The sequence below is a fragment of the Schistocerca gregaria genome, chromosome 3 (assembly GCF_023897955.1).
Source record: "Schistocerca gregaria isolate iqSchGreg1 chromosome 3, iqSchGreg1.2, whole genome shotgun sequence".
Lineage (NCBI taxonomy): Eukaryota > Metazoa > Arthropoda > Insecta > Orthoptera > Acrididae > Schistocerca > Schistocerca gregaria.
Window position 1 is genome coordinate 899,922,017 of NC_064922.1, and position 144,179 is coordinate 900,066,195.

Below are 144,179 nucleotides of genomic sequence, written 5' to 3' on the forward strand. Positions count from 1 at the left end.
TCATGTGCAAACATTCTAAGACGGCTACTGAAATTGTCTCCTGTGTCGTTAATATAGACCAGGAACAACAGAGGGCCTATAACACTTCCTTGGGGAACGCCGGATATTTCTTCTGCTTTACTCGATGACTTTCCGTCTGTTACTACGACTGCGACCTTTCTGACAGGAAATCACGAATCCAGTCGCACAACTGAGGCGATACTCTGTAGGCACGCAGTTTTGTTAGAAGACGCTTATGAGGAACGGTGTCGAAAGCCTTCTGGAAATCTAAAAATATGGAATTGATTTGACATCCCCTGCCGACAACACTCATTGTTTCATAAGTATTAAGTGCCAATTGTGTTTCAAAAGAACGATATTTTGTGAATCCGTGCTATGTGTCAATAAATCGTTTTCTTCGAGGTGCTTCATAATGTTTGAATACAGTAATGTTCCAAAACCCTAGTGCAAATCGACGTTAGTGATATAGGCCTGTAATTTTAGAGAAAAAATGGATGGTTTGTTCAAGAGAAAGTTCTTCAGAAAATGAGCAAGTTAGTCATTTCTTGGACCCCACGCTGTCTGGTCTCCTTTCCCAAACCAACCAACCATCTTGGACCACCTCTGGCCCTTACGCTAATTGTTATTCGGCCTGGAATTGATGTCCTCCTTAGGGATATCGAGCCACATTCTGTCCAATTGGCGAGTTAGACCGTCATAATTTCAAAATTTACAAAACACTACTCGTGGGCTAGGACTGATCCTCCAAGCCTACCAATAACTAAATCAGAGATTCTTCCAAACAAAAACTGTCTGTAGTAACCATACAACTTCACCAAACCAAGCCGCGGGCGGCTGGTGAAGAGCGGCGCGGAGTCCACGTTGCCGTCACCGAGTCCGAGGACGAGTAGAGACCCTGCGAGGATGGGTCCGGTAAGCTGGCGGCGGTGGACGATGACGCGGCGGCTACGATGACACCAGTGGGCTCGCTCGGCGTGAACTGCCTCTCCAGGTTTTCTTTTTTTTCTCTCTCTTTATTGCGATTTTGATACCCGTACAACAACAGGTAGGCTGGCAGCAGCACATTACGCCGCTATTCGGAGCAAGAGTTAACGATGATAAAACAGAGAAGATCTCATGAGTTTGAACAATCGGCGAGTAGAAAAACAACACTCACAGTAACATAAGAAACATGAAGCCATTCACACTCGATGATAATCCACATGACAAACTGTTGACACGACGCACAAACACTGATGATAGCGGTGGCACATCTGAACGATGGAGCGTGACGGTGAACACTAAATACAGAACACGACGGCACACACGAGAAACAGATGGCAATGATCTCCGGCGCGCGAATGTCCACGAAACGTGTGCGAGTCCGGGGACCTGCCAAGAGGGGAAGAAAGGTTAGGGGTGGGGGGGGGGGGGGGGGGAGAGCGAAGATGCCAATGGCAGAGGAGATGGGAGGAGGAGTAGAGGTACAGGGGTAGGGGAAGCCCAGGGCAGGAGTGGGGAGAAGGGTGGAGGGAGGGAAGGGGAGAGAAGGGAGGAAGGGTGCCCAAAGGAACAAACACAGGGAGAGGGAGGGAATATCAAAGTTGGTAGGAGGGGTAGATGGAGGGGAGGAGGGCATCATCAGGCAGGGGGAGCTGGTGGAAGCCACCTTGGGAGAGGGTAAGGAGGGTGGAGAGATGGAGACCGGGTGGGACGTGGGAATACAGGCGCGGCAGCGGGTGGGGGTGAGGGAGGGTGGGTGAGACACACTGGGTGAGGAGGATCGAGTTTACATGATGTGTACTGGATCCTCAGCCACTCAAGGAAAAGGAGGAGGTGGGGAAACGGAATTAGGTCGTACAGGATCCACGTGGGGGAGGGGAGAGCGATAGGCGAGGTGGAGAGCATGGTGTTCAAGGATCTGAAGGGATTTGTAAAAGGTAGGGGGGTGGATATCCAGGCAGGATGGGCGTAACAAAGGATAGGGCGGATGAGGGATTTATAGGTGTGGAGCATGTTGGAGGGGTCCAGACTCCACGTACGGCCGGAAAGGAGCTTGAGGAGATGGAGTCGGGAGTGTGCCTTGGCTTGGATTGTTCGGAGATGGGGGGTCCAGGAGAGGTGACGGTCGAGGGTGACGCCAAGGTGCTAAAGGGTGGGGATGAGGGCGATAGGACGGCCATAGATGGTTAGATAGAAATCGAGGAGGAGGAAGGAAGCGGTGATTGGGGCATTGAGTTCCGTCTGTGCAATGTCGTGCAAGTACTGGAAACCAGGTGCGAGGGAAGGGACAGAGGTGTCAGTTCGATTGCGGACATCCGCGAAGAGGGAGTAATCGAACTGGGAATCGTAGGGGATGGAAAAGACATTAGAGAGGTAGGAGGCAAAGTGATTGGCCTCACTAAGGGTGTCAGGGAAGGGGTGATCGTCATGGAGAAGAGGATAGTAGGGGGAGGGCTTAGTTCCGGTAAGGTGACGGAAGGCTGACCAGAACTTGGACGTGCCTCTCCAGGCTTCTGCGCCAGCCTAAATACTGCTTGGCGCATGGATATGGCTGGCTCTATTTGCAGTCACGTGTCGAGCGGAAGGAAAGAGGTCAGCGGCTGTAGCGACCTCTTGCGGCGCCGTGGACGCCTCGTGGTGGTCTCTGGGAAGCGGCTGTGTTTCCGGGACGACCGGTCAGCCTGACCCCTACTCGGTCCGGGGCCAGCTGAACCGGTCTGCTTCGCGGGAAGCGAGAGTTCTGGTGCTTAGACTGGACACAGTATTGTCCTGCTGTGAAAAGACATGGCAGCCTAAACCATCATTCCTGGTTTTCGGGCCATATGATGGGCAGGTACCAGCAAGTGAGCTGCAATACCGAGTGCCAACGTTGGGAACTGGGGCCAGCTGTTGTATGATAGCTGCAGGAATGTACTGGATTTCAGGTGGTTGACTGCCCGAGTCAACTGAATGGCTGTTGGGACGTACCGAGCAGCTCCGGATTTCATGCACCTGTACCGTGAATCCACATGTATTAATTTGCCTGAAAATGTGTCAAGGCTACATACGACCTGGTGAGCAATTTGTTGTGTGTAACGTGTTGCAGAGTTTTATGTGGTTATCGGCGTGTGAGTCAATCTGAAATTCACTGTAAAACCGGCAGTAGCACCTTTCTTTTTATGTTTCATTACAGGAAACAACAAATTAAAATTGTGGTTGATTTCTCTCATGTTTGTGTCTGGCGGAATTGTCAGTTTGGGCGAATGCAACGCAAAACATATGCATGGTAGCATTTGTGTGTTTGGCAGTTTGTAATTAACCTTTGAACGTTAACTGAGTGCACGCTGTTAGCGAGCGACCTTAGCGTTTGTCTTTAGGTTTCATTGTGCTTAGTAAGACCAAGTAAAACATATTTTCTTATGGTATTTTCGAGAGCGAAGTACTTTAGATTTCTGGTAATTTGAGTCTTTGAGTATTATGTAGCTCCCTCATATTGGGCAAACTTATTAGGACTCACTGTTGCCTAAAAAAGTTGGTGTGTTTCTTAAGTTCTAAAGCTGCCGTGCAGTCTGAATCACGTTTCTGAGTCGTTATAGCGCATTGTGCTGCTGGCTGAACTACCTTTTTATTAAGTAGTTTAATTCATAAAGGGCAGTTGCCACAGGAGGCTGTTACACGGAAGTTTTTTTTATTTCACTGTCGTTAACCAAATAAATATAAATTTTACTGGACTGTTGGCCACTGCCGTCCTGAAATTCTTAGAGTTATAAAGCCTCAACGGCTATTTATTCTTAAGTTAACTCTTATTAATTAGTTGTAGCATATTTATATTTATCAGTGCATATTTGAATTTCCTTAAAGAGATTGGCCGTGCGGTTCTGGCGCTGCAGTCCGGAACCGCGGGGCTGCTACGGTCGCAGATTCGAATCCTGCCTCGGGCATGGGTGTGTGTGATGTCCTTAGGTTAGTTAGGCTTAAGTAGTTCTAAGTTCTAGGGGATTTATGACCTAAGATGTTGAGTCCCATAGTGCTCAGAGCCATTTGAACCATTTGAACCTTAAAGAGACTAAATATTTCAAGGTTTAAATTATTTGTTGCTGTTTATGTTCAGCCAAGCTTAGTACCCAAAATACTATAAGAATGTACACAGTCTTTCTACTGCGCTTTGGTTTAAGATTTTAAACTGTTTTAGCTTAGGTTTCGAAAAAGAATTTGTTAGGGCTCTGTTTGTACTCGAAATGTAATTTTAGTTTTTAGTCTGTTGCAGTGATTTGATTGTAACTGCCTTTCTACGCGTGCCTGTGGTACCTGTTGATAGATCCTCTTATTGCGACTGGGCCCACCGTGTTGCCACTATCACCGATGGCACCTACCTAAAGGTTCTTGTTCAAAATTTGATTTTGTACCTTTTATAAAAGTTTTACAATTAATATTTAAACAGTTTCGTTACAAGTGACGTGCAAGATAATCCTTTTAAAAAACAATGTTCATTGAACTTTGTTATTTAGTTGTGAATGGTGTTTTAAATATTGTTTCCGTTTACTTGATGTGGCCTAGGTCTCCTACTCAAAAACTGATTAGGCTGACTCCAAAAAGTGGCAAACCACTTTTCAACAACAACTCTATTAATCATTGCGAAGCCGAATAACTGCTTGCAAAAGTGACAGAGGTGGACTATGCATTATTGACTTCCTCAATTTGTGAAGCTCTTTCTCTTGAATAGATCATCAATTTTTTTCCGAAATGGTATTTCCGTCCCATGCAGATAACTCCATCATGATACGCCGTTCTTTTTCTTTTCTCTTTTGAGTATGTTTCCTTAGAATGCGAAAAGTGTCGTTGTGCTATCCTTCGTTCTGCGGAATCTCCACAACTTCGCTGTAACTTAGCGCGGCACAACACTAGTGAAACTTTAAACGGTTGGATCTAAACATGAACGTTTGTATGCCATACATCTGAAACATTACTGGGTTTGACCATGTAAGTGCTTCATACGTCTAGCTAGGATTTTTGCTGCGAGACAAGTCACGTGACTGCCATGCGCCATGCCTGCTATATCGCCCCCTCAGAGTGCATGCACTTCGACACCTCACGTCACATACCACGTGCCCGCCATCTCAATCGCAACGTCTCGGTTACCTAATATCCTATTCGTGGCCAACCATGGAACAAACACATTCTAACACTCCTTCTGGGTTGCTGTTAGCAAGCTTCTGGAACAAACTGTTCCGCACTCTGCGCGCGACTGAATGCCCTGTTTCATTTAAGAAAAAGCTGCAGCATTTCCTTCCTTCAGCCACAAAAAATTTACCATGGCAAAGCAAATGCTCTCATCTTCTTCCAGTTACGCTTCTTTCCCTTTTCCTTTCTCTGTCAGTCTCGCCACTTTTTATTCGCCATTATTTAATCGTGTTTTATTATTTCTCCGAATCTGCGTAAGTCTGCCTTTCCTTAACTTATTTTCTAAGATAAGCCGCAGCGTCAGAATTGCCTCGTATGTGCCAGCACTTTTCTGCAACACGTTTCTGCAACACTCTTCTGCAACAGTTTTCTGCAACATTTTTCTGCAGCACTCTTCTGCAACATTTTCCTGAAACACTTTTCTGAAACACTCTTCTGCAACCCTTTAATGAAACACTTTTCTGCAACATTATTCTGCAGCTTTCTTTAGAGGTCGACTTCTACCAGCTTTTCCATTCTTCTGTATTTATTTAGCGTAAGTATTTTGCAATCATAGCGTATTAAACTGATAGTTCGGTGATATACACAACTGTGAGGAACTGCTTTCCTTGGGATTGGAATTATTATTTTCTTCTTGACGTCTGAGGGTATATCAGTTCATATAATGTAACAAACATTAAATGCGCTACTTACTAAATGATTCTCAGTTTATCAAACCGATGATGAGTCAGAAAATAATCTTCTTCTTCTTCTACCTTCTACTATCTATTTGTATATCTATCTTTCTGTACAGAAATATAAAATGAAGTTTCCCGTCACAGTTTGTCTCTGCATGTACGGAAATATTCAGGAAGTATTGTACGGATTTTGGTAGTGTTTACACTAGTAGATACACTCACGAGAAAGTGTGTAGAGTTTAAAAATATTTCGTTCAAACTGGCTGAGTTATGGTGAATTAACATCCAGCTGTGCTGTGAAACAATATCATTTCCATTTTCTGGTGAGCACGAGATGCAGGACGTATCAGATATTAAGCTGATAAGGACGAATTTATTCGCATAGTAAAATTCGAGGGGTGTGAGGGAAAATAATGAAAAACATCACATAGAAAAGGTAGCTTGCACTGTACTGGCACCTGAGACAGGCGACCTGCAAATGGCCAGAGCTCTTGTTGAACTCCTTAGCTGTCCGGCGTTGCAGTTGGGCGGTTGGCAAAAACTTTGTTCTCTGAATGTCATTAATAACTCTAAGTAGCGGCCCGAAACAAAATCATTACCACGTCAGACAAGTCGTCCGCCCGTACATACGTAGCGCTACATGCGTGAAGCTGGGTGGTGAGGCGTGGCGTTTTGCGGGTGCTCCAGCGTATTTGCAAGTGCCTCGCCTTCGCGCTCTTATCTTTGATTGTGGCGCGTACTGAGTGTTGGCTGCCTTAGCTTTACCTGGAGGCTCTCGCGAAGGACGTAAACAGTTGGCGTTCGATGTTACCCGACGCCGGAGTGCGCTTGTAGTGCAACGGGAACCGACCACGTCTACGGGCAGCCTGGTGGAGAGCCTTTCCTGTCGCCTGTGAGGAGGCTTGCTGCCGCCTTTGGTTGCGTGCTGCTGGTTCCGGACACGGCTGTCTACGGTCATCCGCTGCCTTATTGTCGCCTGCTGTACCCGACGCAAGCCATATCGGACGTACAGCGAAGGGTTCCGTGAGATAGTACTTAAGGCATGTGTGTGAAGGTGCTGACGGCTGCTAACTCACTTCTGGTAACTGTAAGCACATGGGTGTTACCATGGAAGTAAAGGTGTGCCTATAAAGAGTTCACGGTGTTTAAGACAGGTGTTAAATATTAATGTAATGCACGAGCGTGCCTCTCGTAGGACATTGTTGTTTGATGTAATACGTAGTCAGCGGCTGGTCCAGGTGGAGGTTCGAGTCCTCCCTTGGGCATGGATGTGTGTGTTTGTCCTTAGGATAATTTAGGTTAAGTAGTGTGTAAGCGTAGGGACTGATGACCTTAGCAGTTAAGTCCCATAAGATTTCACACATTTTTGAACGTATTCAGCTGCAAGGCCATAATCTGTTTATCAAATATACTGCATACGTGTGTTTGGTAGCGCCCCAGTAAAGCTTATAATGAAATTTTCAGAATTGTGCTCGTTATCCGGCCGGTGTGGCCGTGCGGTTCTAGGCGCTTCAGTCTGGAACCGCGTGACCGCTACGGTCGCAGGTTCGAATTCTGCCTCGGGCATGGAGGTGTGTGATGTCCTTAGGTTAGTTAAGTTTACGTAGTTCAAAGTTCTAGGGGACTGATGACCACAGATGTTAAGTCCCATAGTACTCAGAGCCATTTGAACCATTTCTTTTCTGTTCGTTACGGTTTTCACTGAACAGTGGGGCATAAGAGTTCACGCAATTTAATTGTGACTATGATTGGAGTGTTCGCTGGACTAACTGATTGTAAGTTTTGTTTAAATATCTTAATAGCAGGAAATTCTCCTTTAGGATATTGATAAGATTTGCGCTGTTGGTTGTACCTTGTCTGTGCAGTTCAATCGTAGTGGGGCAAAGGCAGTGTACCGTTTTATTACTGAATAATTTAATCCGTTGTTTAACATCTTTTGGTGGTTGATTATATTGCCCCTGCGAACCCGTTCTGTGCGCTTGTTATATGCTACAGCTGGCTGGCTGGTGTTTTGGACTAAGCGCTACCTTTCCACCTATGTGTACCGGGGCTCTGAAATCCTGGGTAGCGGGAGGTGACTCCGGGTCGAAGCTCGAGAAGTGGGTCTTGTACGGAATGTCGCCTTCCGCCTTTGCTTCTCCAAGTTAAGTTTCCGTTCTGCCTTCAAGCGACCTGGCGTCAGTCCTCGCTAATTAATTCTGCCGCTAATTACGTTTACTTGGGTATTTATTATATTCATTAAACCTTGTCTCAAGAGCAACATACAACTGTGATAGGTTGTTGCTGTGCTACTCTTAGTAAGACCTGGCGCTGACTAATTGTGTTACTGGGCCTTGGAGCTGAAGTTTGAAACCTTAGTAAGCCTTAGTGATATTGATTTACTCTTGAGTGTGAAACAAGTGCCATTGTATCAACTTCATCCTGCCACTTATTGGGTGCGTTTCTGGCAGATTGTTATTTAGGTTAATGTTTTTGAGAAAATCAGTTCTCATTGTCCAAAGACTAGTCAGAAATATTGTGTAGATTAATTTAAGTCGTCAGGTGCATAATTTTCAGTGCTTTTAAAATTTTCTCATGTATGAAATAGACCTTGTTTCATAAAAAGACATTGGTAGCATATTGACTAAATTTTTGTGACTTACTATTCTTATTACCTAAAGTAATCAGCATTAAGATTTGGTTGTTTTAAGGGAATTTGTTGATATGATTGTTAAATAAAACGAGTGAAAATAAAAGGGGTCCAGTCCTTCCTATTGTTCCCCTATTTCCTAGTTGAAGAACGTTTCAGGTGGGTCGCTATTTTTATACTGTGTATCTCAAACATTTTGGACCCACTATCACCTGTTTGACACAAAACGTTTGAGACCGCCTGATAAATAGTTATTTTGCATTCTCGGTTCAATATGTTTTTATTCCTTTCTGTATCGTGATTTCGTTTTGTCGCTGTTTCTCCACAATGGTCTTATGAAGCCTCGCAGTTCATTTTCTCAAAACTGCTGAACTTTGAATGTATGAGAGGCATGCCACCACCTGACCAAAACGGATAAACATGGCACCGTGAATGATTCTCAATACTGTCGTGTTCTGTTGTAAGAGAAAATTTATTTAATAAGAAATATGTGTATACGAAATAGCTTTTTTTAAATCGGTCTTAAATTGTAAATGCTTTAACATGTCCTATATTCCTGTAAAGAAAGATATACGGATGAATAAAGCTACTACTACTACTACTACTACTGCTAAGAAGAAGAAAATCAACACCACAGAAGTGGAACGAAGTGGGATGCTTTGGTGCAACTGCTCAGCAGTTTTTTGAACCAGATAGAAATAGAGTGCGAGGGTGACGGAGAAACATATATATTCACTAGCACAGCAAGCGAAGTTCACGGGATTAACCCAAAGTACAGACGAGAGATGATGCAGGATTCATATGTGACCGGGCAGTCAGTTTAAGCGAGAATTGTCGATGCCACTAGACATGAATGTCGGCAAGGCTATCTACAATCGGGACTGGTTCTTTGCAGAAGATCACTCTGGTCGCATGTAGTTTACCATTTACCTTATTATGCAACGATAATGGATCTCATCTCACAGGTTTCTCTGATTAAAAGACGAGTCTAAATACTGGAGTATATTTGTATAAGTTGGCCGAAATTTCCAGAGAGAACTTCGGTCGTCCTTACATACATGGAGCCATTAGGCTGTAATTAGAGTTTGGGGAGTAGCACCAGGTGCGCAGAAACACCATAAAACCATATTGCACTCCACTCCACCAGCAGATATCCGTTAACTAGGATAACTCGATAGGAGCTTAGTCAACGGAAAATATGTAGTACATGTGTGTTTCGTGGTGTCTGTTTTGGAAGCGAGATTAAGTGTTTTGAGAGGTGTGATGCGTACGTAGATGCATTGAAAGATACACTACTGGCCACTAAAATTGCTACAGCACGAAGATGACGTGCTATAGACGCGAAATTTAACCGACAGGAAGAAGATGCTCTGATATGCAAATGATTAACTTTTCAGAGCATTCACACAGAGTTGGCGCCGGTGGCGACACCTACAACGTGCTGACATGAGGAAAGTTTCCAACCGATTTCTCATACACAAACAGCAGTTGACCGGCGTTGCCTGGTGAAACGTTGTTGTAATGCCTCGTGTAAGGAGGAGAAATGCGTACCATCACGTTTCCGTCTTTGATAAAGGTCGCATTGTAGCCTATCGCGATTGCGGTTTATCGTATCGCGACGTTGCTGCTCGCGTTGGTCGAGAACCAATGACTGTTAGCAGAATATGGAATCGATGGGTTCAGGAGGGTAATACGAAACGCCATGCTGGATCCCAACGGCCTCGTATCACTAGCAGTCGAAATGACAGACATCTTATCCGCATGGCTGTAACGGATCGTGCAGCCACGTCTCGATCCCTGAGTCAACAGATGGGGACGTTTGCAAGACAACAACCATCTGCACGAACAGTTCGACGGCGTTTGCAGCAGGATGGACTATCAGCTCGGAGACCATGGAAGCTGTTACCCTTGACGCTGCATCACAAACAGGGGCGCCTCCGATGGTGTTCTCAACGACGAACCTGGGTGCACGAATGGGAAAACGTCATTTCTTCGGATGAATCCAGGTTCTGTTTACAGCATCATGATGGTCGCATCCGTGTTTGGAGACATCGCAGTGAACGCACATTAATAGCGTGTACTCGTCATCGCCATACTGGCGTATCACCCGGCATGATGGTATGGGGTGCCATTGGTTTATACGTCTCGGTCACCGCTTGTTCGCATTCACGGCACTTTGAACAGTGGACGTTACATTTCGGATGTGTTACGACCCGTGGCTCTACCCTTCACTCGATCCCTCCTAAACCCTACGTCTCAGCAGGATAATGCACGACTGCATGTTGCAGGTCCTGTTCGGGCCTTTCTGGATACAGAAAATGTTTGACTGCTGCCCTGCCCAGCACATTCTCCAGATCTCTCACCAATTGAAAACGTCTGGTCAATGGTGACCGAGCAACTGGCTCGTCACAATACGCCAGTCAGTGGTCTTGATGAACTGTGGTATGGTGTTGAAGCTGCATGGGGAGCTCTACGTGTACACGCCATCCAAGCTCTGTTTGACTCAATGCTCAGGCGTATCAAGGCCGTTATTACGGCCAGAGGTGGTTGTTCTGGGTACTGATTTCTCAGGATCTATGCACCCGAATTGCGTGAAATTGTTATCACATGTCAGTTCTAGTATAATATACTTGTCTAACGAATACCCTTTTATCATCTGCATTTGTTCTTGGTGTAGCAATTTTAATGGCCAGTAGTTTATTTGAAATCACACGCATAGGGATAGGAAAAGAAATAGGGAAGAGAGATGTTTTGTTGTAATGGTGGAAGATTGTATGGAACTGCAGAGAGAGTAGTGTGTGGTGGGCCCGTGTGAGAGTACGAGGGGGGAGGGAAGAGAAAGAAACTCGCCTGGTGGCTCCACGTTTGGGGAACCCTTTGAAAGGAATGTGACGTGAAATCAGTTGGGCCAGGCATCTACCAGTAGTGTTGAATTATAAGGGGCGTTCAACAGGTAATGCAACACCTTTCTTTACTCCGTCAGTTTGGGTTGAAAATATGTGTAATTTCATACGGACATTGTGGAGTATTCCCACTTCAGCCCTACAGTTCCGATAGGAGGCGGCGCTCTACGTAGTCTTGAAAATGGCGTCTGTAAGGGAGGTATGTTCCAAGCAGAGAACTGTTAATGAATTTCTTTTGGCGGAAAACCAGAGCATTGTAGTTACGCATTGGCTCAAATGGTTCAAATGGCTCTAAACATTATGGGACTTAACATCTGAGGTCATCAGTCCCCTAGACTTAGAACTACACTCCTGGAAATTGAAATAAGAACACCGTGAATTCATTGTCCCAGGAAGGGGAAACTTTATTGACACATTCCTGGGGTCAGATACATCACATGATCACACTGACAGAACCACAGGCAAATAGACACAGGCAACAGAGCATGCACAATGTCGGCACTAGTACAGTGTATATCCACCTTTCGCAGCAATGCAGGCTGCTATTCTCCCATGGAGACGATCGTAGAGATGCTGGATGTAGTCCTGTGGAACGGCTTGCCATGCCATTTCCACCTGGCGCCTCAGTTGGGCCAGCGTTCGTGCTGGACGTGCAGACCGCGTGATACGACGCTTCATCCAGTCCCAAACATGCTCAATGGGGGACAGATCCGGAGATCTTGCTGGCCAGGGTAGTGTCCCTAATTTGCTGGGAAGTGGCGGTGCGGTCCCCTACGGCACTGCGTAGGATCCTACGGTCTTGGCGTGCATCCGTGCGTCGCTGCGGTCCAGTCCCAGGTCGACGGGTACGTGCACCTTCCGCCGACCACTGGCGACAACATCGATGTACTGTGGAGACCTCACGCCCTACGTGTTGAGCAATTCGGCAGTACGTCCACCCGGCCTCCCGCATGCCCACTATACGCCCTCGCTCAAAGTCCGTCAACTGCACATACGGTTCACGTGCACGCTGTCGCGGCATGCTACCAGTGTTAAAGACTGCGATGGAGCTCCGTATGCCACGGCAAACTGGCTGACACTGACGGCGGCGGTACACAAATGCTGCGCAGCTAGCGCCATTCGACGGCCAACACCGCGGTTCCCGGTGTGTCCGCTGTGCCGTGCGTGTGATCATTGTTTGTACAGCCCTCTCGCAGTGTCCGGAGCAAGTATGGTGGGTCTGACACACCGGTGTCAATGTGTTCTTTTTTCCATTTCCAGGAGTGTACTTAAACGTAACTAACCAAAGGACATCAGACACACCATGCCCGAGGCAGGATTAGAATTCTACTACCGTAGCAACAGCGGGGTTTCGGACTGAAACGCCTAGAACCACTCGGCCACAGTGGTCGGCTATCCATAGGCGAATGTACAATTTCCACGGAGTCCCGTCACTGAACAAAAGCACGGTGAGTCGTCGAGCGAGGCGTGTGTCTTCATCGCAAGAAGGTCATGAAAACCTGTCCTATCTCCCGCGTGCCGGCCGGCAGCACACAGCTGTGACTCCAGGACTGTTGGAACGTGCGGACACCCTCATTCGAGGTGATCGATGCATCAAAAACACGTCGCTGCATAGCTGGACGTCTCTTGTAGTAGTGCAGACACACTCATCCGCCAGCTGAGATGCCCGCTGTGTTCCTCGAAGCCCAGCAAGACCATTAAGAGCAACTTAAGATCACCTGTGGCAAATTTTTGTAGAACATCGTCACTGGTGATCGAACGTGGATTCATCACTTCGAACTGGTAACAAAAAGCAATGCATGGTGTGGCGCCACAGCACCTATACTCCGAAGAAAAATTCCAAGCCGCGCCCTCAGCCGGTAAAATCCTGGCAATGGTCTTCTGGGTTACTCTGTTTGATATTTCCAGTCGTGGTGGAACGATTAATTGTAAAGCTTACTGTGTTACCCTGAGGAAACTGAGTAAATAACTTCAGCGTGTTCGTCGGCACAATAATGCGAGCGAACTTCTCCTCCCGCATGACAACGCTAGGCTTAACAGTAATCTGCGCATTTGAGAGGAGTGTACTTCCTCGTCCACCCTACAGCCCGCATCTCACACCTTCTGACTTCCATCCTTTTGGCCCGAAGGAGGATGAACTCGCGGGAAGCGGTACGTGGATGATGGAGAGCTTATTGATGCAGCGGGACGCTGAGTACGAGGTCGGCCGGTAGACAGGTGTGATACGGCCATACTGGCCCTCCCTGTAAGGCAGCGTAAGGCCGTCACATTGACGGAGCCAAGAGCGTGGCAAATAATGTGGTGTTCTGGAATCCTGAATAAAACCAACCTGCTTTCAGAAAAAAGTGCCGCGTTACGTATTGGACACCCCTAATAATTATAGGGCAAGTGCATATCGCTCAACGAAAGCCCATCGACCAAGCTATACATGACGAAGCGACATACGCTCACTCGGGCTTCGCAGCGCGACTCCTCACATGCCAGTGATAAAAAAGCGTCTGTCACAAAACTTCGTCCAGGGAGTATATCTTGCAGAAAAAGGTCCTTAAAGAGTGGCAATCTGGCAACCTTGTAACCACAGACATAATAACTACCTCTGTCAAGAGATGGTAGTTGTGCTGCGTAGTTGGTGCAGTGGATATAGTTTTGGGTTAGCATGCAAGAGGTTGAAGGTTCGATCGTGAGTTCAAGCATATGTTTTTTATTTGGTAAATGTAGTCCAGATGGTACCGTATCTGGCATCTTAATCGTCAACAGCGATTGCAGCAGATCCTCTGGAAAACATTTGCACATACATACGACAATCGTAGAAATGGAAGATTGGCCAGCTTTGAAAGATGTGGGCTCGAATTTATTCGCACAGCTTCCTCCAATAGAAGCGGAACCTCTTTTCTTTGTACCCTCCTCTAATGGTCACATAGATTAGTACCAACTATTATTGTTACCTTATTCAGGTCCATTACATTTCGTTAGGGCCTTACTTTACCAGTAGGACTGCAATGTGTTATGGCGAATAATGTCCAAACTCGGTTACTATTAGTATGTGCTATCACCATGGTCCTATTAACTGCTATCAACTGTCTATTTCTTATTTGTCTAACAAATATATTTGTTGTGTTCAGCGTTACAAAATGTTGTAAATTTAGGATACATGTGACACAATAAACGGTGTATATTGCAGTATGAAATCTTAGAATGAAATCAGCAAAAAAACAAAAATGTAGCCCAACCCACTATTGAACCCTCGACCTCGTGCATGCTCACCCAAAACTCTATCCACTGCACCAACTGTGCATCACAACTAAAATGTGCTGTCAGGTGTCGTTACCGTACATGTTCTAACAGTGTTGCCAGAATGCCACTCTTTAACGTCGTTTTCTGCCGGATGTATTCGTCAGACGAAATTTTGTGAGAGTCATTTTTTTTATCGACGGCATGTGATGAGTCGCGCTGCGAAGCCCGAGTGCGCGAATTTCCTAGCACCCTGTATAGCGCAATAGCTCTAATAATAGTGAACGTCGCAGACTGCGGTGCGGTGTCGCTGTTGCCACGGTGAAACCTGCCACACTCGACAAGGCTCTACGCATGGCCACAACACATGCGACAGAGCGAGCGCGTGCTGCTCTGGAGAGAACTATGACTGGCTGCACGTTGACTTCTTCGACTCAAATCGCTGTTGCGTAATGAACAGTAACGGAAGTCACTGTGGCTGGAACAAGGGTTTTCCAAAACTTCCCACTGAAATTTACCATTTTCAATCAAATATTTATTTTTACCGTTCACAGAAATGTTAATCGACTGAAGGTACAACGTTGAGTTATTACGTCACTAGAGATGCGCTCTACCAAAACTATGGCTCGGTCATTCTTGTACAATAGACAAGTGACGTTTAAATAGTAGTGTTGGAAGCATTCGTGGGGAACGAAAAATAAATGATTGTGTGTGAGGGAAATTGGGAGCCGACGACTTCTCTTTATTTTTTATTTGATTTGCACATAATTATAATCGCAAAACGGTCGGTGTTACTCCGTGTATATTCCATTTCCTTACAAAATATAAATTTCATTTTATAAGTAGTAAAAGTTAGCTGATAGCGTAACTTCTGTGCTTTAATGTGACCCAAGAAATTATTTTTGATGCAATTACAGTTTACATGCACAAACTTAAAAATACCTTTATTGCTATTGTTTTCGGTACTCAGTGCAGTATTCTTCATCATGATCAAAGGCAAGACTTTCCTGTTAGTATGCATAAGTGCAAAAGTTTTTGAGTAACAAAAAAATGGTTCAAATGGCTCTGAGCACTATGGGACTTAACATCTATGGTCATCAGTCCCCTAGAACTTAGAACTACTTAAACCTAACTAACCTAAGGACAGCACACAACACCCAGCCATCACGAGGCAGAGAAAATCTCTGACCCCGCCGGGAATCGAACCCGAGAACCCGAGCGCGGGAAGCGAGAACGCTACCGCACGACGAGGTGCGGGATTTTGAGTAACAGAAACATGTTTCGTATAAGCTATATGAACTTGTGAAGCGATGTTCTATTCCTTTTTATTTTTCAGATTTTTTTTTTAATTTTTGAGGATATGGTGTTCTCTAGCACTTTGTGATACATTTGTATTACTTTTCTTTTTCACTACAACACCCCTCTATTGCACGTTACAATTTAACAATTTTCAAACGGAAATACTGTCAATTTCAATTTTGCTACAAGTGTTGTTTATTTTCAAGGGCCGAAACTATGTAGAACAAAAATCTTCCTTAGGTTACGTGCCCTTTGTATATCCTCACTTGTATATCCGCTTCTAGTAAGACACTAATAGCATACGCAGACAAAGTGATCGAAATTAGGTAATGCTCTATAGGTATGTAACACACCTAAGTTACAGGTAACGCGGTTGAAATCTTAATTGACCTAAGCTGGTAGGAAAGCTACTATAGTGTACGTTTACTTGCGGTAGCCCACGGTGATTTTACAACTTTAGACGCCACACATATTGTTGTGGCGAAGGAAATGCGACGTTTTGCATTCCTTGTGGTCCTTGTGGGTGCGAGGACCAGACGTGATTTCCGGCGCCGCGGCTGGGCCTGCGTCGGGTTGCTTTGCCATACGTCAGCCGGCGAGACAAATGCAATTTCCTGCCGCCGCCGCCGCCGCCACCACTGCCTCCACACTCTCAGCTGCTCCGCCGCGCAGACACCTCCCTCAACCAGGAGTCCCGTCCGCTCTCTCCCAGCAGCACGACAGCGGCTCGCCGCGTGTCACGTGTCAGACAACGTCTCGTCTGTCATTTACCTGCACAGTCTGTACATGCCGATGCTTCCAAGACTAAAGTAATATTGAATAATGCCAAGCAGAATAATAACTAGAGTCGTATCGAGGTGAAACTGCACACCTGTCACTTGCTCCCTGGCTCCTCCATCACCCACATTAAACTACTTTCCGTTCAACAATTTTTTCCCACGCAGATTTACGAAATTCTGTGAGTTGTTGTTGTTGTTGTTGTTGTTGTTGTTGTCTTCAGTCCTGAGATTGGTTTGATGCAGCTCTCCATGCTACTCCATCCTGTGCAAGCTTCTCCATCTCCCAGTACATACTGCAGTCTACTTCCTTCTGAATATGCTTAGTGTATTCATCTCTTGGTCTCACCCTCCAATACTAAATTCGTGATCCCTTGATGCCTCAGGACATGTAGTACCAACTGGTCCCCTTTTCTAGTCAAGTAGTGCCACAAACTTCTCTTCTCCCCAATTCTGTTCAATACCTTCTCATTAGTTATGTTATCTACCCATCTCATCTTCAGCATTCTTCTTTAGCACCACATTTCGAAAGCTTCTACTCTCTTCTTGTCCAAGCTATTTATCGTCCACATTTTACTTCCATACATGGCTACACTCGACACAAATACTTTCAGAAACGACTTCCTCACACTTAAATCTATACTCGATGTTAACAAATTTCTCTTCTTCAGAAACGCTTTCCTTGTCATTGCTAGTCTACATTTTATGTCCTCTCTACTTCGAACATCATCAGTTATTTTGCTCCCCAAATAGCAAAACTCCTTTACTACTTTAAGTGACTCATTTCCTAATTTAATTCCTTCAGCATCACCCGCCTTCATTCGACTACATTCCATTATTCTCGTTTTGCTTTTGTTGATGTTCATCTTATATACTCCTTTCAAGACACTGTCCATTCCGTTCAACTGCTCTTCCAAGTCCTTTGCTGTCTCTGACAGAATTACAGTGTCATCGGCGAACCTCAAAGTTTTTATTTCTTCTCCGTGGATTTTAATACCTACTCCGAATTTTTATTTTGTTTCCTTTACTGCTTGCTCAATATACAGATTGAATAACATCGGGGAGAGACTACAACCTTGCCTCACTCCCTTCCCAACCACTGCTTCCCTTTCATACCCATCGACTCTTATAACTGCCATCTTGTTCCTGTACAAATTGTAAATAGCCTTTCGTTCCCTGTATTTTACCCCTGCCACCATCAGAATTTGAAAGAGAGTATTCCAGTCAACATTGTCAAAAGGATTCTATAAGTCTACAAATGCTAGAAACGTAGGTTTGCATTTTTTAAATTTAGCTTCTAAGATAAGTCGTAGGGTCAATATTCTGTGAGTAGGTTTAATATAAATGAAGCACATTTGAAAAATATTGCTTAAATGAACTACACTGACGGAAAGCATTCTATACAACAAATTAAATGTATCAGTTTAGTGGTTTTAGTATGATTTGTATTAAAAAACAATTTCCTCTCCTCCTCATGAATTTTTATTGGTGCATAAATGACTAATCCACACATGTTATAAAAATGGATGGATGTATGTGTTGGTTGTATATTCCACATCTTCTCCCAAAACACTTGACCAATTTCAACCAAACTTGGTACACACATCCTTCACTGTGCGGTAACAATCGCTGTGGGAGTAAGAACCACCCACTTATTATATTTCATAAGATATGAACAACGAGATGTGCCAAAAACTGCGGCATCATGCATGACGTTTAAATTTGTTGTTTCAGTAATACAAACTCTATTCGCAAAACAGATAGTATCCACATAGGCCGCTAAATAGATCTACATAATTCTATCATTATATGACACATAGACCAGGAGCTATGACGTCATAAACTCTGAGATGCGTGAAAAACTGGCGCAACATGCATGACGTCCAAATTTCTTATGCCTTTACTACTAATTCTATTCGCAACACATTCTGCAGAGGATATCCACATACGAGGGTGAGTCAAATGAAAACCTTAAATTTGTAATAACAAATCCAAATTTCACGCCATTAGCCTGTCAATTGGTAAGCGTACTGCAAACTGCTTGCAGAATGGCCTGTTGGTGGCAGCATAGTGCAGATGCACACATACCGTCGCAGTATCGGTATAAAGATGGCTGCCCCACTTGCGACTTGAACCAGGGAAGAACAGCGTTCTGTTATTCGGATTTTGCTTAGTGAAGGTGTGAAACCTGTTGTAATTCATTGACGAATGAAGGTTCAGTACGGTGATGCATGTTTGCTACAGCAGCAATGGAGAAGGAAGTTCGCAAATGGTGTGACTTCAGTGGAAGATGCTCCTCGTCCAGGTCAGGCACAACGAGTTGTGACTCCAAAGAACATTGCAGCAGTTGAAAATATAGTGAAGGAGAACCGCCGAGTGACAATGAATGACGTTGCAGCATGTTTACAGATTAGTCACGGGTCAGTACACCACATTGTGCACGATGTGCTCCAGGTTCACAAAGTGTCTACAAGATGGGTGCCACGGCAGCAGATCCCGAAATGAGAGAAGGGCGTGTTGATGCTTGTGAAGAACTTATTCGGAGCTTTGAAAGGGAAGGTGATGGCTTCCTTGCAAGATTTACTGAGGACGAAACCTGGGTTCAATTCCACCAACCGGAAGCGAAGAGAGCGAGCAAGGTATGGCGCCGTTCCTCATCACCAAAGCCAAAGAAGTTTCTGAACAGAACCATCAGTAGGGAAGGTTATGCTGACTCTCTTTTGGGACGGAAAAGGCGTCATTTATTTATTTATTTAGCGTATGGCTCATAACATGACAGCAAAAATTACAGAAACAACACGATTAAAAAAAATGACATGTATAAACAGAACAACAAATAACGTTTGTATATAAGGACACCACCAATTGTAAATTTACACTCACAGAAGAGCAATCAGAAGCAGACGTCCAGCTTAGATAATAAATAGTCGATTGCCTCTTGGGTCGCCATTAGGAAATCCTGTGGGTCACCCTCATATGCCCTTAGTGGGCACTCCTGCACGATGTGTTTGACCGTCTGTCTCTCAGGGCCGCAGTCGCAAGCGGCCAAAGGTAGTTTATCCCATCTGTATAAGGAGTCGGCGCATCTCCCACAGTTGGTTCTGATGCGATTAAGAGTTGACCAGACTTTGCGAGGGCAATCAAATCCTTTTGTTTTACTAAATATGCATGGCATACTGTGGCAGTTTACTGCTGTTCTGCTCTCACACTCCTCTTTCCATCGGTCATTTATTTTAAAGTTGGTTTGGTGCAGAGCCTGTGCGGTCTTTAGTGGAGGATGCCTAGACCGGAGTCGGTTTCATTGGATGTCGTGAGTATGTTCATGGATTTGGAATTGAGGGTTGGTCATGATTTTTTAAATTCTCCAACCAGAGCGTGTTCTCATCGCAGGTTAGGAGGGGCTATGTTACTGAGAACGGGCAGCCACACTGTAGGAGTTGGCCTGATTGATCCTGATATAACACGCACTGTTGCATTAAGTTGGCTATCTACCATGTGTGTGTGTTTGCTGTTGAGCCACACTGGGGCACAGTATTCTGCCACTGGATATACCAAGCCAAGTGTGGATGTTGTTAAGGTAGATGCTGTGGAGCCCCAAGTGGTGCCACAGAGCTTCTGCAATATGTTGTTGCGTGTATTAAGTTTCGCTGCAGTTTTCGTTAGGTGTTCTTTGAATGTTAGTGTCCTATCTAGGGTAACCCCAAGATACTTTGGGTGTTTGTTGTAATTTAGTAATTTCCCGTCTAGATATACAAGTAGTTCTCTGTTGGCCATTTTGTTGTGCAAATGGAAGGCAGATACTTCCGTCTTTGTAGCACTAGGTTGTAGCCTCCATTTTCTAAATTACTCGCTGAGAATCCCTAGGTCACTCGTAAGGATATCTTCGGCAGTTTCTATATTTCTGTGGGCTGTTGTTAGAGCCCAGTCGTCAGTATAACCAAATTTGCGCGATCTGGTTGCAGGCATGTCAGCAATGTAAAGGCTGAAAAGAAGGGGTGCAAGGACAGAGCCTTGTGGGAGTCCATTATTGAGTTTCATCTGTTTACTTCTCTCATTCACCATTATTACTTGGAAAGTTCTATTTGACAACATATCGTCAATGATGTTGGTTATCTTCTTGCAGGGGACGGCACAGATTAATTTGTACATGAGCCCTAGTTTCCCAACTGTATCATAGGCTGCTGTTAGGTCTATGAATGCTGCAGCTACTTTATGTTTCTTCTGGAACCCCGCCTCAATATATGTTGTCAGTGATAGGACTTGATCTGTACAACAGCGATAGGGACGGTATCCTGCTTGTTCGATAGGGATTTGTTTGAGTATAGTTTGGGCTATTCTGTTGAGGAGCAGTCTTTCTAGTAATTTATAGACCAAACAGAGAAGGGCAATGGGGCGGTAACTCTCTGGTCTATCGCCTGGTTTACCAGGTTTCAGGACTGCGATGATCTTTGCTCGTTTAAGTGAGGGAGGAATGTTACCCACTTGGAGAATGTCCGTAAAGAACTTAGCCGGCCATTGTTTTGTGTAGGCTCCGACACGTATGAGGAACTCAGGGTGGATACCATCGAAACGCGGAGCTTTGCCTGATTTAACCTTCTTCGGGGCATTGGTAACCTCCTCGATACAAATATCTGATGAATATTGCACTCAGGGTGGATACCATCGAAACGCGGAGCTTTGCCTGATTTAACCTTCTTCGGGGCATTGGTAACCTCCTCGATACAAATATCTGATGAATATTGCACGGGTTCTTTTTAATGTTTTTAAGTCCTTCTTCACTTTTGTTGTGTCCTTTCTATCTCGTGGGGCTCTAGACGCAGAGACTATGCGGGATGCAACCTTATTGGGAGATATTTCGTCCTTTCTATGTTCAAGTGGATTTGCGCCTCCAAGTTTACGCAGTAGGGATCAGGTTTGTAGGCTTGACTTTGAAAAGTCTAGATTTTCAACAGTATTCTCCCATTTTTGCCGTCTAATAAAGTCGATGTTATGTAATAGTTCATCCGCTATTTCCCGCTCCCCATTCTTGGGGAACTCCGCATACAGGTCATCGCATATCCCTGTCCAACCGGGAATGTATTTTTTTTCGGTACCCTCCTGGGATTGCTGTTTTCGCAGAGGTAATGACCGCTCCCACAAACCTCTCATAGCTCTTGCTGGTTGGAGGGATCCAGCTCAAGGTATAATCAAGTTGTTCAGAGAATTTTGTCCAGTCAGCTTTTGTAAAATTCCACCTTGGTCGAGGGCAAGACCTTATTATCGGGATGGATATACCGATATTAATAAGCACAGGGCAGTGCTGGCTATGAGGGAAGTCCGTCAGGACCCTTCTAGAGGCTGCCAGTGGTTTATCGTTTGTATCCCTCGAAACAAAGCACACATCCGGGCTATAGTCGCAGTTCCATGCGGCTGATCTGAATGTCCCTCGGTCCTTGGCATCGAAGACCAGATATATATTTTGTTCCTCGGACCAATCGACCAGCATGTCTCCATTGCTATCACTCGTACTATATTTCCACATTTCGTGGTGACTATTATAGTCCCCAACCTATACGCTTGTATCTGGGTGGATCTTTATCACTTCAGCCGGCCATGTAGTAGCAGGAGGTTTATAGATGCTAGTTACTGTAACTTCTCCTATTTTGATAACAACTTTATGGATATCATTTGCAATGAAGGCTTCAACTGGAAAGGCGTCCTCTATGTCCCCACGCACGTATGTCGCAACACCATAGTGTCTGTCATACGTGGCTCCAAGTAGATCATATCCCGGTATCCTTCCTCTAGCTTCAAGTTGGACTCTACTTTCAGCATGAGGTTCCTGTATGGTTACCAGGTCAATGTCGTTATCGTGTAAAATTCTCTGCAATACTTGGCATTTTGTTCTGCTTATGCCCACAATGTTGAAATGGCAGATTCGGATGCATGGTCCGAGATCCTTTGTCAGTTGGTCCCTAAAAGGACCGTTGTATGTATCTTGCATAGCGCTGTGTCTGTCGTTCTGTTTCACTGTGATGTGGGGCAGGAATCCTTCGTTCGGTCTGCCGCCAGTTGTGTTAGTTCATTTAGCGTTACCCAGGGTGCACCACGTGGAGGCGAACTAACTTTACACCCCAAAGGCGTCATTATGGAGCGTTACGTGCGTAGAGGGACCTAAAAAGTCACCTGCGGCCTGCAACAAAGCAAAGCGACCTGGATGGCTGTCATCGGGTGTCCTTTTCCAACATGACAATGCAAGGCCCCACACTGCCCGTACAACAGTTGCGACAATCACATACCTGCATTTTGAGTGTCTTCCTCATCCACCATACTCGCCAGACCTTGCCCCAAGTGATTTGCATATGTTTGGATCACTCAAAGACGCAATGGGAGGAAAGTCTCGTTCTGATGAAGAGGTACGCCACGCGGTGCATGAGTGGTTGCGCGGACTACCAAAAGAATTTTTTTCTAAAGGAATTTATGCACTTTGTAAGCGCTGGAGGTCTTGCATTGAGCGTGGGGGAGATTATGTTGAAAAGTGATACAGCTCCGTACCACTTCTGCACAATAAATAATACTTAAAAAATATGTAAGGTTTTCATTTGACTCACTCTCGTATGACGCTGAATGTACGTACAAAATTATATCACTGTACGAAACATACATCAGGAGCTATGACGTCATAAACACCGAGGTGCGGGAAAAACTGCCTCATCGTGCGTGACATTTAAATTTATTACTTCTTTGTTAACAATTGTTATTCGTAACATATTTTGCAGACAATATCCAATTACACCACTGAATGTACATGCAAAGTTATGTCTTTGTACAAGACATTGTTCAGAAGACCATCGAAAGTGCAGGGCGAAATTCACTAAATATACAAATGAAATTTGTTTATAAGTACGTGTGAAATCTGTTATTGAGGTGAAGGTGATTAGTTTGAGAAAGATCAACACAAGGATATGGACAAAGAGGAGGAAGGAACGAGCCCAGATAACTGGAGGAGTAGGAGGAGGAAATTGAAAGAGGAAGGAAAGAAGATGAGACGGACGGAGAGAGAGAGAGGAATGAGAAGAGGGACATTTTTGGTATAGTTTTTTCATTTTCTAAAATACCATTTTGACTATCTGTTACGATGATCTCAAAATGGGTGCCGACCCGAAACTAGTCATCAGGTGGATAAAAACAAGTGAAATTTGCAAATTGGCTGGTTTGTCGTTCTACCAAACAGTAAATTGTCAACAAAAGAGCATACTAAACATCTATACGGTCCATATTTGAATACTGGTCGACTTTTTTGGTGATTAATACGATACATTCAGGTGCTAGTCTGCTTCTTACATCCTCCTTTCTTCGTTCCTCAGGCTTTGCTATAATTTCAAGGTAGGAGAATTTCTTCCTTCGTTTATTACTTTGTTCACAGTTGTCATAAGTTTGGCGCTAAGCTCAATAAAGTTTTTCATGGTTTTATTGTTGTCCATATGCTGTGCTCAGCAGACTATTCATCTATTTAACAAGTCCCCCAATTTTTCGTCACTTACTCAAAGGATGGCAATGTCATCAACTGAACTCATCATTCAGTCCGAATTTTGCTCTAATTTCTGCAGTACTCATTTATTTACTTTAATGTTCATCGGATGAACAGGTTGAGCAATAGAAGAGAGAGCACTGGTTTACATTCTATTGCGTATCAAAATGGCGGAAATTTTGTTCTCAGTGCTTCTGTATGGTCTTCGGTGTGATGAATCCGAATTTCATGTTTGCTGCCTTCTACAAGGTCGGATTCACAACTAAAAGCGACAAAAAGAAACCACAAAACTTTGTCACCTTTTTCGGTCTTTCGGTTATAAACCATTCGAATATGACTACTCTAATACGTTGCTCAAAATTTCTTGCAAAATACACCAGTCACGTTTGATTTCCTGACGAGCGCTGTTGGTTGTGGAACGTGCCAGTTCTGCGTCATTCTCAGAAACTTGCGCTCTCAACTCGAAAAATACACACGTTATCAACAAAAACCTGTGCGCCAAGTGGAAGTATTAGAAGTTTCCTGCAAGACACGTTCAGTTCTTCTCACAAGGAGGGAGGGCGAAAAGCGAAAATTACAAAAATGTCTTTTGTTCACTACAGCCAAACGAACGACCCCTCCCCCAACTGTCTGTCTTTCACGAGGGCAGCACTGTCGGTGTAGTACGCTAAAAAGCGGTTGTTCTCAATGCATTGACTTGAAAGCACATTTGACGAAAACATCAACAAATTATATTTACAACATATTAGGTATATGACACTGAGTGGGAAGTTGGATATGAAACCTGTATGTAGTAACGTACAGGTGTCATGAAATAAGTGAACGCTGAGGACAGTATTGGGTCGTCACTTGAAGTAGAACAACCACCTGGAGATGAAAGAAAACATATAGACATAGAATATGGATACGAAAGACAGATAAGTTGTACTCTGAACTACGATGTATGAAGAAATATTACTATAGATATCATGTGCGCAGTGTTTTTAATCATCTCCGTTAGACTGTTGGTGTCCCAGGCAATATACCTTGGTCCCTAGAACATCCAGGTGAATGGTTTTTGGCAGTGGAAGGTCTGGACAAAGCGTTAGATAATGGGGAATGTCCAAGCTGAAGAGTGAGTTGTTCATGTTCATCGACTGAAGAACTATAATTGAATCATTCGTGTTATGATAGACAAAAAAAAATTGATTTCAAAAGGTACACAACTTTGAAAAATAGTGCATGTAGTGCATGACCAAATATGAAACGTCCCCTTTGAAAAATTATATAAGACTGTGCTTAAAATGACACACAATATTTTTAGCGCAACGCAATCTGACTTTCAAAAATCCCTACAAAAGAAAGGCCCTGACTAACATTAACCTATACATTTCACAAATCACTTACCTCACAAAAATCTTCGTTACTCAAGCTACTGCAATACAGCGAGCGCCACTACTGCCAGCTAAATAAAAGATTCAAACTACGGAAGGCACTAACTACTGATAGGCATAGTTAGCAAATGAAAGTTTTAATAGAAAACAAAGAATGTATTTACCTTAATAGTCAACAAAAGTCATCAAAAGTCAAAATATATATAGCAGTTCACGACATCCAGTCTTACACATTTCAAAACTTCGCCATTTCTCTCCCCACATCCACCACTGCTGGCGGCTCACCTCCAACTGCGCAACGCTACGCGCTGTTAACATCCAGCTACCCAACACTACAATGGCAGACACCAATGCAAACTAGCCACAGACTGCACACAGAACAGCCAGTGTTTTTCATACAGAGCGCTACGTGGCGTTACCAATAAGAAAACCTTACAGTAGTGCATGACCAAAAAGTAGTCTGCGGAGATACGATTTAGAAGCACCAAGGCACCAGCAGTTTCCCAAATAAATTTGCTATCGAATGAAAGTGGAATCGCATCCAAGCAGGCATACAGGATATACAGGGTGTTACAAAAAGGTACAGACAAACTTTCCATTCCTCACACACAAAGAAAGAAAATATGTTATGTGGACATGTGTCGGGAAACGCTTACTTTCCGTGCTAGAGCTCGTTTTATTACTTCTCTTCAAATCACATTAATCACATTAATCATGGACTGGAAACACAGAGCAACAGAACGTATCAGCGTGACTTCAAACACTTTGTTACAGGAAATGTTCAAAATGTCCTCCGTTACCGAGGATACATGCATCCACCCTCCGTCGCATGGAATCCCTGATGCGCTGATGCAGACCTGGAGAATGGCGTATTGTATCACAACCGTCCACAATACGAGCACGAAGAGTCTCTACATTTGGTACCGGGGTTGCGTAGACAAGAGCTTTCAAATGCCCCCATAAATGAAAGTCAAGAGGGTTGCAGTCAGGAGAGCGTGGAGGCCATGGAATTGGTCCGCCTCTACCAATCCATCGGTCACCGAATCCGTCGTTGAAAAGTGTACGAACACTTCGACTGAAATGTGCAGGAGCTCCACCGTGCATGAACCACATGTTGTGTCGTACTTGTAAAGGCACATGTTCTAGCAGCACAGGTAGAGTATCGCGTATGAAATCATGATAACGTGCTCCATTGAGCGTAGGTGGAAGAACGTGGGGCCCAATCAAGACATCACCAACAATGCCTGCCCAAACGTTCACAGAAAATCTGTGTTGATGTCGTGATTGTATAATTGCGTGCGGATTCTCGTCAGCCTACATATGTCAATTGTGGAAATTTACAATTTGATCACGTTGGAATGAAGCCTCATCCGTAAATAGAACATTTGCACTGAAATGAGGATTGACACATTGTTGGATGAACCATTCACAGAAGTGTACCCGTGGAGGCCAATCAGCTGCTGATAGTGCCTGCACACGCTGTACATGGTACGGAAACAACTGGTTCTCCCGTAGCACTCTCCATACAGTGATGTGGTCAACGTTACCTTGTACAGCAGCAACTTGTCTGACGCTGACATTAGGGTTATCGTCAACTGCACGAAGCATTTGCCCAGTCGTTGTAGGTCTTCCCCTGTCGCGAGTCATAGGCTGGAATGTTCCGTGCTCCCTAAGACGCAGATCAATTGCTTGGAACGTCTTCCTGTCGAGACACCTTCGTTCTGAAAATCTGTCTCGATACAAACGTACCGCGCCACGGCTATTGCCCCGTGCTAATCCATACATTTGTAAACATTGCACTGACTGGAAAACCACGTTCGTTATGAACACTAACCTGGTGATGCTACGTACTGTAGAGCAATGAGTCGCAAGTCAACACAAGCACCGAAGTCAACATTACCTTCCTTCAATTGCACCAACTGGTGGTGAATCGAGGAAGTACAGTACATACTGACGAAACTAAAATGAGCTCTAACATGGAAATTAAGCGTTTCCGGACACATGTCCACATAACACCTTTTCTTTATTTGTGTGTGAGGAATGTTTCCTGAAAGTTTGGCCGTGCCTTTTTGTAACATCCTGTATACGTACTGATAAGGGGGACGGTAGAATTACTGACTTCGGCTCACAAGAGTGTCGGAATTGTGGAGGAAGGTGTACACCTTCTAGTCTTAGTGGAGTATATCCAAACTATCATCAGGGATGCGCAGTGGACAAGAGAGTTTCCAAACACGTGCTCTTCTAGAATGCAATGAGTAGTCAAGACTCTTCGTCGGCGTTAGGCAACGAGGGCAAAGCTAAACTTCTCATGACGCCCGCCCCCAGACAAAAAATCCCGATCTCGAATCATGCATTACTAAAATCACTGATCCACCAGTCTATCCAAAGGAAATTAGAGCTGCTAGTGAGAAATTTCTCATGGCTCTGTATGGTGCTAACTACCCAACCACAACACTCAACAGCTGAGTTATAAGCAAATTGTATGTGGCATCAGTCTACCAGGAGTCAAAAAGAACGGCTTTCATACCTCGAACTGAAGCTGCAGCTTAACAACACACCTTCGAGTTTTCCACCATGTGGAGCAGTGGACCGGAAATTACTTGGATCCAGAGCAGTGCGGCGACGTTGACAAAACATTGGTTGCCTCCCATTACAACATTGAAACCTCCGACTTCCAAAAACCCACTTCAGTTACAAATAGTTGCTTTTCAGCTCCCTCTAGTGCCGATACCTCTCGTCAGGAAATCAAACGTGACTAATGGATTTTGGTAAATTTTTTCTTTCTTAATTTTGCATCGGAAGGTCAACTCAACTTCGAAAAATGCATAGTTTTTGAAATATAAGCTAAACACTGGAAAAAGTGCCAAAATTCTGTGACATTTTTAGTGTTCTTCGTTGTGAAGACGATCTTCAACACAGCAAACATGAAATTTGCGTTCAGTATCTCAAAAGAACGTACAGAACTGCTGAGATAAAGGCTTCCGCAATTTTTTTACTGCAAAACCCCATTGGACTGGGTTGTAGCCCCCTTAACCCGAATATTTCTCTCTAGGAATCTGTTCGTATAGTTGCCTTTACTGTTGGAAATACCGCGAATATTTTAGTACCTGCCTGAACGGTGCTTTCCGATAATCTTCCGTCGCTAATGACTAGTGGTTGTAATGTCGCACACCCCAATCACTTGACTGTGTGATCAAGCAACATGTACGGCGGGATGAAGGCAATCATTTCTAAAAGCTTGTAAGAGGTCCATGATTGAGTATTTTGTTGCTTGCGCACTCGAGCAGATGTAATTTCGATGGATTGCTCACGCGCTGCCTGCGATATGTGAGCTGTAACAGAATCTCAGACCAGAGAGCAGTGTTGTCAGCAGTAGGAACTGTGTAGCAGTAGTAGTGGTAGTAGCTAGCAGTCGTCTGTATGGAGTTGGCTGGGCCGGTCGTGGGGAGCGATTCCGGTGCCTGAGCGATCTAGTGTAAAGTAGAAGCAGCCTCGCGCGTATGTACTGTCGTTATATCAAGTCCCGTGTTAATGTTTTTAAAAATCTCTTAATAATCTTTCTCATAAAAATTAACTTTTGACAATCATTCATCTCAATTTAAAGAATTTACTAATTTCTCCAATCCATGGTCATCCCGATTATTGTATAGAAAATCAGTGATTTTAAATGGTTCTGAGCACTATGGGACTTAACATCTATGGCCATCAGTCCCCTAGAACTTAGAACTACTTAAACCTAACTAACCTAAGGACAGCACAAAACACCCAGCCATCACAAGGCAGAGAAAATCCCTGACCCCGCCGGGAATCGAACCCGGGAACGCGAGCGTGGGAAGCGAGAACGCTACCGCACGACCACGAGATGCGAGCTCAGTGATTTCTTTTTTATAATGACAAATCTATCGGACTGCATTACACTGGGCTGTGCCAGGAAAATTACTTATAGGAGCAGATATATACGCGTTATTCGGCGACTTTATTGGGGTAAGAATTTTCAATTTATTCAGAATGATCTTTCAGCACTGCTGACGTCCAAAATTTACCAGTTTAGATTCACAGTCAGTTAATTATTGAAAGGCTACAGATGAGGCACAGTTTTTTATTAGGAGGTTAGTCACATTTTATTATTGTAGGTTACGCAACTTATCTGTTGGGAGGTTAAACTGAATGTGAATGATATATAATTATATTTTTTTACTGTTGGGTGGTTACACTTTGCGATAACCGGCCAGGATAGTTTTTTTTGTGAATTTCTGAGAAGTAGTCAGTTATATATCTGCTCTTATTTACCTAACGTTAAATGTAGCTTGCATATGGCGCAACGCATTTACTAATTTGTCACTCTTTCTTTCACAGATCATCGGTAATTTATTGCTCTTTGTTGTTATTGTATTTATTCCATTTTGCTTCGTCTTTGATTTAGTGCCTACCTTAGAGTTGCGAAAATGCTGCGAAAAATTGCTAACAGTACATCGCGATCCGTAATGGGCGAAAAAGCCGACTCGAATAATTTGATCGATAATACTAGCGACACTCAGTGTCATAATGATAATCCCCAATTACAGATAATCAGTGCGTGCCGATCTCCTGTAATGATTCTAATCTAAATGAAGAGCAAACAAATTCAATCTTGTCCATACTTAATTTAACGACAATTGATGACGCGGCGCGTTCCGATACAATGAACGCTGCCCAGTTTGACACACTTGATTTGCAAAATTTACACAGTGAACAGACAAATGTTTCTAACGAAAGTGAACAATGAACTCAAAATATGTCAGCTTCATTTGATTCCGATGTAGTGACCAACAGTGCACATCCGATTTGCAGACCTTTTTGTGAATCAGACAATGACCAACTGGTTACACAAAACGTGACAAATGCAGATACACCATCACTCAGCACAGAAAGTAGAGTCGCTACTTTTGGCATGGATCAAGTTATGGCAGTATTGCTACAACTTAATGAAAACTTAAAACCACTTAATAAATCGAGCAAACAACTTAATGAATCGAACAAACAACTTAATGAAAAACAAGACAACAATTTCAAACAAGTGAATGAAAAACAAAACAACTTAATGAAAGTCTCAAACAGTTGAATGAAAAACACGACAACTTTAATGAACAGAAGAAACAACTTAGTGAACAGATTACAGCCATTGCCGTGCAATGTCATGATAGTAAAGAACAATTACGTGAGGAAATTAAGGTTCAAAAATGGCTCTGAGCACTGTGGGATTTAACTTCTGAGGTCATCAGCCCCCTAGAACCTAGAACTACTTAAACCTAACTAACCTAAGGACATCACACACATCCATGCCCGAGGCAGAATTCGAACCTGCGACCGTAGCGGTCGCGCGGTTCCAGACTATAGCGCCTAGAACCCCTCGGCCACCCCGGCCGGCAGGAAATTAAGGCTTGTGCTAGGATCAGTAGTGAAGAAATTAGTATGTTGCACAAGAATTAAGTAATACATATGCAGCCACAACGAAATTACTTAGAGATGAAATTAGTGCAGTCGCTAAACAATTTTCTGAAAACGCAACACAGTTACGGGACTAGTTTCAATTAATGTCAGCAGAACGTTCACGCGCACTGGATGCGAAAGGCGACAAGAAATTTGAACAACAAAACAGTCAAATTGATGAAAGTTACAATTACTACCTACAAAACAGTGAAACGCGTTACCGTAAATTCATACAGGAACAGTTCAAAGTAAAGAAACAAGTCATGGAAACAATTATTGCATAGAGACACGAAGATAAGCGTAAGTTGTTTACGAAAGCAAAAACATACGTAGACAACAACATTGCTACAGTATTAGACGAAATCAATACTGTTAAACAGTTGAACACTGAATTGCATGATGAAATATCCGATCTAAAAACAAAAACAGACACTAATATTCAGGCTTTGGAAAATAAATACACAGTAGACTTTCAGACAGTGACCAGCAGACTTGAACAATTGGAATTAATACAGGATCCCGATGCCATTAAAGCAGACGCAGAGGGTGGGTTTACTGGTAGTTGGGAGCTCCAACGTCAGGCGCGTAATGGGGCCCCTTAGGGATATGGCAGCAAGAGAGGGGAAGAAAACCAATGTGCACTCCGTGTGCATACCGGGGGGAGTCATTCCAGATGTTGAAAGGGTCCTTCCGGATGCCATGAAGGGTACAGGGTACACCCATCTGCAGGTGGTCGCTCATGTCGGCACCAATGATGTGTGGTCGCTATGGATCGGAGGAAATCCTCTCTGGCTTCCGGCGGCTATCTGATTTAGTGAAGACTGCCAGTCTCGCTAGCGGGATGAAAGCAGAGCTCACCATCTGCAGCATCGTTGACAGGACTGACTGCGGACCTTTGGTACAGAGCCGAGTGGAGGGTCTAAATCAGAGGCTGAGACGGTTCTGCGATCGTGTGGGCTGCAGATTCCTCGACTTGCGCTATAGGGTGGTGGGGTTTCGAGTTCCGCTAGGTAGATCAGGAGTCTACTACACGCAGCAAGCGGGTACACGGGTAGCAGGAGTTGTGTGGCGTGGACTGGGCGGTTTTTTAAGTTAGATGGCCCTGGGCAAGTACAGAAAGGGTAACGGCCTCAACGGGTGCGGGGCAAAGTCAGGACATGCGGGGACCAAGCAGCAGTCGGTATTGTAACTGTAAACTGTCGAAGCTGCGTTGGTAAAGTACCGGAACTTCAAGCGCTGATAGAAAGCACCGAAGCTGAAATCGTTATAGGTACAGAAAGCTGGCTGAAGCCAGAGATAAATTCTGCCGAATTTTTTACAAAGGTACAGACGGTGTTTAGAAAGGATAGATTGCATGCAACCGTTGGTGGAGGGTTCGTCGCTGTTAGTAGTAGTTTATCCTGTAGTGAAGTAGAAGTGTATAGTTCCTGTGAATTATTATGGGTGGAGGTTACACTCAACAACCGAGCTAGGTTAATAATTGTCTCCTTTTACCGACCTCTCGACTCACCAGCATTAGTGGCAGAACAAAAGAGATAAAATTTGGAATACATTTCACATAAATTTTCTCAAAATGTTATAGTCTTAGGTGGAGATTTCAATTTACCAGATATGGACTGGGACACTCAGATTGAAACGTCCCCTTAGAACAATTTATACAAGACTGGTCTATGTGAAACGTCCTCTTTGAACAATTATACACGACTGTGCTTAAACTGACACACAATAGTTTTGGCGCAACGCAATCTGACTTCCGAAAATCCCTACGAAAGAATGGCCCTGACTAACATTAATCTATACGTTTCACAAATCACTTACCTCACAAAAATCTTCGTTACTCAAGCTACTGCAATACAGCGAGCGCCACTACTGCCAGCTAGATAAAAGATTCAAACTACGGAAGGCACTAACTGCTGATAGGTATAGTTAGCAAACGAAAGATTTTAATAGAGAACAAACAATGTATTTACCTTAGTAGTCATAATATATATATCACTTCATGACACCAATTCTTACAAATTTCAAAACTCCGCCATCTCTCTCCCCACGTCCACCACTGCTGGCGGCTCACCTCCAACTGCGCAACGCTACGCGCTGTTAGCATCCAGCTGCCGCTGCCCAACACTACAATGGCAGACAACAATGCAAACTAGCCACAGACTGCGCACAGCACAGCCAGTGATTTTTCATACAGAGCGCTATGTGGCGTTACCAATAAGAAAACCTAAACAGCCTAATTACATAGCCCCCATGCTCAACACAAAAAAATTTTATAAATTGTTTTGGGCAGTGGCCACTAATGATTTGTAAAATTTTTCGTAATTACTATAACAAAGATATCAAATGCACACACTTATTGATACAATGTTGGTCAGAAGCTAAAATTTTCTCACTGTCCATAAAGACAGTCAGGATTGTTCATCACAGTAAAATTGCAGGTTTTTTTTTTCAAAGTCTGAGCAATAAAAAAAATTGCACTTGGAAGTAGTGGATTTCTAAGCAGTCTTGAAGAAGTAGTGTTGTCCTTCCAATGAAAGACAGTGCTGACTCTTGACATGCAGACAGGTAATGGGCCACAGCAGAGTCAGTCGACGTTGAAGACTATCGGTAGGTAGGTCATCACAGAGCAGACCCACTGTAGTCCTGGTAGAGATTACTATTGGTGGGCCACCAGAGGTGCAGACCCACTGCAGTCCTTGTAGAAATAATGGTATTGGTGGGTCATCAAAGGTGTAGACACACTGTAGTCCTTGTAGAGATGGCCAACAGCCATCTGTTGCGACTGTGCAGGTGCACAATCGCCATCGAAGAGTCTTGCGGAGAATATAGCAAGTCCATAAACCACCACTTGTCCAATCACAAAGAATTTGTTTGAAATGTCCTTAGAACCAGCAATGCTGTTATCCAGTCCCTTACTGAATTATTAACACACGTGCAAACACTATCAGTCCCTACTTCTCACATATTGTCCATATACTATGACCAACAGAAACGTGTGCAGTGAAATGTAATTTACAAGTTACTTAATTTGATGAACTGGTGTCAATTACAATTTTAGAACATAAGAATACAATAACAAAGGTACAAAATATATCATTAAAGAACAAAACAATACAGATAACATTTGTAGTAGTACAGGCTTTACGAAAGAATCGAAATAGCAAATACATCAGTGTTACAAAAATTATGACATAATTACATACATAAAAGATCAAAATAACTTTTGAAACATCAACTTCACACATGAGCAATAAAACAGAACAGATAAATAATGTCTAAACATCTTTACAAAGTAAATAACACACTATTATAAAAATTCTTCTATGTAACTCTCATCAGATAAACACATAAACACAGGAAGAACACAAATACCCAAGGGTACACAAACACATAGTGGGTTAACACAAGAGGAAAGGGCAGGATTTGTTTTCAGTGTAACATTTGGTACTGCAGTCGAACCCAAAACTTCATTCCTTAGATCTTTCGTCTTATTTCAACATTTGTTTCCACCAAAAAAATCCTATCCAAGCATGCTTTCTGTATTTATATGTTCACATATTTCTTACTTCATCATTTATTTTCCAGTATCTTATCTCATCATTTATTTCCAAGAAAATCCTACCTATACCTGCTTTCTGTACTTTTCTCATATAACCTCTCAGTGCATTTCTTCAAATCCATCGCAACTCATTCTCTTATATAGGCTACCCCCTCTTAAGCTAACTTAAATCTACTGAGCTCAGATGCTTAACTAAGGGACGAGGCAATGCAGCAGATCAAAACAATTAATACAAACAGCAATGAAAAAAAAGGTGCAGGTATGCAAAGCAAGCAGCAACAAATGTAATAACTTATATCTAAACATGACAAACCCACAAGCAGAAAAAATAGTACACTGAAGACAACAACGCAGATAAGGGAAATGTATATTCACATCTTAATGTCTATGTAATTAAAATGGTGCACCACTACTTATTCAATGAAATAAATTACCAAGTACTTGAAAAGAAAATTATGTATGCAGTTTCTGTGAAGGGCAATGTCTTTTTGTGCTCCCTCATTTTTTTGGAAGTATATCCCAAAGTTATTCTTTACTGGGTCTGTATGTTGTTGTTGTTGTTGTGTTGTTGTATTCAGTCCTGAGACTGGTTTGATGCAGCTCTCCATGCTACTCTATCCTGTGCAAGCTTCTTCATCTCCCAGTACCTACTGCAACCTACATCCTTCTGAATCTGCTTAGTGTACTCATCTCTCGGTCTCCCTCTACGATTTTTACCCTCCACACTGCCCTCCAATGCTAAATTTGTGATCCCTTGATGCCTCAAAACATGTCCTACCAGCCGATCCCTTCTTCTAGTCAAGTTGTGCCACAAACTTCTCTTCTCCCCAATCCTATTCAATACCTCCTCATTAGTTACGTGATCTATCCACCTTATCTTCAGTATTCTTCTGTAGCACCACATTTCGAAAGCTTCTATTCTCTTCTTGTCCAAACTAGTTATCGTCCATGTTTCACTTCCATACATGGCTACACTCCAAACAAATACTTTCAGAAACGACTTCCTGATACATAAATCTATATTCGATGTTAACAAATTTCTCTTCTTCAGAAACGCTTTCCTTGCCATTGCCAGTCTACATTTTATATCCTCTCTACTTCGACCATCATCAGTTATTTTGCTCCCCAAATAGCAAAACTCCTTTACTACTTTAAGTGTCTCATTTCCTAATCTAATTCCCTCAGCATCACCCGATTTAATTTGACTACATTCCATTATCCTCGTTTTGCTTTTGTTAATGTTCATCTTATATCCTCCTTTCAAGACACTGTCCATTCCGTTCAACTGCTCTTCCAAGTCCTTTGCCGTCTCTGACAGAATTACAATGTCATCGGCGAACCTCAAAGTTTTTACTTCGTCTCCATGAATTTTAATACCTACTCCACATTTTTCTTTTGTTTCCTTTACTGCTTGCTCAATATACAGATTGAATAACATCGGGGAGAGGCTACAACCCTGTCTCACTCCTTTCCCAACCACTGCTTCCCTTTCATGCCCCTCGACTCTTATTACTGCCATCTGGTTTCTGTACAAATTATAAATAGCCTTTCGCTCCCTGTATTTTACCCCTGCCACCTTTAGAATTTGAAAAAGAGTATTCCAGTCAACATTGTCGAAAGCTTTCTCTAAGTCTACAAATGCTAGAAACGTAGGTTTGCCTTTTCTTAATCTTTCTTCTAAGATAAGTCGTAAGGTCAGTATTGCCTCACGTGTTCCAACATTTCGACGGAATCCAAACTGATCTTCCCCGAGGTCTGCATCTACCAGTTTTTCCATTCGTCTGTAAAGAATTCGCGTTAGTATTTTGCAGCCGTGGCTTATTAAACTGATAGTTCGGTAATTTTCACATCTGTCAGCACCTGCTTTCTTTGGGATTGGAATTATTATATTCTTCTTGAAGTCTGAGGGTATTTCGCCTGTCTCATACATCTTGCTCACCAGCTGGTAGAGTTTTGTCATGACTGGCTCTCCCAAGGCCGTCAGTAGTTCTAATGGAATGTTGTCTACTCCGGGGGCCTTGTTTCGACTCAGGTCTTTCAGTGCTCTGTCAAACTCTTCACGCAGTATCGTATCTCCCATTTCGTCTTCATCTACATCCTCTTCCATTTCCATAATATTGTCCTCAAGTACATCGCCCTTGTATAAACCTTCTATATACTCCTTCCACCTTTCTGCCTTCCCTTCTTTGCTTAGAACTGGGCTGCCATCTGAGCTCTTGATATTCATACTCGTGGTTCTCTTCTCTCCAAAGGTCTCTTTAATTTTCCTGTAGGCAGTATCTATCTTACCCCTAGTGAGATAAGCTTCTACATCCTTACATTTGTCCTCTAGCCATCCCTGTTTAGCCATTTTGCACTTCCTGTCGATCTCATTTTTGAGACGTTTGTATTCCTTTTTGCCTGCTTCATTTACTGCATTTTTATATTTTCTCCTTTCATCAATTAAATTCAATATTTCTTCTGTTACCCAAGGATTTCTAGCAGCCCTCGTCTTTGTACCTACTTTATCCTCTGCTGCCTTCACTACTACATCCCTCAGAGCTACCCATTCTTCTTCTACTGTATTTCTTTCCCCTATTCCTGTCAATTGTTCCCTTATGCTCTCTCTGAAACTCTGTACAACCTCTGGTTCTTTCAGTTTATCCAGGTCCCATCTCCTTAATTTCCCACATTTGGAGCACAAAAAGACATTGCCCTTCACAGAAACTGCATACATAATTTTCTTTTCAAGTACTTGGTAATTTATTTCATTGAATAAGTAGTGGTGCACCATTTTAATTACATAGACATTAAGATGTGAATATACATTTCCCTTATCTGCGTTGTTGTCTTCAGTGTACTATTTTTTCTGCTTGTGGGTTTGTCATGTTTAGATATAAGTTATTACATTTGTTGCTGCTTGCTTTGCATACCTGCACCTTTTTTTTCATTGCTGTTTGTATTAATTGATCCTATCCAAGCATGCTTTCTGTATTTATATGTTCACATATTTCTTACTTCATCATTTATTTTCCAGTATCTTATCTCATCATTTATTTCCAAGAAAATCCTACCTATACCTGCTTTCTGTACTTTTCTCATATAACCTCTCAGTGCATTTCTTCAAATCCATCGCAACTCATTCTCTTATATAGGCTACCCCCTCTTAAGCTAACTTAAATCTACTGAGCTCAGATGCTTAACTAAGGGACGAGGCAATGCAGCAGATCAAAACAATTAATACAAACAGCAATGAAAAAAAAGGTGCAGGTATGCAAAGCAAGCAGCAACAAATGTAATAACTTATATCTAAACATGACAAACCCACAAGCAGAAAAAATAGTACACTGAAGACAACAACGCAGATAAGGGAAATGTATATTCACATCTTAATGTCTATGTAATTAAAATGGTGCACCACTACTTATTCAATGAAATAAATTACCAAGTACTTGAAAAGAAAATTATGTATGCAGTTTCTGTGAAGGGCAATGTCTTTTTGTGCTCCCTCATTTTTTTGGAAGTATATCCCAAAGTTATTCTTTACTGGGTCTGTATAAAAAATCCTATCCAAGCATGCTTTCTGTATTTATATGTTCACATATTTCTTACTTCATCATTTATTTTCCAGTATCTTATCTCATCATTTATTTCCAAGAAAATCCTACCTATACCTGCTTTCTGTACTTTTCTCATATAACCTCTCAGTGCATTTCTTCAAATCCATCGCAACTCATTCTCTTATATAGGCTACCCCCTCTTAAGCTAACTTAAATCTACTGAGCTCAGATGCTTAACTAAGGGACGAGGCAATGCAGCAGATCAAAACAATTAATACAAACAGCAATGAAAAAAAAGGTGCAGGTATGCAAAGCAAGCAGCAACAAATGTAATAACTTATATCTAAACATGACAAACCCACAAGCAGAAAAAATAGTACACTGAAGACAACAACGCAGATAAGGGAAATGTATATTCACATCTTAATGTCTATGTAATTAAAATGGTGCACCACTACTTATTCAATGAAATAAATTACCAAGTACTTGAAAAGAAAATTATGTATGCAGTTTCTGTGAAGGGCAATGTCTTTTTGTGCTCCCTCATTTTTTTGGAAGTATATCCCAAAGTTATTCTTTACTGGGTCTGTAGGCATAAAATATTTATATTAGTACATATATAAAATTTTACTTTAATCAATGCTGCAGGGCAGCTAGATACTAGATATTAAACAAAATAGGCGAAGCAAGGCGTGAAACGTCGTTCGCTAGCCATAAGTCATTTCATAATGCAGTAAACAATCTTCCAACTAGCAAGACAATAGACATGGAATGTTTCTCATCATTTCATTTCAGTTAATATCATAAATTAAGAACTCCAAAGTGTAATCATATGTTTTCAAGTTTGAGAGTGTCGTATTTGCGACGCTTTCTACAAAGAAATGTCAATAGCGAGCATAATGCCCCCCCCCCCCTTCTTTTTTTTACCTGTGCCTCTGAAAGGCACACACTAATGGCTTGTTTCCAGGTGGCTGTCGCCCAGCTGGGTGCCCACGACGCATTACGTGCAGGTGGTCACTTAACTGTCTTACCGAAATATTTACGACACCAGTTTCCGCTACAGTGGCAGTCTCATATAAAAAATTTCACAGGTCAAGAATTTGTGTTACACATCTGTAGAAACAAAATTCTATTAATATAACAGCGTCCAAAAAGTTTTCGTCGGCATTGTAATACATTCAAGCATTTACATACATTTCATAACTCTTAAAGTACGATTCTTGGTTTCCAACAACCTATTTCACAAACCAGAGTCCCTAACCACTACTCTTTATTCTTTACCTTATTCGTCGACACTACTTCTATATTTCATCATAACAGATATATAGAATAATCAAATTGCTCTTACAGCATCAGCTTATTGATCATATACATACCGCAACAGCATAATACACATAGTCATCGTAATAATAACATCATAACACCTCAGTCAAATTCTCAAAACCGTCGTAGTTTCCTCCAATAATTTCAAAAACTAAAAAAAATTCTCTGCTCATGTCAAAAGTGTCATCTGCCTCAAACGTACTTTAAAAATCGTGATCCCATACCAAATATGTCATTCAAAGCTCTCATAGTATCACAATGGTTCCGAAAAAATATGAACAGTTCACAAAGTACAGACAAAATACAATTTGGTGAGTGTGAAGTTATCCAACAGTGTAATTACGTATACATGTGTCACTGATGTAGTAAAAATATGTTTGCATCTCTGTTAAAATAATCAAATAGCTGTGTAATTCTGTGTTGGAGAAATATGGTACCGATGTGTAAAGTTGTATAAGCAAATACCATATTAGCTAGGGGTCCTTGTGCTTGCCAAACACATGGTACACAAAGTAAGCGTGTACCCCCCTGAGGATTAATGTAATTATATCCTCAGCTGTTACAGATTACAGCAATGGAACGAAATGTGTCACGGAAAACTTTCTTTGTAATTCAAATATGTTGAAAAATAAATGATTTAATGCGTGTCCTGTAGCACTAAATGTGCGTCTTGCTGTAAGACAATCTCTGTGGAAGTCCTCCGAAAGCTAAGTGCTGCTGAAGTCAATGTACTTACCTCATGATAAACGAAATTGAAATGCTTTGCGTATAGATATCTTAGTTATTACGCTTATTGCCGTGACGAAGTAAGTACTGTACTGTACGTATTGTTGTGCTACAGAAAAGGCTGTCTCATTGTAGCTATACCACAAACGTTACTACTAAAACATGTTTTCCTTTCCAGAAGAATTCAGAAAAACTATGCAGATATAAAACAGATACACCGCAAAAGCACAATGTAAATTGTGTCACACATTAGTAGCGACGTGATATAATTGTGTAGCTATCAAAGAAACCAAACGCTAAGTCATCTTTAATCTCACAGAAAGTACTTCAAATAAAGAATGTCTTTTCAACTGAACCAAAATGTTGCATTAAAACCTCATTAACAGTATATGTTCTAAGTATGTAAGCCTTATAGTCGTTACATAATCGTGCAACTAACAAGCAAGAATGTACAAATAACAACACTGTGTCATCTGTTTACTATAACAATGCATTCATAATTTCTCTTTAAAAATGTTCCCTAGGTTCTGGAGTGTATAGTTAACTTCAAAACCTTGTTGCATGTTAACAGTTTCTGATTGTGACAAAGCATACTAGAAATGTAAAATGAAAAGTTATATGGCAAAGACAAAGTTAAAAAGCTGATTATATTTCAATAAATGGTTTTACATGTGAAATGTGGTGTAAACCTTTACTCTTCCTAGTACGCAGACTGTCAACTGAAAAGCAGTTATCATGTGATTACGTCGGTAAGGAACACTGGAATTTTGCTCAAGGTTAGCTTATGTTATTTTTCTCTGAGCCAGCCGGCGCAGGCGGCTGCCTGCGGTCCGAGTCATTGTTTCTTTGTTGGCACGCGTCGTTATTGGGATTAGGAGACCTAACTTATACAAATTCACCTTGCCGAGAGGGCCCTACCCTGTTTGAAGCTCGCCAGTTCTGATGGATTTCCGGTCTGTCATTATAATTCTATCGTCTGTCGTCATGTCGGTCGTTCCTGTAATTTCTTGTTTGTCGGTCATGTGGTGGAGAATTTCTCTCTGAATTATCACTGTGCGGTGGACCCTTGCGTCTGAAGTTATTCTGTCTCCCGTGATAATAATAGTTCTGGTTGCCATATTGTCTGTTTCTATGATTGTCTCTGTCATGTTCATTACTACGGAAATACGATCTTTCTCTGTAACTATTACTCTGCCAGTGGTTGTCATACGGGTGGTGTCTGTTTTGGTCACGATTTGTGTTGTGAGAATAGTCTTGTCGTGTCCAGTTGTTATTTCTTTCATCGCGGAATTGCGACGGATATGACCTGTAATTGTTGTGCTTCTGTTTTTGCGTTCCGCGATTGTCAGTGTCAATTTTCAGTTCTTGTAAGAGTCTCCGAAAAGCTTCAATGTCGTCTTTGCAACGTCCTACCAAAATAATGTGTCGTAAATGTTCAGGCAATTTGATTAAGCACATGCGGATGAGTTCTGAGGGGCTGTATGGGTTAGAAAGATACTGATTCTTGTGCAACATGTCTTCAAAATATTTCACAAGACTGGAAAATTCAGATTGTTCGAAATATTTCATCATCATGATGCCATGTTTTACTCGGTCTTGTGTGGCTTGGGACCAATATGCTGAGAGGAAGGCATGGTAAAATTCTCCTGCACTGTGGCAATCGTGAATGACCGATCGCATTCTTACAGCTGGTTCATTCTCTAAGTAGCCACACATAAATTCTAATCTGTGCTCTAGTGACCAGTTGGGAGGAAAACAATGAGAGAATTGATGGAGCCACGCTTGTGGATGAATGTCGTTGCCAGAATTCTTAAATATTTTGAATTTACGTGTAGTACTGAACAGCTTATAGTCAAAATCATCGTGTCGGCGGGTCGCATATCGGTCATTGTTACGTCGTTTCGGCGGTTCCATCTCAAAATTCGGTGTACTTTGCCAATTTCTTTCATAATCTCCAAAGTGCCCTGTGTTATTATTTTGTGGCAGTTCCGTATTTTTATGTCCCTCTTCCCGTATTGGAGTGCGAGTGTCCTCTGAAATACGTAATTCTTGTATTACCTGTGTCAGCTGATCTTGTACTTCCCGGATTTCTCTTTGGTGTTGCGTATTAATTTGATTCTGATTTTGTTTGAATTTCCTAATTTGTTCGAACTCTTCTGTGTCATTAAAGACTACCGGTTTTGTGTCATTCAGATTATCATCTACCTTCGTAGATAAATTATTTAGCTGATCCGAAAGTTCAACTACTTTCTCTGATAATGAACTAATGTCCTCCATGTGTCTTTCTGAACCAATTTTCAGAGTATCTGCTGTGTCCTTTAAGTTCGCTTGAGTTTTTGCAAGTTGCGTAACCGAATCGGTATATGCAACTGAGTCAATTTTAGCTTGCAAGGTCTCATGATTTTCATGAACAATAGTTTGCAGTTCTTTTATGGCTGCTTCGTGATTCTGTAATGCATTTTCATGCCGCGAACAAATAGGTTGGAAATGCTCACAAATTTGTGTTTTTACGTCATTACAGACTTTTTGACATTTCGATTCAATGTTATGTAACTCAGTAGTTAAATCTTCACGTGTTTGTTCAAGTGTATGTTCCACTGAGTCTAACTTTTAAAGCTTTTGTTCCATTGCGTCTAACTTTTGAAGCTTTTGCTGTGTTTGTCTCTGACTTTGTTCCATTGTGTCTAACTTTTGAAGCTTTTGTCCCATTTGTTGCATTAATTGTAATAACAATGCACTGGTGTCTGAAACATGTTGCTTAGTGCTATTCAGCAATGCATTTGAACCGGCAATATTTGCAGTTTGAAAAACAGAAAATGTGTCTCGACTTATTTGAGAAAGCGGTGAGGACGCAAAACCTGAATCTACAGTATTTGCAAGAATGTGTCCTGTCATTTCGGAATCCTGAGGCGAGCTGTTGCCGACTGATCGATCGGTAATGCTTCCCTGTTCACTAATTGTTTCACTGCCTACACCATTGTTTGCAACCCGCTCCATTTCCCTATGCACAATTACCAAATTACTACTTTGAACATTAGTTAATTCACTACTCGGTGGCGCTAACACACTGCTTTCGTCTTCACTGTCATTTCTCAGTTTACTTTGGAGCCTAGTATTACCTTTTTCACACGCCATTATTGTCACAATATTTCACACGACAACACAGAAAAGCACAATTTGAAGAGCAAAAATAAGAGAACACATTAACGTATCACTGAAAATAATATCTAGTCAATTGCAAGCGCTGGTGCGAAATACTTGGTGCAAATTTACATGCATGCCACAACTGTTTTACTGTACAACAATGAAAGACTACAACTACAAAGGAGATTCTCTCTACAATTACGCACTAGAAATAAACAAAAGCTACACTAATTACACAAACTACAAGAAAAAATCAGAAGATTCCAGTGAAGTATCCTCGGCTAAGGGTCGACATATGAAACGTCCCCTTAGAACAATTTATACAAGACCGCCACTACTGCCAGGTAGATAAAAGATTCAAACTACGGAAGGCACTAACTGCTGATAGGTATAGTTAGCAAATGAAAGATTTTAATAGAGAACAAACAATGTATTTACCTTAGTAATCATAATATATATATCACTTCATGACACCAATTCTTACAAATTTCAAAACTCTGCCATCTCTCTCCCCACGTCCACCACTGCTGGCGGCTCACCTCCAACTGCGCAACGCTACGCGCTGTTAGCATCCAGCTGCCGCTGCCCAACACTACAGTGGCAGACAACAATGCAAACTAGCCACAGACTGCGCACAGCACAGCCAGTGATTTTTCATACAGAGCGCTATGTGGCGTTACCAGTAAGAAAACCTAAACAGCCTACTTACAAGATGCTTAGGACGGGTGGTAGGGAGAGAGCATCGAGTGACATTATACTGAGTGCACTATCCGAAAATTACCTCGAGCAATTGAACAGAGAACCGCCTCGTGGAGATAACATCTTGGACCTACTGATGACAAACAGACCCGAACTTTTCGACTCTGTATGTGCAGAACAGGGAATCAGTGATCATAAGGCCGTTGCACCATCCCTGAATATGGAAGTAAATAGGAATATAAAAAAAGGGAGGAAGGTTTAACTGTTTAGCAAGAGTAATAGAAGGCAGATTTCAGACTACCTAACAGATCAAAACGAAAATTTCTGTTCCGACACTGACAATGTTGAGTGTTTATGGAAAAAGTTCAAGGCAATCGTAAAATGCGTTTTAGACAGGTACGTGCCGAGTAAAACTGGGAGGGATGGGAAAAACCCACCGTGGTACAACAACAAAGTTAGGAAACTACTGCGAAAGCAAAGAGAGCTTCACTCCAAGTTTAAACGCACCCAAAACCTCGCAGACAAACAGAAGCTAAACGAGGTCAAAGTTAGCGTAAGGAGGGATGTGCGTGAAGCGTTCAGTGAATTCGAAAGTAAAATTCTATGTACCGACTTGACAGAAAATCCTAGGAAGTTCTGGTGTTACGTTAAATCAGTAAGTGGCTCGAAAAAGCATATCCAGACACTCCGGGATGATGATGGCATTGAAACAGAGGATGGCACGCGTAAAGATGAAATACTAAACACCTTTTTCCAAACCTGTTTCACAGAGGAAGACCGCACTGCAGTTCCTTCTCTAAATCCTCGCACAAACGAAAAAATGGCTGACATAGAAATAAGTGTCCAAGGAATAGAAAAGCAACTGGAATCACTCAACAGAGGAAAGTCCACTGGACCTGACGGGATACCAATTCCATTCTACACAGAGTACGCGAAAGAACTTGCCCCCTTCTGACAGCCGTGTACCGCAAGTCTCTAAAGGAACGGAAGGTTCCAAATGATTGGAAAAGAGCACAGGTACTCCCAGTCTTCAAGAAGGGTCGTCGAGCAGATGCGCAAAACTATAGACCTATATCTCTGACATCGATCTGTTGTAGAATTTTAGAACATATTTATGGAACGAGTATCATGTCGCTTTTGGAAACCCAGTATCTACTCTGTAGGAATCAACATGGATTCCGGAAACAGCGATCGTGTGGGACCCAACTCGCTTTATTTGTTCATGAGACCCAGAAAATATTAGATGCAGGCTACCAGGTAGATGCTATTTTTCTTGACTTCCGGAAGGCGTTCGATACAGTTCCGCACTGTCGCCTGATAAACAAAGTAAGGGCCTACGGAATATCAGACCAGCTGTGTGGCTGGATTGAAGAGTTTTTAGCAAACAGAACACAGCATGTTGTTATCAATGGAGAGACGTCGATAGACGTTAAAGTAACCTCTGGCGTGCCACAGGGGAGTGTTATGGGATCATTGCTTTTCACAATAAATATAAATAACCTAGTTGAGAGTGTCCGAAGTTGCACGCGGCTTTTCGCGGATGATGTTATAGTATACAGAGAAGTTGCAGCATTAGAAAATTGTAGAAAAATGCAGGAAGATCTGCAGCGGATAGGCACTTGGTGCATGGAGTGGCAACTGACCCTTAACATAGACAAATGTAATGTATTGCGAATACATAGAAAGAAGGACCCTTTATTGTATGATTATATGATAGCGGAACAAACACTGGTAGCAGTTACTTGTGTAAAATATCTGGGAGTATGCGTGCGGAACGATTTGAAGTGGAATGATCATATAAAATTAATTGTTGGTAAGGCGGGTACCAGGTTGAGATTCATTGGAAGAGTCCTTAGAAAATGTAGTCCATCAACAAAGGAGATGGCTTACAAAACAATCGTTCGACATATACTTGAGTATTGCTCATCAGTGTGGGATCCGTACCAGATCGGGTTGACGGAGGCGATAGAGAAGATCCAAAGAAGAGCGGCGCGTTTCGTCACAGGATTATTTGGTAACCGTGATAGCGTTACGGAGATGTTTAACAAAGTGGCAGACTCGGCAAGAGAGGCGCTCTGCATCGCGGTGTAGCTTGCTCGCCAGGTTTCGAGAGGGTGCGTTTCTGGATGAGGTATCGAATATATTGCTTCCCCCTACTTATACCTCCCGAGGAGATCACGATTGTAAAATTAGAGCGATTAGAGCGCGCGCGGAGGCTTTCAGACAGTCGTTCTTCCCGCGAACCATACGCGACTGGAACAGGAAAGGGAGGTAATGACAGTGGCACGTAAAGTGCCCTCCACCATACACCGTTGGGTGTCTTGCGGAGTATAAATGTAGATGCAGATGTAGATGTTGACGTAAGGAAATTAAACAAAACCACACGTAAAATGCAAAAACAAATTAATCCTTGTGACACTAAAAACGACGATCAGGGAAAAGCACTGACTGAAAAATTTGATGAATTGGCCAGTCGTATTGACGTTATAGAAAATAACAATGACACCAAATCAGACGATACGTCTCCAGTTTCGTTCAATCAAACACCCGAGTTCCAAAATTTACAGCAGACTATCAGTGAAATAGGTACATCCAGTAATACATTACGTAGAAAACTGTCATCTTTACAGCAAGAAGTGGCAGAAATGAAAAATGTTTCAGCCTCTAACACATCACAGCATACGCCACATTCTGAACATTTCTCACACTCAAACAACCAGTATAACTTAGGTAATTTACAGAGAGTGACTTAGATTCCGATCAGACGGAGAAAAATAGATTCTCATACAATCCTGAACTCGTTCAGACATTTAGAGACGATAATTTTGATTACAAGCACTTTCTATCCGTTAGAAAATTTAAGGGACTTAAAAATGACGGGACACATATTCACCCTTTAGATAGAATACAACAATTTAGTTTTGCATTACCACCAACTTGGCCCGTAACAAAAATGGCTCTGAGCACTATGGGACTTAACATCTGTGATCATCAGTCCCCTAGAACTTAGAACTACTTAAACCTAACTAACCTAAGGACATCACACACATCCATGCCCGAGGCAGGATTCGAACCTGCGACCGTAGCAGTCGCGTGGTTCCGGACTGAGCGCCTTAACCGCGAGACCACCGCGGACGGCTGCCCCTAACACATATACTTGAATTTATATGAAGTTTTTTGGAAGGCGAACCAGCAACTCGTATGAGACTGGTCGCGAGACAATGTTATTCGGTAGAAGAATTTCAGAATGCTTTTCTGCCAGCGTATTGGTCGAAGACGACACAGCGCGGAATCAAGGATCAGATAATTAGCTTACCGAATTATGAGAACCCAAATTTTCCCACTGTGACTAGGGGTTTTGAACACAAGGTAGAACAAAACCAATATTTAAGTGAGCAATGCAGTGATTCAGCACTTATCCAATTATGTATTTCTAAATTACCACGATCGTTAAGAGTATCACTTTTAACAGGACATCAGAAAGAAAATGTTTCGGCATTTAGAGATATGTTACAGCTATTGGAAGTTCAATCAGACTATTCCTTCATAAACAAAAATTTTTCACATCATTACCAAGGCCAGCAAGCATACAGTAATTACGATCAGCCACGCTATTTTAATAGCAAAGGTGATAGACGGTCCAGGAATGACAACTACCAGAATTTTAATACCAGACAAAATTTTGATTATCAATATCATCAAAATTACGAGCAACAGTAAACACATTTTGGCAACAATCGAGGATATTCACCACTACAGCAACAAAACCAGCCGGTTAGCATACCTAACCAACAATATAATGTGCAAGGTCAACCAAGCTTTAATGTTTCGCCGCCTACACGTATAGCGTCGGCCTCACCAAACAGGAAATCACTACGCACAGAAAACCCATCATTTCAACTTCTATGGGAACGCGCCGTATAGCAATGACTATCGTCACAGACGTAAAAGTAATGAGCACAGCCTGCCGGTGTGGCCGTGCGGTTCTAGGCGCTTCAGTGTGGAACAGCGTGACCGCTACGGTCGCAGGTTCGAATCTTGCCATGGGTATGGATGTGTATGATGTCCTTAGGTTAGATAAGTTTAAGTAGTTCTAAGTTCTATGGGTCTGATGACCACAGATGTTAAGTCCCATAGTGCTCAGAGCCATTTTTAATGAGCAGAGTTTTCAGCGTACATTTAATAACAGTCGGTCTTACCAGCAGCAGAATCAACCACAACAACAGCTTATTATTAAACCGGCAGTCGGTATAATCCTCAGCCAAATACGTCAGGACGAAGTAACAGAACAGTAGAAATAGTCGAAATGCCACAGTATTCTCCCGCAAATAGCAGCACGTCAGAAAGAATTTGACTAGATGCAGTGCAGGTTGCATTTTCCAACAACGTAAGCACTACTTTTGACACACAGAATCTTGTTCACGAAAATGTTATTACTTTTGACGACATCCGAGACACCCTTTTACAAGAAAAACCAGTTACACACAAAACCATTTCCCACCCTGTCGTTGAAGTAAAGATTGGGTCATCAACATTTTCAGCAGTAATCGATTCTGGATCAACTATGTCAGTTATAAAGGAAGAAACATTCAATGAATGTATCAAAGAGAACACCTATCCTACTTTACCTTTAGGCAAAACTAAAGTAAAAGGAGCATTTTCTGGTAAAGGAGTAGATGTAAAATTACAGACACACTTATCATTTTTTATTGCAGGTCATACATTCCACTCAAATTTTTGGATTGTTCCCTTATTGATAACAGACGTTATTTTAGGTACGAATATTTTGGTACATCATGACGCAATTATTGACTTTCAAACTTCCTATTTAATGTTAAACGATGAAAATGTACAACTGTCATTAGAATTTCAGCACGCTTTATCTGCAGAAGAACAAGCAATTAATCGAACAGAGGTAATTTCTACAGCGCGTAACACAAACTGTCATTCCACACTGTCCACAGATACTTACGTACAGATCTACAATACACCAGACGAAACCGACTATGGCGTTATGCAAGAGCAGTGCAAATACAGATTACGAACGTACTGAACTACGCAAAATTCTTTTATAGCAAGTTCCAGTTTTTGACAACATTCCTGGTACTATGTCCGGTTTTATGTATGAATTTCAAGTTAAACAGCACGACACATTTAAAGCCAAACATTATCCTATTCCATATGTTCACAGAGAACAAGTTAAGAAAGAATTGCGAACTATGCTTGACCAAGGTAAACCTGCTTCATATTGTTAAGAAAAAGGATGGATCACTTCCCCTTGTACTTGATTCGCGTCATGTCAACGACATTATTATTAATGGAAGAGATCACCCACAGACACTAGAAGAACTGCGACAGAAATATTCCACATTAGATTTGAAATCGGGATTTTGGCACATTCAGCTCCATCCGAACTGCAGAAAGTACACAGCTTTTCTCTGTTTTGGTGATTGTTATCAATTATGCAAATTACCGTTCGGTTTAACAATTTCTTCAGCAGCACTTATGTGCAGTTTAAACGCTATACTTTCGACAGAACTTAACAACAGAATCACAACGCATGTAGACGACATCCTTATTGCAAAAGCTAACTGGTATGAACGCAATTTGAGTCTTGAACAACTTTTGCAAACTTTCCGTGCACAAGGACTTACAGTTAATCTTAGTAAATCGCACTTTGGTAAAATTTCTTGGACATGTAATTTCAGCAGAAGGCATTGCGCCTGACCCACAAAAACTTCAAGCTTTACGTGACATTACTGTTCCAAAGATGAAGAAACAACTACACAGCTTTCTGGGATTAATTAACTTTTTCCGTAAATTTATTCATTACTCTGCTTTAGACACCCCTAGATTATGCCAATTGACGGGTAAAAACGCCATTTGGTCCTGGGACAGCCCAGCACAGTTTGAATTTGTTAATTTGAAACGTGCCTTGTTGAATGCACCACTTTTATCACACCCAGATCCTACCACAAATTTTTCCATTGCCGCCGACAGTTCCAACACCGCTCGCTCTAGGCGTACAAATTTTTCAGGAAATTGAAGAAGGCGGTACTACTGTAACTAAAAAATCGCCTTTGCAAGTCGCATTCTGCCACCTGCTGAACGCAATCATTCTGTTACAGAACTTGAAACATTATGTGTTGTATGGGCATTTACCAGCTTTAGGCAATTTCTTTATGGAAGACATACTACCGTTTACACAGATCATAGAGCCATACAGTTTTTACTTTCCGCTAAATTTACACATGACAGGTTAAGCAGATGGAAACGTTATTTACAGAAATTCAAGTTTACAATTGTTCACGTTCCCGGTACACAGAATATTGTAGCAGACGCACTATCCCGCTCTCTCAGCAACAATCAGCAAGACATCGCAACCGACTTCTGCCAAGCAAATTTCAACGTCATGTATATTCAACAAGTTGCATTTAAAAATTTCATTTCATCGTCATTACGAGACATAACACAAGAGCAGAGCAAAGACAACGTATGGAAATAAATTAGACATCTTTGGCAAGATAGGAATAACGTTACCATTAGAAACCATTATACTGTACGGAAGTACATTCTGTTTCGCCGCTCTCACCCTGACAGCAACAACTGGGTATTATGTATTCCTGACGAACTTGTTTACAAATTAATTTGGTATACTCATTTAAGTTACGCACATTATGGAGGCAGAATATGTTTTATACTGAGACAGAATTGTTATTTTGGCAATATGGAGACACGTGTTCGACGAGGTTTAGCGCCATGTAAAATCTGCCAGAAAGCTAAATCACACACGACTTTACATATTCCTCCGTTACATCCCCTTTGTACCTGTTAAATTGAGACACATGGCCGCTGTAGACATTTTTGGACCAATTCCCAGATCTAATGGAGGTTTTTCTTGCATCTTTGTAGCTGTTGAACTCACTCCGAAATTTGTTACCTTCACTCCATTACGCAAAGCTACTGCTAAATCCATGGCGAATGCATTTGTAAACACTTTTTATTTCATGTAGGGCATGTATTGAAAGTAATTTCCGACAATGGACCACAATTTCGATTTGTAATATGAACACGTATGTTACATGCTGGAAACATTTCTTCGATCTATATATCCAGATATCACGTTTCTTCGAACCATTCTGAACGACTGATGAAAGAAATTGGTAAACTATGTAGAATATACTGCCATAAAAGACATATTGATTGGGACACACACATACACTCATTCCAGGATGTAATTAACTCCATACAAAATGAATCTACTATGCTATCTCCGACTGTCATATTGAAAAATATTTAACTACCGAACAAAATTAAAGAATTAGTATCTTTTCCTACATCTCGTCGACTACGCCCCCCCCCCCCCCCCCATGAAATAATTGACGTTGCGCTCAACAACATCAAACGTGCCGCAGAGCGCCGGAGACGACAGCAAAAACAGGTTTGTACACACCGTGACTTTCACATACGACAGAAGATACTAGTACACACACATTATCTATCCAACAGATGGAAGAGTAAATTTGAGCTTTTATACGCAGGTCCACACAGAATTCGCAGTATTCCTCACCCCAGTGTAGTACATGTCGAAACTTTGAGAACCAGAAAAAGCAAGGGCAATCACCATATTTCCAATATTAAACCCTTTATTGAATGAACATACTTTATGATTTATCACACTGTAATGCCATATCCAGACTTTTATATGACCACTTACTGATGATTATATTTTTTTTTCTTGGCAAGTGCGCGGCAAGGTAAGGCTAACAGGTCGCGTTTATTATCGTTACACAGCAGACCATGCACATTTTTCCAGATAAACTTACATATTATATGTCCACTTATGCAGTTATATCTATGTGGCTACTTACTGATGATGATCATATCTTTTCTTGGCAAGTGCCCGGCAAGTTAAGGTTAGCAGGTCGCTTTTCTTGTCGTTATATATCAGACCGTGCACATTTTCCATTCTCTTTATGTATGTATGATGATTTTCCTATCGAAAGTAGAATTTTTCTCTCTATTCACTATGAAATCTTTAAGATGTAACGAACACCAGTTGACTTTAACGTTTTTGCCTTATCTTGGCTATTCTACATTTTTTGCTACTACATTATACTGTGTGTATATCTTTTGCACTCGAAAACTGTCTATGTTTTTGACCTAATACGTTTTCTGTCATGCTATGCTGTACACTTAGTTATACCACTAGAATTAAGTTTTCATTTAATGTCCATAAGACTTAAATGTAAGATATTAATCCTTATTCTTCATTTTCAGAAAGAAATACCATGTAAAAGAAATAAATTATACAACCACAGTGGTTTACTATGTAATGGAAATTTTACCATCCGAATGCAATGCCTTGTCATGAAGAGTAAATGGATCAGAATTAACAAGCATTAACAAGAATATATTATACACACTGTATAATAGCAGTCTTAACTAATTATTTTTCTTTCAGAATATGAGGCGATTGATGCAGGCTGTCAGACAGAACTACACATGTTAGTTTTAGTGATGAAATATGCTAGAAGTAAGAAACTGTATATTATATGAAATAATGAACGATAATGAATAGTTGTATGAAGTGAATGGTAATATGAATAATGAAGTGTCTATTTTTTGCAGATGATAACAAATGATGATGAATAGTTGTATGAAGTATAGGGCAATATGAATAATAAAGTTATTGTGATTGCGTAGGCTTTCCCGGCGTAATAAGTCTTGAAAGTCTCTTCGGGTTTGCTGCCGGATCCTAAAATCAACTTGACTCAATATTTCGGCGATCCAACTGTTCGCCATCTTCAGTAAAATGCTGCTTATGCTGATGATTCCCCCTGAAAACTGACGCCAGGTTGCAAATCGACGTCCTATATAGGCCACCGTTCAGTACACGGCGCATGCGCCGCCCATCAAAGTTTCTGCCTTCCAAAACAGGGAGGTGGCGCCGCCCTTAGTGCCGTTCTTTGGTGCGGCCTTGATTGCGATATATCGTTGCCAGCAGTGTTTCACTAAGGGCGGCGCCACCTCCCTGTTTTGGAAGGCAGAAACTGTGATGGGCGGCGCATGCGCCGTGTACTGAACGGTGGCCTATGTAGGACGTCGATTTGCAACCTGGCGTCAGTTCTAAGCGGGACTCATCAGCATAAGCAGCATTTTACTGAAGATGGCGAACAGTTGGATCGTCGAAATATTGAGTCAAGTTGATTTTAGGATACGGCAGCAAACCTGAAGAGACTTTCAATAAAGTTGTTCTTTGCAGATGATGATAATGATGGAGTTTCTATATTTTCTGTTAGTTAAGAAATGCTATGTAGTTATTTAAGTATATGTTGCAGTTTCTTTTGACAGTATGTCTTATGTCGCATAGTATAATGACTGAATGTTTTGGGAAAGACAGCTGGAGTACATACATATTAACTACACATTTCATTACCAGTTAATTCGAAGTTTACTATTTTTCAGCATAATATACATTTTTTTCTTTCAAGTCAATAATCCATTTTGTATTTTTTCCAGGAGAAGCTTTTCATGATATTAATATGCTATAAGCAAGTAATTATTAAACCTGTTCTAATACTTGCATTTTTTTAACCCAGTTGTGAATTTTTGAATGTGATCACATATACTCTACTTGTTTCATAACCTTGCTACAGCTGACTCATGGCGTTATTAATCCTTATTTCCAGTAATAAGTGAAAAGCAAATATTTTCATACCCCAGCAATTAATTATAGGTCCAAACGCAATGCTTTGCTAGCACAAAAAAATTATCATTACCAGTCCCAACTATTACCAGTGTATGACTAAATAATGCTACCAGTTTAAGATATATTTCTAGTCCTAAATATAATGCAAATTTTTCTGATGTATTAATTCCATTATGTCTATGTATTATTGGACTAAACACCTTAAATACTAGTTCGAATGTGTTACATTTTAAATATGTCTTATGGCACTTACTTGATATCATATATAAACACTAGCAGTTTGATGATACACGCAATAACTATTGTTTTGAATGATGACTTCTGAGTAATACTGAATGATGTTTTATAACATTGCATAAATGCTGTGCCGATAACTACTGTAATGAGATGACTTATGCATAAATGCTATGCCAATAATTACTGTAATGAGATGACTCATGAATAATGTTCAGTAATACTCCATACATACTACATAAATGTTTAGTAACTAGCCAATTAGTGCCAATTATTAATCAAATCGGTTGATACAGTAGTGTAATTCCGAATGATGACTAGCAAAAGACTTAATGTATCCTTCACCTTCTGACCTAATTACCACGAATTATTGCGATATTCATATGTCCTGTCCATCCTCATGATCATGTAGCACAGTATTTGGTTTTTGCACTAGTTCTACGTTGATTTAAGAGTACGGATTCTACAAGAACGTGGTGTTGACATATCAAGCTGTCCACCACCTTGAACGATGGAGATGTCATTATGGTTCTACTGTTTAGTGTACCTAATGTACTACAAAAGGGATAACATAGAATATTAATACAACATTTCAGTGTCTTGGCTACACAGATAAATACTTCAGGGAAGAGAACTTCTGATTGTCTCACATGGTGTTGTGCTTCTGTAGAAAGATATGGACTTTCAGTGCAGCTACGTGCAACCCACTGTGCTACAACCATGATGCTATCCTTCCCATTCCTTTCCTAGTTCTTGAAAAATGCTAAAGACTTTCACAGAGCGTGTGCACGTTATTTCATTTCTTAATGTATTCAGTTCATGTAAATATGATATAGACTTTTACAGTGGGAGTCCACTTTATTTCACTCCTTGATATGTTTAATTCATGTAAGAATGCTAAACACTTTTACAGTGCATGTGCAATTTATGTCATTTGTTAATATATTTTCTACTCATTGCATATACATTTTGTCATTTCTTAATCTGTTCTGAACTCAGTGCGTGTGCAACCTACTTCATTTCTTAATATGTTCTGCACTTATCAATAATGTATATACTCTGTCACTGTAGGCTTAGTAACTAAATAGATTATAGAAAAATTTGTTGGTCATGGCAAGTCCAATTGACTCACCATCGCTGCCAAATTTTTGCCCCGCCAGTGGAGGGTTATGTAAGAGGTCCACGATTAAGGAAATTGTTGCTAGCGCACTCATGCAGATGTAATTTCGATGGATTGCTCACGCGCTGCATGCGATATGTAAGCTGTAAGAGAATCTCAGGCCAGAGAGCAGTGTTGTCAGCCGTAGGAAGTGTGTAGAGGTAGTAGTGGTAGTGGCTAGCAGTCGTCTGTATGGAGTTCGCAGGACCCATCGTGGGCAGCGATGGCGGTGCCTGAGCGATGTAGTATAAGGTAAAAGCAACCTCGCCAATATGTACTACTGTTATATCAAGTTCCATGTACATGATTTTAAAAAATCTCTTAATAATAATCTTTCTAATAAAAATTAATTTTTGACAGTCATTCATCAATTTAAAGAATTCACTAATTTCTCCAATCCATGGTCATCCCAATTATTGCAAAGAAAAATCAGTTGTTTCCTTTAATACATGACAAATCTAACGGACAGCATTGCACTGGGCTGGGCCAGGAAAATTTCTTATAGGAGCAGATATATAGGCGTTATCTGGAGACTTTATTGAGGTAAGAATTTTCAGTTTATTCAGAAAGATCTTTCAGGGTCATGACGCAGCACTGCTGACGTCCAAAATTTACCAGTTTAGATTCACAGTCAATTAATTATTGAAAGATTATATATGAGTCACAGTTTTTTTATTAGGAGGTTAGTCACATTTTATTATTGGTAGGTTACGCAATGTATCTGTTGGGGGGTTACACTGAATGTGAATGATATATAATTACGTATTTTTTACTGTTGCTGATAAATCGAAATGAGGAGTGCGCACAGCTCGCTGCCACGAGTGACAGTAACTGCCTACTTAGTTGTGAAAATTTTGAGACAAAGCTTTGGTAATAGATTGATTTATAGTAAAGTTCGTCACAAATGGAGATTGAGCTCGGAAGAATATGAAAAGTTTAAAAAGGTCGATTGTCAAACCGGACAGACCTCACTAGAATTTATTACATGTAGCAATTGCGTTATATCCGATAATCGTATAACCGGTACGTATTTTAACAATTTTCGTAATGACACGAAAATTTCACTAATAGTTTTCGGAATAAACTTGATTGTTTTAAATCACGTCGCTTGATGTTTTCTTTAACCGACTAAGCCGGCCGTGATGGCCGAGGGGTTCTAGGCGCTACAGTCTGGAACCACGCTTCCGCTATGGTGTAGGTTCGAATCCTGCGTCGGGCATGGATGTGTGTGATGTCCTTAGGTTGGTTAGGTTTAAGGGGTCCTAAGTTCTAGGGGACTGATGACCTCAGAAGTTAAGTCCCATAGTGCTCAGAGCCATATGAACCATTTTTTAACCGAGACAGCTGTTGGACCTCTTTGACACTAAACCTATCTTCTACTGGTCTTCTCGTCTCAACGTAACTATTATGCACGACATTCTCAATAATCATTGGAAACTTAGTTCCGAATACACTTGTTAGTTGACCAAAAACATTCTAAGCAATTTTTGCTCTACTTTTAATGTCTGTTCCTGTTAAACCATCTGTTCTCCTCAGCTGCCCTTTTCCTCCATTTATTGTACATTGAGTTCTAATGGAAAAAAGTACCATCGATAAAGATATGCTTCATTATGCTTCTAGTTCCTGAAGGAGCACTTGTACAGGCTTTGTTGAAACTGAATCAAAATCTTTCTCAAAATCTAGGAATCCTTGGTTAAGTAGTAATCACACTTATTGCCCATTGTGTGGTTCCGTTCAGCAGTTAAAAATGATTAGTTACGCCACACAGAAATGCGATACAAATGACACCCTCTTGTCTATTGTTGTCTTCTGTTTACAAATTGGTTTGATGCAGCTCTACACAATAGTCTACATGAGATGTACATGACTGCTCTGGAATTTACACTTAAGTCCCTGCTAGAGGGTTCATCGAACCACTTTCACACTCTTTATCGACTGTTCGCTCTCGAACAGTATGCCGGTAAAACGAACACAAAATCTTTCCGTGCGAGCTCTGGTTTCTCTTAGTTTATCGCGATGATCATTTCTTTTTATGCAGCTGAACATCGACAGAATATTTTCGTATTTGGAGAAGAAAACTGGAATTGAAATTTCATGAATATATCTCGCCACAACGGAAAAAGCCTTTGTTTTAACGACTGAAATCTCAACTCGCGCATCAAGTCCATGACACTCTCACCACTATTTCACGATAATGCAAAACAAGCTGCCCTTCACTGAACTTCATCACCTGGTACGGGTGCTATACCGATCAGTAGTAGTTCAGTAGAGGACAATCACAGTCTGGACAGTCTGTTACTAGATTTGTTTCATTTAAGTGTTCTAAGAGCAAAACTAAATCTTTGGTTTACCTTGTCCACAACATCATCTATATGATCGAGCTAATATAAGTTGTTCATAATTGTAATCCCTTGTGCGATTTACCGTGTAAGCGAAATTTAATTGATTCCCTTCAGTACCCATGTGAGTGACCTCGCATTTTTCACTATTCAGGGTCAATTTGCTACTTTTCGCACCATACAGATATCTTGCTAAAATCGTTATATTCGGTTTTTCATGACTTAACTAGACGGTAAGTGACAGCATCATCTGCAAGCAAACCGCCGGCCGCTTTGGCCAAGCGGTTCTAGGCGCTTCAGTCCGTGACCGCGCGACTGCTACGGTCACAGGTTCGAATCCTGCCTCGGCCTTGGATGTGTGTGTGTGATGTCCTTAGTTACGTTTGAGTAGTTCTAAGTTCGAGAGGACTGATGACCTCAGGTGTTAAGTCCCACTGCGCTCAGAGCCATTTTAACCATTTCCTGCAAGCAACCTAAGAGTGCTGCTCAGACTGCCTCGTAAATGATTTATATAGATTAGGAGCAGCAGAGGGCCCATAACATTTCCTTGGAGATGGCTTTCTGTCAGTTACTATGAATTTTGACCTTTCTGACAGGAAATCACGAATCCAGTCGCACAACTCTAGGCACGCAATTTGATTAGAAGTTGCTTGTGAGGAACTTTATGGAAAGCCTTCTGGAAATCAAGAAATATGATATCGATTTTTGATATCCTGTCGATAGTTCTCATTACTCCCTGTGAATGACGAGCCAGTTGTGTTGCAAATAACGATATTTCCTGAATCCGTTTTCTTCGGGTAATTCATAATTTTCGAACATAGTATATGTACCAAAATGCTACTGCAAATCGACGTCAGTGATATGGGTCTGTAATTGAGCTGATTACTTCTATTTACAACCTCGTGTATTGGTGTAACCTGTGCAACTTTCCAATCTTTATATACGGATTTTAGTCGAGAGATCAGTTATGTGCGATTGGTGGTCTGAAACTATTGTGTCAGCATACTCTAGAAAAAGCCTAACTGTTATAGATTTGGACCGGAAGACTTTGCCTTTATTAAGTGATTTGAGTACTTCGCTACCGAGGATATTTATTTTAAGCCACTCATGTTGGCAGCTTCCTTCATTCGAATTCCGGAATATTCAATTCGTCTTCTTCGATGAAAGAATATCGGAAATCCGTATTTAGTAACTTCGCTTCAGTGTTCGTGTCTCCCACCATATTTTCAGGTCATGTGGCAGTAGTATGCACCACCAACTTAGAAAAGCGGGAAACTTATAGGGAACAGTGGAAGCTGAACGTAGAACGTTGAAAGAATCCCGGATACCATGAAGCTTTCAACAATGCGTGAAAAGAGTGCGGAGTGTGGGAAAAAATTCTTTAAAGAATTCGCAATCACATTGTGCTTGAAATGTGCCAACCAGCGATAACTAAATCGACGATAAGTTATTCAAGCGAGAAACATGTTGGGCTAAAACGGACAACTGAATTTTATTTTCGTTTCTTATGAGAGCTATACAAATCTGACATGTCAGTAATGAATGATTACGTGAAAATCAAACTAATTAAAGCCAAAATCTTATCACCAAGACGGCGACAGCTCTACTTCAAAATGCAGTGCCAGGAGCACAAACTTTAGTATACCATGTGATAGACGAAAGCACGAGCGAGAACAGAAAAACAATAAATGAGATAAGAACTACCGATTGAACGTCACTGGCGAAGCAGCACGATATCAAACCACTTTTTAAAGAGTTATTAGCTAATAAATTAACTGACATAACGAAGCAACACGGCCACGCATCTGAACTAACAAGAAGACGCGATCCGGAAGAAGCGAGCAGCCTCTTAATGCAGATATCGGACGATGAATGCGAGCTACTGCGGACCATTTGCGACGTGCTACGGTTTCTCTCTATGCGCGAGATCGGGAGAAACACACTAGTTACGCTGGATGATCACGATAATTTTAGTTCAAAGTCTAGTAAAACTAGATGGGTCTGCACGAAAAAACTAAAAAAACGATTGTCACCCAACCACCTACACAGGGTTCCGTAAAATGTGGTTGGACTTATTAAATAAATTGGCTACGTTAGGTCTGAGGGGTGCCAATCACATCCGCTGTTCTATCCCCAGCCATTTTAAATTAATGTCAAGTTTGTAAAACAAATGTTAGCAGGCAGGAATAATTTTTAGTGAACACAACACAGTTTTAACTAACTGGAGTTTATTGTAACTTCTTCAGGACTGAAACGCTATTAAGTGTTCTTGATTTTTATTATTTTATTATAATTCAAAAACTACCAGAGCGACTGCAGGAGCGTTTATATGAGCACAACCGGCTAATTTTCTGCTTTAAAAGAAGCCTACAAGCTCCTTCGTGCCACATTGGAATCAGTTTTTATTTACTTCTACATCATACACTCACTTTAGCTCTGTGCTAAAAGCGACCCAGAGAAAGCCCGCCAAGAGCCAGCGTGCCGGCCGCTGACTTTCCCCGTCACGTGGCCTCTTTATTAATTGATGAACACCGTAAACGACATTCCAAATGACTTCCGGGAAGGAATAATAATTTGAATTTCGAAACCTCTGGCAGGCAAAACAGCAAAAAGTTACGACATCTAACATTCTTAAACTGTGACTGTAAAATATTGGCATGTGTTATAACTGAAAGACTAAAATCAGTAATGAACACCGTATTAGAACCATATCGATATAGCGTGATCAAAGATGGAACCATCGGTCGAACATTATATGACTAGAGGGATATCATATCGACTGCTGAAGTTTGTAAAATAAAATGTACATAATATCACCGGATTTTGAAAAAGATTTCGATAGAGTAAACTATTCTACCTCTCCAACACTGTGCGAGCTATGAACTTTCCACGACGTTTTATCGATATCGTGAAGAAATACCTCAACAACACCGCATACAGAATTATTGCAAATTGTCAACTCAGCAGCTCAGTAGAAATCAGCAACTTAGTAAGGCAAGGATGCCCGATTTCCATGTCACTCTTTGCGATTGCAAGTGAGCCTCTACTTTTTATTGTAAATAATAACACCTAAGGGTTAATAATACGTTGTCAGTGGACACTATTCAAGGACTATGCCGATGACGTTGGGTTACTGGTAACGGACGCCAGCGAATTAGAAACAGCATTACAACCAATAACAAATACGAACGAGCGTCAGACGCGAAACGTAACAGAAGTAAGTCTGGACTAATGAATACTGGTCGTTGATAGAAGCTCTCATCCAAGGACAAATTAAAGAGATTATCAATGTGAAATGTCTTGGGATGGAATTCACTCGAAATATACGGCACACAATTGTTATAAACTACAGAAAAAATACTCATTAATGTACAAGCCAATATACTTCAACACAACCTAAGGATTCTTAAAGAAATACAGAGGGCGAACATCTGCATAACATCCAAAATAAATTGTATGGAAAAATTCCTGCCAGTGCGGAAAGATGTGGCCAGAAGAATTTAATACGCTATCGGTCACTTCGTTAGACGCGGACACACATTTGTACTGAAGTATAAAACACTGACATAGTCCGCAGAATGGTGGTTCAAATCTGACAGGTTTATACAATTAAACACAAGCATTGTATGTTTGTAAAACATACAAACAGTTGAGGAAGTCACCTAGTAACATGACACATGACTGTATCACTATTAAGTGAAATAGTGCCGGCCATCCTTGGACCCCCAGTAAATATCCATCAAATCTCGAACGAATTATAGCACCTCAAACACTTATTCGTAGAATATAAGAATACTGAAATGAGAACAGTGGTAGGACAAGGAGAGCGTCATCCCAAGTACCGTTATCCAAGATGGCAGCCAATTAATTTAAACAAATTTATGGAAATTATATTCGAATTGAATGAGCAGTCTCTAGAGGGGCGTGACACATTACTAACCCTCCCCCCCCCCCCCCCCCACCCCTCAGCAAAATTCAAGCCCATTTTTCGTAAGAGGATGGTTAACACAATTGATGGTGGCACTGTATTTAATTGTATCGGTGGGATACCAACGTGACTGTCGCCCGCCATACGGCTAAACCACGAGGAGTTATGGTCTTCGCTGCCATTTCTCTTCTTAGCAGGACTCCTTTGATCGCCATCTACGGCATCCTTACAGCACGGCGATAATTGGACGATATTCTACGCCCAGTTTTGTTGCCGTTCATGCCAACCCATCCCGGGTTTACATTTCAGCAAGATAATATCCTCCAACATACGGCGAGGATTTCTAAAGCTTGTCTTCAAGCTTCCCAAACCCTACTTTGGCCATCAAGGTCGCCGGAATTGTCCCCCAATTGAGAACGTTCGGAGCATTATGGGCAGGGCCGTCCAAACATCTCGAGATTTTGACGATGTAAGGCGCCAGTCGGATAGAATTCGGGATGGTATATCCGGGAGGACATCCAGAAACTCTATCAATCGATGCCAAGCCAAATAAATGCCTGAATAAGGGTCGAAGGTGGACCAACGCGAACGCGTTATTGCTCACTCAATTTGTGAAGATCTTTCTCTTGAATCATCCAAATTTCTGATCTTGTAATTATATGTTTGTTTGTGCATGTACATCATACCTGCCCATGTTCGCTCTATTTGGATAATTCCTTCGTGGTGTGTGCTTCTTATCATAGAGTGCAGATAGCCATGCTTCTTGCTTGATCCAGCATTTCTTTCTTTACTGTAATTTTCCTTCGAGCTCAAGAATAATGTGCTGTTTTGTTTTAGATTGAATGTATTTCTCCCTCTCGTCGATTTTGTATTGGGACAGTTAAGGAGTCGTTTTCAGAGTGCAGAGCACTCTTCGGTTGTCGATCTATTCACACTTATGCCAAGTGCCGTCATAAAAATAGAAACTCTGAACTCGGTAGTAGCATCTGTAGTGGTTTACAGCACCTACTTGCGTCATCCTCTCTCATTATCGGGAGAAATAGCTATTAGGAGGCGGTTTTGGACAGACAGGAAACATCTCTTCCAAACACCAGCAGGGGCACATCGAGAGATAAATAATATCAGAATTACTTTACAAAATGTCGGTACATTACCAGTGGCGATCGACTATCTACTTCACCACCTCTAATGATCTCTCTGAGGCTAACGGTAGTAGGACAGTGTTTCCTTGACTTGCTTTGTGTACATGCACTGTTTAGTCTGCCCTGTAATCTATCGTTTATAACACGTATTTAACCAAACCTGCAGTCATGTGTAGTTCCGGAATACCCACACCAGCATCCGGTTATAGTGTAGAGGACAGCTCCTTCTTGCATAAACTATTAAAATCGTACCTTCAATGAAAGAAGACAGGTTGAACGGTTTAGCTGCCATGTATATTCACCTAGATGTAACTGACAGCCTCCATCCTGTCACTGTCATTCATGAATATGGAAAAGGTATACGAGGGTTCTCGCTTTGAGTTAAATGAGGAGGATAAAATTCCATGTTCTAGTGTTTACCTTAATAAAGCCTACCCTTAGCAGGGTCAAGCCCCTTCCGAACCAAAATCCTTAATCCGCCACCCCTCTCCCCAACACTTATCTCCATTGCAAAACTGACTAGGTCTATTACTTGTTTCCTAAAGATGTGTCTTATCAACCAATCTTTTCTTTCAATCAAGTTGTGCCATAATTTTTTTTATGCCCAATTCGATCCAGTAGCTCTTCCTCATTCATCAGTTATGAAATCTCCCCTTCTAAATTTCAGAATTGTTCTGCAGAAACACACCTCAGACACTTCTGTATTGTAGTGCACAGACCATATTCGGTCAGAAATTCACGAAGTAGGCAGGAGATTACAGCAGAGCCAGCTGCAGGTGAGCACGGCTGTTATGCCTTACAAAACACAAGACGACCTTCGCATTGCGAGGTGAACCGGCGAGGCAAAGTGTGGAAATTGTTGACACAGCAGAACCTAAGAAGGCGGAAACCTTTCTACACCAGCAACAATGGAAGTGTTCAGGGCTGCACGGCCTAGCAAAGCCCAAGCAAGCACGGCCCCTGAGCATGCAGTACCTAGCTACTTTCTAACTGAAATCATCTTGCGTTAGTATCATAGTACTACCACCGTGGGGCTGCGACGCTTTGGGCGCCATCCGGAATGCTGTACACGGCCCGCAGCCTCCCGTGAGGAACGAGACGCGGAGCCGCCAGCCGAGTCATGTGGGCCGCTCAACTGCGCGGTTATCAAAAAAAAATGGTTCAAATGGCTCTGAGCACTATGGGACTCAACTGCTGTGGTCATTAGTCCCCTAGAACTTAGAACTACTTAAACCTAACTAACCTAAGGACATCACACACATCCATGCCCGAGGCAGGATTCGAACCTGCGACCGTAGCAGTCGCACGGTTCCGGACTGCGCGCCTAGAACCGCGAGACCACCGCGGCCGGCGCGCGGTTATCAGCGCCCATAGAAATTCCCAACCTTTGCTCAGTCCAATCTCGCCATTTTCATGAATGATGATGAAATGTTGAGAGCAACACAAACACTCAGTCATCCTAGAGGTAGGTGAAAATCCCTGACCCCGCCTGGAATCAAACCCGGCACCCCACGCTCGGGAAGCGATAACGCGAACGCGAGACCGCCAGCTGCGGACGACTCTGAAATGTACATTTCTCTTTTGCAGAAACGATTCTCTTGTTATTGCCAGTCTGCATCTTATATACTCTCAACTTCGCCCATTGTCAGTTATTTTGCTGCCCAAATACCAAGACTTAGCTCTTAATTTTAGTGTCTCATTCCCTGAACTCATTCCCTCAGTATCCCCTGATTTGATTTGTCTACACTCCGTTAACGTTTTTTTTTTTCTTTTTTTCAACATATTATCATTCCTCTAGGCTTCGTACTCCTTTGGCACCTCTGAAATAATAAAAATTCATCGGCAAACGTTAAAGTTTCTTTTGTCCCTGAAGTAAAATTACCTTTCCGATTTTCCTCTTGGTACCCTTTATTAATTGCTTAATGTACAGATTAAATAAAGTCCTGGATATGCTAGAACCTTGTCTCACTCCCTTCTCGACTACTTCTCCCGTTTCATGCCATAAAGGCATCCAGCATTCCATCTCCGTCCCGCTGAACGCCAGATGACACCATCCTATTCAGCAGGAGATTTGACTAGGCAACTATTTTACCGCCAGATGTTTTAAACACGGAGATGCCATTATGGTTCAAATGTCTCTGAGAACTATGGGACTTAACATCTGAGGTCATCAGTCCCCTACAACTTAGAACTACTTAAACCTAACTAACCTAAGGACATCACGCACATCCATGCCCGAGGCAGGACTCGAACCTGTGACCGTAGACTGTAGCGCCTAGAACAGCTCGGCCACTCCGGCCGAATGCCATTATCATTAAGTCGTACAGTTGAGCTATAACTAGTAAAATAGCTTGCCTTAAAAAAGATCATGTTCTCTTGCAAGATTATAGGTTATTTGTGAGTGTAGGTACGAATGTGGGATGAATATTATCTTATGCACGGAAACTAAAAGTTTTCTGTTTGGCCAGATGTATGTCGCTGCTTCATGCGTGTACCGATAGAGACCTCTCTGGTAGCGCTACCTCGCTCGTTCATATTCTTCAACGAGACTTTCAGGTGCATGTAGGAGCGTTTTGTAACAGTGATTTGATCCTACGCAAGTGGCGTTCATATGTAACATTTCACGTCTGATATCCAAGGCTCCGGATTTCCACTGTGATTTTTATGTGCGAGTTTGTGAAGGACTGCCTCTACTTGTCTCGTCTTCCTATGATGTTGCAACTGCAACGTCGCATAACAACAACAGCGGATGCAGCAACTTCAGACACCCTTGCAAAGTTATGGCACGAACCTGACTATCGTCTAAATATTAGTCGTACGTTTACTAGAGTACACACTGAAAAAGATGTTCCAAGTTGTATGTGAAGGCATGTACATTAACGTTCTAAAATCGGATGGTACTTTTGGAAATTAAGATGCTGTCTATGCACCAGTTAAAATGCTCCCCAGGTTTCTGCCTTGGCTCATGTGGGCAAAATAATACTGTATAAGCGGATAACGCTTTTTGGATCGCCCTGGATAAGGGCTATAGGTTCCCTTTGCTTTCTTCCGTTCGCGGTGCCAACAAAGCAAAGCCATGTGAGCTAATGTTACGAGGCCAGCTCAGTCAAGCATACAGACCGATGCTCCTCCAGGTACGCGGAAAGCTTCTGTCGCTCTTCAAGCATCATAGTACCATAAAATCTTAGACTAAATAACGACATTTTGTTGTAAATGGCCACAATAAACTGCTGAAATTTTTCTCTTTCATTATTCTACAACTATTTCCCAAACTGAGGTCATCATACATCAGAATGTTTCAAATTTTTCGTAGCGAATACCACATGACTACAATTTTAAAATGTAATCTTACCATATACCAAGGTTACGTATCCGCCCAGTCAGAAATACCCATGGGTTACGTTTTAACGTAGTAGATGTGCGGTATTCTACATGAAATGTTTCAAGAGTGTGCTAGATGATGGCCTCAAGGTTGAAACTAGGTGTGGTACTTGTTGCTGCAACTACAAACAATAATAAAATCTTTTAGTCGGTGGTGTTGGTTGTTTAGTATACTTACCGTTTTAAATTATGAAGTGGTATGACTATCACATCGCGTATGGGTATCACATTCCTTGATAAAATATACTGAACTTCATTTGGTCCATTTCAAGTCCATTTTAAGTTCGTTTTTCCTTGGAAGAATGTGTTAAGCCCAAATTTGTTGTTAGATAGTTGGTTGCATGTTCCATTGATCAGTCGCACGGTACGGAAGCCGTTATGATGTGGAACGTGTCAAGCGCACAAGAAATGCACATATGAAACAAGATTTTTTAATATATATATACACTCCTGGAAATTGAAATAAGAACACCGTGAATTCATTGTCCCAGGAAGGGGAAACTTTATTGACACATTCCTGGGGTCAGATACATCACATGATCACACTGACAGAACCACAGGCACATAGACACAGGCAACAGAGCATGCACAATGTCGGCACTAGTACAGTGTATATCCACCTTTCGCAGCAATGCAGGCTGCTATTTTCCCATGGAGACGATCGTAGAGATGCTGGATGTAGTCCTGTGGAACGGCTTGCCATGCCATTTCCACCTGGCGCCTCAATTGGACCAGCGTTCGTGCTGGACGTGCAAAACGCGTGAGACGACGCTTCATCCAGTCCCAAACATGCTCAATGGGGGACAGATCCGGAGATCTTGCTGGCCAGTGTAGTTGACTTACACCTTCTAGAGCACGTTTGGTGGCACGGGATACATGCGGACGTGCATTGTCCTGTTGGAACAGCAAGTTCCCTTGCCGGTCTAGGAATGGTAGAACGATGGGTTCGATGACGGTTTGGATGTACCGTGCACTATTCAGTGTCCCCTCGACGATCACCAGAGGTGTACGGCCAGTGTAGGAGATCGCTCCCCACAACATGATGCCGGGTGTTGGCCCTGTGTGCCTCGGTCGTATGCAGTCCTGATTGTGGCGCTCACCTGCACGGCGCCAAACACGCATACGACCATCATTGGCACCAAGGCAGAAGCGACTCTCATCGCTGAAGACGACACGTCTCCATTCGTCCCTCCATTCACGCCTGTCGCGACACCACTGGAGGCGGGCTGCACGATGTTGGGGCGTGAGCGGAAGACGGCCTAACGGTGTGCGGGACTGTAGCCCAGCTTCATGGAGACGGTTGCGAATGGTCCTCGCCGATACCCCAGGAGCAACAGTGTCCCTAATTTGCTGGGAAGTGGCGGTGCGGTCCCCTACGGCACTGCGTAGGATCCTACGGTCTTGGCGTGCATCGGTGCGTCGCTGCGGTCTTGTGCCAGGTCGACGGGCACGTGCACCTTCCGCCGACCACTGGCGACAACATCGATGTACTGTGGAGACCTCACGCCCCACGTGTTGAGCAATTCGGCGGTACGTCCACCCGGCCTCCCGCATGCCCACTATACGCACTCGCTCAAAGTCCGTCAACTGCACATACGGTTCACGTCCACGCTGTCGCGGCATGCTACCAGTGTTAAAGACTGCGATGGAGCTCCGTATGCCACGGCAAACTGGCTGACACTGACGGCGGCGGTGCAAAAATGCTTCGCAGCTAGCGCCATTCGACGGCCAACACCGCGGTTCCTGGTGTGTCCGCTGTGCCGTGCGTGTGATCATTGCTTGTACAGCCCTCTTGCAGTGTCCGAAGCAAGTATGGTGGGTCTGACACACCGGTGTCAATGTGTTCTTTTTTCCATTTCCAGGAGTGTATTTAAACATTAATATTTCTATTATTTACCCCATTCCTTTAAATGGCACAAAATGCATATACTATATTTACAGATTTATTTATTCATATTCAAGAATTCATCTATGGTATAGAACGAGTTGTCAAGGAGATATGATTTCAATTTATTTTTGAAGTTATCACTGCTGTCTGTCAGAGATTTTATTTCATCTGGTAATTTGAAGAAAATTTCTATAGCAGCATATTTTACTCCTTTCTGTGCCAAAGACAGGTTGAGTAAAGGATAGTGTAAGCCTTTCTTTTTTCTGGTATTATAATCGTGTCACTGTTGTTTTTAAACTGGTCCATGTTGTTGAGAACAAATTTCATTATTGAGTAAATGTACTGTAAGGCTGTTGTAAGAATTCCCGGTCTTTTAAAAACATGTCTACAAGATGTGAGACTATGAACCTCTCACATTATTCTAACCACTTTCTTTTGAGCAGTGAATACTTCTTGTCTAAATGTTGAGTTACCCCACAACATTATTCTGAAGACATCAGAGAGTGAAAGTATGCAAAGTATGTTAGTTTACTAATTTCTATATCTTCAAAATTGTCAATTATTCTGATTGCAAAAGTTGCTGAACCTAGTCGCTTTAGAAGATCTACAATATTAATTTTCTAATTAAGATTCTCATCTAAATGTACACCCAAAAACTTGGTATTCTCTACCCTGTCTATTGCCTTCTGTTGATGTGTTATATTTATTGAAGGAACTGTACGTTTTGCAGCAGAAAATTGGTGTACTATGTTTTTTCAAAGTTTAGAGCAAGCCCATTTGCAGAAAACCAATTAATGACTTTTCCAAAGACCTTATTTGTATAATTTTCAATTGTAGTTTCTTTTACTGGATTAATAATGATGCTTGTATCATCAGAAAAGTGTCAGTTCAACTTCCTGTTTCAGATAGGAAGGGAGGTCGTTCACATATATCAAGAACAGAAGGGGACCCCTATTGAACCCTGTAGGAAACCTAATGTAATTTCACCTCAGTCAGATGAAATGGCAAACTTATTTAAATCACTTGACCCATATACGAAAGCTTTTTTCTTCCTGTTCTGTGGGTATAACTTAAACCACACATATGCTATTCCATTTATACCATAGAATTGTAATTTCTGTAACATAGTGTTCTCCTCACCCCTCATGGTAATGTACATGCGCGTGAGTGAAAAAGACCAATAAAAAGGTGTTAGCATGTGGACGCAATGTGCTGTTCCAGTCTCTTCTGTACCTAAGGTCCGTCACCGTTCCCTTTGGATCTCTACGTAATTCGGTGCTCTCCGGTACACACGATCGAACAGTGGAGGAGTGGTACTCAAGCGTCAACTTTAGGTTACAATATCTCCAGATGTAATTAACATTTTACAATGCAACAAACGGCACCGATTACGTATTTGTTTATATGTTCAGATGTGCTAACAAAACTAATGGGGTTCCATTTAAAAAACGTAGATTTGCGTTAAAAAACATACTTCCATGCATTTTTTATGGTTTGTATTAACCAATTACACTAGCCCCACTCCTCACGTTCGGTCTGTAGAATCCATTCGTCAGTATTTGATGTGGTTTACGAAATATATACAGCGGTAAAGTTAGGTGATTTACCGAGCTTTTCCTCATTACAGAGGCTTATCTCCAACATAATAATTTACTTGAACATTACAATACAAAAAATAAACGTTCTTAAACTATATTCTCAAAATATTCCCCCATGTGTTTAGATCTTGTGTGTCCTCTTCCTCTGCGCCCATTCTCCTCATTGTGTGCTGTACATTTTGGAGCCATGTGGTCATTGGTCGTCCTCTTCTTCTTCTCCCCTCCGGTTCCCACTCCAGTATCAATTTTGGTATTCTGGTTTCCTCCAATCGTCGTACATGCCCGTACCACTGTAATTTCTACCTATCCATTACGTCATATATTCTTTCTTTTACTTCCATTATCCTTATTATTTCAGTGTTCCTTATCTTTTCTTTCCTGGAGATTCTTGCCGATCTTCTCCAAAAGTCCATCTCTAGGGCTTGTAATTTTTTAATGTGCTTCATGTTAATTGTTCAGGTCTCCGTTCCATACAGAAACACACCCCCTAATATGGATTTGTATATTAATTTTTCAGTTCTGCTCGTTATATTCCTGCTCCATAAGACTGAGTTAAGCATCCCAATGACCCTCCGTCTGGTACTAATTCTTTTATTGATTTATGACTCTGATTTTCCCTCGTTTTATAAAATGGATCCCAAATAACAGAAAGTGTTTATCTTTTTGATTTTCTTTCTTTCAATGTATAGCTCATCTGAATCATTAGTCAAGTATTCTGTTTTTTAGTAATTAATCTTCAAACCCCAAGTTTTGTATGCTACTGCTAGTTGATTGCACATATAGTTAGCATCCTCCCCATCTTGTGCTACGACTACTTGATCATCAGCAAACAATAAATGATGTAGGTAAACTCCATCTTTTATTTCTTATCCCATACTGTTACATTTACGAGACCATGTTCTAAGGCTAAAATCTGTATAGATTTTAAACAATGATGGTGACATGGGACAGCCCTGTAAAAGGCCTTAGCTTGTTCTAAATTTCTGTGAAAGTTTATTACCAACTTTCACTTCGCAAATGTTATCTTTATACATCCGTTGTAGTGTTGAAAATAATATTATAGGCATATTTATTCAATGCCTATAATATTATTTTCAATTTTCTTATTTGCTATAAAGCCTAGACTTCAACCTCGTCCCTGCCTTGCTCATCTATAGTAAAACATAACTTCTGCTTCGATCTTCGTTTTTGCGCTGTTCTTGACATAACCCAGTTATATATATAGCACCGCGCCAGAAATATTTTCGTTATATGTTTATCCATTGCAGCACCGAGTCCAGTTTGTTTTTGAAACCCTCTGTTCTTGATTTAATACAGTTATTTTTCAAATGGTGTTTCATTAACTGCGGTGGTTGTATACATACGCAGCTGACCTCACCTGCACCCACGTTTTAAGTTACTCCACAATTTCATACGTTGTTTACTCTAGCAGGGAAAACAAACTCAGAATGTGAGAACCCGTCATATGGAAACCAGCAAGAATGAAATACTACCACGAGGAATTCAGTATCATTTTGCGCGGCGTGCCGCTGTGCGCCGCGCGAAGCTATGAGATTTGCATTCGAAACATTCTCTGGTTGGGTGTTCGTATCAGATTTCGTGAAGGGGAATGACACGCTAGCAAGCAGCGTCAGGGAATTCTCCGAGTAAGGAACGAAGCGTTTGGTGGCTAACCATGTTATGTTTTGATGCGCACGCCAGACGTTTGTGACACGAATCTCATTTGTAGCCTTATATACTGTTCCTGGAGCTCACTAAAGACACCATATACAAGTGTCGCATTGTTGTTGTTGTTATGGTCTTCAGTCCTGAGACTGGTTGGATGCCGCTCTCCATGCTAATCTATCCTGTGCAAGCTCCTTCATCTGTTGTTGTTGTTGTGGTCTTCAGTCCTGAGATTGGTTTGATGCAGTTCTCCATGCTACCCTATCCTGTGCAAGCTTCTTCATCTCCCAGTACCTACTGCAACCTACATCCTCCTGAATCTGCTTAGTGTATTCATCTCTTGGTCTCCCTCTACGATTTTTACCCTCCACACTGCCCTCCAATACTAAATTGGTGACCCCTTGATACCTCAGAACATGTCCTACCAACCGATCGGTTCTTCTGATCAAGTTGTGCCACAAACTTCTCTTCTCCCCAATCCTATTCAATACTTCCTCATTAGTTATGTGATCTACCCATCTAATCTTCAGCATTCTTCTGTAGCACCACATTTCGAAAGCTTCTATTCTCTTCTTGTCCAAACTATTTATCGTCCATGTTTCACTTCCATACATGACTACACTCCATACAAATACTTTCAGAAATGACTTCCTGACACTTAAATCTATACTCGATGTTAACAAATTTCTCTTCATCAGAAACGCTTTCCTTCGCATTGCCAGTCTACATTTTACATCCTCTCTACTTCGACCATCATCAGTTTTTTGCTCCCCAAATAGCAAAACTCCTTTACTGCTTTAAGTGTCTCATTTCCTAATCTAATTCCCTCAGCATCACTCGACTTAATTCGACTACATTCCATTATCCTCTTTTTGCTTTTGTTGATGTTCATCTTATACCCTCCTTTCAAGACAGTGTCCATTCCGTTCAACTGCTCTTCCAAGTCCTTTACTGTCTCTGACAGAATTACAATGTCATCGGCGAACCTCAATGTTTTTAAAGCTTCTCCATGGATTGTAATACCTACTCCGAACTTTTCTTTTGTTACCTTTATTGCTTGCTCAATATAGAGATTGAATAACATCGGGGAGAGGCTACAACCCTGTCTCACTCCCTTCCCAACCACTGCTTCCCTTTCATGTCCCTCGACTCTTGTAACTAACATCTGGTTTCTGTACAAATTATAAATAGCCTTTCGTTCCCTTAATTTTACCCCTGCCACCTTTAGAATTTGAAAGAGAGTATTCCAGTCAACATTGTCGAAAGCTTTCTCTAAGTCTACAAATGCTATAAACGTAGGTTTGCCGTTCTTTATTCTTTCTTCTAAGATAAGTCGAAAGGTCAGTATTGCCTCACGTGTTCCAACATTTCTACGGGATCCAAACTGATCTTCCCCGAGGTCGGCACTACCAGTTTTTCCATTCGACTGTAAAGTATTCGTCTTAGTGTTTTGCAGCTGTGAATTAGTAAACTGATAGTTCGGTAATTTTCACATCTGTCAACACCTGCTTTCTTTGGGGTTGGAATTATTATATTCCTCTTGAAGTCTGAGGGTATTTCGCCTGTCTCGTGCATATTGCTCACCAGATGGTAGAGTTTTGTCAGGACTGGCTCTTAGGACTGGCTCTCAGGCCGTCAGTAGTTCTAATGGAATGTTGTCTACTCCTGGGGCCTTGTTTCGCCTCAGGTCTTTCAGTGCTCTATCAAACTCTTCACACAGTATCGTAACTCCCATTTCATCTTCATCTACATCCCCTTCCATTTCCATAATATTGTCCTCAAGTACATCGCCCTTGTATAGACCCTCTATATATTCTTTCCACCTTTCTCCATTCCCTTCTTTGCTTAGAACTGGGTTTCCATCTGAGCTCTTGATGTTCATACAAGTGGCTCTCTTTTCTCCAAAGGTCTCTTTAATTTTCCTGTAGGCAGTATCTATCTTACCCCTAGTGGAATAAGACTTTACATCCTTACATTTGTCCTCTAGCCATGCCTGCTTAGCCATTTTGCACTTCCTGTCGATATCATTTTTGAGACGTTTGTATTCCTTTTTGCCTGCTTCATTTACTGCATTTTTATATTTTGTCCTTTCATCAATTAAATTCAATATTTCTTCTGTTACCCAAGGATTTCTACTAGCCCTCGTTTTTTTAGCTACTTGATCCTCTGCTGCCTTGACTACTTCATCCCTCAGAGCTACCCCTTCTTCTTCTACTGTATTGCGTTCCCCCATTCCTGTCAATTGTTCCCTTATGCTGTCCCTGAAACTCTGTACAACCTCTGGTTCTTTCAGTTTATCCAGGTCCCATCTCCTTAAATTCCCAGCTTTTTGCAATTTCTTCAGCTTTAATCTACAGTTCATAACCAACAGATTGTGGTCAGAGTCCACATCTGGCCCTGGAAATGTCTTACAATTTAAAACCTGGTTCCTAAATCTCTGTATTACCATTATATAATCTATCTGATACCGTTTAGTGTCGCATTTATGTTGCTATTTCTCAGACAAGTGATAGATAAGTAGCTTGAATCTGTCCAACAAAATTCACTTAAAACGAGGAACTAAAAGCTGACAAGTTTGATCAAAAGATGTAACTAGTATGCAATAGGCATAAACAAGGCTACACAAGCGCTCCAAAGCCACGACAGGAACCCAGGAAATTATATTTCATTTTTAAATACACTTCCTAATAGCTGCATTCTGCAACCCTGTTGTACCGTATAGTTCTTTCGCTTTTTTTAATTGTTATTTGCCCTTGGCTGAGCAGAACCATACATATGCAGAAAAGTAAACGGCATCTGTGTCCACAGTTGTGATATACATTTTCCTTACGAACTATAGCATCGTCTGAATTGTCTTATGTTGAGAAACGAGAGTGAGCGATGTGTCTTAAGTAATAAAAACCGTTCTGTGGCCAATATCGCATAAATACTTCTTTATTATCGACAACAGGTTAGTACAGAGTGTGTCATAATCTGATGTTCAAAAAATTTTGTCACGGAACGTGTTCGTTTTAAGTTGGAATGTCCTGTCAAGTTGTCATATTAGTGGATAAAAAGGTAGCACATTATGCAAAGGCTTGTTAGAAATAAAACATTTACAATGAAAAAGCACCCTTTTGACGTAGTTATGTTCGTATATGTAGCAATCTCAGATGGTTGTTAAGTATTGAAACTCACGAATACATGGTGAAACGTCCCCTTAGAAAAATTATACACGACTGTGCTGAAACTGACACACAATAGTTTTTAGCGCAACGCAATCTGACTTCCAAAAATCCCTACAAAAGAATGGCCCTGACTAACATTAACCTATACCTTTCACAAATCACTTACCTCACAAAAATCTTCGTCACTCAAACTACTGCAATACAGCGAGCGCTACTACTGCAGGCTAAATAAAAGATTCAAACTACGGAAGGCACTAACTACTGATAGGTATAGTTAGCAAATGAAAGATTTTAATAGAGAACAAACAATGTATTTACCTCACTAGTCATAATATATATATCACTTCATGACACCAATTCTTACAAATTTCAAAACTCCGCCATCTCTCTCCCCACGTCCACCACTGCTGGCGGCTCACCCCCAACTGCGCAACGCTACGCGCTGTTAGCATCCAGCTGCCGCTGCCCAACACTACAATGGCGAGTATTAAAACAATGCCAACCAGCCACAGACTGCACACGGCACAGCCAGTGATTTTCATACAGAGCGCTACGTGGCGGCGGCGTTACCAATAAAAAAACCTAAACAGCCTACTTACATAGCCCCCATGCTCCCCACAAAAAAAATTTACAAATTGTTTTGGGCAGTGGCCAATACAGATTTGAAATTTTTTTTTCATAACTATGATTACAATAGCAAAGAAATCAAATGCACACTCTTATTGATACAATGTTGGTCAAAAGTTAAAATTTTCTCACAGTCCATATAGACAGTGCTGATCATTGGCAGTTTTTTTTTTTCAAAGTCTGAGCAATAAAAGAAATTGCACTTGGAAGTAGTGGATTTCTAAGCAGTCTTGAAGAAGTAGTGTTGTCCTTCGAACGGAAGGCAGTGCTGAGTCTTGACATGCAGACAGGTAATGGGCCACAGCAGAGTCAGTCGACGTTGAAGACTATCGGTAGGTAGGTCATCACAGAGCAGACCCATTGTAGTCCTGGTAGAGATTACAGTATTGGTGGGCCACCAGAGGTGCAGACCCATTGCAGTCCTTGTAGAAATAATGGTATCGGTGGGTCGTCAAAGGTGTAGACCCACTGTAGTCCTTATAGAGATGGCCAGCAGCCATCTGTTTGACTGTGCAGGTGCACAATCACCATTGAAGAGTCTTGCGGATAATATAGCAAGTCCATAACCACCACTTGTGCACTCACAAAAATTGTTTTTGAAATGTTCTTACAACCAGCAATGCTGTTATCCAGTCCCTTACTGAATTATTAACACACGTGCAAACACTATCAGTCCCTACTTCTCACATATTGTCTATATACTATGACCAACAGAAACGTGTGTAGTGAAATGTAATTTACAAGTTACTTAATTTGATGAACTGGTGTCAATTACAATTTTATAACATGAGAATACAATAACAAAGGTACAAAAAATATCATTAAAGAACATAATAGTACAGATAACATTTGCAGTAATACAGGTTTTACACAAGAATCGAAATAACATATATATCAGAATTACAGGAATTATGACAGGAGCACATACATAAAAAAAATCAGAATAAATTGCGAAACATCAACTTCACACATGAGCATTAAAATAAAACAGAATAACTAATGTCTGAACATATTTACAAAGAAAATGACATAGTATTTGAAAAATTCTACAACATAAATCTTATTAGCTAAACACATAAAGACAGGAAAAAGACAACTACACAAGGGTACATAAACACATAGAGGGATAATACGAAAGGAAAGGACAGGGTTTGTTTTACTGCAGTATTTTGCATAGAGATCTCAATTAGCTCATCATTATTTCCAAAAAGTCCTATCTAAACCTGCTTTCTGTATTCTGTTCACATCCTCTTTCAAAAATAGTTTTTCTCCACTGTACACTACTTTTTTGGCCAAACCATTTTCTAATAGCTTCTCAATGCATTTCTTCCAAATCATCATAGTTAGTTTCTTATATAGTCTATCCCCTCTTAAACTAACTTAAACCTACTGAGCTCAGATACTAAACTAAGGGACGAGGCAATGCAGCAGCACAAAACAATTAACACAAACAGCAATGATAAAAAATGGAAATTGGCAAAAAAAGGCAGCAATATTACAACTAATATAAGGCAATGCGCAGCAAACAAGAAAAATAAATCAGTAATAAAATTACCTTAACCTAGTAATACAAAGTGACATTCAGTACCACTATGAATGGCAAACAGCCGTAGCAAATGCTATAGCTTATACCTAAACATGACAAAGCTCAAGCAGAAAAAACGTTACACTAAAGACAACAATGCAGATAAGGACAATGTCTATTCACATCTTAATGTCTATGCAATTAAAGTGGTGCACAACAAAAATTTATTGTAAAAAAATATTACCATGTACTTCAAAAGACAATTCTGTATGCAATTTCTGTGAAGGGAAATGTCTTTTTGTGATACTTCGTATTTTTTTTAGTACATCATAAAGTTATTATTTACTGGATCTGTAGGCATAAAATATTTATATCAGTACATCCATAAAATTTATTTTAACCAATGCTTCAGTGCAGTTAGAAACTAGATATTAAACTAAATGAGTAAATAAATGCATAAAGCAAGCCACATGACATTTCTCTCAACCAGCAGGACAATAGCCATGAAATGTTTCTCGTCGTTTCATTAGGCATTTTAGTAAATATCATAAATTAAGAGCTCCACAGTGCAATCATGTGTTTTCAAGTTTGGGCGTGTAGTATTTGCGATGCTTTCTACAAAGGAATCTCAATAGCGAGGATAATGGCCTCTTTTTTTTTTTTCTCCACCTGTGCCTCTGACAGGCACACACTAATGGCTTTCTTTTGTCAGGTGGTTGTCGCGCAGCTGGGTGCCCACGACGCATTACATGCAGGTGGTCACTTAACTGTCTTATCGAAATATTTACGACACCAGTTTCCGCTACAGTGGCAGTCTCATATAAAAAAAAATTCACAGGTCAAGAATTTGCGTTACAAATCTGTAGAAATAAAATCATTTAAATATAATTGTGTCCAAAAAATTTTCACCAGCATAGTGATACATTCACGCATATACACACATTTCATAACACTTAAAGTACGAATCTCGGTTTCCAACATCCTTTTTCACAAACCAGAGTCTCTAACCACTACTCTTTATTCCTTACCTTATTCGTCGACACTTCTTCAATATTTCATCATGACAGATACATAGCATAGTCAAATAATTCATATAGAATCAGCTTATTGACCATAAACATACCACAACAGCATAATACACATAGTCATCGTAATAATATCATAACATCTCAGTCAATTCTCAAAAACGTTGTAGCTTCCTCCAATAATTTAAAAACCTAAAAAAAATTCTCTGCTCATGTCAAGTGTCATCTGCATCAAACGTACTTTAAAAATCATGATCCTATACCAAATACATCATTCAAACCTCTCATAGTATCACAATGGTTCTGAAAAAATATGAACATTTCACAAAGTACAGACAAAATAGAATTTCAGAAGTGTGAAGTTATCCAACTGCGTAATTGCTTAAACATGTGTCACTGACGTAGTAAAAAGATGTTTGTTTCTCTGTCAAATAATCAGATAGCTGTGTAATTCTGTATTAGAGAAATATGGTAGCGATGTGTAAAGTTATATAAACAAATACCATATTAGCTAGGGCTCCTTGTGCTTGCCAAACACATGGTACACAAAGTAAGCGTGTACCCCCCTGACGAATAATGTAATTATATCCTCAGGTGTTACAGATTACAGCAATGGAATGAAATGTATCACGGAAAACTTTCTTTGTAATTCAAATATGTTGAAAAATAAATAGTTTAATGCGTGTCCTGTAGCGCTAAATGTGCGTCTTGCTGTAAGACAATCTCTGTGGAAGTGTCGTAGTTATTGTCCTCCGAAAGCTAAGTTCTGCAGAAGTCAATGTACTTACCTCATGATAAACGAAATTGAAATGCTTTGCGTATAGATATCTTAGTTATTACGCTTATTGCCGTGATGAGGTAAGTACTGTACTGTACGTATTGTTGTGCTACAGAAAAGGCTGTCTCATTGTAGCTATACCACAAACGTTACTACTAAAACATGTTTTACTTTCCAGAAAAATTCAGAAAAACTGTGCAGATATAAAACAGATAAACTGCAAAAGCAACATTGTAAATTGTCACTCATTAGTAGCGTCGTGATAAAATCGTGTAGCTGCCGCATAAACTAACCACTGTGTCATTTGGTATCCCACAGAAAGTACTTTAAATCCAGAATGTATTTTCAAGTAAACCAAAATGTTGCATTAAAATCTCATTAGAAATACTGGTAAATGTTCTAAGTATGTGAGCCTTATAGTCGTTACATAATCGTGCAACTAACAAGCAAGAATGTACACACGAAATAACACAGTGATGTCTGTTCACTATAACAATGCACTCGTAAATACTGTCTAAATATGTTCCGTAGGTTCTAGACTGGATAGTGAACTTCAAAACATTGTTGCATGTTAACAGTTTCTAAGTGTGACAAAGCATACTAGAAATGTGAAGTGAAATGTTTTATGGCAAAGACAAAGTTAAAAAGCAGATTATCTTTCAATAAACGGTTTTACATGTGAAATGTGGTGTAAACCTTTACTCTTCCTAGTACGCAGAGTTTCAACTTCAACGCAATTATCATGTGTTATAAGACGGATTCTGTAAGGTCCATTGTAAACTAGAAAGAATTTGTGACTCAAGTGTTTCTTCTTATGTGATAATGGATGAGCTTTAATGAGAACTTTCTGACCAATATATAATTTCTTTGCATTTGCTTTACCATGTAATTTTTTCCTTTTGTCTGCAGCAGAATTTATATTTTTAATAGCCAAATCAATTATGTCTTTGTGTCGAAGTTTACGTGTATTCGGAAAAGGTACAAGCTCTCTGATTCTGTTTGGTGGTTCTTTATTCTTCAGTACAAGAACAGGTGGTAAAGCAGTGGAGTCATGAGGCATTTCATTCAGCACATTTTGAAATAAGTGTAAATATCTGTCCCAATGCTGATGCTTTCTGTGACAATAAAGTCTGCAAAGCTTATTGATTTCTTTCATAATCCGTTCAGACGGGTTACAATGTGGTGAGTACAATGAAATAAAAACAGGTTTGATTTTATGGTTACGAAGCATGCGTGACCAAACAGCAGATCTGAATTGCGGTCCGTTATCTGAAATTACTTTACTCACGTGTCCAACTTCACGTAAGAAATTTCTAACAAAGGCGTTGGATACAGACCGTCCAGTGGCTTTACGTAACGGAGTGAAAGAAACAAATTTTGAAGTAAGTTCAACAGCGACTAGAACGTACGAAAATCCATTAGATGTTCTGACAAGCGGTCCCAAGAGAACAACAGCAGCAAATCCTTTTAATTAAGAAGGAATGATAGGAAACAATGGAGCACGATGAGAGACAGTGGATGGTTTCGCCTTTTGACAAAGTTTACAAATAGACAAGACTCTTCGAATTCTCTTTTCCATGTTGTTAAAATAACAAGTCGTTCGAAGAATATGATAACATTTTCGTGGACCAAAATGTGCATAGCTGAAATGAATGTACCAAATGAGCTTATTAACAAAATCGTCTGGAATGCAAACTACCCATAGCTTGTCATCAACAGTGCATCGTTTGAACAGTATGTTGTTTCTAACCAGATAATAATGCCGAATCTGTGTGTGTGTCTTTCCATGCCATTTACTTTTGATGTCTTTCCAAATCGGATCTTTATCTTGTTTATGAGCAATGTCCTTTAAAGATGTGGTGATGAAGTTTTCAAAGGCGACTTTCTGGATGTAAAGAATACTGACATTTCTGTGTTACTTTTCTCAAGCCCAGCCGGTGCGTGTGACAGTGCGTCCGCAACAATGTTCTCCTTGCCGGGAATGTAGACTATTGTGAAGTGGAATTCTTGCAGAAACAATGCCCAACGTTTTAACCTGTCATGATTTAATTTTGAAGACATAAGAAATTGTAATGCACGATGGTCACTGGATACTTTTACGTGCTTACCATAAAGAAAGAAACGGAATTTGTTAAATGCCCAAACGTTAGCTAAAGCTTCTAATTCAGTAACGGAATAATTTTTTTCAGATTTTGTTAGCACTCGGCTAGCAAAAGCAATGGTTTTCTGAACAGTAATGTCATTTTTTGTGGCTTCTTGAAATAAATGGGCACCAAGACCGACTTTAGAAGAATCCGTACTAAGGCAAAAATCTTGTGAGAGATCTGGATGAGCTAGTATTGGCGCGTTAAGTAACGATTCGTTCAAAGAATTGAATTCCAACTGTGCTTGTTCGTCCCAGTTCCAAACAGTATTTTTTCCAGTGAGAGAACAAAGTTTTGGTGTAACTAGAATTTGCGTATTCAGAAAACGACTGTAAAAATTTACGAGACCTAGAAAACTGCGGACTTGTTTTTTTGTGGATGGAACTGGAATGGCTCTGATTGCTTCTAACTTTTCAGGATCCGGCTGGATGCCTTCAGAGGAAATAATATGTCCCAAAAACTTCACTTTTGTCCTACCGAATTCAGACTTTTCCAAGTTAACTGTAATTCCAGATTCTGCAAAAATATGTAACACGCTGTTGAGGATGCGATTATGTTGTTCCCATGAGGCTTCTGCTATCAGAATATCGTCCACATATAAGGTGATGTGACGTTTTAAGAGCTCAGGTAATATGGAATTTAGCCCGCGAATGAATGCTGCCGAGGAAATGTTCAAACCAAAAGGAAGTTTCCGAAACTGATAACAAACGCCGAAACAAAGGAAAGCTGTGTATTTTCTATATTCTGGATGAAGTTCGATCTAATAAAAGCTGGATCTGAGATCAATGGAAGACAACACTTTTACACCATTAAAATTTTGAAGAAGTTCTTCCAACGTTTGCGGCCTGTCTGTTTCAGGAGTAATGATAGTATTGATTTGTCTCGAATCTAAGACAAGCCTGATCGATCCATTTTTCTTCTCAACAACATGTAATGGATTGTTGTATGAGCTTACTGCAGGCTCAATAATGCCGTCGTCAAGCATAGATTGTATTTCTGTTCTAACACGGTTCCTATAATGTGCTGGAATTACGTATGGTTTAACACAAAATTTAGTATGCTCACGAACACGAAATTGGTGTTGAAATCCCTTGATTGTTCCTGTTTTGTGAGTAAAAACTGTGGAATGTGCTTGTAAAATCTCAAAAAGGTCCTGCCTATCAGTGTCATTACAATTCTCAATTTTTTGAATTTTATTCTGAATTAACTCATTAGTTTCAAATATGCCGTCTATATCATCCCTGTCAGTACTTGCAGAGTGATTGTTAGTGTCTAGTTCCGTAGAAAATTCCGAACTGTTGTCTAACAGAAGGTAAAGCCGATTAATTTCCTCGTCATGGTTTGAGAGCCAATCTTCAAATTTCAAAGCTATTGACTTACCTTCTTTCTCTAAACTTATTTCAGTATCGTGAAAGTTTAAGATTGCTTTGTTTTCATTCAAAAAGTCTACTCCCAGTATAATTTCCGTCGACAATAATGGAACAATAAGAAAATTCATAGAGAAGCTGTGGCTTTAACAAAAGAATTCTATGTTGGTTTGTTGGCGTACATCTACACTTTTTCCAATGACTGCACCTTGTAATTTAATCTTGCGTAACGGAAGTGTGGGGCAATCTTTCGATTTGCTGCATTTACTAAAAGCTGTTTCACTAGTTACTGAAATGGGACTGCCAGAGTCAAGTACTGCCGTAAATTTTACGTCATTTACAGTAATGTGAATTACAGGATATGCAATGTTGTTATGTTTTACGTCGTGTTCCTGGAGTAATATGTCCCTAATGTCTTCCATTTTAACGTAATTACTAGCTACGGCAGCTGCGTCGTCAGTTTCATAAGTACGTTTTGTGGCTGCCAGCGGTGTGAGTCATTGCCTATTGTGTCTTTGTTGGCACGAGTCGTTAATGGGATTTGGAGACATAACTTCTACAAATTCACCTTGTCGAGAGGGCCAAACTCTGTTTGATTCCCGCCAGTTCTGCTGCAATTCAGGTCTGTCGTTACGATCATATCGTCTGTCGTCATGTCGGTAGATTCCATAGTTTCTTTCTTGTCGGTCACGTGGTGGAGAATTTCTCTCTGAATCGTAACTGCGCGCTGGACCGTTGCGTCTAAAGTTATTCTGTCTCCCTTGATAGTAATTATTTTGGTTCCCATATTGTCTGTTTCTCTGATTGTCTCTGTGATAGTCATTACTGCGGAGAGGTGATCTTTCCCTGCAATAATTACTACTCTGCCAACAGTTGTCATACGGGTGGTGTCTGTTTTGGTCACGATTTGTATTGTGAGAATAGCCTTGTCGTGTCCAGTTATTATTTCTTTCATCGCGGAATTGCGACGGATGTGACCTGTAATTGTTGTGGTCCTGTTTTCGCGTTCCGCGATTGTCAGTGTCAATTTCTAATTCTTGTAAGAGTCCCTGAAAAGCTTCAATGTCGTCTTTGCAACGGCCTGCCAAAATAATATGCCGTAAATGTTCAGGCAATTTGATTAAGCAAATGCGGATGAGTTCTGTGGGGCTGTATGGGTTTGAAAGATATTGATTCTTTTGTAACATGTCTTCAAAATATTTCACAAGACTGGAAAATTCAGATTGTTCGAAATGTTTCATCATCATGATGCTATGTTTTACTCGGTCTAGTGTAGCTTGAGACCAATATGCTGAGAGGAAGGCATGATAAAATTCTCCTTCACTGTGGCAATCGTGAATGACCGATCGCATTCTTGCAGCTGGTTCATTCTCTAAGTAGCCACACATAAATTCTAATCTGTGCTCTAATGACCAGTTGGGAGGAAAACAATGAGAGAATTGATGGAGCCACGCTTGTGGATGAATGTCGTTGCCAGAATTCTTAAATGTTTTGAATTTACGTGCAGTAATGAACAGCTTATAGTCAAAATCATCGTGTCGGCGGGTGGCATGTCGGTCATTGTTACGTCGTTTCGGCGGTTCCATCTCAAAATTCGGTGTACTTTGCCAATTTCTTTCATAATCTCCAAAGTGCCCTGTGTTGTTACTTTGTGGCAGTTCCGTATTTCTATGTCCCTCTTCCCGTATTGGAGCGCGAATGTCCTCTGAAATACGTAATTGTTGTATTACCTGTGTCAGCTGATCTTGTACTTCCCGAATTTCTCTTTGGTGTTGCGTACTAATTTGATTCTGATTTTGTTTGAATTTCCTAATTTGTTCGAACTCTTCTGTGTCATTAAAGACTACCGGTTTTGTGTCATTCAGATTATCATCTACCTTCGTAGATAAATTAGTGAACTGATCCGAAAGTTCGGCTACTTTCTCCGATAGTGAACACATTTCCTCAGTGTGTTTTTCTGAACCAAGTTTCAGAGTGTCCATTTGTGTTGAAATCGAATCTACTGTGTCCTTTAAGTTTTCCTGAGTTCTTGCAAGTTGCGTAACCGAATCGGTGGATGCAACTGAGTCCATTTTAGCTTGCAAGTTGTCGTGATTTTCACGAACAACAGTTTGCAATTCTTTTATGGCTGCTTCGTGATTCTGTAATGAGTTTTCATGCCGCGAAAAAATAGATTGAAAATGCTCACAAATTTGTGTTTTTACGTCATTAAGGATTTTTTGACATTTCGATTCAATGTTATGTAACTCAGTAGTTAAATCTTCACGTGTTTGTTCAAGTGTGGTGTCTAACTTCCGAAGATTATGTTCCATTGTGTCCAACTGTTGCTGTGTTTGTCTCTGATTTTGTTCCATTGTGTCTAACTTTTGAAGATTATGTTCCATTGTGTCCAACTGTTGCTGTGTTTGTCTTTGATTTTGTTCAAGCGTTGTGTCTAACTTTTGTAGCCTTTGTCCCATTTGTTGCATTAACTGTAATAACAGTGCACTGGTGTCTGAAACATGTTCCTCAGTGCTTTTCGGCAGTGCATTTGAACCGGCAATATTCGCATTTTGAAAAGCAGAAAATGTGTCTTGATTTATTTGGGAAAACGGTGAGGACGCAAAATCTGAATCTACAGTATTTGCAAGATTGTGTCCTGTCATTTCGGAATCCTGAGGCGAGCTGTTGCCGACTGATCGATCGATAACGCTTCCCTGTTCACTAATTGTTTCACTGCCTACAACATTATTTGCAACCCGATCCATTTCCCTATGCGCTATTACCAAATTACTACTTTGAACGTTAGTGAATTCATTACATGGTGACGCTAACACACTGCTTTCATCTTCACTGTCATTTCTCAGTTTACTTTGGAGCCTAGTGTTACGTTTTTCACACGCCATTATTGTCACAATTTTTCACACGACATCACAGAAAAACATAATTTGAAGAACAAAAATAAGAGAACACATTAACATAGCACTGAAAATAATATCTAGTTAACTGCAAGCGCAGCTGCGAAATACTTGGTGCAAATGTACATGCATGCCACAACTGTTTTACTGTACAACAATGAAAGACTACAACTACAAAGGAAATTCTCTCTATGATTACGCGCTAGCAATAAAAAAAACTACAACCAACACATACATCCATCCATTTTTATAACATGTGTGGATTAGTCATTTATGCACCAATAATAATTCATGAGGAGGAGAGGAAATTCTTTTTTAATACAAATCATACTAAAACCATTAAACTGATACATTTAATTTGTTGTATAGAATGCTTTCCGTCAGTGTAGTTAATTTAAGCAATATTTTTCAAATGTGCTTCATTTACACTCCTGGAAATTGAAATAAGAACACCGTGAATTCATTGTCCCAGGAAGGGGAAACTTTATTGACACATTCCTGGGGTCAGATACATCACATGATCACACTGACAGAACCACAGGCACATAGACACAGGCAACAGAGCATGCACAATGTCGGCACTAGTAAAGTGTATATCCACCTTTCGCAGCAATGCAGGTTGCTATTCTCCCATGGAGACGATCGTAGAGATGCTGGATGTAGTCCTGTGGAACGGCTTGCCATGCCATTTCCACCTGGTGCCTCAGTTGGACCAGCGTTCGTGCTGGACGTGCAGACCGCGTGAGACGAAGCTTCATCCAGTCCCAAACATGCTCAATGGGGGATAGATCCGGAGATCTTGCTGGCCAGGGTAGTTGACTTACACCTTCTAGAGCACGTTGGGTGGCACGGGATACATGCGGACGTGCATTGTCCTGTTGGAACAGCAAGTTCCCTTGCCGGTATAGGAATGGTAGAACGATGGGTTCGATGACGGTTTGGATGTACCGTGCACTATTCAGTGTCCCCTCGACGATCACCAGAGGTGTACGGCCAGTGTAGGAGATAGCTCCCCACACCATGATGCCGGGTGTTGGCCCTGTGTGCCTCGGTCGTATGCAGTCCTGATTGTGGCGCTCACCTGCACGGCGCCAAACACGCTTATACGACCATCATTGGCACCAAGGCAGACGCGACTCTCATCGCTGAAGACGACACGTCTCCATTCGTCCCTCCATTCACGCCTGTCGCGACACCACTGGAGGCGGGCTGCACGATGTTGGGGGGTGAGCGGAAGACGGCCTAACGGTGTGCGGGACCGTAGCCCAGCTTCATGGAGACGGTTGCGAATGGTCCTCGCCGATACCCCAGGAGCAACAGTGTCCCTAATTCCGTAATTTGCTGGGAAGTGGCGGTGCGGTCCCCTACGGCACTGCGTAGGATCCTACAGTCTTGGCGTGCATCCGTGCGTCGCTGCGGTCCGGTCCCAGGTCGACGGGCACGTGCACCTTCCGCCGACCACTAGCGATAACATCGATGTACTGTGGAGACCTCACGCCCCACGTGTTGAGCAATTCGGCGGTACGTCCACCCGGCCTCCCGCATGCCCACTATACGCCCTCGCTCAAAGTCCGTCAACTGCACATACGTTTCACGTCCACGCTGTCGCGGCATGCTACCAGTGTTAAAGACTGCGATGGAGCTCCGTATGCCACGGCAAACTGGCTGACACTGACGGCGGCGGTGCACAAATGCTGCGCAGCTAACGCCATTCGGCGGCCAACACCGCGGTTCCTGGTGTGTCCGCTGTGCCGTGCGTGTGATCATTGCTTGTACAGCCCTCTCGCAGTGTCCGGAGCAAGTATGGTGGGTCTGACACACCGGTGTCAATGTGTTCTTTTTTCCATTTCCAGGAGTGTACTTTAGTGTCCGTCATCCGACGATGGCCCAAGAAGTCGGTAACCAGTTCGAAAGAAACAGATATTAACAGAACATAGGCACAGTTTTTCAGCCTTAAATACGAAATTGTTCTCTCAGAAGTTAAGTGGAACCCTTAAATTTTTAATTGTTTCTTACCATTTTTATTAAGTCATCAGTCTTCTGACTGGTGCGGGTCTCCAGGAATTCCTCTCCTTCTTCATGTGAGTGTGGCACTTGCACCAGTCGTCCTCAACTATTTGTTGGATGTATTTTAACACCTGTCTCCTCCTGCAGCTTTTACCATCTACAACTCCCTCTAATACCGAAAAGGCTTTTCCTGGATGTCATAATCTATTTCTTATAGTCATGTCCCTTCTTCTCGTCAGTGTTTTCCACACATTCCTTTCCTCGCCGATTGTGCAGAGAACATCCTCATTGATTACTTTACCAGTCCATCAAATTTTGGAAGTCTTTTTAGCATCACATCTCAAACATTTCGATTCACTTCCGTTCCGGTTTTTCCACTGTCCGTGATTCATTACCATACAACTCTATGCTCCAGACGTACCGCTACATCCTCAGAAATGACTTCCTCAAACTGAGGCCTATGTTTGACACCAGTACTCTTGTGGGGCGGCGAAGAAGTTGTCGAATGAGTTGTTTGAATGTTCATTTCACGTAACAGACTATTGCCGATGCAACATATGTGGGACGGCGAAGAAGTCGTTGTTTAATGTTGAATGAAAGTTGAACATTGCCACCTTAAATCACGCGAGCCTGGCAACTAATTTGGTGGCCAGTCAGAAAGCGAAGGGAAACTTACTGACCTTAGTTCCCAGTCTGCACGGCCACATTCCTGTACAGCCCAGCTAAACGAAAAATATCCATAGTTCTTCACGGGATTAGGGCTGCTTCAATAAAATTTAAAGTTCCAAACAAGATTTTATTATCTTAAAGGCTCACACAAATTACTCGAAACTTCTAAAAATGCTAAAGACATTAAATATTGTTAATTCAGCCAATCGTTTAATAGTTCAGAGGCGACTTCTACAGCAAGTTCCTCCCGAATAGTTCATTACTCTAACTAACGGTGCTCTATTAATAGTTCGCAATAATGTTAAAAAAAAAGATTAATGCTCGCCTTAAAAGTGGAGTTAGTCACCACTTGCCACGCGGAATTATACTTCACACGGACGGCACAATAACAGTTTGTTACCGAAGTCTAAACGATCCAGGACGGTGTACAGTCCTCGCGATTTTCAATGTCCGTTTACATTGCTAAGTACGCGCATGTCACAGCCCGCTATGACGTCACCCGAGGCGAGGCGCGATCGGACGTTAAGCTCGCGTGGACTAGGCGTTGGTCTAATGCGGAGTGAGCTTACTACTGCCTCTGCCGCTCTTTTTATATAGCTCCGGCGCGTACCGCCAAGAGAGCATCTGTTCTTTCCGTTCCTATGCAGATGCCTGCAGCCTCCAAATGATCGCTATCTCAGGCACATAATCTTAAATATCACATTTAATAATAGCTTTACAAACTTCTCAATTTTTGTATACATACATCTGAGCAGTACAGAAGCACGTAGAAAATCTCAGCCCGCTAAAATTAAAACTTTACTCTCTAGAATTTTTACAATGGAACTAACGGTAGATTGTTACCTCTGAACCATAGCTTTATCAAGACTTGTATCAGCTGTTAATTATGCTACAAGACTAAAACTTGGTGTAGCTTTGTTAATTGTCCTATCTGATCATTGGTCTTAAAGAATTTGTTTTATCATTAAAATTTAAAGTACTTAATCTATAATGCTTATGTACATTTTACTCACAAAAGTAGTTTTTACTAAATTACTAAAAAAACTAGAAGAGGTAACTGATTGTGGTATTTCCATTATTATTATTAGGGTGAACTGAAGCATCCTACCAATTTTCAATATTGTAGCTCTATTATTTCGCGCCTCTGATTTTTCCGAAAAACGCGGATTCTTGAGTCAATTTTAGTTTTATGGTTTTGGAAACCAGCACCACTCATTAATGACTTCTTACTGCACCCTCTCACCAAATTTTGGCTTCCTAGCGTCATTATTTAGCGCCTCCTATTTTTCTTTCAAAACGTGAATTTTACGTAAACTACTAATTTTATAACATTAAGATTTGTTACCTGAAACATTATTACATAGAACTATACTTTAACAAAGTTTTACACACAAATCTTAATTTTTACTTTTATGTTAAATGTGGTGCAATACTATATGCAGGCGCGTTACGATGACGTGACGCTACTAGCAGTGAACTAGGGTAAGTCCCGTGCACTCGCTCGCCTCTGTATCTTATACATGATACAGCGCTTGCTTTGCTTCATCACCCCCTTTTTAATTTTCGTGAAAATCTATTTTTGAACAAAATTAAATTTCTAAAAGAACAAACAAGCGATGGATTACTTTAGTATACCTCTTTCAACTTAAGTTGCTTCTTCTTAGGAAATTCCTTATTACTACATACACAAAATAACCATACTCATATACACATAGAAAACCTAGTACAGAAGACATTCACAAATTATTTACATACATTTACATGGAAATATAAATTTTTCAATGGTTACAAAATAGTTATTTTTTTTCTTTAAAATCAGTCTCTTCCTGAAAAAGAAAATACACACGACTTTTATCACTGCAACGCACTCACATTTTTCTTTTACTATAATACTCGGCACTGTGGTGGGTGTCCTATTGTAACACTCATTTAATTTCACTGATTGACAAACTTGTGGGAGGAAATTGTATTCACTGTGGTTTGCGTCTCTACTTCCAATCTCCCTACCGCTTGTTGTCAGTCATTCATGCAGCCTGCATGTCCCTGAGAAACAGACAATACAGTCTAAGTTTCTGTTTTCAACTTATATCTAAGGTAGGACAAAGTACATTTTATAGTTTATATTCTGGCACTATTTTACTAATTGTGAAGTTGTCAGAAAGACATTTAGCACTAAGTCGTATCTGATACAATAGCTCCTACTTTCTTCTTTCATAAATAATCTTTTAGGTTCCTAAATAGTGAAAATTCTTTTAGCAAATTAATATATTAAGATCTTGCTTCAACTTAGAAAATTGAGTAACCTTTTAGTTTTAATGTACTCTGGCTTAATTATCGTATGGATTAGTTCATCAAAGAAGTCATTTGCTGACCAGCACTTTGCTTTATTGTATGAATTACTAAAGAAATTAGTTATTTTCAGTATACCGATTCCAAATTTCTGCATTTTCCAATATTTGTGTGTTTCTGTTGTCTGTTTAACTATTTATTTGCCTCAAGCAAGATTTAGCGTTTTTCACCATTTCACGAGACGTGAGGGAATTATTCTTTAATCCTACATCATTTACTTCAATTTACTTACTTCACTTCTTCACCTTATTCATTTTCTCCCTTTTCTTCCAGATTCAAAATACTTCATTTCTCCACTTCTTTCTCCCTTTTCCTTTTGTCAGCCTATTGACGTCCTGTTTCTATATATTTGGTGCGATCCTCACACCACTTCCACACATCTCCATTTATTTAATTCTAAAACGCCATTGCTTGCCTCTATGAGCATTACCTTCTTACGCTGTTTTCCTTCAGACAACCTTATTTCTAGCAACATACTACCTTCTGCATAATCTCATGGATTATTCATATTCATACCGTACTTCGTATACTGCAAAGTGTCTCTCTTAGTTGTAGTTTCTAACCCTTTACAATTACATGAAATATTTTAATTTATTTATTTTAGCCATGTTTGCCTCTTATTGGTACTCAGACTTTTGTTTTGCCATTCACTAGGTAGATCCTTACTAAGAATACTTAAAACCTAATAGCATATATACAACATGAAGACATATGTGATTCTTACCTGTTATGATAGACCAGAAGAAGGGAATGAAACTTGAAAAGGAAATAAAGTTTCACCCAGCTGGGACTGCACGGTACGCCAAACCGTGTATCCGCCAAAGAGTGGCAGACTCCCTACAGTAATTAATTACTGTTAATTTTAAATTCCTTTAGATCCACAATATTTCTTAGACCTAGTTCTCTCTTACTCTTTGGATATTCCAAACGATAGGCATTTGCATGAGGTTTACTTACTATTCTAAATGGTCCATGATATACATGCATAAACTTTTTAGTTTCTGCAGAAATTTTCTTTGATTTTTCTTTTGTTTTGACCAGCACTAGCTCACCAATTTTAAAACTAGTGGGGGAAGCCCTTGCATCATGCCTCTTTTTCCTATCTAAAGCTCTTTTGCGTATATTTGCCCTGGCCTGTGCTTTCTTCTCTTTATTGGGTATGGTGTCAAAAAATGTTTGTGATAAAGCACTTGCTTCACTGCCACTGTCAAGCAGACAACGCACAGTGGCTCCTGATATGTTTACTTTGATAACAGGGTGAGTTATTTTACATTGAACAGGTTGCTCACACACCTCGTCTAATAAATCTCGTTCTATGTTCTTCCAGCTAAAGTAATTCTGATCAGTTGCAATTACATTTACATTTACATCCTGGGGCTCATCATGCTCTATAATCTTAGCTGCTTTCTCTAATCTGTCCACTAACTTTAAATCGAAGCATCTGACGACTTTTTCTACTTTTGTTTGCTGCACATCAGCCAAACTATCCTCTACCTCTGAGCAACTGCGTCCATGCGCAATATTGCTGTTCATAAGAATGTCGTCACCTTCAACCATTTGTGGCACGTTTACACAGCTACTAGATTCTTTCACCTCGTTACTATTTCTACCCCCTTCATTCATCATTTCCTCCTCTCTAAAGTTTTGCAGTACTGATTCTACTTCTGCTACTTCTACTTCAGCTTTTAGATTGCCATTTTCATCGAAGATGTAAGCTTTTACTTCATCATTTTTCCCATCAGACTCAAACCCATTATCTATTTCTTCCCCATTATCTACCTTGAGTTCCTGTTCTTCCTTGACCCATTTTTCTAGTGTATCCAAAATACTATCCACTATTTTGTGAGAGTGGCTTAACACATCACTGGTATTATCTGTATTTATTTCGTCATCCATGTTGTCTGTCTGTGTATGTTGGCTGATTGTCTGTGTTTCCGTTACTGGCTGTGTTACTGTTACCGCCTGGTGAGCGCCAGTTTCCTCATAGACGGGATTTAGTTTCCCACACGCGGCCTGTTGTGTTCATCTGTGACACCACTAGATATAGTAGCATCATGACTCCCTTCTCGTCTTAATGGCATAGTATTTACTTCTCCACTTTCGTCATAGTAGTTGTTACGAAAGCGTGGTGAGTATCTACCCCCTCTTCCTCTGCCACGGCTTTGGTTTCGATAGTTTGTTTTGGTGTGCCTAACTTCCATATTTCTAACGTTCACGTTTCCATTATTTTGTACGTGATTGTTAGAAGATTTGTTATTCTGCTGCACCTGCTCCTCAGCAGCAGCTACTCTTTCCACTCTTTCCAGATATTCAATAAATTTGTCTATATTATCTCTAGGGGCGGAAATGATCCTCTTCTGCCAGTACCACGGCAGCTTACCTTCTAAACCCATAATGATCATATCTGGCTTCATCTTTTCTGTCAAATGTGACAGTCTTGAAACCCACTTCCTAGCGAAATCCTTTACTGATTCACGCCCTGGGAAAAACTTCTTACCACTCCAGAATTCCCTTAACACATCATTTTGTTTGTTATGTGACCAGTATTCGTTGAGAAATGCAGACTTAAATTCAGATAAAGTTTTACATTTGATCATTACATCCGCTGACCATCGCAAAGCATCACCTGACAAATGACTTCTTATAAATGAAATTTTTTCTCTTTCTGACCAAGTGTTGGGGAGAACATCCTCAAAGTCATTCCAAAATTCAAGACGGTGAATGTACTTATCAGGATCAAAGCGCAAAAACTGTCGACACCCTATAAAAGCGGCGTCAACTGAAGTCACATGCTGTACAGTAGAATGACTAGAATTAACAGAGGTTACTCTATTTTGTAGGTTAGCAATGTTAGTATTTAATTCCTCTACTTGTGACTCTACTGCTTCTATCCTGGCAGAACATCTTTGTTCCACTGCACCACGAATTTCGGTACAGGTTTCTTTTACTTTCTCAATGTTTTTCTGACAAGTATCTACTTTAATTTGTACCTCTTTAACTTTGTCAGAGCAAAGTTTGGACTCGTTGCTCAATCTTTCGGACAACCTCACTTCCAAAAGTTCATCTGCCTCTTGATAATTTTTTTGAATTTGATCTATTTCACATTTGAAAGTACTACGCATTTTAGTTAACTGTTGCCCTACTTTTACTTGAATGTCATGATGAATAGCATCTATCTTATAATTCAAACTATTCCATTTTGATTGCAGTTCTTCTTTTAGTTCTTTATTACTATCCTCAATTTTAGCCTCAATTTTATTTTCCAACCCTTTATTACTAACCTCAATTTTATTCTCCAACTCTTTATTACTATTTTCAATTTTAGCCTCAATTTTATTTTGGTTTGATTCGAGTTTGGCAAACAGTATTTGCATCCAATCCGGAGCTTCTACCTTGATACTTTGTATCTCTTGACTTGACTGAGCTGGAGATATATTGAGCTCAGTTTCACTACCTGACAAAGTTAGCAACTCTACTGGCTCCCTTTTGACTTCTATTTCACTTATTGATTGCATCCCTGCACTCTCATTTAAATTAAAGTCATAATTTACTGGTGACAAATTACGTTCTAGTTCAATATTTGAGGGATTAATGGAACCATCCTCATTAAACTCAATTCCTGATCCTGAGGATTCTTGGTCAGAGACCGGTTCCCTTCTGAAATGTACACTACTTTCCATATCTTTTAGTTTGTTAGCAGCAGTTAATAAATATTTTAAAAGTCTTTGACTTAACTTAAATGCTTGATTTCGACGAATGATGTCGTCGCGGTGTACCAGCAATCGTGATGCGACGCGTCGCGACGTATTGAAGGCAGCAGCAGCAGCTGTAGCGTCGAGTACCGCCACAGGAATCGCCTACTGCAATAGCTCCAAGGGGGGGGGGGGGGGGGGGGGCAGCAAGGCACCGTTGACCGCTCGGCGCAGCCGGCAGCTGTCTCGCAGATCAGCGCAGCTCCGCGATGACGCACCGTCTTCCTTTAGTCTCAGCGCCGTCGGCAGCCGCGATCCAGCATCGTCGCCTTCCTCACCATCGTCACTAACCAACGTACAGCGGTAGACACTTATTGTTTATACACTACACCCGCCTTTACTGGTAACACTGTTCCCACACTAGTTCAATTCAGTGTCCTGTTATTGCCTACCAAGTTCGTTAATTTATACCAATCGCTTTCACACATCGAGCACTTTTATTTGCTTTTAATTCAGTTTTCCCGGCCGATGCACCATATGTGGGGCGGCGAAGAAGTTGTCGAATGAGTTGTTTGAATGTTCATTTCACGTAACAGACTATTGCCGATGCAACATATGTGGGACGGCGAAGAAGTCGTTGTTTAATGTTGAATGAAAGTTGAACATTGCCACCTTAAATCACGCGAGCCTGGCAACTAATTTGGTGGCCAGTCAGAAAGCGAAGGGAAACTTACTGACCTTAGTTCCCAGTCTGCACGGCCACATTCCTGTACAGCCCAGCTAAACGAAAAATATCCATAGTTCTTCACGGGATTAGGGCTGCTTCAATAAAATTTAAAGTTCCAAACAAGATTTTATTATCTTAAAGGCTCACACAAATTACTCGAAACTTCTAAAAATGCTAAAGACATTAAATATTGTTAATTCAGCCAATCGTTTAATAGTTCAGAGGCGACTTCTACAGCAAGTTCCTCCCGAATAGTTCATTACTCTAACTAACGGTGCTCTATTAATAGTTCGCAATAATGTTAAAAAAAAAGATTAATGCTCGCCTTAAAAGTGGAGTTAGTCACCACTTGCCACGCGGAATTATACTTCACACGGACGGCACAATAACAGTTTGTTACCGAAGTCTAAACGATCCAGGACGGTGTACAGTCCTCGCGATTTTCAATGTCCGTTTACATTGCTAAGTACGCGCATGTCACAGCCCGCTATGACGTCACCCGAGGCGAGGCGCGATCGGACGTTAAGCTCGCGTGGACTAGGCGTTGGTCTAATGCGGAGTGAGCTTACTACTGCCTCTGCCGCTCTTTTTATATAGCTCCGGCGCGTACCGCCAAGAGAGCATCTGTTCTTTCCGTTCCTATGCAGATGCCTGCAGCCTCCAAATGATCGCTATCTCAGGCACATAATCTTAAATATCACATTTAATAATAGCTTTACAAACTTCTCAATTTTTGTATACATACATCTGAGCAGTACAGAAGCACGTAGAAAATCTCAGCCCGCTAAAATTAAAACTTTACTCTCTAGAATTTTTACAATGGAACTAACGGTAGATTGTTACCTCTGAACCATAGCTTTATCAAGACTTGTATCAGCTGTTAATTATGCTACAAGACTAAAACTTGGTGTAGCTTTGTTAATTGTCCTATCTGATCATTGGTCTTAAAGAATTTGTTTTATCATTAAAATTTAAAGTACTTAATCTATAATGCTTATGTACATTTTACTCACAAAAGTAGTTTTTACTAAATTACTAAAAAAACTAGAAGAGGTAACTGATTGTGGTATTTCCATTATTATTATTAGGGTGAACTGAAGCATCCTACCAATTTTCAATATTGTAGCTCTATTATTTCGCGCCTCTGATTTTTCCGAAAAACGCGGATTCTTGAGTCAATTTTAGTTTTATGGTTTTGGAAACCAGCACCACTCATTAATGACTTCTTACTGCACCCTCTCACCAAATTTTGGCTTCCTAGCGTCATTATTTAGCGCCTCCTATTTTTCTTTCAAAACGTGAATTTTACGTAAACTACTAATTTTATAACATTAAGATTTGTTACCTGAAACATTATTACATAGAACTATACTTTAACAAAGTTTTACACACAAATCTTAATTTTTACTTTTATGTTAAATGTGGTGCAATACGTGACGCTACTAGCAGTGAACTAGGGTAAGTCCCGTGCACTCGCTCGCCTCTGTATCTTATACATGATACAGCGCTTGCTTTGCTTCACTCTCCTCTCGTCCAGAAATACCCTCTTTGCCTGTGCTAGTCTGCTTCTTGTCTCCTTCTTGCTTCTTTCGTCAAGGGGAATTTTGTTTTTTTAGCTTCGTGTGGTTCGTGATCACCAATTTTGACGTTAATTTTCTCGCTATTCTCATATCTGCGGCATCTCATTACCTTCGTGTTTTTTCGGTTTACCCTAAATCCATATTCGGAACTCGTTAGTCTGTACATTCCACCCAACAACTGTAATTTTTCTTCACACCCGCTATGGACAGCAATGTCAACAGTGAGTTTTATCATTATCCGACAGCTGAGTGGTCGCCGGCACTGTAGCTCAGCGTGTTCGTTCTGAGGGCTGGCTCGCCCTCTGTAATAAAAAAACTGAGAAAAGGAATCAACGATCAACTTGAACGGATGTCTTGTGACATCCGCCAAGATCAAACGCAAGAAAAGTAGTCAGCGTGACGGATTGCCATCCTGCGGACCCGGGTTCAATTCTCGGCTGCGTGGGAGATTTTCTCCGCTCATGGACTGGTTGTTGTGTTGTCTTCATCATCATTTTATCCCCATCCGGCGCGCAGGTCGCCCAATGTGGCGTCGAAAGTTATAAGACCTGCACCAAGGCGGCCGGACCTGCCCCGCTAGGCGCCTCCCGGCCAAGGACGCCAAAGGCTCATTTCATTTCATCCTGAATTTTCAAGCTACTCTAGAACTTTTCTTTTACTTCCGTCATTGTTTCTTTGATGTGCAGACTGAACAGTAGGGGGCGAAAGACTGCAGCCTTGTGTTATACTGTTTTTAATTAGAAAACTTGGTTTTTGGTCTTCCAATCTTTTTCTTCCCTCTTGGTTCTTGTACATATTCTGTATTAGTCTTCTTTCCGTACACCTTACTCCTATTTTTTCTGACAATTTCGAACACCTTGCACTATTTTACATTGTCGATCCCGATTTCTAGAACGACGAATCCTAAGAGCGTGTCTTGATTTTTCTTCAGCCTTGCTTCCATTATCAAGTGTAACATGAGAACTGCCTCTTACCTTTCCTAAAGTCAAACTGATCGTTAACTAATATATCCTCAGCTTTCCTTTCCATTTTTCTGTATATTGTTCTTGTGAGCAACTTGGATGCATGAGCTCTCAAGCTGATAATTTTCGCACCTATCGGCCCTTGCCATATTCGGAATTGTCCGCGCGTTGCCAGTCTCACAGATTCTAGAACGCAACTTGGATAGTCGTTTTATTGACCCTTACTCCAATCGTTTTAGAAATTGCAATGGAATGTTACTTATCTCCTATGCTTTATTTGAACTATAGTCTTCCAGAGCTCTCTTACATTCTGAGCCAAATACTCATCGACTGTAATTTGTTCTTCTATCACGTCATCAGAAAAGTCTTCCCTCTCATAGAGGCCTCCAGTATACTCTTTCCACCTGTCAGCTCTCTCCTCTGCATTTAACAGTGGAATTCCCGTTGCACTCTTAATGTTACCTCTCTTGCTTTTAATTTCAACGAACGTTATTTCAACTTTTCTGCGAGTATATGCAGAGACAGTCTTCTACATCTACATGACTACTCTGCAATTCACTTTTAAGTGCTTGGCAGAGGGTTCATCGAACCACAATCATACTATCTCTCTACTATTCCACTCCCGAACAGCGAGCGGGAAAAACAAACACCTAAACCTTTCTGTTCGAGCTCTGATTTCTCTTATTTTATTTTGATGATCATTCCTACCTATGTAGGTTGGGCTCAACAAAATATTTTCGCATTCGGAAGAGAAAGTTGGTGACTGAAATTTCGTAAAAAGGTCTCGCCGCGACGAAAAACGTCTATGCTGTAATGACTTCCATCCCAACTCGTGTATCATATCTGCCACACTCTCTCCCCTATAACGTGATAATACAAAACGAGCTGCCCTTTTTTGCACCCTTTCGATGTCCTCCGTCAATCCCACCTGGTAAGGATCCCACACCGCGCAGCAATATTCTAACAGAGGACGAACGAGTGTAGTGTAAGCTGTCTCTTTAGTGGACTTGTTGCATCTTATAAGTGTCCTGCCAATGAAACGCAACCTTTGGCTCGCCTTCCCGACAATATTACTATGTGGTCCTTCCAACTGAAGTTGTTCGTAATTTTAACACCCAGGTACTTAGTTGAATTGACAGCCTTGAGAATTGTACTATTTATCGAGTAATCGAATTCCAACGGATTTCTTTTGGAACTCATGTGGATCATCTCACACTTTTCGTTATTTAGCGTCAACTGCCGCCTGACACACCATACAGCAATCTTTCCTAAATCGCTTTGCAACTGATACTGGTCTTCGGATGACCTTACTAGACGGTAAATTACAGCATCATCTGCGAACAATCTAAGAGAACTGCTCAGATTGTCACCCAGGTCATTTATATAGATTAGGAACAGCAGAGGTCCCAGGACGCTTCCCTGGGGAACACCTGATATCACTTCAGTTTTACTAGATGATTTGCCGTCTATTACTACGAACTGCGACCTTCCTGACAGGAAATCACGAATCCAGTCGCACAACTGAGACGATACCCCATAGCTCCGCAGCTTGATTAGAAGTCGCTTGTGAGGAACGGTGTCAAAAGCTTTCCGGAAATCTAGAAATACGGAATCAACTTGAGATCCCCTGTCGATAGCGGCCATTACTTCGTGCGAATAAAGAGCTAGCTGCGTTGCACAAGAGCGATGTTTTCTGAAGCCATGCTGATTACGTGTCAATAGATCGTCCCCTACGAGGTGATTCATAATGTTTGAATACAGTATATGCTTCAAAACCCTACTGCAGACCGACGTCAATGATATAGGTCTGTAGTTAAATGGATTAGTCCTGCTACCCTTCTTGAACACTGGTGCGACCTGCGCAATTTTCCAATCTGTAGGTACAGATCTATCGCTGAGCGAGCAGTTGTATATGAGTGCTAAGTAGGGAGCTATAGTATCAGCGTAATGTGAAAGGAACCTAATCGGTATACAATCTGGACCTGAAGACTTGCCCGTATCAAGCGATTTGAGTTGCTTCGCAACCCCTAAGGTATCTACTTCTAAGAAACTCATGCTAGCAGATGTTCATGTTTCAAATTCTGGAATATTCCATTGGTCTTCCCTGGTGAAGGAATTTCGGAAAACTGCGTTCAATAACTCCGCTTTAGCGGCACAGTCGTCGATAACAGTACCATCGGCAGTGCGCAGCGAAGGTATTGACTGCGTCTTGCCGCTTGTGTACTTTACATACGACCAGAATTTCTTCGGATTTTCTACCAAATTTCGAGACAATGTTTCGTTGTGGAACCTATTAAAGGCATCTCGCATCGAAGTACGTGCCAAATTTCGCGCGTATGTAAGTTTTAGCCCATCTTTGGGATTTCGCGTTCTTCTGAACTTCGCATGCTTTTTCCGTTGCCTCTGCAACAGCGTTCGGACCTTTTTTGTGTACCACGGGGGATCCGTTCCATCTCTTACCAATTTATGAGGTATGAATATCTCAATTGCTGTTGCTACTATATCTTTGAATTTGAGCCACATCTCGTCTACATTCGCATAGTCAGTTCGGAAGGAATGGAAATTGTCTTTTAGGAAGGCTTCTAGTGACACTTTATCCGCTTTTTTAAATAAAATTATTTTGCGTTTGTTTCTGATGGATTTGGAAGAAATGGTATTGAGCCTAGCTACAACGACCTTGTGATCACTGTATCAGTCATGATGCTCTCTATCAGCTCTGGATTGTTTGTGGCTAAGAGGTCAAGTGTGTTTTCGCAACCATTTACAATTCGCGTGGGTTCGTGGACTAACTGCTCGAAATAATTTTCGGAGAAAGCATTTACGACAATCTCGGAAGACGTTTTCTGCCTACCACCGGTTTTGAACAAGTATTTTTGCCAACATACCGAGGGTAGGTTGAAGTCCCCACCAACTATAACCGTGTGAGTGGGGTATTTATTTGTTACGAGACTCAGACTTTCTCTGAACTGTTCCGCAACTGTATCATCGGAATCTGGGGGTCGGTAGAAGGAGCCAATTATTAACTTAATTCGGCTGTTAAGTATAACCTCCACCCATACCAATTCGCACGGAGTATCTACTTCGACTTCACTACAAGATAAACCACTACTGACAGACACAAACACTCCACCACCAATTCTGCCTAATCTATCTTTCCTGAACACCGACTGAGACTTCGTAAAAATTTCTGCAGAACTTATTTCAGGCTTTAGCCAGCTTTCTGTACCTATAACGATATCAGCTTCTGTGCTTTCTATTAGCGCTTGAAGCTCAGGGACTTTTCCAGCGCAACAACAAGGTCCGCAGTCGGTTCTGTCAATGATGCTGCAGATGGTGAGCTCTGCCTTCATCTCGTAAGCAAGACCGGCAGCCTTCACCAAATCAGATAGCCGCTGGAATCCAGAGAGAATTTCCTCAGATCCAAAGCGACACACGTCATTAGTGCCGACATTTGCCACCACCTGCAGCTGGCTGCACCCTGTGCTCTTCATGGCATCCGGAAGGACCCTTTCCACAACAGGAATGACTCCTCCCGGAATGCACATGGAGTGCACACTGGATTTCTTCCCCTCCTTAGCCGCCGTATCCCTAAGGGGCCCCATTACGTGCCTAACATTGGAGCTCCCAACTACCAGTAACCCCACCCTCTGCGATTGCCCGGACCTTGAAGGCTGAGAATGATCCTCTGAAACAGGGCAGGCAGCTGCATCTGGCTCAGCCAGAGACAGTGCCTGAAACCGGTTTGTCAGACGCACCGGGGAGGCTTTCTGATCAGCCTCCGGGGACGCCTTTCGCTGCCTGCCACGCCTTGGAACGACCTCCCAATCAACCACAGGCGAGGGCTCAGCCCCACTGCGGGCAGCAACCGGGGCAACCACAGCGGCAGACCGATCTGGGGACAGACGGGACGAGGTTGACATTCCCGTGATACCCGAGTCCGGCTCCCCACAGTGGTGCCCATTGGCAACAGCCTCAAGCTGCGCGACCGAAGTCAGCGCCGATTGCAGCTGTGAGCGAAGGGATGCCAAGTCAGCCCTCATCCGAACACAGCAGTCGCAGTCCCTGTCCATTCTAATCGATGTTGAACAACAGTTACTGAAACACGAGTCCGTGCCTAGATAACGCAAGCGAAATACGCAAAGAATGTATCAACTAACCTGTACAAATGCCTAACGACTGCGCTACAATCTGCTGAATTTACGATTACAGTAACTAAAACTCGAAATTGCACCTTCTATACGAAACTCACACGCAATTTAAATAAGAATCTACCAAGTAAACACTAAAGCGCGATACTACCACTGTCAAATACTATAATACGCCAGAAATATATGAATTAAACAATGCAAGTACCCAAAAACACGCAAAGAAATTAATTAAACTATCTAACAAATAAGTAAGCTAGGGTTACACGACTTGCTGCTGCAGCTTCCCGAGGATTATTTCTTTTTCGATTTCTTCACATCTTTCCTGCTGCCATTTAGCCTTGGCTGCCCTGCACTTGCTATTTATTTCATTCCTAAGGAGTTTTAATTGCTGTATCCCTGAATTTCCCTGAACACTTCTGTATGTCCTTCTTTCATCTGTTACCCAATGTTTCTTCGCAGTTACATTCCTTGTACCTACGTTTGTCTGTCCAACATCTGTATCGCTTTTTTAGGGCCGTCTATTTCTCTTCAACTGAACTGCCTACTCTGGTGGTTCTTATCATAGTTTACGCATCCGTCGCGAAATTCAAATACTTCTCGTCATCCCACTTCCGTCCCCATTGATTCTTTTGGACTATTCTCTTATACATTTACTCTGTCCTTCATCATTACTGAACTGTGATCTCAATCCATATCTTCATTTAGGTGCGCATTCCAATCCAATATTTGATTTCGGAAACTGTCTGACAGCGATGTAATACAACAGGAATCTTCTCGTGTCTAAGGTTTTTTCCAAGTATATATGTCCCCCGCTTATGGTTCTTGAACAGAGTATTCGCTATTACGATCTGAAATTTATTGCAGAACTCAACTACACTTTCTCCTCTCTCACTTCTACTGCCAAGCCCATATTCTCCCATAACCCTGCAACTACTTTCCAATCCCCCATGATTGTTAGATTTTCATCTTCGTTTACGTTCTGAATTTCTCGTTCAATATCCTCAATATACTTTCTCTATCTCTTCATCTTCTGCTAAAGACGTTGGCATGTACACCTGAATTATCGCTGCCAGCGTTGGATTGCTATCGAATTTGATGAGAATAACCATGTCACTGAATGGTTTACACTAGTTCATTGTCGGCCCTTCTTTCTTACTAATAATGAATCCTGCTTCCATTATACCATTTTCTGCTGCTGTTGATATTATCCCTATATTCGTCTGACCAGAAATCCTTATCTTCTTTCCATTTCATTTCACTTACCCCCATTACATCTAGACTGAGCCTTTCCATTTCGGTTTCAGATATCTAGCTTTCTTATTACGTTTATACTTTCGGCACTCCATACCCCGACTGTTAGAATGTCGTCCCGTTGTTGGTTATTTCACCTTTTCTCGTGGTCACTTCCCCCTTGGCAGTCTCGTACCGGAGATCCGAATGGGATACCAATCCGTAATCTTTTCCCAACTTACGGACCACATGTCCTATAGATGCACATTGTGTATCTTTAATGTAATGGTTTTCATTGCCTTCCGCATCGTCATGCTGTTGGTCACTGCTAATTCCTCCACGTATCAAGGGTACTTGCCCACCCCAATGGCAAGTGAGTATCCTTAACCCCTGAACGCTCCTCTGCCATCTTTGACAAGGCCGTTGCCAGAACGAGAGTGACTTCTTACGCCAGAAGTCTTCGATCGCGATTACTGATGATATTTATTCAAAATTTAAGCTACACCTATCTTCGAACTTCTCTTTGATCTTGTGTTTTGCTTGTGTTTGAGCGACAGGGATTCGTACTGCAAGGAATTCAGTCGGTTGACAGAAACGAGATGGAGACTTGATTATCTGACGTAAATTCCGTGACGTGGATGTAGGAGTAAGAGAAACACGAGGAGAATAAGCATTCGAAAGTTAGTACAAATTGACCTTCGTAGCTGAAGTACCTCCCCACTGAAGTCAAATACTTTCACAGAGACTGCGACTCCCATTGTTCCGTATCCTAACTGAAACCCTCGTTTGAATCTAAGTTCAACAGAGCCTTCCTTGCAGCTGTCTAATTCTGGTTCAGCGACATAAGCCTAACACTCAGGCTGCCTCTGTCCGCGGCCGATTCTCGCGCCTGTCTCCATCGAAGCTGTCTGCTACCTTCCGCCACTGTACTGCCCACCAAAAATCTCTTTCTGGATCCCCGGTCCTCGCATTTTGTTCGCCTTTCTCCTTAGACTCCGCCGGTCACTGACATGACGTAGCCTCCAAGACATCATTGACTATATTACTTCATCGTTCTTCAGTAATCTTTCAACAGAATCCATCCCAAGGCTTTCACTGGCTTCTCGTGAAGCATTATAGCCTCCAGCACAAACTCCTCTCTCATTGTCTCCCACAGTTTCGTCTGTAGCTTCGCAATTACTGCCTAAGGACCTTGCTTCATTAATTTCGTCAGCGAATTTATCTTAAATGTCAAAGGCTTTTGCCGCTTTAATTCTGTCAAGTATCTCATCCATTATCTCTACGGGCCTCCCGCGTCGCTTTCCTGGATTCCAGTAGCCCAAGCGCACGACTTCTACATCTACATCTACATCCGTACTCCGCAAGCCACCTGACGGTGTGTGGCGGAGGGTACCCTGAGTACCTCTATCGGTTCTCCCTTCTATTCCAGTCTCGTATTGTACGTGGAAAGAAGGACTGTCGGTATGCTTCTGTGTGGGCTCTAATCTCTCTGATTTTATCCTCATGGTCTCTTCGCGAGATATACGTAGGAGGGAGCAATATACTGCTCGACTCCTCGGTGAAGGCATGTTCTCGAAACTTCAACAAAAGCCCGTACCGAGCTACTGAGCGTCTCTCCTGCAGAGTCTTCCACTGGAGTTTATCTATCATCTCCGTAACGCTTTCGCAATCACCAAACGATCCCGTAACGAAGCGCGCTGCTCTCCGTTGGATCTTCTCTATCTCCTCTATCAACCCCACCTGGTGCGGATCCCACACTGCTGAGCAGTATTCAAGCATTGGGCGAACAAGCGTACTGTAACCTACTTCCTTTGTTGTCGGATTGCATTTCCTTAGGATTCTTCCAATGAATCTCAGTCTGGCATCTGCTTTACCGACGATCAACTTTATATGATCATTCCATTTTAAATCACTCCTAATGCGTACTCCCAGATAATTTATGGAATTAACTGCTTCCAGTTGCTGACCTGCTATTTTGTAGCTAAATGATAAGGGACCTATCTTTCTATGTATTCGCATCACATTACACTTCGCTACATTGAGATTCAATTGCCATTCCGTGCACCATGCGTCAATTCGCTGCAGATCCTCCTGCATTTCAGTACAATTTTCCATTGTTGCAACCTCTCGATACACCACAGCATCATCTGCAAAAAGCCTCAGTGAACTTCCGATGTCATCCACCAGGTCATTTATGTATATTGTGAATAGCAACGGTCCTATGACATTCCCCTGCGGCACACCTGAAATCACTCTTACTTCGGAAGACTTCTCTCCATTGAGAATGACGTGCTGCGTTCTGTTATCTAGGAACTCCTCAATCCAATCACTTTTTCGCAATAGGCCGCCCGAGCTGGCTCCAGAGGCAGAACTCGCGTGGCCCTTGTGGCTTCTTCTCTCACATGCAAAGTTCTGTCTTGATTCTTACTAATTATTAATATTTTTCACAGGACTTGTCTTTTAGCCAAGGACGTGATAGAATCCGGGATACAGGACATTTTGATTAGCAGTCAAAGGCTCTACCCCTAGACATCTTCACAGGATAATAATATGGAGCCCTAAAAGAGCAAGAACAGAGTTTAAGATATGTAAGGCCATGGCAAAAAGCCAAAAAATGCAATAATTCGACACAAATGCGGAATAACGAAATGCATTCAACACATAACATTGAACTACTGCATTCAGATTTTGTTCCTATAGTGAGATATTAACATTATTTATAAACACAAATTGAAGCCTCCCAAAAGTTTACTTCCGTAGCCTCGGAATAGTTTATTATTCCGTAACTTCGCAATAATAACGTGACTAACCTCCCAATAAAAAATGTGACTAATATATAACCTTTCAATAATTAACTGACTGTGAATCTAAACTGGTAAATTTGGACGTCAGCTGTGCTGCGTCATGGCCCTGAGAGACCATACTAAATAAACTGAAAATTCTTACCTCAATGAAGTCGCCGTATAACGCGTGTATATTTGCTCCTATAAGAAATTTTTCTGGCACAGCCCAGTGAAATGCTGGCCACTAGATTTGTCATGTATAAAAAGAAAAAGCTGATTTTTCTTTACAATAATCGGTATGACCATGGATTGCAGAAATTACTAAATTCTTTAAATTCAGATGAATGATTGCCAATAAGTTAATTTTATAAAAAATATTATTATTAAAAGATTTTTCTGAAACATTTACATGGGACTTGATATAACAATAATACAAATTTAATTACAATAAATTAAATGTGCGCGCGGCTGCTTTTACCTTATATTACATCGCTCAGGCACCGCCATCGCTCCCCACGACCGGTCCCGCCAACTCCATACACCAGACTGCCCGCCGCTCCTACTGCTGCCACTGCTCTTACTGCAGCCAACACTGCTCTCTGGTCTGAGATTCTCTTATAGCTTACATATCGCAGGCAGCACGAGAGCAGTCCATCGAAGTTACATGTGCTCGAGTGCGCTATCAATAAATTCCTTAGTCATGGACCTCCTACAAAATAACATAAATATTTGTACTATATTGATACTACGGGACTCTCTGAAGTGGTAACCACTGAAAAGTCACTCCCACCAAACAATAGAAAAGATGAGTCAACTTAAATATGCAAAGAAAAAATATTAATTGACTGGCGTCCCCTAGCCAGATTAGGACGTTCAGGTTGTAAGTAGGCTGTTTTGGTTTTTTTTTTTTTTTATTGGTAACGCTGCTGCGTAGCGCTCTGTATGAAAATCACTGGCTGTGCCGTGTGCAGTCTGTGGCTGGTTGGCATTGATGTGATAATCGCCATTGTAGTGTTGGGCAGTTGGGTGTTAACAGCGCGTAGCGTTGCGCAGTTGGAGGTGAGCTGCCAGCAGTGGTGGACATGGGGAGAGAGATGGCGGAGTTTTGAAATTTGAAGAATTGGTGTCACGAACTGATATATATATTATGACTATTAAGGTAAATACATTGTTTGTTCTGTATCAAAATCTTTCATTTGCTAACTATGCCTATCAGTAGTTAGTGCCTTCAGTAGTTTGAATCTTTTATTTAGCTGGCAGTAGTGGTGCTCGCTGTATTGCAGTAGCTTGAGTAACGAAGATTTTTGTGAGGTAAGTGATTTGTGAAACATATAGATTAATGTTAGTCAGGGCCATTGTCTTGTAGGGATTACTGAAAGTCAGATTGCGTTGCCCCAAAAAAATATTGTGTGTCAGTTTAAGCACAGTCGTGTATAATTGTTCTAAGGGGACGTTTCAAGGTCTCCTCTTAGATTAAAGCAGACATCTTATAGTTTACAGTGTAGGTGTACCTAATTCTTCACATCAGTCACATATTGTCCCAACGGAGAATTTTATGCATGTGCAACATAATTCTATTATTGCAACTGAGACTATAAAATAAACTGATAAATAACCACCTCAATTCGTGTTCTGTAAAGCGCTTCACTATCTCTATCGCTTACTCTATTAAAACGTCGTCAGGTTACCTCTCATTCAACATATAAAACAAGAAATGATCTAGTTCTGATGCTGTTACGAAAATTAAGCGACTGCCCAAAAAGTTACGTTAATATAGTCATATGTGTCAGATGTGCCATTACAGTGCGGCTTTTTCTTATATACAAGACCGCTGTGGCGTACTAGCAGCATACTAAACATAATCATTTTGTAACAGAAGATCCGTAACGTCTACTGCTCATCGCAATGAAACACACGAATAAGACTGAGCCAGCAACATAATCTTACTTAGCAAGCGAGATAAACCTGCAAAAGTGTTAATTCTTCTTGTTAAATTTCACCAGTTATGGTATTATAGTCACAATTTCCTCCTTCAGGAGACTTTTCTGTCACTCATCAGTGCAATTCTTCATAGAGGTTTCCAACTGCCTCATCAGAGTGTGAACAAGTTGGTGCTCAGGCTTTCCACTGACTACCTTTTGTTTGTTTTTAAAATGAGTCTTACTATTCTGTCTGAGCTTCGGTCAGTGTCTCTAATAATGTTCATATCAATATTATTTGACGAACAGGTGCATCTAAAGATGAGAATTCTGCCGTTTGTTGTCAGGGAAGCTGTAGACAATGTAAAGAATATCAACAAGAAAAATACAAAGCACTGATATTTTAAAATAAGAATGTACTCTAACGCTGTTGATGAGTCTTTGGTAAGATATTTGTGCTATTCGCCAGTCTTATGTGCCGGTCGTACAACGACCATAGCATCGAAGGATTACCCTAGCGAATATATGCGCTGCAAATGGGGAAATCCACTGAGAAGACTTTGACAAAGGGCAGGCTATTATGACGCAGAGGCTGTGAACGAGTATACCGAAAACGACGAAGCTGCTCGAACGTTCACGTGCTACTGCCGTGATAATCTACAGAAAGATGTAGAAGGACAGTGAAACTACCACTAGGCGCTACACAATTGGACGTCCACCACTTTTCACAGAACGTGTGGTTCGGTGGCTTGTTTGCTCTGTAAAGTAGGGTGGATGGTGATCTGTGGCATCTCTGCCGAAAGAGCACATTGCAGGTGCACACCGTTCTTCGTACATTGTTGAACATGGAACTTCGCAGCAAACTACCTTTACGTATTCGTATGTTGACTCAACGACATCGTCTGTTAGGATTGCAGTGGGCACTGGACCTTCGGAATTCGAGCGTCCATCAATGGAAATGTATCGGCTTTTCGGGTGAATCATATTTTTGCTACACTGGGTCGTTGGTGGTCTCCACAAACGCCGTCATCGAGGTGTAAGGCGGCTCGAAATGTACAGCGCGCCACGGACGCACGCTGGGGGGAGCAGTAGCAGTATTATGCTATGGCATACACTGCCCTTTGCTTGCGTAGGACCTGTGGTAGTAACTGAAGAAAGACTGACAGCTGCGAACGACCGGCATCCCTTCACGCTTGATGTCTTCCACGACGGCGATGTCATCTTTCAGCAATACAATTGTCCATGTTTCAAAGTCAGTGGTTTGAGGAACACTACAGTGAATCCAAGTTGATGTCTCAGCTACCAACTTCGTTTGAGGTAAATGCTATGGAACCCACCTGGATCGCTATGGGACGTCACCACGGTGCACGCAGATCAACGGCGCTTTTATTTACGCGAATTAAATGGCCTGTGCGTAGACATCTAATGCTACATACCTCCACAAACCTACCAAGAAACTGTCGGATCTCTGACGCGCAGAATTAGGGATGTATTCCGTTCCAAAAGCGGACAACCAAGTTATTAAGCAGTAGGTCATAATGTGTTGGCTCGTCAGTGTATACAGATCTGCCTCATCAGTGTATACAGATCTCTAAACAACATCAGGAACTGCTCTTTCTCTGTTTGGTTGCAGAGCTATGTACCTGATCCGTACAATTCTCGTATAATGTCTTTCACCATGGGAGTGTGAAAAGCTGCAAGCCAAGAAATGAGAACACCATAAAGAAAAATTGATGGAAATCTGCTGAACATGAATGAACTCACAGAATTTTCAGTATCTGAAAATACATCTGTACAAAATAAAACTCAGCAAACGTAGAAATGATGCTGTACTTTACTTTTCTTCTGGTGACATGAAGGTACTTCTGATTAGAAGGACCAATACGAGAAAATTGTGCTTTTAAAGGAATCCGCAAGGAGCAGCCAACAGTCGCTGTAATAACAGTTTGTCCGTAAATCTCGGCGAACCGATAACCGGGAGTGCAATATCTCCCTCCTCGGCTGTTATCTGCGCCAGCCTTAACTTCCGAAACTCTCTGGCTAGCAGTAATTACTTCGCGACTTTTGATTGCAACTGGAGGCTTAAGAAGCTCAAGTCTGCTGTTCGTTTCAGTCTATATCGACGATTCTTTGTCACTTTAAACTCTAGCCTTTCTGTTAGTTCAAAGGACAAATCCTGTTGTGTCTCTGAGATTGCAGAAGTAATTAAAATTTAAGTAATGGGTCTCCGGGACTCATCAGAGAGCTTCCACTCTTTGTCAGCCTATAGTGTTGGCGTAGTATCTTAAGCAGGCTCTTGGACTTAGCTGTTTAGTCTCTTTAAACCTTTCAGCAGCAGCAGCTCCTTCTTAGGCCGGATACTAATACCTTAAGTAACGAGATGTGATGTTTCGTTCGATTTGTTTCAGGGTATATTAGAAAGAAGTAGTCGTAGACGAATATAGTAAAGTGAAATATTGGTGTTATACACTCAGGAAAACTCGCCTCCCTTCCTCTACATATATTCCTGATATGGACACACACACACACACGCAAAACAAGAGTTCTAGAAGAACAATGTGATAAACGTAATTACAGATATAGGTGGTTCGCTACTCGCTAACAAAGAATGAATGATTCGGCCGTTCTACAAGACAGTCAGCTCTTCTTCAACCGCTTTCAAAATTGAAATGTAGATAACAACCGCTCCATAGAAAATTAGTTGATTGCTCTGGCTAGCACTACATGGGTCTTCCATTTAAGTTTTATAACTTTAAAAGCTCGAATACAACTTTGATTGCTTAAAATTTCTTGTTTCTTTTTTATTTAAATAAATGATTCAGGATTTGGTATTCTTTTAGAAAAATCTACGTATCGTTACTAACAGTTTTTAGAGACTCAACCACGTTTTATTCGCAGTGAGGTAATAATACCACTGCCCCGTTTGGTTTTTAACTTTTTGTAAATAACTTTTTGAAGTGCATGTGCGCATCAATTGAAAGACGAGGACAAAATATTGTGTTACCAACAAAAGACTATATTTTAGTATCAAATAAATAGAAATAGTGCGTTTAACCAGTTAAATAGACAATGGACCATTGCATAATACAACAAAATCAAAACCATGTGCTAAGCACCCGGAGAAATATTTAGTTACGTCACTGTATTCCATGGGTGTATCCACTACACGATACACCTCGTTGACTGCACGCAAGCCGTTATCTGAATTGCGATTTCTCTTTGGAGACTGTTGAAATAATGATTTGATTTAAAATACCTGTTCTGATCAAAAACATTCAGACAACTTCTTATTGTTTTGCGATAATAGTCTGAAAAACAACACGATATAAGAGACCTTTACTGTTAAGTCTGTCAACAATGCACTTTTGTTTTACTGTAACACCGAAAAGGGGAAGGATGTCTGATTATTGTTTAACAGTAACAATAATTACAACATACGGATTTGCACGGGTATTTAACGTCACTAAATTTAGGAACATTAGTCAATGTCTGCAGTTTTAATTTAGTTGTAATTAATAACGTCTAGGCCGTTCATTTGACTAAATGCTCCTTTTCAGTTGTAGAGTAATGGAATGAAACCATATTAGACATGTTAAATTAGCTTCCGATGTTTCAACTGATCTTTTCTTCTCTGTTCTTCCGTCTTCGATCTCCATATGGACTGACGCATCCAATGGTCTACAGTTCGCCTTCGGTGCTGGCACCCAGCGACGAAGCCGGGGGATATCCGCTCAAAATACGATTATCTTATTTCCGTAAGAACCTGAACGGTCAGACAGCTGAAGACGCCAACTATACCGCAAAAGCTTTCTTACAAAATTTCAAGAAACTTTATAAATCAATTAAGCAGTTATTCTTCCCGGACTCCACACGTGGTACTATGGGAAGTGGGCTTTGCCATTATGTTCACAGTGGTATAAAGAATAAAATATAGATGTAGACAAATCAGGAATTGTATCAATAGTAGCAGCTGTAGTTTTCTTCATCTGTGGATCACTTTGACAAGGATATGTCTTGGACTTACAGTTTATTCATACAGAGGTGTCCCAGAAGAAGTGGTCAATCGTCGGTAGATTACAGGAACTCTTACGTGAAGCAAAAATCATCATATGGAAACATTGACTAGTGACGTGAGCGTATATATCTTACCTACCCACCACTTTGGCGTTGGCTAAAATGCCATACATCTGCTCCAACGTTTACCTCTTCTGCGATGGAAGTGCTCTTGCAGCTGTCGAAGAATAACTTCAGCACTTTCCGACAAGTCGACTACCTTATTGTAGAGTGCTTGAAGGAGTTTTCAGCACACTACGTGAAACAGGTGTTATTCCAAATTTCAACTGATCTCCTGAACGTGTAGCTAAACAACCTGTCCAAGAATATCAACACATTGTTTGAATGGTTCTGTGTAGTTGTTCTATCAGCGTCAGGATGACTTTCTGAACGTACCAACGTCACACGAATACGTATCTTGACAAGTATCACACGAGCGAAACTTGTACCCATCTCACATACAGCGTGTCCACGATTTTCACGTTCGCCACAATACCATACGACTATAATTTTGTTATTGTTTAAATGAAAATCATCGTTCACTTCCATCAGCACTGTTCAATGATGTAGCCACGTTCACACAGAAAGGAGTTAATAACACACGTAATAGTTATCAATGGTCGCAGGAAAATCGACACATTACCAATCTCCATGTTCGTTTTTCGATTAGTGTTTGGTGTTGCACGATTGGTAACATGTTGATGGCCCAGTCATTTTAAAAAATGCGACAGAATTACTTACATGTTCTGGAAAATTCGTTTGTTGAACAACTGGCTCCACGGACGGTAGTGCACTTCCAGGTTGCCGGAGCCGTCGACATTTTACCAGACGTTTGAGGGAACATTTCAACCGTACTTACCCTACTCGCTGAATTAGTTGTGGAGGTAAAATTAACTGGTCATCAAAATCGTCAGACCTTACACCAGCAGACTTTTGTTTATAGGGTTGGATGAAGTTTGAGGTGCATAAACGAAAGAGGTATACACGAGATTAACCGCTTGGTCGCTTAGTGAACGCTGCCGCACACAGACAAGCAAAACAGCATATTCTCCCAAGATTACACAAACGCACTGAAATTGACGATGGGATATTCCAACATTTATTGTGAACTGTACAACACCTGTAATGTGACGTGTACGCTAATGCTTACAGGCGAGTGTGTTAAAAATACGCACTTTTTAGTTGATGTTCTAATGTTTAGAAACTGATGCAGGCTACATGTGTGCATGTGTAAACTGGATAATACACTCCTGGAAATTGAAATGAGAACACCGTGAATTCATTCTCCCAGGAAGGGGAAACTTTATTGACACATTCCTGGCGTCAGATACATCACATGATCACACTGACAGAACCACAGGCACATAGACACAGGCAACAGAGCATGCACAATGTCGGCACTAGTACAGTGTATATCCACCTTTCGCAGCAATGCAGGCTGCTATTCTCCCATGGAGACGATCGTAGAGATGCTGGATGTAGTCCTGTGGAACGGCTTGCCATGCCATTTCCACCTGGCGCCTCAGTTGGACCAGCGTTCGTGCTGGACGTGTAGACCGCGTGAGACGACGCTTCATCCAGTCCCAAACATGCTCAATAGGTGACAGATCCGGAGATCTTGCTGGCCAGGGTAGTTGACTTACACCTTCTAGAGCACATTGGTTGGCACGGGATACATGCGGACGTGCATTGTCCTGTTGGAACAACAAGTTCCCTTGCCGGTCTAGGAATGGTAGAACGATGGGTTCGATGACGGTTTGGATGTACCGTGCACTATTCAGTGTCCCCTCGACGATCACCAGAGGTGTACGGCCAGTGTAGGAGATCGCTCCCCACACCATGATGCCGGGTGTTGGCCCTGTGTGCCTCGGTCATATGCAGTCCTGATTGTGGCGCTCACCTGCACGGCGCCAAACACGCATACGACCATCATTGGCACCAAGGCAGACGCGACTCTCATCGCTGAAGACGACACGTCTCTATTCGTCCCTCCATTCACGCCTGTCGCGACACCACTGGAGGCGGGCTGCACGATGTTGGGGCGTGAGCGGAAGACGGCCTAACGGTGTGCGGGACTGTAGCCCAGCTTCATGGAGACGGTTGCGAATGGTCCTCGCCGATACCCCAGGAGCAACAGTGTCCCTAATTTGCTGGGAAGTTGCGGTGCGGTCCCCTACGGCACTGCGTAGGATCCTACGGTCTTGGCGTGCATCCGTGCGTCGCTGCGGTCCGGTCCCAGGTCGACGGGCACGTGCACCTTCCGCCGACCACTAGCGACAACATCGATGTACTGTGGAGACCTCACGCCCCACGTGTTGAGCAATTCGGCGGTACGTCCACCCTGCCTCCCGCATGCCCACTATACGCCCTCGCTCAAAGTCCGTCAACTGCACATACGGTTCACGTCCACACTGTCGCGGCATGCTACCAGTGTTAAAGACTGCGATGGAGCTTCGTATGCCACGGCAAACTGGCTGACACTGACGGCGGCTGTGCACAAATGCTGCGCAGCTAGCGCCATTCGACGGCCAACACCGCGGTTTCTGGTGTGTCCGCTGTGCCGTGCGTGTGATCATTGCTTGTACAGCCCTCTCTCAGTGTCCGGAGCAAGTATGGTGGGTCTGACACACCGGTGTCAATGTGTTCTTTTTTCCATTTTCAGGAGTGTATATTGAATAATCCAGAAAATAAATAACAATGTACATTAAATGTATTCTGTCTCAGAAACCGTACAGAATAAGGCACATGACCATATTAACCCCTTTGCTTCAAATAATCATTCCTGTCATATTTCTTCTTACTGACCATTCCTCCTAGGACACATTGTATACAGGAAGCCAAGGACAATCTAATTGTGGATGGTTGGATGGAGACTGGAGCTTCTATCCTCCCGAACACAAGGTCAGTGTGTTTAAAAAGCGCAACCGCATTCGGTTTATCCCTAGTGTACAATACTATTTATACAAGACTGTTTCTCAAAAAAGTTATTGAATAATGTGAAATCTATTGCTACTCCGTTCACTCCGTTTTCAATGCAGGTCACTGCACACATAACACACACTACAAGCACGTTGTTTTATAGTGTAACACTACACAGACTACGAGCTAATATCGGGAACTTGACGGGGACGTTTGATTTCCATTTGTGTACCGAAGCTTCCTACTTGTTTCCTTCAAAAATTGTTAGCTTACGTCCATAATGAGTAACATGCGAGCTCAGAAAGAGGTTAAGATATTAGTGTTATCCATTGCAGAGCTTGTGGTAAGGTTTTCTAGCGAAGGAAAGAAATTATACTGCGAAAGTGCGACTACTCATTGTTGTCTAAGGTGACCCTCCACTGTATAGAAAGTATTCATTAACAGGAACTTCCTTTTCACCGAAATTTTAGATAATATTGTGTCAGAGGTTCTCTTTAGTCAGGTTATGCCATTTATTGTATAATTTTATTTCTTGTTAGGAAATTCTGTTTTACGGTTTATGTTTACTCGTTCTTGATACCTATAAGTACTGCCTAGACCTTGTCTTATGGTGAAGCACAGAGTTGTTCGTGCAATAAGTATCAACGTTATTTTTTATGTGTAAATTTTCCAACATGGTGTAACTAAAATCCTTAATATTTTCAACGGATCTTTACAATGAATACGATTTTGCTCCTGTGATTATTATTCAATGGCCTCATTTTTGTAATTTGAAACATTGTTTTCAGGTAGTAGAAAGTTGTGATTACTCGAAAGACCAACCGGTTTTGCGTTCATGAGCAAATTTGTAGCACTATTAAAATTCAAAGTGGAAGGATATCAGTGTTAAGATTCTCTGATGAGGTTTCTATCCTTAGTGCAAATGAAGAAGTATTACATAATGTGTTGAATGGAACGAATAGTCCAATGAGTACAGAATATGGATTGAAATTAAATCGAGGAAAGGTGAAAGTAACGCTAAGTGCAGAAACGAATACAGTGAGAAACTTAATATCAGAATTGGTGATCACGAATTAGATGAAATTACGAAATTCTGCTACCTGACAGCAAAATAACTAGTGACGGATGGAGGAAGGAGGAGATAAAAAGCAAATTAGTACTGGCAAAAAAAAAAAAAAACATTCCTGACCAAGAGAAGTTTACTAGTATCAAATACAAGTCTTAGTTTAAGGAAGAAACTTCAGAGGATGTACGTTTGGAGCAAAGAATTGTATAGTAGTGAGACATGAACTGTGGGAAAACTGGAACAGAAGAGAATGGAAACATTGGAGATGTGATGTTACAGAAAATTGCTTAAAATTAGGTGGACTGATAAAGTAAGGAATGAAGCGTTTCGCTGTAGAATGGGCGAGGAAAGGAATATACGAAAAACAGACAAGAAGACGGGACAGATGATAGGACATCTGTTAAGACATCAGGGAATAACTTTCATGGTACTAAAGGGATTGTTCTCATGGGCTTCTGATTGTATTTGTTTCAAGCAATCTAAAACCATGCGGGAAGGAAGCAGATTCTCACTTAGATACGTATATTCGATGCTTATGTCCTGTGCTGATATGTTACAGTAAGTGATGCGTAAGAAACCAGAGTTGATATGTATCAGAGAGGAGGAGGAGGACGTTGCAAGAGTAATATATAAGTACTCATTCATCCTACACTCCATGTGTGGAGCTCTGCTGTTGGTACAACACACCGCCAGGCACTTTTTAGTGAAAAGATGTAGACGTGAAAAGAAAGTGCAGATCTTAAATAAAACCACTAGCCACGGAAGTGGCGCTCTGTTGCATGTTTAATGGGCTCGTTGCCTTCCCGCTGCAGTCGCAGGAGTGTAATAATTCCTCTACTGGAATGCCACGTGCCTCAGGGTGGGGTTCCGGGCCTATTCATCACATTAGCGGCTCGGCACACACGTGCGTCGGACAGCCTAATTGAAATACGGCGCAGGCCGGCTTCGCATTTTGTCACGCGTTCGCGCCATACTTCATCTAGTGGATTTCCCAGCGGTAGCATTCGATTTCTCTGCCGACTGGAAAACCGCACCTCGCCGGTAGTTGTAGAAGTGTTGCAGCGGTGAGTCTGTGCTATGTCTATCAGCAATATTGGGGATTACGCTTCTATTGAGCAGACATGTTAGTGAAATTCACTGAAAAGAAATGGATATGCGTGCTATGTATTTAAATGGTAAGAACAGGCCGACGAAGCACGTCTCTGGCCTACATGTTACTTAAAAAAATAGAAAAATATTTCCGCCCATAATAATAGTAGAAAAACTAGTCCAGTCTAGCCTCCTGTGCTGCAGTTCAACATAGCACCAACAGTGAAAATTTCATGAATATTTTCCTAAGATATGTTAGCAACATGCAGTAGTCTGGACACATCATTTCTCTTCATACTCAGTTATGGTGGATGCGAACGAATAGATTGTAACACAACATAGTCTTTCTTTCGCTTGTGCCTTTTTCCCGTAATGTCAAAGGGTCGGCAAGGTTAATCGGATTTGGCAAGGTTAATTAAGGGGTGACTGGATGCCCTTCCTGCTGCCACCCCGTACCCCCGGGACAGAATTAGTGTACCCCAACTGTCTGTGTCTAGTGTAATCCATGGAATAGTGCGAATGTGTTCAGATGTCTGAGAGCCGTGTAACTGAGGCGGGACGTGGGGACCAGCCCGGTATTCACCTAGTAGGATGTGGAAAACCGCCTAAAAACCACATCCAGGCTGGCTGGCACACCGGTCTCCGTCGTTAAATCAGGAAGCAGCGCATTAGTGCTCTCTGCTAACCTGGCGGGTGGTGTAACACAAGACAGTCCCCCATATAAATTTTTTCCTGCTTTATGAAGTATTGTGATGTATATATGTTTTAAAAATTTCCTTTGCGCAAAATAACCAATGAAAGAGAATGTAAAGAGCTGTAGTAGACGAACCAAAGGGATTATTGGGAACCAAAGAGGTTGCTGTTATTGTTGTACTGCCAGAGGGCGCTGGAGCGCGGAGCAATCGGGCAGTGTCTGTCAGGTGGTAACGAGAGTCGGTTAGTAGCGAGCGAGCGGGTTGGACGCAGAGGAGGAATTCTGCTCCCAGAGGATGCAAGACTTGTTTCACTGCGAGATTCCACGTACAGTATGGCCAGGCATAATGTGTAGAACTAATTGGGCACAGCGCGAAGTAGCAAAGTTAAGCAGTGTTTAGGAAAGCTCAGGGCCCAAAGTCAATTGTGGAGATGAGCCTGTGGCCGCACCGACAGCACCGCTATGAAGCAAGACTGGACCAGTTTACCGTTTAGAATCAAGTAATTTCACAAAGCAGTGTTGTTAACAATATTTCATGTTCAGACAATTTTGAGTGAGAAGTAATTTATGTAACAAAAAGTTGGTTTTTTTAGACTTACTATTTCAGTGCTGACTATTGGAAGATAATTTGACAAAGCAGTATATTTTACAATACTTCCTGTTCAGACAATTTTGCATGAGATGTACTTTAATTAAAATACGTCAAAGTAGTTATTGTTACAGAACACTCATTTTAAATACTAAAATTATTATTTTTGAAATGTTTACCTTTTGCAAAACACTTAGAAGTTAGCATTGCAGTGAGAATCGCAGTTCAGTTGCTTCGTGACTGGTAGTATAAAAAACTAGTAATTAATTTCATGAATCAGTTGCAAGTTCGCTTTTGTCCATGACTGAAATTTTTCTGGGTGATCATTGTATTTTGATAATGAGCGCGAGTCGGTGTCTTTGCGATTGTCCACACTTGCCCAAGCCGGCCGATGTGGCTGTGCGGTTCTAGGCGCTTCAGTCTGGAACCGCGTGATCGCTACGGTCGCAGGTTCGAATCCTGCCTGGGACATGGATGTGTGTGATGTCCTTAGGTTAGTTAGGTTTAAGTAGTTCTACGTTCTAGGGGACTAATGACCACAGATGTTAAGTCCCATAGTGCTCAGAGCCATTTGAACCGCTTTTGCCAACATGGTACAATAGTAACGTGATTTAATTTCAAAGTCAAGAGTTTTAAATTATTTCCCTTACACTACTAACGAAAACAAAGAGCAGGTACAAAATCTAGAAAACGTCAGGAATTTGGCTACTACGTTCCTGTTAGGAGAGGCATTTCCCAGTCATGCTAGCTTAGAAACTGATAAGTTCGATCCAAAACGAGGGATCCACCCAGTCATTTTCATGGGCGCATGCAGAAAGATAAGCTCTGGAGCATTGCCTGAAGAGGATCGCGACAGAATAGCGTGGACGAAATTAGTTGGGGACACAAATAACTGGGTAATGCATGCCATTGACGACTGCCGAACTTTGGAGGAACTTTTTAGCAAATTTGAAGAAAAATACTGGTGCGTTGATAAACAGGACGAGGTTTTGCAGGATTTTATGCAAGTTTTTCCATTCCAACCGAGTAAAGAGAGAAATATGAAATTGTATTGTAGTATGTTTACGGCACTTCGTGGAAAATTACTGTGGAGTGCAGAGGCTATCTTATGGGTGAAAACGATAAAACATCTCTTCTGAAGGAAATGGTGACATTGACGCTTGGTACCGCGACAGTGACAAACGGTACCACGGCGGAAACAACAACCAGAACAGAAACAATTTCAGTAGCAACCAAAACATACGGTTACGACACAATGGTTACCACGTGAGGTGCGCTGACTAAGTAGCGGTAGGAGAGGAGGAAGAGATGGCGGTCGCGGAAAAAGTAGTCTTAACGACCGAGTTCGTGAAAATTACTGCTCGTAAAACGCGATTGTGCAGCAGTAAAGGGGCTGGTGGCGGTACGCGGCCCAATCAAAGGAAACAATGTAACAGCGGTGGCTGCAACAAAGCAAGTAAACACGGGCTGGCTCATATAAGAAACCAGGTGTTTCTGATGCAACTTTATATTACGGATGTTGTGTTTCAGCATGATTTTCTAGTGTTGTATCAGTTGAACACAGAAATAATTATGGGCATGGATTGGATGATAAAGAATGGATAAAAATTTTGAAGTACTCATTGATTGTGACAAAAGAATGATGTATGTGCTGTAGAAGAAAACGAATTATACATGGGTTTTGATGACGTCAATCAGATTCAGTGATCGTGATACCTGACTGTATATAATTACATTACCTGCGAGTGAAGCTTTGAGTGAAGGGCCCGAGTGTTAGCTTGTTAGAAACGTACATATATCAGCTTAAAATGATGAGTCTGCAACAATAGTGGAGATAGTGTCAGGCATAACGTCCGACCAATAGGAGGAGGTGTATGATATTTTGATTAATATAATAAGGAGGCACTGTCAGATGAACCGGGCCCTGTACGTGATTTTGAGTATAAAATTGAGACGATACTCCATGAACCATTTTTTGGACCAGTTTATCAAGTACCAATAGCTAGGAGAGAAGCGGTACAAAACACAAATAAACTGTATGGTGGAGTGAGGCATCATAGTATGTTCTAAAAGCCAATGTAACAAGCCGCTTTTTGTGGCGAATAAAAATGTTAGGATTGTGACAGATGAGCACAATCGTAACAAGGTTGTGAAGCGTGAGACAGATCGTTCTGATCGTTTAGACGATGTTTTGCAGAAGATTCACAATGTGCGCTATATGACAACCCTCGATCTGACCGCTGGCTATTGGCAGGTAGCCCTCAAAGAAGAATCGCGAAAACTGGCTGTATTCCTGTGGTATAAGGTTATTCCTTTATGAATGAGCACGTCGGTGTCCGTTTTCATCTGAGCGTTTGACAGTTTATTGGGGAAAGAACAAGGCGCCAGAATTACGATCCATGTTGACGATTGGTTAATAGCAATGTCATCTTGGGAAGAGCATGGTGAACTAGTAACAGGCGTTTTTCAAGCACTGAGATGCAGGAGAATTACACTGAAGTTAAAGAAATGTGAATTTGTGAAAAAGGGATTAGAATTTCGAGGCCATATCATAACATCTTCAGGAATAACTAAAGACCTGCGAAAAGTAGAGGAGATAAAAAACTGTCGATCGCCAAGAACCAAAATACAATTGCAGATTTCCTTGGTCTTCGTAATTTTTATCGTAAACATGCAGAAGGACAAGTTTTTAATGACCCAGGTTTGTGTGGTCTGTTAAAGAAAAACAGTGCGTTTTCTGGACAGAGAAATGTCAAATAGCGTTCGATAAACTAAAGGATGAACTTATAAAAGTCGTAGTATTATATCACCCAGATTTGAAAGTACCGCCAGCCGGAGTGGCTGATCGGTTCTAGGCGCTTCAGTCGCACCGCGCGACCCCTACGGTCGCAGGTTCGAATCCTGCCTCGGGCATGGATGTGTGTGATGTCCTTAGGTTAGTTATGTTTAAGTTGTTCTAAGTTCTAGGGGACAGATGACCTCAGAAGTTAAGTCCCATAGTGCTCAGAACCATTTCACAGTACCATGTGATTATGGTATTGTGGTGCACGTATTTCATGAAATAGAACAAGGAGAAAACATAGAGTGTTGGTCTATTGCTTTTGCCAGTAGAACTCTGACAAAATACAAGAGAAATAATACAGTCTCGGAAAATAAAGCTATAGCTATAGTATGGGGAGTAAAATAATTTAAAGGTTTCTATTGGAACACAAAGTCATAGCGCGTACTGACCACAAGGTCTCGACGTTTTTGAAGAACTGTCGGTTACTGCACGATAGGTTGAAAAGATGGGCATTGTATACATAACAATTTGATTTCGAGATATGTCATGTGAGGCGTGTAGACAACTGTGCAGGCGACGCATTGTCTAGACCGCCTTATGATCCTGGTGGAGCTATTAACAAAGAGTGTGCAGAGGGTATGTTTGAAATAACGTACTTGAAGGATGTTGACGGAAAAAGAAAAACGGAAAACGTGTGTAGAAACATGTGTCGTTACCAGAACAAGGACGAATGCTTGAGCCTAGTTAAAACTGAGTTTGATCCAAAGAATGAGAGGGATGATAAATTACGGAAGTATCATAAAATCTATGGTGGTATCCAATATTCAGGAAAAAATATGGATAAAGAGGAGTGGCGTATGAAGTGTCCCAGAGTTGATCGATTATTTTCGTCTAGCTTTTGATCACCGTCGAGAAAAAGAATGTGTGGATAAGATAGCTGAATCTGTGAGTTTTGACAATATAAATAGGAAAGTGGCTGCAGGAATTCGAACATGTGATAGGTGTCAAAAATTTAAGGTGACAAACGTGAATAGTCGTGGTCCTATGCAAAGTGTACAACGTAAGGATAATGTAGTAATTCTGGCAATGAATCTTTACGGTCCGTTACCTAAAACAACTGGTAAGTTTGCATACATTCTGGTCGTATTGGACACGTTTTCAAAATTTGTTAACGTGTATACTTTGTGTAAGGCCACAGCTTTAGCGGTGTTAAGCAAATTTGAGGACGACTATTTCGTGAAAGTAGGACAACCGAAGGCGTTGTTACCTGGCAGTGCGCCGTAATTGATGTTCAAGGTATGGAATGAAGGCATAAAAGAAAGAGGGATAGAGGTCATTAACATTTCGGCTTAGCGTCCATCGAGCAACCCTTCAGAACGCTACGTGTGTGAATTGGGTACATATTTCAGAACATATTGCCTAAACAACCGTTGTGCGTGGGGCAAGTACGTAGCTGATTCGCTGTCTCACGGGAGTACAGACTTCAGACCGGAGGAAATCATGTTGGGTGTTAAGTCGAAAAGTACCCCTAATAGAAGAGATTATCGATTTCCCACAGCAACAAGATTTAGACATCAGTCAAAAGAAGAGATGTTGGAGGGAAAGATGAGAAAAAGCGCTGGAGCACGAATTAAAAGGCACGATGCCAATTTAAATCTAGTAAAATACATGGTAGGGTACATTATCCTTGTCAAAATACACATAGAAATCCAGTGAAACGGAAAATGAAATTTCCAAGTTCAAGTTTATTTATAACGGACCATTCATAATTGAAGGCGTTCCTCACCCTAATGCTTACTGTTTGATATACCCTCAATCGGTAAAATATTGGGTGTGCGGAATGTAGTAGACTTAAAGCTCTGTCAGAGCAGAGACAAATATTGTTATTCTACCTGAAAATAATTGAGGACTAAAAAACTACTTAGCCTACTTCTTTTATTAATGATCACACAATGTGGATGTCATATTGAAATAAGATGAAGATAATGTTTCTGTTCGTCTAGTTTGTTATGTGACTTTTAATGAGAATATTAATTGTATTTTTTTAGTTTTAGGAGATGTATAGTGAAATTAGAAGGAAGGTCAGTGTTGGTTGTGATCTTGATGGTTTATTGACAGCAAAATCGATTGTTAATCACACAACGATCATCTTCATTGCTGCTGTGTACAAATTAAAACTCATAGGCACTGGTGTCAAGTTATTATCAGTAACCAAAGCTATGAAACGATCGCAATAGTGTATGTAACTGCTGATATCAGATGAACTCAGACTTCTCATTTAAGTTGCTGGTACAAATGTTGTAAAATGGACGCTAATTAATGCGCAGGAAACTAAATTATTACCTGACAAAAGAAAAATAAATAAATAAATAAATAAAACAAAATAAATATGCAAGCGGTGCCTATGGACGCTGAATAAATGGAGGCACCCACACAAAAATGAAATCTGATGAGAATGTGTACGAGGCAGTGCATTAGTAATCTGTATCTGCTTTCGAGGAAAAAGTTTATACAAGAAATGCTCTAAAGTGGGCAGTACATATGTGGATAGTATGGTGCAAAAAATGTACAACAGTAACTGAAACGTTTCTCATGCGGACACAGATAATGTAAATGCTATCTGAACAGTAATTTTTGGATCAATTTTGTGTAATGAATACTTGTGATGTTTAGTTTATGAGAGTTGTAAATGTTACGTGTACACATATGTTATAAATGCTGTGTGAAAATTTCTTAATCATTTTCAGTTAGTGAGTGATTGATCGTATTTTTTAATTAATGTCAGTTGTTAATAGGTTAGTGAACAAATGTTTTCGTTCTTTATTGTGTTCTTTACAGCATGTTGTTGGACTAAAGAAATTCCTATATAATTTAATGTTTTGGGCACATAATTGTTTCTGTAACAAAAATTTCTGATGAGCGTTAGCGAACAGATTTCAAATGAGTAATGAGTACGATGTTTGGGACAGTGGGGTATAATTAACAAAATTTTAATTCCTTGGTACTAATAGTTGGTTGGTTTAGGGACTGGTTGTTATGTTCTAAACGTTTCCTTGGGTCTATATTTGCCAATATAGATCAATGAAAAGAGGGGCTTGTGTAACACAACAACACATTTCCCACATATAATTTTGTTCTGCTTTGTTAACTACGTACATCTCAATGAAGTGTATAAATATGTCGTGTATATTATTGTGATGCATATATGTTTTAATGATTTCTTGTGTGCAAAATAACCAATGAGAGAGAACGCGAAGAACTGTAGTGGACGCTCTGGGCAGGTCGTGGAATATCGTTACGTAAATGAAGAGGTTATTGTTATTATTTTACTGTGACTGGGTTCTGGAGCGCGGAGCAGCTGGGCGTTGTCTGCCAGCTGGTAACGAGGGTCCGTTAGCAGCGAGCCAGCGGGTCGGACGCAGAGGACGAATTCTGCTCTCAGAGGACGCAAGACTTGTTTCACTGCGAGATCCCATGTACGGTATGGCCGGGCATAATGTGGAGGAGTAATTGGGCACAGCGCAAAGCATCAAGGTCAACCAGTGCTTAAAAAGAGTGCTGGCAGGCTCAAAGTTAACTGTGGTGAATGGCCTGTGGCCGTACAGTGTCGTGGTATAATGGGCCTCGCCGCACCGACAGCATAGCTATGAAGTAAGACTCGACCAGTTTATCATTTGTAATTGTAAAAGACTTGCCAGTGTTAGTTGTGAAGCGTCCAGTAACAAATACGTTAGTAATCAGTGTGTGTTAAGGTGTCTAATCCCGAGTAACAACTACCTGACAGGACCCTCTCCGTATCCATAACTAACCGAGTCTGTCATTCATGAACTGAAAGTAAATGATAAGAAGAGAGGAGTTTATCGAATTGATTTATAGTTTAAATGAAAGTGAACAAAAAGTTACTTTTTTGGGACTTGCTAATTAAATGTTGATATTGACAAATCATTGGACAAAGTAGTATAGTTTACAATATTTCACGTTCAGACAATTTTGTGTGGGAAGTAACTTAAGTAACAATGAGTCAAAGTAGCGAACCCCGTTACCATTTTAAAAACCAGTTATTATTACAGTACAGTCATTTTAAATACTAAAATTAATCCTTTTGCAAAACAGTTAACATTGCAGTGAGAATCACAGTTCACTCGTTACAGAGGTAGTAATTAATTTCATGAAGTTGTCGCAAGATCGCTTTTCTGGCTGATCATTGTGTTTTGGTAATGAGCGCGATCCAGTGCCTTTGTTACTGTCCACGCCTGCCAACATGCTACAACAGTTACGTAATTTAATTTCAAAGTAAGAGTTTCAAGTGATTTCGCTTACACTAAGTGAGTTGGCGACCGTTCATTTACAAAAATTAATTCATCTTATCAGACCAAAATTTCACTAGCTAGTTTCTATTTAACTTTGTACATTTTTTGTTTTTGCTGATCATTATTGAGCAAAGTAAATCACACAATAACAATCAAATTATGACAGCACTTGACTTCTTCTAGGTATTGTGGGGCGGCTCGTGGAAAATTTTTCTATTTGTTGCCGTTCTCAACACAGGCTCTGTAACTACAATGTTGGCAACCAGAAAGTGATTAGCGAAAACGTGATACCTGTAATTAAAGTTCACTGTGCACTCTGATGGAGAAATGAAGTTATTGATCATTGAAGTTCATTGCGCTGAGGATAGCTATTAACTTTTCAGATTAATTACTTCACTAAGTTATTGCGCAACGTTCGTGTTGTCATAGTTAGAGCGGACTAGGCTGGCACAAGATGGAAAGCATATGAATTCCATATGGTGTGAGTAGGCTGCTTCCCTACAGTATTTATTACTTTCACTCACGATTCGGCGCCTTATCCCAAATTAATATCAAACCATTAACAACAAGGCAATGCTTTAATTAGTCTCCCATGTGGAGAGGAAAGGGGGTGTTACAAGGTGACGTGATTTTCAAACCCTCTCTCTCAGTCGTTAGTTTCGTAGTCACTGGTTTCCTCGAAACCATTTCAAGCGTTTCAGAAATGTCATCAAAGTGATATGATACGCCCAGGAACTTGTTTTTTTTTTCTATTAATTGCACAAAATCTGCCGTCACACGATTCTCTGCTTTAGCCATACGATTATCCCGTTACCTTAGTCTCATCCTATGAATTCAGTTTTCGTCCTCCTGTCCAACGACAAACTAGGACTTAAAGAAAAATTACTTGGCACAGTGTTAACTAGACTGAAATTTCTCAAGTACCTTATGTTCACTACTACACGGATGTCTGGAAGCCCCACAAACCTCTAGGACTTGTGGACTGGACTGAGTAGATAGTATTTTGAACTGGAACCCATTTCCGAAAAAGTTACGTTTCCTTGCAACAACCATCTCAAAACATGTTGGTAACGCGACCACTTTTGCAAGTAACTGATTCGGCATGACCCAGTGCGACACTTGTTTTCAGTTCGACTCACTGATAGCCAAAGAAATTTCTCATGCAGTGCGGCCTTTTCCAATTCGGATGTGCGGCGTCAGCTTAGAGCACCACAATCACGCCTGCTGACTGTGAAAGTACCCTTTTTCGAGGCCGTTATATAACCGTGGCGAATACGTTACGCAGTGGAGTTGGACTTTGTGGAGAACGATTCTGGTAAAAGCGAGGAGCAGCTGTTCCAATACCGTGAGCTTCGCCATTCATACGGATCACGTCTCTGTATTCTACAAACGTGCACTCAAACGCCTTGCTCTAACACTCACAGATACGGGAATGAGTCTCGAACCAAGTCAGAGAGGTAGGACAGACATCAAATGATATCAGCAATGATATCAGCAGATCCGGCGTAACCACCGCCCCTCCACCCTCCCCAGCATGACTGGACAGTTGCATACATAACCAACAAACGGCTGTGTCACGGAAACTGTACGTTTCCAGGTAAGGGTTCCTTTTTAAAATACTATGTTTATAGTGGTGGAAATATTTATTGCACCACCATGAATTACATCTTTTTGTCTTTTGCAGCAGTTTGCTTCAGGTTATACAAGTCCAGGAAACTTTAGTTTTTGTTATCATCGTATGAAAGTGTTTCTGGATAAGTATTCTTTCCTACAAAGGAGTTGTTTTAATCCATTTCGGAGTCATAAGAAGACAGTGAAGTGTAGCCCCGGAGAAATTGATATAAAATCAGTATTGAAAGTGAATCAGTGCATAGGACTTAACATTAAACCAGGGCAAAAGTTATGTTCCAGGTGTGTTACACTGATAAAAGATGAATATTCTGATAATTTACATGGCAGTGACGAAGAGTATCAGCCACCTACAACCACAGCAGACGAGCAGGTAAGTACTTCAGTGACTGCTCTTGGTTTGTTTCCATGAAGACACACAAAGTTGGGAAAAGAGACAGGCCCATCTACGGTAGAAGAAAACTACAAGAAGCTCAAATGGAATTAAAACACAAAATAGCTGACACACAAATGCTGAAAGAGGAAGAACTATCTCCTCCAAAGGAACGGAAATCATGCCAGAAATGCTCTAATTTGGACAAAATTGTGCATGATAAGAAAGAAAAATGTGCCATATCCACACGCCAGGAAAAAGTAGCTATTCTTACCCTTGCACCTTCCAGCTGGTCTATTGACTACACTGCAAAGGAATTCAATGTTTCTACATATATCGTAAGGCAAGCTAGGGAAATAAAAGCAACTCAAGGAGTGCTTCTACAACTTTAGCAGGCTCAGGGAAAGCAATTGAGTTCAGAAATAAAGGTGCTACTATCGGAGTTTTATGAAAATAATGGCTACAACCGAATAATGTCTGGAAAAAACGACTATGTAACAGTGAAAATGAGACATGTACAGATGACTGTTGCTATGCAACATATCAGAACTACATGTGGAATTCAAGGAAAAGTATCCCAATACCGAAGTAGGTTTACTATATTTTTTCAATCTTCGCCCAAAATGGATTGTGCCTGTAAGTGCAAGAGGCACACGCAATGTTTTTGTATGTGAGACCGATGAAAATGCTAAGCTTATGGTTGCTGCTATAAAAGATTCTGGTTTGTATTACAAAGGTGCAATGAAGCTGCTAGTGTGCTAATTCCTCGTCATGTTCCAGACCTCACGTCAGCATAGTTCTTCCCTCCTCACGCCAGCCTGCGTGAGCTAAACAGCGTGCTTTTCGGCCTCCTCCAGTAACACGGTGTTGGCTCTTCAGCCAACACAACAATTGGTGCTACCATTAAGCTCGTGGCATCACGAGCTAGTCTGCAACACCCTACAAAAGGTCACATTCTATCACCTCTTCAATTATTTACCTGGGTACAGAAAAATATCTCTGGCATACAATCATTCTATATTTCGAAAGATGAGGTGACATCAGTCTAAGAGTTGCTAAAAAGCAGACCAAACACGTTAAAACTGTTGCAGGCACAAGGAGCCATCATCACTTCTCTCTAGTGGACTCTGACAATGTGCAGAGGAGCAGACTGTCCGGTTACAGCTATAAGTTAATGCACAACATGTGTCTTCACAGTGTGCCTGACTCAGGCTTTAGAAGCAAAAGCAGCAACATACAACCATGTTGCTATGTTATTTCTGTTTATGTTAACAAATCGTACTTAGGATGTGTTGCAGAGTGCTGTGAAGCAGAAGGTGATGTATTTGTGAACTTCATGGCACCATCAGGACCAGCAAGATCATTTCATTGGCCACGTGTGGCAGACAGGTGTTGGATTCCTTTTGGACATATTATGACAGTTCCAGTTCCTACCACAGTGTCAGGAACGACAGTACATTTTGCCACTCAATGTACAGAGAACAGTAGTTAATGTGTGGGAGAACTTCTGTTCGAAGCACAATCGACTGGTTTTTAGCAGTTAAGGTGCAGTAAACATTAATGATAGGTTGTGTTAATCTGTCTTTATGTTGTCCCCTAGTGATTGAACAGTTTTGGGAGAGGATAAGAAGAGGCAGAACAGTTTACGACATGTTTTTACAAAATTGTGTTGTGGAACAATGGCCACACCACGAAACACATCTGTCAACTTCCATTGTACATAAATTTCTTGCAATAACATGCTGAAATTTAGAGATATATATATCATTATGGTCTACTTATGCAGTGTGTGAAATTTGGCTTGGATACCACTTATCCCCTTTGTGCTACAACACTTCGAAAATCCATGTTTTTCAGGTCATTTTTCAATTTTTTTTTATTTTTGTGTGCATGTAACTCAGTTTTTGTGACTGATATGGGCATGATGAGTTCTGTGTGTGTTTAGACCACATTACGTTTACCACAAAAAGTTTATACCCTTTTTGATGAATTATATTTGGCATAGAGGGCACGTACAATATGTAACTTTTAACGTATTACATTTTTTAAATCACATTTTGAAATATTTTTTTCCCTCAGAAATATGTTGCTGGTGTTTTGATTCATGGAGTGTGTTTTCTAAATGGATGTTACTGGGTTGTAAAAATTTCAGTGGACTGTGTGGAATAGTTCCAAAGTTATTAAGACCTGAAGTTGGGTCTGAAGACAGATTGCCAGATGCGGGTTGCAATTTCCGGATCACGCCACCTTCTTTCACATGTCATAATTCTGGAACTAATTGGGAGGGGAAACTAATACTTTGTACACGAGTGTTCCACACATAGTAGCATTAGTGTACTGAATATGTCAAATCTGAGACTATGAGCTGAAGCCCCTGACATGGATTGACCCAGTAACAGTACAGCTGCGGCTACATACGTTTTACCTAAACATCTTGGGTCTTTGTTATGACCCTTTCTGGGATGTGTTTTCATCACATATTGCTCTTTGGAATTCATCAATAGATTTGGAAGAACTCGAATAGTTTAGAAAGCTTTTTGGTTTCTGTCTTCATAGTGGTTTCAGTTAGTGGCGCAAATAATCTTATTCCGGCATACTCTTACGCCAAAATATTGTGTATGTAAAAAGGAATTCTGTAAACGGACTGGCGTCAGAATGGGAAGCCCTCTGTTACCTTAGATCAGGACTTTTTTATGGAGTATTTCGATGGAAGAAACTTAGAACCAGCAGCCATTAAATCAAGTGTTTTTGGAGGTACGTTGGGGAGCTGACGTCATTCTTCCACAGTTCGCCTGAGGGTGTGTGACAGGTGCCCATATGAAACACTGCGTGAGTTAGTAAACGATGATCGGCTGCACTCCTGAATGTCACCAAGGGTGTCATCTCACTCTGCTCTGCCAAATCGTGAGACTACACTAAAGGTGTGTGAAACCTCTGTAATGTACCTACACTCAAATATTAGATTGTCAGACTGTGTGTTTACCGGAAGTGGTCTCAGAAGTAATTTGTGGCATAGAAAATGGAAAAAAACCACAGGGAATGACGGCATCTATATTAATAAATGGCTAAAACGTTGCACTGTGCCGGCTGAAATCTCTTATACTGCCAGCTATTTGCTTTCCATATTGTGGGAGGAGGTAGAATGGACCAAAAATGTGCAGTAAACGTAGGCCTAAAACGCTTATCCTAAGAGCTGTGAGCACTTTTTTTAGTAGATTAGATGTGTTTCACAGTAGCGGAGATGAAAAAGAGCTCATACTTCTTAAGGTACGCACTTCGGAGCCCATGTGTGCTGGAAATTCATCGTTGGTTTTGGTCAATACTACCACCTGTTAAAACATGGAAGGCAGATAGCCTGCAGTAGAAGAAAAAATGGAAATGAACGTATGGTGTTGTTGGCCGGGAGGCCCCGTCCGGAAAAGTTCGGCCGCCAGGTGCAAGTCTTATTTCAGTCGACGCTGCAGTGGGCGACTTGCGTGCACGTGATGAGAATGAAATGATGGGAACAACACAACAGCCAGTCCACGAGCGAATAAAATCTCTAACTCGACCGGGAATCGATCCCCCGGGCCCGCTGCACGGAAGGTAGCACGTTACCACTCAGATAAGCAGGCGGACTGCAATAGATTTGTTTCAGAGTATCTAAGATAGTGCTCGTCGCTCTTACGGTATGCGTTTCAGGGGCTATGTTTACTGAGACCTTTTGGTTGTAGTATGCTGTACTTTCAACAGCATGCGTTTGTGTTATTAATTATGACACTCCCTGTACGTGTCTTGACGCAGCGTAACTTTTGGCGCCAAACTTACCCACACTTTATTAATCGAATCTGAAATTGAGAGCACTTAGCAACATTCAACAAACTTTAAACATAGGTTCAAAACTTTTCGAAACTTTTGCCTGCTGACATCCTTCACAAAATACTTCAAGGAAAAACAGTTTATCGCTTACTACGATTTCATCGTTCTTGCAGTAAAGCTTCAGTAACAGAAGCGACGTCTTAATTTATACTTATTTACCACTAAATATATCCGATACATATTTTGCACAGTCATTACACATACCACGGAATGTACTTGCAAAACTATCACTGCACGATTCATAGTTCAAGTGCTGTGACGTAATAAACATTGAGATGCATGAGAAACAGGCTTTTCGTACAGCGGAGCACAAATTACCCAGAGCACACTAACTCAGTGTTTGCTAGTGAGAGTACTTAACGTCTTTCAACAAATTTTAAACATAATTTCGAACTTTTTCTAACCTTTTTCATTAGTTTGTACGTCTATAATCCGAAACTGATAAAATAATCAGGGCTTTGAGTTTTCAACCATGAATGATTTGCAAACTTAACGTCAAATACTTAACACAAAGACCATTTATAAAGTAATCAAGTAATCAAACGTTTTAATCTGTTTTATACATGAGAATTCGATTCTTTCGAGAATCGCTTTATTTGTGTTGTGGGAGCGTGGGATGGGGTGGGAGTGTGGGTGGGGTACAATAAATATGAACAATACGGAAGTGATAAGAGCAAGGGGAGAAGTTGCGAAAGCAGAACTTGCTCAGTAATTTACAGAATGTTACCATATCGGGACGATCGAGATAGATGGATCAGTGCTGTAATTCAACTGAACCACAAAAAGAAAATAGTGAAGAAAAACTACAGCCAGTGAACTAGCAGCCTGTTGTCAGCGATACGCAAGACTCGTACAAGATTTATCAATCGTGCTTTGAACAAATTTATTCTGTAACCAAGAAAAGAACACGTGCTTAGAAGTGAGAATAGCGTGACGGACCATCTACAGGCTGTCAACGAAGTTAGAAAAATAAGGAACGACGCCAGTCACCACTTTGTATGATGTTATAAACTATGACGCTGGTACAATAGAAACTAATATTAGAGAACCTACGTCAGTTTGATGAAGAATATATACAATAATACTACCACTTCTATTCGATTACACAAAGAGAGTGAAAAGTTCAGAATACAGAGTTGTAAAAAATGATTTCATTTCACCAATGTTATTTTCTGGAGCCTCGGAGAAGGTCGTCAAATCATTTAAAGTGGGATGAAGAAGGAATAAGGTTTTATGGATATTATCACAACCACCTTCGATTTGCAGATGACATATTTTTGTTGCTTCAGATCCAGAATACTTCCTCCAGAGAACCCAAGGACTACACAGAGAAACCGTGAGAGTAGGTTGTGGATTAATTACAGCAAGAACGAAGCTATGTGCAGTCGGTATACCGACAGCAAAATAGTGAAGATCAAATATGACGGCTGTATTGAGAGTCTGGAGACCACTAGGCGGAAACTGTGGTGTGGGCCCCATTAGGACGTACTTCGTGATAATCCGTCCCCAAAAAGAGCATATTAGACCAGTTTTTGAATTAAAGGCCTCTAAAGCAGCATTTAAGGGTTTATTAATTAATCGTACAAAACTTTAGTATTCAATTTATGATTCAGCGAATTAATGAGATTGAACAAAAATGAAAAGAAAAGAATTCACTGAAGTATCCAACACGATTTAACTTACTTTTAAAGATCAAGAAATCTAGAGTCACGTCCATGCAAAAATCAGTAACCGTCGTCATCAACAGGATTTCCTTCCAAAGAGCCAAGTAGGAACTTTGTGAACAATATGCTTCCATTGATTTCAGTTTTTTTCTCTCTACTGCATTCCACGTTACTCACCTCCTCTTGAGGTCTTCCTCAATCTGGTCTTTCTGGGCTCCCAAATCGGTCTTTTTCCTGGAGCCTCCAAGTACTGACGTTGAGTTAGAGTCGGGTGCATTCGCTTCACATGACTAGTAGCGTCAGTGTCGCAGCATTCATTCTTTCTACCGAGGGCAATGTGCTCCCAGCCTCTTACCCCATACAAGTCGCTTGGACTCTCTTTGAAAGATTCCAGACGCTGTTATCGTCCCAGCCCCAAGAGTCAATGGCTTTTACACCTGATGACGACGGCGGAGACAACAATTGAAAATTAGTGCGCTTTTTCCGAAGTAAAGTGGACTAAAAACCGAGAAGATTGTCCTTCCTATAGCATTTCAGACATGTTCTATTGGTGACAAGTCATGGGACCAACAAGGCTACTCGAGTATCTATACATTCCTCAAGGCTTTTGTGGTGTGATGTGCAGTGTGTGATCTTTCATTATCCTGGTGGGAATATGTCGTTTGGTATCCTGATCATTAAGGGTATGACAACAGGGCTTCTCTTTGTTGCCACCCACTGGTGAGCATTCAGCCTTCCTTCAACTGTTACCAGATCAGTCCTGTTGTCATATCCAATAACTCGCCACACCACGTCTGAAGCAGTTGGAGAGGATCATTGTTTCATGGGATAGCCATGATGGCATCGTTCTGAGCGCCATACACAAGAGCGAGACTTAGTAATGAATACCACAGAAAGCCACTCACTGTCCCACTTTATTCTGACGATTCACAGCAACTAGGTATCTCAGGCGAGCTTCCAGTAATCAGTTCCATGCCGTTGATGGTGACACTCTTCTTGTAGCCTCATCCCGTCTTTGTTGCTGACATGAGTCTGTTGGTCAGATCCAGTCGAGCAAACCTATTATCATGCTGCGGTGTGGCTCTTGTGGAAGTTACCGTGCCTGTTCTTTTTACCCTGTTGTCCTGAGCCCATCTCGTCAACACTTGTTTGCGGTCATTGAACTCCCCTTGTGATCTGTCGGTGGGATACTCCGAAGTCCTTCATGAAAATGATTCAGTGTTTCTCAAAGTCGAAAAATAGCTAGAAGCGCACTTACAAGCTCTCTAAAATTACTATGTTGCTATTTCCTCCTAAAAAGTTTCAATAACGTTACACACACTGTGACGGGACATCCTCCTCTAGCATTACTTTTCCTCGTCAGTAGTTGTCGATACCAGTAATATTGTTCGAATTTTGGATAGGTCAGTATTATCTCAGCTGCTTTTCTGAAAACTTTGATATCATTTATATTCCAAGCTAAAATTTATGAAAAGGAATTACTTTGTAAAAGATTTTAATTTCGATGCTAGAATCTATAAGTACTACACTCCTGGAAATGGAAAAAAGAACACATTGACGCCGGTGTGTCAGACCCACCATACTTGCTCCGGACACTGCGAGAGGGCTGTACTAGCAATGATCACACGCACGGCACAGCGGACACACCAGGAACCGCGGTGTTGGCCGTCGAATGGCGCTAACTGCGCAGCATTTGTCCACCGCCGCCGCCAGTGTCAGCCAGTTTGCCGTGGCATACGGAGCTCCATCGCAGTCTTTAATACTGGTAGCATGCCGCGACAGCGTGGACGTGAACCGCATGTGCAGTTGACTGACTTTGAGCGAGGGCGTATAGTGGGCATGCGGGAGGCCGGGTGGACGTACCGCCGCATTGCTCAACACGTGGGACGTGAGGTCTCCACAGTACATCGATGTTGTCGCCAGTGGTCGGCGGAAGGTGCACGTGCCCGTCGACCTGGGACCGGACTGCAGCGATGCACGGATGCACGCCAAGACAGTAGCATCCTACGCAGTGTCGTAGAGGACCGCACCGCCACTTCCCAGCAAATTAGGGACACTGTTGTTCCTGGGGTATCGGCGAGGACCATTCGCAACCGTCTCCATGAAACTGGGCTACGGTCCCGCACACCGTTAGACCGTCTTCCGCTCACGCCCCAACATCGTGCAGCCCGCTTCCAGTGGTGTCGCGACAGGCGTGAATGGAGGGACGAATGGAGACGTGTCGTCTTCAGCGATGAGAGTCGCTTCTGCCTTGGTGCCAATGATGGTCGTATGCGTGTTTGGCGCCGTGCAGGTGAGCGCCACAATCAGGACTGCATACGACCGAGGCACACAGGGCCAACACCCGGCATCATGGTGTGGGGAGCGATCTCCTACACTGGCCGTACACCTCTGGTGATCGTCGAGGGGACACTGAATAGTGCACGGTACATCCAAACCGTCGTCGAACCCATCGTTCTACCATTCCTAGACCGGCAAGGGAACTTGCTGTTCAAAAAGGACAATGCACGTCCGCATGTATCCCGTGCCACCCAACGTGCTCTAGAAGGTGTAAGTCAACTACCCTGGCCAGCAAGATCTCCGGATCTGTTCCCTATTGAGCATGTTTGGGACTGGATGAAGCGTCGTCTCACGCGGTCTGCACGTCCAGCACGAACGCTGGCCCGACTGAGGCGCCAGGTGGAAATGGCATGGCAAGCCGTTCCACAGGACTACATCCAGCATCTCTACGATCGTCTCCATGGGAGAATAGCAGCCTGCATTGCTGCGAAAGGTGGATATACACTGTACTAGTGCCGACATTGTGCATGCTCTGTTGCCTGTGTCTATGTGCCTGTGGTTCTGTCAGTGTGATCATGTGATGTATCTGACCCCAGGAATGTGTCAATAAAGTTTCCCCTTCCTGGGACAATGAAATTCACGGTGTTCTTATTTCAATTTCCAGGAGTGTAGTTTTGAAGGCACAGTTAAAATTGTTTTTTTAGCAACATTTGTAATTACGATTTATTTGCACACTAAAAATTGCTATTATTAATTACGCAATCCTGTACTGTTTACTAGGTTTATTTCTGGATACATTTACGAGATAATAATCGAAATTAATAATGTAGCGAAAACTAGTCGGAATTCATTTAAAAGAACAATTTTAAGCCATTTGGAAAATTGTTGTTTTCGCAGAGTGCGAGAGTCGTAAGCTTTCCTCTCATGTGATCGGACATATTTATGTATAACAGGTACGAATATTGTAATTTCAGCTTCGTTATTGTCAAAAATCAAAATATTCCTTCATCTGCAAGAATGACTTTTTCCTGTAAGGGAATTTGAGAACGAAATTTTAATCGGCTTATCCCATAGGCATAGAAATATTGGACAACCAGTTTTGTTTAGTTGGGTCAAGGTGTTCATTGTGTAGCATTTTTAATATCGTAGAATAGCACTTCCAACACAGACAGAAGTCAAAATTTTGTGCCTCTCTTCTAACATGGTAGTTTCAAGCTCGTGTTGGATCAACTTCAACTTTGAAACTGACCTTTCTCCACTGTTGTTTGTGTCTAAAAGGTGCATATGTTCTTAGAACGACAAAGATAAGGGGGAAAAGGGTCATTAACATGTTTTTTCAAGGGGGAAGTTTTCCATTCACCTTCACTAACCAAATGCTTTTTCCTTTTCCTGATAATCTGGTTCAAATGGCTCTGAGCACTATGGGCCTCAACTGCTGTGGTCATCAGTCCCCTAGAACTTAGAACTACTTAAACCTAACTAACCTAAGGACATCACACACATCCATGCCCGAGGCAGGATTCGAACCTGTGACCGTAGCAGTCTCGCGGTTCCGGACTGGAGCGTCTACAACCGCTCGGCCACCCCGGCCGGCTGAGCATAGCAGCGCTGTACTGCTTTTCCAGTGCTTTCATTCAACCCATAGACAAGATGTTTATCGGTCAGTTCTTCACCAGCATACCTATCCGTTTCTGATGCGTATGACTGTTACCGTACAACTAACACTGCAGGAGAAACAATCCCAATGCAGGAACGAGCAGTACGGAATGTGAGCTGGAGGATCAATGTTAAGTTGTTAACAGCAAGTATCGCTAGTCAATGAGACAAGTTTGTTTCGAAAGATAACACACAGCGCATACCGTCGACATTTTATGTAGGTTGAGATATTGAATTTTTTAAAATAGAATGATACACTTTTTCAACTGAAAAGCGCTTGAAAAGACGAGCATAGTGATTAATGCTTGTTATCGCTGGGGTGAAACTCTTCGTAAAAGAATCCGAGAAATGTACTAAAATTTTTCAGTCAACTACAGCGATGCTAACACCACCTAGCAGAGCCCTCAAGCGAGTTACGTTGTTATATGCAACAGGACAGGTCTAACACTAAAGTAAAACATTTCCTATACGACATAGACACTGCGTCAGCTATTTCTTTGTATGGGAAAAGGACATATGCTAGATTATGCTGCGTAAGATAGTACTTAAGAAAACTATTTCAGATGTTTGTACGTTTCCTTGTTCTTGTGGAGACAACTACTGTTTCGTTAGGCAGTTTTCCACTGAAATCCTCCCCGCTGCTGGTTACCTGTCAAAGCCGAAACAGAAGCGTCTGTCATTCATACCTCATAAAGATGAACCGTCGTATTGTAGGAAAAAGGAAATTATTATATTAACTTCGTTAGATTTGGCGTGTAGTTGCCTGGGGCACCTGAATGCTGCTTAAAGTAAACCTCGAACTTTGGGACCGATGTGTCTACAAACACTACTCGAAATGGTGACTAGACGGAGTACGCTTTAAAGAAACTGAACAGTTCGTTCATAATGACTGACGACGGCAATTCACCCACAAGACAAATACTTTACTTAACGAAACGTAGTTTTACACTGAAGTATCTGCTAAAATTGTTTGCTGTCGACTGCAAGGCACGGTTCCAATCGCCGTTCAGGAGAAAGATGAACAATTGCCAGTACATTGGATGATATAGCATTCTGTGGCGGTTCGATGGCTCACATCGTTTGGCGTAGTTGGGGCTTCATGATAGACTGAATCTTTCAGTGCTCCCCTTAGAAAGAAATCGATAGGAGTCTAATCTAGAGACCTGGGCAGCCATTGTGCTGACGAATTCTGTTCCATTCAACGGCCAGGATACTTTAGTCTAGTATTTGCCTTGCAATACGGAAAAATTGAGCTGGAACCACATATACAGTCGTCTATCCAGTGGTATCTTCTCTAGAAAAACTGGTAGAAAGTTCTTAAGAAAGTGTGCATACGTATTTCCATTTAATACCCCTGGGATGAAGTAAGGTTCTACAACGGAATTTCCTATGACCCGCATCATAGGTTTATGCTTCATGGTCGTTGTTGTTGTACCTGACGAAGCCAGCGTGTATTTTCAGCTGTCCAGTAGTGCATGTAACGCAAATTTACATTAGCGTGGTTCGTAAACGTTGCTTTGTCAGTAAAGAAGAAATGCTGGAGAAATGTAGTGTCGTTTCTCAAGCAACGAGAGCAGGCCAACAAAATTCTATTGGAGTTTCAAAATTAAGTCCTCTAAATGCCTGATTTAGTGACCTATAAGAGTGGAATTCATCTCGATGCAAGATGCGACTGATACTCGTCTGGCTGATCCCACATTCCTTTCCAATACGTCCCATGCCACCATCCGCCGTACAAAAGTAACACGTTTAACTTCTCTAATTGGGGTACACGTCTGAATGCAAGGAATATTAAAGTGAAAATGACTGCATATCCTGCTAGTTTTACAGTGCAGACAAGTAAACAATGGAAATGTCTGATATAAAGACGTGGCTTGACATGAGTGTGTTTACCACACAAGTTTCCGGACGACTTGCCATTCAGTTTCAGAATATCTATCGGAGTCTTTCGCGAGGAGTTTCCTACCTCAACAAGCATTATACCAATGTACTCGACTTTACCAGCGCTTTAGGATGCCGTTGCAAAAAGTATACCATTTATCACTATCTCGATGGGTACAAGAGATAAGGCTCTCTATCACATACGAACATACACACCCCTTAGTGTGCTATAATTTGCAGCAAACATCCTGTGAATATCTGCAACCGTTCGGAAGTACGTATTTGAGCACAGCAACTTCATACGATATTTCAACGACGTAATTTAGTTATAACGTTTTCTGTTTCTTTTGCAGTCTTTCGTTTGGAATTTCCTCTTTTAAATTCCTCTTTCAAAAAAGGGTTCAAATGGCTCTGAGCACTATGGGACTTAACATCTATGGTCATCAGTCCCCTAGAACTTAGAACTACTTAAAATAACTAACCTAAGGACATCACACAACACCAAGCCATCACGAGGCAGAGAAAATCCCTGACCCCGCCGGGAATCGAACCCGGGAACCAGGGCGTGGGAAGCGAAAACGCTACCGCACGACCACGAGATGCGGGCAATTGCACTTTCTTTTTATGCTTAACAGTATATGTTTTAAGGCAATTCTGCATAATGCATTACAGTGAAAACTATAAAAATAACGTCTTATTTATTTTTCCATTGTGTCTTCGTTATTCCCTTGTAATGTCGGGAAAAATCTGTCACGGCAGTTTTGTCTTTTCCGCTTCAGAGATGGGTGCAACTGTCATATTGTGTGGAAGGGATGCTGACATACTTCTTGAGTTGTTTCCAATTAATGGAACTCTTACGGAAAAAATATTTTTACAACAATGCGGTAGTATTTTTTGAAAAATACATTTGTTTATTTGACTTTCGAATTTTCCACTAAAATGCTAACAGTGATCTTGTAACCTTGTAATAAAGTCACAAAAAATCTTCGTCAGACGCTATTGATGTTAAGAAACGTTTTACGTTTGCCGCAATAGATCGTTAGCTATTAACGTTACCTGAAAATAGTTTTCATCTCAAAACAGCACGGGATTCAGCGCTTGGCGATAAAAAAGTGGTTTCCAACTCACGTTAAATTAGGTATAGAAGAAAATAGTTTTTACAGGAAACTGAACGCACTTTAAATTGTCAAAAATTCTTGGCGAGTTCGCCAATGGCACGAATCTGACCGGGCGCTACAGGAAGTGAGGGTTTTAAGAGGTCGAAGCTGAGCCGTGCACTGAAAAAGTCGGCATTTTTAAGACAGAAATGTGAATGCACACATAGAGAAACAAACAGTAGGCTAAAAACGGCTTGGATTTAATTTACGAAACTGATTGCTGTATTGAAAAAAAAAAAACAGTGCCTCAGTAAAAATGGAAGCACCCAAAAGGGCTGGAGGCAACGACATGAAAAAGGCTGGAAGGGTGTGTGATGTTCTTGAGTCATTAGAAAATCGAGTCGAATTTATAAGGAATTTGGCTGTCTGAACACACTTACCAGTATGATGTTGCTTCCATTTATCTTGGATATGTGCATAATTCGGTTGGGAAGGACGTCATACAGCCGATGTATACTGTCCTGAGGGAAGGTAACTGACAACTACTACAACTGGTCTCCGATATCCTGGGACGGAGCTGACATCCGAATTGGTCCCATACCATATGTTCTGTCAGAGGCAGAAGTGGGGACGAATTGGACCCATACCATATGTTCTGTCAGAGGCAGAAGTGGGGACGAATTGGTCCCATACCATATGTTCTGTCAGAGGCAGAAGTGGGGACGAATTGGTCCCATACCATATGTTCTGTCAGAGGCAGAAGTGGGGACGAATTGGTCCCATACCATATGTTCTGTCAGAGGCAGAAGTGGGGACGAATTGGTCCCATACCATATGTTCTGTCAGAGGCAGAAGTGGGGACGAATTGGTCCCATACCATATGTTCTGTCAGAGGCAGAAGTGGGGACGAATTGGTCCCATACCATATGTTCTGTCAGAGGCAGAAGTGGGGACGAATTGGTCCCATACCATATGTTCTGTCAGAGGCAGAAGTGGGGACGAATTGGTCCCATACCATATGTTCTGTCAGAGGCAGAAGTGGGGACGAATTGGTCCCATACCATATGTTCTGTCAGAGGCAGAAGTGGGGATCTTGCTGGCCACAGGAATACCTAAACATCAGTCAGACAGTTCATGGAGACACGCACGAACTGTGGAAGAGAATTTAATAGGCGTCATGTATAATTTTGGTGTATGAATTTTTGGTATCTGAATTGACTGAGAGCGAGCAGCGATGTTGTTAGCTGTATCGCAGAAGTTAAGCTAACATCTTTGAGCTGCTAGCAGGCGCAGTGGGAGCTGACCTGTTGAGTTTTGGTGGAGACTTGAGAGATAGGAAAGTGTATTGTTTGGATGTTGAGAAGTTCATTACATTTAAGATCTGCCTTGAGCACTTTTTTCAATAAAAAAACATAGTGTTGTCATTTGTGCGCATATTTCATTTTCTTACCAAACTTTCTCTTATAATTCTTCTTAGCTTTCGCAATGCGGCGCGCAAGACAACACTACTACAACGCGTTATCCAGGTTTGCGCAAAACATAGGTAAGGAGAACATGTTAAGATTTTTTTTATTTATTGAATCAGGGCCAACTTATGTTATTCAGAGACAGATTTTGTGATCAAATTTTGCGACGTTCATGTTCAAATTAATTATTCAGGCAGTTTATACGGATCGATATTCTTGTAGTCAGACTGCTAAGTTTCACAGTATGAAAGACTTCTCTTTTCATTACGACAATTAATTAATATTACAGTGCAGCTTGTTGTTGTTGTTGTGGTCTTCAGTCCTGAGACTGGTTTGATGCATCTCTCCATTCTACCCTACTCTCTGCAAGCCTCTTCATCTCCCAGTACCTACTGCAAACTACATCCTTCTGAATCTGCTTAGTATACTCATCTCTTGGCCTCCCTCTATGATTTTTACCATCCACGCTGCCCTCCAATGCTAAACTGGTGAACCCTTGATGCCTCAGAACATGTCCTGCCAGCCGATGCCTTCTTCTGGTCAAGTTGTGCCACCAACTTCTCTTCCCCCCAATCCTACTTCCTCATTAGTTATGTGATCCACCAATCTAATCTTCAACATTCTTCTGTAGCACCACATTTCGAAAGCTTCTATCCTTTTTTTGCCCAAACTACTTATCGTCCATGTTTCACTTCCATACATTGCTACACTCCATACAAATACTTTCAGAAATGATTTCCTGACAAATCTATACTAGATGTTAACAAATTTCTCTTCTTCAGAAACGCTTTCCTTGCCGTTGCCAGTCTACATTTTATATCCTCTCTACTTTGACCATTATCAGTTATTTTGCTCCCCAAATAGCAAAATTCCTTTACAACTTTAAGTGTCTCATTTCCTAATCTAATTCCCTCATCATCACCCGACTTAATTCGACTACATTCCATTATCCTCGTTTTGCTTTTGGTGATGTCCAACTTATATCCTCCTTTCAAGACACTGTCCATTCCGTTCAACTGCTCTTCCAAGTCCTTTGCTGTCTCTGACAGAATTACAATGTCGTCAGCGAAACTCAAAGATTTTATTTCTTCTCCATGGATTTTAATACCGAGTCTGAATTTTTCTTTTGTTTCCTTCACTGCTTGCTCTATATACAGATTAAATAACATCGGGGAGAGACTACAACCCTGTCACACTCCCTTCCCAACCACTGCTTCCCTTTCATGTTTCTCGACTCTTATAACTGCCATCTGGTTTCTGTACAAATTATAAATAGCCATTCGCTCCCTGTATTTTACCCCTGCCACCTTCATAATTTGAAATAGAGTATTCCAGTCAACATTGTCAAAAGCTTTCTCTAAGTCTGCAAATGCTAGAAACGTAGGTTTGCCCTTTCTTAATCTAGCTTCTGATTATTCGTAGGGTCAGTATTGCCTCACGTGTTCCAACATTTCTACGGATTCCAAACTGATCTTCCCCGAGGTCGGCTTCTACTAGTTTCTCCATTCGTCTGTAAAGAATTCGTGTTAGTATTTTGTTGCTGTGACTTATTAAACTAATAGTTCGGTAAATTTAACATCTGTCAACACCTGCTTTCTTTGCGATTTGAATTATTATATTCCTCTTGAAGTCTGAGGGAATTTCGCCTGTCTCATACATCTTGCTCACCAGATGGTAGAGTTTTGTCAGGACTGGCTCTCCCAAGGCTGTCAGTAGTTCCAATGGAATGCTGTCTACTCCGGGGGCCTTGTTTCGACTCAGGTCTTTCAGTTCTCTGTCAAACTCTTCACGCAGTATCGTATCTCCCATCTCATCTTCATCTACATCCTCTTCCATTTCCATAATATTGTCCTCAAGTACATCGCCCTTGTATAAACCCTCTATATACGCCTTCCACCTTTCTGCTTTCCCTCTTTGCTTAGAACTGGGTTTCCAACTGAGCTCTTGATGTTCATGCAAGTGGTTCTCTTATCTCCAAAAGTCTCTGTAATTTTCCTGTAGGCAGTATCTATCTTACCCCTAGTGACATAAGCCTCTACATCCTTACATTTGTCCTCTAGCCATCCCTGCTTAACCTCTTTGCACTCCCTGTCGATCTCATTTTCGAGACGTTTGTATTCCTTTTAGCCTGCTTCATTTACTGCGTTTTTATATTTTCTCCTTTCATCAATTAGATTCAATATTTCTTCTGTTACCCAAGGGTTTCTACTAGCCCTCGTCCTTTTACGTACTTGGCCCTCTGCTGCCTTGACTATTTCATCTCTCAGAGCTACCCATTCTTCTTCTACTGTATTTCTTTCCCCCATTCCTGTCAGTTGTTCCCTGATGCTGTCCCTGAAACTCTGTACAACCTCTGGTTTAGTCAGTTTATCCAGGTCCCATCTCCTTAAATCGCCACCTTTGTGCAGTTTCTTCAGTTTTAATCTACAGGTCATAACCAATAGATTGTGGTCAGAGTCCACATCTGCCCCTGGAAATGTCTTACAATTTAAAACCTAGTTCCTAAATCTGTGTCTTACTACTATATAAACTATCTGAAACCTGTCAGTATCTCCAGGGTTCTTCCATGTATAGAGCCTTCTTTTATGATTCTTAAACCAAGTGTTAGGTATGATTACGTTGTGCTCTGTGCGAAATTCTACCAGGCTTCTTCCTCTTTCATTTCTGTTTCCCAATACATATTCACCTACTACGTTTCCTTCTCTGCCTTTTCCTACTACCGAATTCCAGTCACCCATGACTGTTAAATTTTCGTCACCCTTCTCTATCTGAATAATTTCTTTTGTTTCATCATACATTTCTTCAATTTCTTCGTCATCTGCAGAGCTAGTTGGCATATAAGTTGTACTACTGTAGTAGGTGTGGGCTTCGTATCTATCTTGGCCACAATAATGCGTTCATTATGCTGCTTGTATTAGATTACCCGCATTTCTATTTTTCAATTCATTATTAAACCTACTCCTGTATTACCCCTTTTTGATTTTGTGTTGATAACCCTGTAGTCACCTGGCCAGAAGTCTTGTTCCTCCTGCCACCAAACTTCACTAATTCCCACTATATCTAACTTTAACCTATCCATTTCCCTTTTTAAATTTTCTAACCTAGCTGCCCGATTAAGGGATCTGACATTCCACGCTCCGATCCGTAGATTGCCAGTTTCCTTTCTCGTGATAACGACATCCTCTTGAGTAGTCCCCGCCCGGAGATCCGAATGGGGGACTATTTTACCTCCGGAATATTTTACCAAAGAGGACGCCATCATCATTTAATCATACAGTAAAGCTGCATGCCCTGGCTTTCAGCCGTTCGCAGTACCAGAGCAGATAGGCCGTTTTGGTTATTGTTACAAGGCCACATCAGTCAATCATCCAGACTGTTGCCCCTGCAACTACTGAAAAGGCTGCTGCCCCTCTTCAGGAAGCACACGTTTGTCTGGCCTCTCAACAGATACCCCTCCGTTGTGGTTGCACCTACGGTACGGCTATCTGTATCGCTGAGGCACGCAAGCCTTCCCACCAACGGCAAGGTCCATGGTTCATGGTTCATGTGCCCATAGATAGACGGCTACCAGAGCAGCTTAGCCTTCACATTACGACAGTACGAGTTTCATTGCGACAGTTCATTTATTATCACAGCTCAGGCTTATAGTCAGAAACAGATTACATTAGGCATATTTTTATTTATTCAAATAAGTCTGTCGATATTTTCTTTCTCTAGAAAACTTTCACTAATATTTTTTATAAATAACATTCAAATTGTCTTGTTGAAAAATAGCACCGCAGTACTGTCTCGTGATGGATAATACATGAACACGCAGAAGGTCCTTGACGTCCCGTTGTGGCTTCAGAGTTCCCTGAATCGCTACCAGGTGCAACTGAAGTCATGCCCCGGTGCTTCACGTACCATTTCCCAAGCTTAACACTGTTGTGCATCTGCGAAACAGTGGAACAACGAGATCTCTCCACAGGTCGCCACCATATTCGCAGACGATCATCATATGGGGCAAAGCAGGACCGTGGTTCATCGCTGAACACAATGCGGCACCATTCATGAGCAGACGTTTGTGTTATGGTGTTAACAGCTGGCTGCCCACAGGACAATATCTCCCTAGTCCGGCTGCTGTCTCACACTA